This window comes from Pyrgilauda ruficollis, unplaced genomic scaffold, assembly GCF_017590135.1.
Source record: "Pyrgilauda ruficollis isolate IOZ18807 unplaced genomic scaffold, ASM1759013v1 scaffold59, whole genome shotgun sequence".
In the NCBI taxonomy this organism is placed as follows: Eukaryota; Metazoa; Chordata; class Aves; order Passeriformes; family Passeridae; genus Pyrgilauda; species Pyrgilauda ruficollis.
This window is the reverse complement of record NW_024527599.1, coordinates 4,892,734-5,014,629: the sequence shown is the minus strand read 5'-3', so window position 1 is coordinate 5,014,629 and position 121,896 is coordinate 4,892,734. Positions and strand designations below refer to the sequence as shown.

The window sequence follows — 121,896 nt, the reverse complement described above, 5'->3', positions numbered from 1 at the left end:
TCACCCCTCAGACCGCTTCATCCCTCCTGCCTCACCCCTCAGACCTCTTCATCCATCCTGCCTCACCCCTCACACTGCTTCACCCACCCTGCTTCACCCCTCACACCGCTTCATCCCTCCTGCCTCACCCCTCACACTGCCCCATTCCCTTTATTCCTCACCCCTCACACTGCCCCATTCCCTTTATTCCTCACCCCTCCTCACACCCCTCACGCCGCCTCACCCCGCCCGCCGCCCGTTGCCAGGGAGCCGCCGTTGCCATGGGAGGCGGCGGGGCGCATGCGCGCGCCCGCGGGAGTGCCCGGATGCAGCGGGAGGAGGCGCTGCCGCCATATTTGCCCGGAGAGCAGCGAGCTGGTAGCTGCAGAGCCCCCCGGACCCATCGGCTGCCATCCGCCCCGCGCAGTCCCCGCCGCCGCCCCGCCCGTAGGACATGGACGATCGGGAGGACCTCGTCTATCAGGCCAAGTTGGCTGAGCAGGCTGAGCGCTACGATGGTGAGCGCGCGGGCTCGGGAGGCCGTGCACGGCCGAGGGGAGAGGGAGGGAGGGAGGGAGGTGCTGAGGCTGATCTACTAGGCAGGAGCCGGGAATAAAATGGCGGCCGCGAAGGGCGAGTCCTGGAGGGGGGGGCAGGGGAGCCGCCCCCGCCTCGGGGGGCCCCACAAAGAGACCCCGCTGCCCCTCACGGCGCCGCGAGGTCCGGCCGGCGCCGCGCTCCCCCGGCCGGGCGGCGCGGGGCGAGGGCGGCTCGCCGCAGACAACGCCCATGCCGAGCGCTCCGAGGGGGGGCCCGGCCCTCGGCCCCTCGCCGGCCGTGCTCGTGGGGGTCCCCGGGGACGGGGCTGCGCTTCTTTCTCTGCCTCTACCCCCAGCTGGAGATCCTGCTGCCCCTGGCAAACCCAGAGAGAGCGAGTTCTCGCCCTGCAGGGAGCGAGTACATGATTCACTGCCTAAAGAAAACGTATATGCTTTCATTATGTGGTAGAAATTATTACAGGTAGTTTCACTTTCCCAGCGTTTTCTTTTCATCCTTTTTCCCCTTTTAAGTTTTTGTGCTGTCCCTGATCATTTAATATCCGTGATGATTTAATATCTGGGGGAAAAGTGGTAGAGGGGAGGAACTGGCAACCCTGGGTGGTGTCTCTTGCCCCAAAAATGTCTGTCTTGCAACTGCTCCTTTTAAACATGGTTCCCCAGCATATAATAGAAAGGGCCTTTAATTTTCTCGACTCTTCTGAGACTGTTACTTTGCCCTGAGAGCTGTGATTACTCATTTGAAGTGAAATAAATATATGTATGTAGAATGTGTGAATGCACTAACACTTAATTTAGAGAGGTAAGAAGACAGTCCAGATATTTTCTGTTAATAAATTTTTATAGACAACATGATCAACTTCTCACCAAATGATAAATGCTTGAAAAAAATCTGATGATAAAAAAACATCTGATGGCACCATTGCAGAAAATCTGAAAAATACATGTTTTGGGGGAAAAAAAAAGGGAAACTTAAAACAAAAAGAAGGCTTAAATTAAAGGCCATTCATTAATAGTTTTGATGGGAAAATAGTTTAGAATTCATAGTACCACTAAAGGAAAGCAGTAAGTCAGTCTCTGCAATAACTGAAGGACTTGGAGAAAGGAAATGCCCCCAGAAACCAGGTATTGGGGCACCATAATTACCCTGGGCAGAGGGACACATCCATATTCCACAGAGTGTGTGCAACTCCTGCTGAGGAGGGAAGGGTTCTCCACCTGGTATGGATGAGTCAGTGCCACTGAAAGTGTTGGCTTTGGTTTGAGTGGAAACCCAACGTTCTGGAGCAATCATCATCCTTGGGAGCTCTTGAGGCATGACTGTCTTTCTGGGCTTTTCTGAAGTCAGCAGTAAATCACTTTGTTAGAAGGTAATGGGACTCTACCCCATGGCACAGATCTGCAATGCAAACTTCCTGTCAACTGATAAAAATTGATTGGGAAGGATTATTGCCTTGGTGCAGCATTTCCCTGGGTGGACTTTTGGTTCTCCCAGTACCATGACTGTTTGCTAAACAAGCTGCCCAGAGCAAAATGTAGAAGACTTGTTGTGCTGTGTTGCTTCTGAATGGGCATGAGACTTGTTACAATTTAGGAGGGAGCACTGAATTTAAGGTTGTCTTGTTGAAATCAGTGCTGTGGGTTTTGGACTTCCAGAGGTTTTAGGAATCAGGTTGGGTCAACATAATTTAAGATGCACCCTCTAATTCTGCCAGCTGCTCTAAATGCATCTTCACTTCCCTCGTGTCCATGGCCTGGAAGAAAATGTACTGTAGATACTGTTTTATCATTTAATTCTCTGTTCCTGTTCAGCTGAAACAATTAAAAATGATTGGCGTAATTTGTTCTTGTTAATGTGAAATAATGCAGTTCTGCCAAGATCATAGCTGAGACTGCTGAATAATTCTGTGAACGAAGTGATTTGAGAAGCAATAAGAGGAAAGATTAAGCTAATCCTAATTTTGCTCCTCAGTTTGATCTTTGAGGTGCACAATTATAAGGCCACAGTCACTAATGGGCACATATGAAATGGGGTGATGGTAAGTACTGGCTGCAGATACACTGGAATACAAGTCCCTTGGGTAATTCAAATATGAGTTCGACAATTTTTTTGTGTTTAGCATTAGGATAAGTGTAAACTTCTGTCCCATCTTTCTCCTGGAGACTGGAAGAGTGGTGGGTTGCTATTTATGTATGGCTCATGGCATTTATAGCAGCACTTATGGTGGGCATCCAACTGTGGCTTCTTTGGTGTTACTTACCTGACCCACTTAGGGAATTTCTGAAGTCTTGGGAGCTGCATTTGTGAATGGTTGGGAATCTAGTCCTGTGTCTGTACTGTCCTCAGGATGGTGGCCCAGATTAAGGGGACAACTTTCTAGGTACTTTTGCAGTGTAAGTAGCACTTAAACCCTGATCTCCAGAGATATATTAAAGAGATTTGGGTGTCTGACTATCTTCACAGATCTGCTTAGGCATGTTATGGCAAATCACAAAATGCCAGGAAGCTTACTGGCAGTACAGGAAGCTTGGTGAGAAATCTCACTCACTGCTATTCCTTAGTGGTAGAAAAATGTATAACTAAATTGACTCCTTTTTTGGAAAACAATTGGAGTAAGTGATATTGTGGAACTCTTTATGTCAAGAGGATGTAGAGAATTCCTGTAGACTGCTGCTGAATAGTGAAACCAATTCCTCTTTGTGGAAGCTGGGAACATCTTTGTCTCAGGTGAGAAACATGCTGTGGCTGAAGGCAGTCTGTGAGCAGATACTTCCAACAGCTCCTTTGTACTACAAGTCTTGAAGTGCATTACTTGGGTGAGGTGAAATAGGTGGGGTTTTCCCCTCAAAACCAGAGAATAGGTCAAGTACAGGTAAGGAAAGCCCAGCCCACCCATGACAGGTCTCCTGCAGGCTAACAGCTGGCTCCTTTGTCTTCAGAAATGTCTTTATCATGAAGGCAAGAACGTGTGCAGCACTGGGTTCCGTTCAAGATTTGAACCCTTTTTAGGAAGATCTGTCTCCTAGTAACAGGTCTTCAGCTTAGAGCCTAATGAGGAATCAATAAGTCACAAATTAGAATTCAAGTTGTATGTTAATTTTGGCTTGCAGAGGATTGGTCTCTTTCAAGCAGATGTCAAGCACACTTCAGTTTTTTGGGTCCCATTAATGGTTACCACTTACCTGTTACAGCTCTTGCTGGTGTAGTGATGTGGGGTGTGACTGCTGTCTCTGAGATAAAAGGCAGAAAAATCCTAGCATATCCCTAAGAATTGTAGGAATCCAAGAGTTAAAATATGGGCAAGACAGTGCTAAAGGAGTAAGACTGTACATTTCTTTAAGTGGGAGTTGTACATGCTGGGACAGAAATTGACTTGTGATTATGAGCAGTTGTGTGAGAGAGGGCCTTTGTCTGTAGTGGCCTTCTTGAATTTTCTGAGGTACCAGGAGCAGACAAAGGAGACAGAATTCTACAATTGCATGGTGAGGTCCTCTGCAAGGAGCCCAGAAGCTGAACTGGTTTGCAGTGTTAGAGGATTGCTCAGTAGCAGATCTCAGTCAAGGGGAGAGATTTATGATCAGGCCCAGGCTTAAGATGTTTGCTTTCAAACTGAAATGTTTGTTAGAAATACTGGGGAAATCCTTTTGATTTGGAAAAGTAAATTTCCCAACTTGAAGAGATTAGAGGAACTATTTAAAACTGTTCTTTTTGTGGTAGACCACCCAATTGATCATGCAGAAAATCCCACTGTTGCTAGGATAACTTGGCCCTAACCTGTGTTCCTCCACGTGTGTAAAGGTACAGGACTGTTTCTTGCAGAGTCATGCTGTCAGGTCTGGAAGGGTTTTGACTGCACCAGCTGTTACAAACCTTACACAAGGAATGGCAGTATAACCCTCTGCTTTGTTCACAAAATCATCCTCAAGCCACTGTGCAGGTTGGATATTATCTGGGTTTTTCTTTTCCTCATCTGCCTGTTGGTTGTCTTAACTGGGAATCCACCTGTTAGGTTCTTTTATGCTCATTTGTGTAAAACTTGCATATGGTGATAAGGAATGCTTCTCATTTGTGCTTGAATTCTGGTCTGACTCTTAGAACCAATTCAGTTCTTAAATTTAGAAGCAGGATTAATTTTTTCCCTATGAGGAGTTGTCTGAGCTGGTGACCTGAATGAGCCAGTTGAGAGGTCAGAGGGGTGTTGAGCTGGCAGGATTGAATTAGTAGGGATGGGTTCAGCCATCTCTGGATGCCAAACACAGGATTCCCTAAGAGAACAGAAAAACCTTAAGCAGGCAGTGTGATGGTGTGTTTAGAGGAGCTCCTATTGGATGGAAAGAGGAGCTGAACTTCCACTTGGTTCAATTTGGAGCTCATCAGTGTAGTGGGTGGGGTGGTGGCCACTTGTGCTAGGTCTGTAGCTGTGGGAAATGCAGTCTGTGGCATTAATCTGCACAGTTACATTCATCTCTTACTGAAGAAAATAACACTGGCCCCTACTTCTTCAGTTCTTCTCGTGTTTGTTCCTAGGAGTTTGCTGCTACTAGGTTAGTACTTCTTGTTGTCTTCTGTTTCTGTGGCTCACTCAGAAATGTCAGCCTGCTTTCAGCACAGATCCCTTGTGACTCCACTGGTGGGCTTTCTCTGTTCTCAACACTCGAGTTTCATATTCATGCCCTGTTTCCTGTCTTTCAGCCAAGTGTTTATCCATGTGAGGACTTTCCTTCCTATCCCATGGCAGTTGAGTTCCTTAAAGAACCTTGGGTGAGGGACCTTGTCAAATGCCTTTGGGAAATCCAGGTAGACTATTCCAATTATGTCTTCCTTGTCCATGTGCTTCACTTGTTCAAAGCATTCCAGTAGATTTGTGAGGCATAATGGAAGGCCATGCTCTGCAGTATAATGATTATGCATATACCTCCTTGTTCCACGGTTTTTGTGAATGTAATTCCCATTAGCTTGACCCCTAGTGAGTATTAGGTTCATGGTTGTAGGTCCCCTTGAGTGTCTGCTGGAACCCTTCTCAAATGAACAGTGTAAACCACTTTGTGTTTGCTGCTATTAAAGCCCTGACTGAGAGGTTATACACAACAGTTTAGGGTCAGATACTTCAAGTTCCTGTGACGTGTTTCTGATCATCTTTTGTTCATTGCAAGAATGAACAAGTACAAGGCTAACACTTGTACTGAGTCTTTGAATACTGTTTATGGCCTGTGATCATCTGTGGTAGACACAAGGGAAGACTTGTTTTTTCTCCTGTGTCCTCCACCTCCTCACAGCTCACAGGATGCTCATTTGCAGCTTTTTGCTCCTGAAATGCTGAAGTAGGTACTGGGCAGCAGCTTAGAAGCTCGAAGATCCTGGTTTGCTTTATTGCCCTTAGATAAGGGCAGTAGAAAAGATTAAACTTAAAACACAACTTCCGTTTGCTGACGTTCTGCTGCTACTAAATGGAGAATTAAGACAGTGCTTCTGCTGCTCTTCATTACATAATATATAATTCTACTTTCTGGTTTCTCTTAAGGTTCATTTTGATTTGAGTATGATGACCATTGCATCATCTCCATCTCACCTTTGCTCAACATGTTCTTTTTCTGTTCTTATTTCAAGAAGCTTTCTCTCTTAAGTAGTTCCTCTTTTGTAAGGGAGGCCTCCCACTAAGAGATTTTCTAGCTCTTGTTTTTTTCCTGTGTTAACATTGAAATTCTTACAGCTTATGCATATATGTGGAGGCCAGGGGGAGTTACTCCAGCAGTGGATCCTGTGCATTGTTTAAAGTCACAAGGAGTGCCCTGGTTGTGAACAAAAAAATCTGACCCTGTAGCATCCTGGTTAGTGAGACTCAGGCACTGAGCTAGAGGTTACAAACACTGTAGATTTCCCTTACCAAGTTTCCTTTAGTGCATCAGCCTATGTTTAGGCCAGATGGTTTCTGTTACAAGCACAGATTTTGATAGAACTGCCAGATACTGGCTATTCTCTTGGTAGGTAAGGTTTGTTATTTGTTGTTTTGTATCCTATATTGGGAAGGTTTTTAGTCTTCACACTAAATTTCCTGTACATCACCCATTTCCTTATTTCCTTACCTGGCGATATTGTAGTTCCCCTGGGTTTTTTTGATTTCTAGAGTTTAAGAAGCAGCAAATACCTATATTCTCATTCATCTCTGGTCAAGAGGGAGTCAGCTGTGCCCTTTATTCTGTGGCTTGGCCCCTAAGGATGCTTCTCAACCCTTGTAAACTTCCCCATGACTTCTTAGCTTAGAGTAAGGCTTATTCTTTCACTTTAAATCCCAAGCCTTGCCCCTTGCTGTTTCACAAACCTTTTGGAGCTGGTCACCTCTGTCCCAACCCTTTGTGCTTTCCAGGCTTTGCCTATGTGTCCCTCCTGCTGGCTGGAGGTGACTCAGCAGGGTTTGCAATGGAGAGCCAGCATTTTAATCACAGTAGTAGAATATAGGAACCTAAAAAATGGCCTGGCCATCATGACAGTTTTGTAGTGTCTTAGGCTGTTGTTTGGAGTCTCAGCTTTTCAGTAAGAACATATAACCTGATCAGGCAGTGTCTGTGTGTTGTGGTATTTCTTAACCAACAGCAGGTGCTTGGGGAGGGATCTAAATCTAGGGCGAGCATGTCATTCTCCAGAATATTCCCCTCTCCTTCCACAATTTACATTTTTGGGATTTCCTGCTCTGATGGTGGCATGATCTGACAGTAGCATAATAAGTGACAGCCACAATCACCTGAGAGGCTGGAACTTAACCACTTAAATACAGTCTCTGTCTCTCTGAATCTGCATAACACTACTTTTTTCCATAATGCAGTGTAAGAATCTCTGGATTTTGTACGCACTGAGTTGTCATTCCTGTAGTAATCCTTGTTAATGAAATGTAATCTCAGGCTTGTATTTTGTCTTGAATGGTCTCTGACTGAGCTTTCCACCTCCTTGTGGAAACTTCCAGATAGGTAAAACTGCACTTAAAATAAAAAATAATTTGCTCTTTTGCCGGTGTGGGTGACTTTATTTTTGTTTTCTGTTGGAGGATATACAGATAGGTTTCCCCCTTGATTTTGTACTGCCTGTGTTCTTAAGATTTTTCATCAGGCTTAAATTTGCAGGGCTGGATTATGGCTTTACCATGGAAGAGCAAGGTATGTGCATAATATTTTGTCTTGTTGAAATACCAGCCCAGATTTTTGTCTTTGTAAGTAAAATTCAGTTCTTTACTAAACTAGAAACCTTTTTATCCAACAGCTTTGTGGGTAGACTGATAAAGACTGATAAATGTTTTCTCTTCGGGTGGAACAGTTGTTTATGGGTGGGATTCTGATCTGTGGTTGTGTGGTTACCTAGTGACAGGATTAAGATTTTGTAGAGGAGATCTTTCAGTTCCTGTAGTCAGGAGGAGGGAGGTGTTGGGAGGTTGTGTACCCGGTGTGAGGGGTGCTGAAGCTCAGGGTTTTGTGCTTCAGAACAAATGGAGGAACCTGAGGTGCTCCCCCATCCCCCAGCATCCTGTTCCCAGTGGCTGTCACTTGTCAGGGAGTCTATTTAATTTACTAACAGCTCACTCATAAAAATGTTGGGGTGATAAGGGCTGTTTACTGATAAGGAGTAGTTGTGAGCAGGTGCTTGTTTTCCTTTGTCTCCCTTGTTTCTGTGGTTGTGGCTCTGCAGGAGGGTGGCTAATGACCTCCTACTGAAACACTGACACAGGAGCTCCTTGTAGGGCAGGGTTTTGGGTTTGGCTTGGTACCAGCTATTGCTCAGCTAAATTGGGTTTAACCTCTGTTTCAAGGGCTTGTAGATCTTCAGGCTGGTAATAGACAGATAAAACCGTACAGAAGCCAAGCAGTTGATTAAATTGGTAATGATGTGTTTGAATGTACACTGAAAACAGCTACTCATTTACAGGGAACAGCAAGTCTTGTGTATAGTTGTTTATTTTAAGTTTTCACACTGGGCAGATGTGCTTCTAAGGAAGAGGTTGTGAAGGAAACCTGTGGAACAGTTGATAAAATGTGCCCTTTTTGCCCCAGTTGTTGCAATTTCCTGATACAGGGCAGAAGATCTTGGAAGCTGTTGCTGTCCGTGTTCCTCAACCTCCACACTTCTGGACTCATTATTCCTTGTATATCATTGTTATGTGAGATAAGTGTGAATAGATTTCTGTTGTTTTCATTAAGAGGCAGGTTGTCTATAAAAGCATTTTGTACATCCAGGAGTATGACTGCAGTGCTGTGTATTTAATCCCAGTGGATAAAGCACAATAATCCTTTAAAGAAAAGGCAGCATCTTCTGTAACCTGTAAGTTGCTTCTCTGAAGGTAGTAAATATTAGGCTTAGAAACAAGACCTGCATTTTTTGCTGGAGCTTGACAAAGATACCCAGGTCATGAAGACTGCAAGTGTCAATTCCTGATTGTCATTTTAGTCCACAAGAACTGTCAGGCATCTTATCTTGAGTGTAGCTCTGTTGTTCAATAAACTTCATAATATTAGATGGCTTAATTTGCAAAATTAAAAAAATTCACAGCTTTTAAGTAGATTCTTTGTATGAATGGGATGGTTTGATTTGTATGATTTGTATGAATGGCATCCTTCAGGAAATAAATCACAGTACTTGCTTTATTTAAGTAGCAAATTGTAGCTATATTATATTGCCTGTAACTTAGCTGGTGTCAGTTACTTATGTTTATGTTAATATTAATTGTGTGAACATGGAGTGTTCCAGGGCAGCTCTCAGATTCTTTAGCATGCTCACCATTTTGCAGTTGCAGGGTGGTGTTTTCAAAAAATTTTATCAAATCCTTGGTGGATTTTTTTTTTGTTACTTTCTGTGATTTGGAGAAGCAAAATCTGCTGATAAAAATAGAGACACCATAAAATTTTGTCCTCCACATATGGAGACCTGTTGGAGACTGATAACACTGTTCCTGCCAGGGAGCCTACAGTCTCTGTTGCTGCAGTTCAGGTTGTGATTTTGACATCTGAGGCAAAAAATGATAGTTAAGCTTCATTTGTATATTTAACACTGTTCTTCTAATGTGTCTTGAACAATTACCCCAGTGTGGTTAGGTAATTAAAGGGTTATAACTTTCCTTAAGTGGTTCAGTCTTTGCTTCCATTGGAGTACAGGAAAGCTGGTTTTGGTATTGATTGTTTTAACCTCAGGTTTAGAAATACTTTTCAACAGGCTTAAAATACAAATATATATTCATATTTTGTGTGTTACTTTTCAGTGTAAATGTCTGCTTGGCATGGGAACATTTGGTTGCTTGTGGGTACACTCAGGATGTTACCATTTTGTTACCACTCCAAGCACCAAATTTTTTTTTTTTGGAGGTTCATCTTGCAGCTTTAACTCACTTTCCTAGTAACAGTACTCATATGTCTCTACATGTGTTCAAATCTGGATTTTATGTTTTTGTTAATTACCACATTACACTGTATTTCAGTTGACAAATCAGTAGAGCAACCTGTAATTTCTCAGATTTATCCTGATTGTGCCAAAAGCCAAAAAAACCTTTTCTCACTGTTGTCTTATTTCTCCAGAGCACTCTGGAGAACACACACTCCTGTAGGATTGTGCTGATAACTGTTACTAATTTTTGGAACCCTTGTAAAATAGCAGATGAATATCAGATACTTCTTTGTGTATGTGCTGATTGATTTATTTGGAGCACTCCAGGGTAAAAGTGAGGAGTAGCTGGATTAAAAGAGGAGGGAATCTAATTAATTTTCTAAGTTCTCATTAATGTACAGCTTGTACTGAATGATTTGAAAGATGCTTCAGGTGGTGTGAGAATAATTGCGTGACCTTTTCCTCCTAGAAATGGTTGAATCAATGAAGAAGGTGGCTGGAATGGACGTGGAGTTGACAGTGGAAGAAAGAAACCTGCTTTCTGTTGCATATAAAAATGTGATTGGAGCCAGGAGAGCTTCCTGGAGAATAATCAGCAGCATTGAACAGAAAGAAGAAAACAAAGGTGGAGAAGACAAATTAAAAATGATTCGGGAATACCGGCAAATGGTAAGATGGAGTTGGTCTTACAGAAAATGTTATTTAGTTCTGGTCCCCTTGCCATAAACTGCCCTGGTGTTCCAGATTGCCTGTGCTGTGCTGACCTGGAATAGGGTGGCAGCCTTGGGAGGCTGGAGCTTGTTCCTTATCTGGAGAATGAATCTCTTGGTGAAGGGGAGAGCTGTGGTGTTGCTGTGTAAACACTCAGAAGGGCAGCAGGCTCAGGAGAGGGAGGGCTTTTCCCTCAGTGCATCAGCAGCTCTGCCAAGCATTTGAACTGCACTGGCACTTCCCTGCTTACTCAGGTGTGAGGCTCCACCTGCTCAGGAGGCCTCATTCCTTCCCCTCCAACCTCACTGACCCCAGGCAGCATCTTTTTTTAATTAACCCTGTCAAAGGAGGTGTTTGGCTGTTAAGCTTCCACTTCCTATAAAAGTTGCTTTGGATCATACAGTGATGCTTTCTGTGATTCCAGTTCTCTGTCCTAGAAAGTTCCATACATTAACACTTGAAATGTCCATGGTGAGGTTCTTCAGGCTCTTCTTGGCTCCTTGTCTTCTGTCACTCCTGTTCCTGGGGATGTCCTGGTCATCCCAGCTGTGAAACAACCTCCAGGGCCTTGCTGTTTTCTCTCTCTGGAGAGAGAGAGAGAGGGGAAAAATTGATCCACATAACTTCATGCTGACTTAGTCAGTGTGTGCAGCTTTACCTAAAATGGAGAACTTGCAGCAAGCTCTGACTTCCATTGGTAAGGGCTAATGAAACCTCCAGCTCTTAGTGAGCTGTTGTTCCCCCTGCCCTAAATGATGGTTTAGCACAGAGCAGGCGTGCTCCTGTACTATTTAAATCCCACACATTTCTGCAGAGACTTCCATCTCCATTATTTGAGGACAAGTGCCTCCACATGGTTCATATCTTCACTTCCAGAGAAGCAGTGGAGTCTGTTATATCACCTGGCACTGATTCATATACCAGCAATGGAAATGATCTTGGCTTGGAAATCTTCTCCCAGGAATGGCTCTGTCTACTTTCTGTTGACTCACAGGGTTTCTGTTGCTCCATGGAATTGTTAAAGTTGTGAGTTTCTAATTTTATGCTGGCATGCTGATGGGATGAGACTCTGCCAGTTACATACAGTCCCAAATAACCTTTTCTTGATGGGTGTCTAAAATCTCCTAAAAGAACATAGAAAACAACACAACAGCTATCCAGTGATTAAATTACTTTTACATTGTGTGTTTCCAGATTCTTTTGCATAGGGTTTTGTGGGTGGTTATCATCTTCTGCCAAAGATCCTTTAATGATGAAAAGACTTTTCTCCTGGTTTTGAAAGGACTCTAGAAATAGCCTTTATTCTGCATCTCTTTTTGTAAAGGATGTGTGCCATTCTGGATGGACTGGGGTGCAAGAAGTACAGGTTTGTAGTGCTTGAGGTGTCTGAAGAGATGGAGAGGCCACATGAAGTCTGTGTCATGCCAACAGGGTGTTGAGCTGTTAAATCCTCAGAGGGAGCAGCTTTCACAGCTGCACAGAAGGGGCAGTGCACTGAACTGTCGCTGGTTCCACACTGGAGGAAGGGTGGCTGTGTCTGCCCAGCTCCACAGGGACTTTTACAAGAGGTCCTGAGCATCATCTGTAGCTGAAAGCCAGATCCTGTTAGTAGCTGCTGGGAGACTTAATATGGGTTGGCATCTGCTCTGAGTGTGTGAATGGGTTTGGCAGGATGGCCTGGGAGCAGGAAGGAACATGGCACAGGTTTGGATGCTGCTGCTCACTGTCACTGCTGAACAGTGGCACTCCTGCCCTGTTGCGCTCGGTGCTTCCCTGAAAAACAGGTTCCGGCAGAATTCTGCTCACTGTGATTGCCTTGACAACAAATTCTGCCTATTGTAGCATTTTCCAGAGTAAGTTCATTGTTGGGAAAACCTTTTTCTGACTTGAAAGGCTCTGAAGAAGGGAAAAAAGCCCCAACCAACCAGACCTCCCCCCAACCCCCAAACCATGTCTGTGAGCCAGCAAGGCCAAGTTTAAAGCGCTGGGGAGTTGGAGAGAACCAGCATCTCTAAAAGACACATCTCATCTACCAGAAGCAGCTGTGACCTTGCTCAGCTGTAGAGTGCTGCTCCAGCAGGAATTGAAAGTTCTGTAGTGGTTTTTGTGAAAGTAATTATTTTTTGGGTTTGGTGTATGTCTGTGTTTACTACAATTCAGCACAGGGCTCACATTGGGAGATTTTTGAGCTAGTGGCCAGCGTGACCTGGGGCAGAACTCGAGGGATGGTGGTGGTGGGAGGGCAGGGCTGGGCTGGCCTTGTCTGAAGTGTGCACTGGGAGATGAAAGACACCAGACTGTGCCTCTTCCCAAGCCACTTCAGCTGAATGGAGCCAAACACATCCATAGCCATGAGGGAAAATGCCACTTAGGTGCTTCCTTTGTAGATAGGCTGCTCTCCTGGCTCCTGTGGCCATTTGGATGCACAAAAGCCCCTGAATTTTTCATCTGGCTGCATCTCTGATGAGAGCACACTGAGGCTTGTGCACTTCATCCTTGATGCTGCAGTGGGGTGTGGCTGCACACAGTGCAGTTCCCTCCCTTGCAGTCAAACCAGATCCATTCCCACACCATAGCACAGGTATTGCCCTTCCCCTTCCTGCTCTGGAGATGTGGCACATGGATTGTGCCACATCTCCAGAGCAGGAAGGATTGTTTCCAGTGCTCTGACTTCCAGCCTGGGCTGTATTTTGGGGCAGCTGCCAGGCTCTCCTCCATCCCCTCTTAGAGAGTTCTCACTGAGCCACTCTGTCTGGAACAGATCCTTTTTGTACAAGAGCTTTTAGTTTTGTTGTGGGCTTTTTTGTTTGTTTTACTCTTAATCACCTTGATTTATATTAAATCTTTTTAAACTAAGCTTGCTCAGGACATTTCCATTGCCCTGGACAGCAGCTGATCTCTGATAAGTGTGACTGATCCTTTTAGCAAAGCTGGAAAAGATCTGTCTGAGATGAAATAGAAGTTTGTACATGTATGGTTATTTAACTAAAGAGGATTAGAAACTGATTTAATTCTTTGCAGTTTTGCTGAAGATCTCTCTGCAAAAGAAGTCATTGAAAAAGAGGATCAAGAGGAAAGAAGTTTGCAGGAACTGACTGCTGGCCAAAGGTTTTATAGCTTTTGTAGCCCAAGAATATATGAAGTAGATTCTTCTCAAGTGACCATGTTTCAGCACCTTTCTTAAGCGTTTGTCACATAATTAAGTACAGCATCTTATTCTTCCTGTGAATGTCAGGGTGTTCTGACATTTGTACATTAAATTTGCTCACAGTTAATTTACCTAAAGGAACTTTTGCAAATCTGTTGCTTTGTACAAGTCAGTATGTGTGTGTATGTGCCAGTTTATAATTTATTTTGGATCTGTAGTTTGAACACCTTTTGGGTATAACTGCTGTGGTTACAAACACAGATAGTTTGGGAGCTGTGTGGTGATAAAAGGATTACATGGTAAGGAAAATGCTTAAAGGAAAAAGGAAAGCAAATGCTTGGGTGGGAGGCTAGGAAGGCTGATGGACTGAGTGGGGCTGCTCCTCTGATCCAAGATTTGCAGTTCCTGGTAGTTTTCTTTAATGCATTTGCTTGAAATCTCTCCTTTATATGAAATTAGCTTGAGCCAGAGTTTTCTTCAACTGTAGCTGTGAAAGTTCCTGTGAAATGATGAAAAAGCAGCAATGAATGGGAGTCTGTGTGCATTAAACCAACCACTCCTACTGGACTGACCTGGGGGCTCAGAGCCCATCTGGTTTGGGCAATGTTGATGTCTCAGGAGGGGTTTCAGCTTTTCTGGGTGTGCTCAGTTTCTTTGCTTGCAGGTGTGAAACTCTCTGTGGTAAACCCTGACCCTATGTTTGGAACTGGAAAAAAATGAAGGTTCATGTGACTGTTTTCAGTTCAGACTACTCAAATCCAGTAGTTGTTTTTAAATAAGGTTTTATATACTGCATTTTTGGTCACAGATTTCACTGTCAGTGTTGATGATTTCTGCTGCTTTCTCACTGAGTTGCTGCGTTTTGTGTTTTTCATCTGCTGCTGGAGCTTGTTTTCATCTTGTACCTGACCTTTGTTTGTGTGGCACATCTTGATTCTGTTCTGATACTCCATAAGTTTTGTCTTAAGGCTCTAAAACCAGAACTTTGCCTCCAAGGACTCACTAGAACCTGTTGTGAAGGAGCCATTTAACTCTGGGGTATAATGGAGTTGAGCTGATTTTTGTTAATTACCTTCAAATTGTCCCCTTTGCTGTTGCCACTTTTAGGGCAGCCTTCCAGGATCAAAAATGGAAGGAATTGAGTTGTGCAAGCGTTGCAGTAGGGAATTACATCGTGAGACAAACTTAATGCAGTGGTCTAGCAAGATGTCTTCCAAGGAGTTTACAGTTGCACTGTTTGGTTCCCCATTTCATCATCCATCAGTCCCTGCCTCTTGTGTGTGCCAGCTAAATGTGCAGAACTGTTTTGCTTAATGCACCTGTGGAGCAGCTGCATTTTATTTATTTTTCTTCTGTCTTAACCCTCTTTGGAATTTCATGATGTTACCTGTTTGATATTTGGGTACTTTTGAAAGCTTTTAGGCTTAAGTGCTCACCCCGCCCCCTCTTCTAATTTTTTGTTATATTTTTATTTTTCTTTACTAGGTTGAGACTGAACTGAAGTTAATCTGTTGTGACATTCTGGATGTACTGGACAAACACCTCATTCCAGCAGCTAACACTGGCGAGTCCAAGGTTTTCTATTACAAAATGTAAGTACCTTCGTGAGGGGAAAAGCCTGAAATAGAGACAGGAATTAAGTAGTTGTAATGGGAACTTAAAATAGACTGTTGTGCAGCTCTTAGATGTAAGAAACAGCACTTTTAATTGAGTTGCAGTTGTAGAAGTCACATTGCTGTTTGGGTTTTTTTAATTTTACGTGAGCTGAACATTCCTGAATAGAAGAAAAGAAGGTGTGTCCTGTAGTGATGGTTTAAAATTCCCTCAGCTCCTGGTGCAGTGTTGTGTGGACAATAACTGAGCAGCAGAGTGCGTGGTGTGTGAATATCTAAACACACTAAAATTTGTGCTGGTAATTTAATGACTGGTGGGCAAACAAGGATTACTGACTTCCTACTGTTTCTGTTCTCAGGAAGGGGGACTACCATAGGTATCTGGCTGAGTTTGCCACAGGAAATGACAGGAAGGAGGCTGCAGAGAACAGCTTGGTGGCTTACAAAGCTGCTAGTGATATTGCAATGACAGAACTCCCACCAACACATCCCATCCGCTTAGGACTTGCGCTCAACTTCTCTGTATTCTACTATGAAATTCTTAATTCTCCTGATCGTGCCTGCAGGTAGGTGGTGGCTGGCAGAGTGGGAATATGGGAATGTTGTGTGAATACCAGACAAGCCAGAAGTGTTGCTCCTTAGGTAACTGCTTTTCCTGCTTTCTTCCTGCTGATGTTTGCTGTGATTGATGTCAATTGGCTGGGAAGATTTTCAGCATCACCATTTTCTTTGGAGTCCAGAGCCACGTGTTTGTGTGGGAGTAATGGTGTATGAGAAGCTGAACGGGATAACCTTGAATTGATCAGCTAATGGCAGTTCAGCAGCTTGCCAGGTTAACTCTGTGCATGCCCTCAAACTGCCCAAGGTGTGAGGTGATTTAACTTGTCTTGCACGAGCTGGAAGGGGTGGTGGCACTGCTTTCTGTGACCTGTGAGCATGTACAGAGTGGCAGTGATTGAAGCAAATACCATTTCTCTTCTGTCACTGCAGATTATGCTTAAGTTTTTAGCAGCACTTAATCAAGATGTAGAAATGTTTAATGAAACCAGTATTCTTGAGTAAAAAGTTTCTTAAAGCACATAGAGTGACTGGTGTTAAGTTGTGCTTTGGATTGTGTTCAGCAGTATTTGTTAAATCTTTGTTGTGTCATTGCAGGTTGGCAAAAGCAGCTTTCGATGATGCTATTGCAGAACTGGATACACTGAGTGAAGAAAGCTATAAGGACTCTACACTTATCATGCAGTTGTTACGTGATAACCTGACACTATGGACTTCAGACATGCAGGGTGATGGTAAGTGAGTCCTGCTGGGAAAGCTCATCCTGACCCAGGGAACAGAGTGTGGAAATGGAGAGCCTTTGATGGTTTACTTCTGTCTTTCCTAATAACGACCCTCCTGTCTTTCCTTAACACTGGGTCAGGTGGTAGGGGTGACACTGGGGTCTTTTGAGCTCTCACTTGAAGGAAGGAGGTGTGGAATTAGCAACACTTTTGTTTTTCCCTCCCCACATGGCAGCTGTGATGACTGTAAAAGCAGTGACTTCATTTATTTCATCTTTTCTTTCTTTCTGCTTGTCATGCTCATCTCTGGCTGTCATTCCAAGCAGAGTGAACCTCCAGTGCAGGAGGAAGCCCTGGAAATGCTTTAGTTTCCCTTCATTCCAGGTCACTCCATGTTCTCATTGCCAGAGCAAATGTCAAATGTGTCCCCTGGCAGTACCAGAGGGTGGGACGTGGATTGCTTCTGTTCACTAGCAAAGGATAGCACAAATTTTTGAAGTGGTTTTGGCACACTGAATGGACTTCCCCAACACTTAAACTTGCACATTCAATGCTTAGTATAAATCTACTCATTTTAGGGTTTCTCTCTTGGAGAGACAAATGAAAAGAGCTGACTTCTTTACTTTTAACTTGGAGGGGAAGAAATAAGTCCTGTTAAGATTATTTTGGGTACCTACAAGTGCCCAGAGCTTAGAAACAACACTCCTGAACTTCAAATAAAGATGTGAGTGTCTTAAATTTTTGGTAAGCTGTTCCTTGTAGCCACACAGCATTCCTGGGGATACTTCACTGGTGGTGTGTCCATTTGAAAGCAAATGCAGAATCTTTTAACTTTTTCCCAATTCCCAGTTTTTATGTAGGGTGATGGGTTTGCTTTGAGGTGTTGTTATTCCATAGCTTGTCACTCTGCTCTTTGGGCTGCTGGGACTGGGAATGCTGTAAATGTGTGGGGTCTTGGCTCCTGGTTTGCTCCACATCCCAGTGTTTAAGGCTCTTGTGCCTCCCTTTTCAAGGATTATCTCCTAGTGCAGGATGGGCCCTGGATGGATCTGTAGACTTTTCTCCAAACATTCCAGGTGTTGAATACCTTCCTTGCCATGGGTAGGCATTGGAGAGAGAAATGTATTTCAAATTCCTCAATTCAGATACAACCTTTACTTTTTTTACTGGGGCCAAGTACCCTGGTAGTTTGTGGAAGCCATTTTAGTGGAGTGACAAGGTTGGATCAGTGTGGGATAATACCAATATCTTCCAAACAGTGTCTTCCAAAAGTTCCTGATTTGCCCACAAGCTGATGTCTCTCATGGATCTTGGATATAGATGTTCCACAGGATTATTTACAGGCTCTTAAGATTTTGAAAAAAGAAATAGAGATCTAAATTTCTTGCTCCACAGCATGGAAAATAGACATCTTTGTTCTTCCTGAAGTAGTTCAGGTTGTCTTGGTTACTGGTGCCAGAAAGATAATGGTGACAGAATTGAAAATACTGTAGGACTGCTTAAAATCGTGATGGAATTCTTCAGATCCAGAGAAGTGATAATGTAGAATGTTTAGACACAGGTGCAAAGTTATGTTTCCTCATACTTTGCTTATACTCTGCGTGCATTTCCAGCTGTTGGTTCCAGAGCTGCATATTCCCAAACGAGCAGAGCCTTTGAACAATTAATCAATAGTGGCACAATAAATCAAATAGTGGCAAATTGGCAGTTTCCAGGGGATGGGAGAGGCTTGGAAAGGGCTTGTTCTTTGGCATTAAGCTTTTCCCTGTTTCCATTTCAGCCATGTAGGGATGTAAAGCCAGGCATGACTCAGCTGCTGCACTCCCATCTCAATCCCTGTAGTTTTCCCATGGCCCAGATGAGTGTTGAGTTTGTTTCCACACTTGTAATGTCATCTCCATATGATTCCTGTTCTCCCCTTCTTTCCTGCTGTATAGATTCCTAAAGGAAAATCCAACTGTTCATTTCCTAAAAACTCTACTTTGTAAGTCTCTTGTTGTGGCTCACTGGAGTTTTCAGTGTCAGTTTTCCTGTCACTAACAGTGCCTGCCTCTGTCACCTGCTGCTGACAAACGCTTGTGTCCCTGCTGCCACTCCTGTGGCACCTGTCCCCTGCCCAGGGATGAGAGGATCCTGAGTACCTCACATGTTTGGGAATTGAGCTGCAAACCTGGATGGATAGAAGAATATTTGGGCATGGGGAGTACTTCACAGTGGCCTGGTAGAGGAGTACTTGCTCAAGTGTGTTGGTTAGAGCATGCTCAGATCTTCTCATCTGGGTTAAAGCATCTGCTTTCCTCTCTTAAATAGAATTCTATCTATAAACTTTATTGTTGTTGAATGTCCTGTGTTCCTAGGCCCCTCTTCCAAAATCTACTTCCTATTGTACCTGGTGGTAATCCTGAATCTGGACATGCTCTGAGCAAACATTCTGGTTATCTGCTGGAAGTTACCTGTCTCATTTGATTGTGTTTTATTGCAAATTAAGTTTTTAATTACTAGTTTCTGTTTATTTCCCTTAAGAGAAAGTCCCATCTTATGTGGTTACAGATAATTGTAAGCATTTTTTCAGCCTCCCTTATCAATTAAGTGACTTGTGCATGTGTGATGGCACCAGCTGAGGTACCTGGAACTTGCCCAGTTGCAGCAGAATTTTGGCAAACCCTGCAGGAGTTGCATGGAGCTCCCTGGGGCAGCTGGAGTGTAACTAAACTGCAGGAGGCTCATGGACAGCCCCATTCCACTGCATGGCACAGCCTGCTTGAACAGAGACATGAATTTCCACAAGATGTTTTTAATAACCTTAAAGCCAGGGTTTCTTGTCAGGTTGGACTCGCAGTAGGGTGTTTTTCATACCTTTGGTAATTCCTGCCAGCAGTGGAACTGTATAAAATTCCCTGAGGTACTTTGCTGTTGAGGCTTGAGTGGGCTTAGGCAGAAAAAGAGGGGAGGGTTTGGGGAAGGGATTTCCAGATCCAAGGTGTTGATCCACAGCTGTTGCCATGGTTTCTGCCTGGGCTGTCCAGCCCTGGCTCAGCAGGACTGCTCACCTGAGTGGTGTCAGTTTTCAGGGCTGGGTTTGTTTGTCCTCACATGTTTTGATGGCCTGGCTGCAGTTGTGTGTGAGGGTGCAGGTGATTCCAAGGCTTTGTTTCCATGGGAATGCTTCACTCTGAAGTGTGGAGTGGGAGAGTGAGTGTGTATTGCATGAAAATATTAATCTCTGGGTGCTTGTTAAACTGTTCTGCAGCTCTGAGTTTTATATGGTAACATTTTCCTTCCTTCTTCCCATTTCCACAGGTGAAGAACAGAATAAAGAAGCGTTGCAGGATGTGGAAGATGAAAACCAGTGAGACACAAAGGCCAACAAGAGAACCCATCTCTGACCACCCTCCCCCTTCCCCACAAAAACCCTCAGTGTCACTCTGAGAACCACCAAATCTGACTTTTACATTGGGTCTCAGAATTTAGGTTCCTGCCCTGTTGGGTTTCTTTATTTTTATTTTTTTTACACAGTTTAAAAGTTCTTAAAGGCAAGAGTGAATTTCTGTGGATTTTACTGGTGCCAGCTTTTAGGTTCTTTAAGACACTAACAGGACTGCGTAAAGGCTCTTTCAGCATTACTGTATTGTCTCTGCCAGCTGTGGTGACATTGCCATCAGACCTGGATGTGACACCTGAAGGCCGTGTAGGGAGAGATTGGTCCTGGCCAGGTAGTGCTCATGTGGTGGCATCTTTCTTTTTTTATAACTGTTTAAACTGAATTTTATACCAATGTTTCAACTTAATTGGGTGTTTAGCTTGAAGTTGCGAGGTTGCATTTGGGACATTTATTGTAGTGGTTTTACTGTATAAAAACAAATAGTTTCCAAACTGCTGAAATGTTGCTGAAAATCATGGTGCTGGTAACAGTTCAACAATCCGTGGCTGCTCATTCTTGCCTGTTCTTTACTTTCCCTCCAAGCAGGTTAGCATTGAAGGTGGCATTGATAAGCCTGCATGCGTGTTCAATATTTTTTCTTTTCTCCCTCCCCTCTCCCCATCTCCCTTCGCTCGCTCAACCTCTTTTGTTCAGTATGTGTAACTTGAAGCTAATTTGTACTACTGGATATCTGACTGGAGCCACAGATACAGAATCTGTATTGTTCTTACTGAAACACAGCATGGAATTAACATTAAACTTAAATAAAACAAACCTAAATTAAAAATGCCAACCATCACTATGAATTTCTTTTAGAAGAGTAACTTTGCTTTGTTGCTTGTACTAGGAACAGTTGGAGGGGGAGAGAGCAGCAGGAACAGCCTTGTTCTTCAGACAGGAGCTAAGGAAGATTTGGTCTGAGCGTGAGTTGTGCTGCTGGGAGCAGCTCTTTTATCCAGTCTTCCCCTCTAGAAATCCCTGGGAAATGGTTGGTGAATTCCTCTCACCTGCTGTTCCAGTTCTCATCCAGTGCAATTCCATAGATGGAGAGAAGGGACACAGGTTATCTGCTCTGCTGGGAATAACCTGCTCCTTGGAATGGACACAGAGCTGGGGCTGGGTCAGCCTCCCCCTAAACCACGTAAGGAAACTGCATCAAAGGCAAGGGCTGTTGGTTTTTTGTAAAAATTTATTCAGCGTAGTCTGGCAGAGGTTATACACCAACATCTGCAGCGTGCTCTGCACACACTGAGCACATCTGGGGATGGCCTGCAGTGTATCCCACATCCCAGCCAGGAGCAGGGCTGGGCAATGGCATTGTGTCAGGAACCAGAGCAGGAGAGGGAGCTGAGGCTGTGAGAGAGGCAGCAGTGGGTGAGAGGCATTCAGGGCTGGCTGTGGCTGCAGCAGGATGGAGGGGAAGGGTGTCTAAGGCAAGTGGAGCAGGATGCACAGGCTGGGCTGTGGAGCTGTGCCAGGGATGCAGCAGGAATTCCCCATGCAGCCCTGCACCCTGCAGCTGTTTGGATTAAAGGAAGGTGCTGAGGAGGAGCCTGTGCTGCAGCCAGCCCCTGTGTCCTTGGAGCTGTGGGGCAGCAGCAGTGCCCAGCCCTCCTGGTAATGCAGCACTGAGGCACTGGTATAAATACTGTAGGAATCAGACTTCCAGTTATGGAACAAGAGGAAAAGGCATTTTCCTGAAGGTGCTGCTCTGAGCCTGCGGAGCTGTGTGGGGAAGGGGCAGTGGGGACTCCCAGACAGGGAAAGAAAGGGAGGGGGGAAGCTCATGTTCATCCCATGGCCAGCCCAGAGCAGTGGTAACCTCTGCAGTTTGTATTACATTGTGTTTGTGTGGATATGAAAAATTCCTATGGTATAAAAATAGCAAGAAATGGGACAGCTGACTTCAAAAAAAGATAAAAGTCTCTGGCTCCTGATCAGTGAAGTTACATGATGGGTTTTTCAGGTTATACCTTGTAACCATAAACTAAAACCAACAAAAATTCCAAATCTAAAACATAAATTTTCCACATCAACTCCATCTCTCGTAGTGCATCTCATCCTTGGCTATAAAGTATTTACAGGTTTTACTCATTTACACAATATGGCTTCACTATATTTGTAACACAAAGCATTAAAACATCTCCGAGCAAAATTCTTCATAATACAAAGTTTGGCATTTCAGTGATTTGGCTGAGAAAGCAGCAGAGTTACTTGTTTTCTGATTGTGCTTTTTTTTGGTGATGACAAGCACAAAGTTTGGTCATTTCCATCAGGGCTTAAACTCTTCCTCAAAGCCCAGCTGAAGGTCCTGAGCTGTAGTTGCAGGAATGCTGTGCTGGACCCAACACTCAGTCGGGTAAGGAGGAGAGGAGAAGGCCTTTGTCTGGGACTTTGAGAGTAAGACAAGAGAGCAAGGATGTATTTTGTGGTTGTTCTGAAAGTGCAGGTCTTTGGTAGTAACAGAAAGAGCAAAGCGAGGAGGGGGGGTTTGCTGGGAGCAATGTTCAGCCAATTCTGTGGAGGGAAGGTCCTGGAGCAGGGAAATTTTCATCATCGGGAATTCAACCGAGGAGCGACCTGCAGGAGAAGGACAGGTTTGAAAGCGTGTTCAAAATGCTGCAGAAGTGAATTCCTGGGCATGCTGAGGCTGTTCTGAGGGGCAGCTCTCTGGTCTAATGGGAGCTCTCAGCTCTGCTGGAAGGGGGGTCAGTGCAGTCTGGATTAGTGCTGGATTTATTTCTGAATAAGATGGGGTCTGACAGTGCATAAATCAGCTGTAGGGTGATCTGACTGCCAGGATCACCACGAGAAAGCGAGAGGATTTTGTTTGTGTTCTTAAATGTATCTAAAATTTGATTTGCTATAGAGTAAATGAATCTCGGGGGATGGAAATAAAAAGTGAGGACAATCCCTCGCTTGAGTGTGAGTTTGGCAGCCCCTCAGGGCTGCAGGAGCCCTGTGGCCAGCTCCAACTAGGGGAAAGGCTGGGATAGCAGGGCACTGCCACTGGCAGGAACATCCCATGGCATGTGTCCCATGCCAGAATGCTGGTTTGGATCCAGGGTAAGTGATCCCCAGCCCACACTCACCACTGTTAGATGCCCGTTCTTGGCTTTGGCTATGAGCAGTTCTGATCCCGAGATGAAGTCGATGATCCCTTCTTTGCCTTGTCCCACTGTGAACTTTATGCTGTGAAGAGCAAAGGGTGAGAACAGCCCTGGTGAGCGTGTGGGACTCTCCAGGAGCTGGGTGTTAACAGAGCTGCAGCAGATGTGCTCTGGAGCCTTGGCTGAGGTGGACTGGGTACATTTGGATGGGGTGCAGGAAGAAGCGGAGCTGAGGCAGGGCCCTGGTGTCACTCACCTGCCCTGGTTGATGTTGACATTGTTGATTTTGTTGGCCAGAATGGCAGTTTTTGTCAGTGTCTCAATCACGTGGTCACTCTGCAGGACAACATCACCCTGGGAGGAGAGTCCATGCTTTAGGATCATGGCTTTGGTGTCACTGCACCAAAACCACCCTGCTGTAAGGGACAGGGGACAGGGACAGCACCAGAGGGGACGAACAAGCACTGCTGAACCCCATCAGAGAACACAGGGAAATAGCAGTGAAAGAGCTGGCACAAAGTCACATCCCTGTCACCTTGTCACCCCCTCCTCCCAGCTGGATGTGCTCCCTGGAGGAGGGAGGGATGAGCCCCCAGTACCTTCTGCTTGTTGTCCTCACAGTGCACGTGCAGCACAAACAAGTTGTCGCTCAGGCTGCTGACGGAGATGCCTGGGGAGAGAGAGCATCACTGGCACTGCCTGGACCAGGGAGGGCTCACAGCCTCTCCAGGAATGCAGCAACTGCTCCCACCCAGCACAGCTGAGGGGCTGCAGGGGGCTGAGGGAGAGGCTTCAGCCCCAGGCTGCAGGGCCCACACCGCAGCAGGGTCAGCAGCTTCCCCCTCCTGTCGGATGTTCCGAGGGCCAAAAGCTGCAGCAGTGGCTCAGGCAGCTGCTGTGCAGGAATGGTGCAACCCCCCCATGGCCAGACCCTGCAACTGGGAAATCACTCAGGGGGAGGGTTGAGGGAGATTAATTGAGTCATTTTGGTGACGTTTTATGGAGCTTCAGTTTAGAAAAGGACAATTTCAAGATACTAAAATGCTAGCCAGGATCAGCTCATCTCATTCTTGTCCAGGACAAACTGGAGTTTGTAGTGGTACATATTAAAGTGCAGCTGAGGAGCAGGGTCAGGGCAGTGCTCAGCCCCATCCCTGTGCCATTCCCACCTGTCAGGTTGGAGTAGTCGATGCGCTGCTTGATCTTGGACTCCTCCACCACGATGGCCGAGCTCTGGGTGAGCAGCAGCTGCCGTGCCCTCGCCTTGTAGCCCTTCCTGTCGTACTTGACCACGGGCACTGCATACTGAAACACGAGTGAGCAGGGCCAGATCCCACCTGGGGCACTGCCAGCCCCCAGCAGGCACCAACCAGGGCTTGGGAAACCAGAGTGCAGGAAATTCTCCCTGCCAGAACTTCCTCACTGCCCCAGAGCAGCAAGGACCCACCCTGGTGGCTGCCCTGCCTGGGGACTGGGAAACCCAGGTTTGGTGTCACTCTGGGGTTTCCCCCTTCCTCTCCAGCTGTAACCCATTCAGTTCTTAACTGCCATCATTAAACTGCCCAAATCTCCCCTTTCTAATCCATCAACTCTTCCCTGACTGTCCTCAAGAGTATTACAAGCTTACTACAATGTAAAATTTTTGCTGTATTTTCTCCAGAAATCTATTTGCCCTTCTGCTGAATAACTGGGAACTTGACAAAAGCTTGACATCTCTCACCTTAAGTGCTTCATTTTCTAATGCCTGAAGGACTTTAGTATTTATTTCTTCTCTACCTGTATTAAAACCAAAGAGGTGGGGGGTCAGAAAGGAATTTCCAGCAAGAAAAGAGTTCATTAATCCACCCCTTCCCTCCTCCTGTTAAACTTGGCAACCCCCACTCACCCAGTCGAGTGTTGATGAAGAGCCTGGGAACACTCTGAGGATAATTGTCTTTTTTACCCTTGAAAATCTCACTGGCAATTACTTTTTGTTCCAACTGCAAGGACAAAAGAAGTGTTCTTATTTAGTATAAAATTTCTCCTCATTAAAAAGATATGCCTGTGTTAGAAGAGATGTTCCCTTTGTGGTTTTATTAGAAGTCATAATTCAGTTCCTGTTTGGATGAGGAGTGACCCTAAACTTTTGGTCCCTGGAGGTGGCAGAGCTCCAGCCCCTGTCAGTGACCTGAGCCTTGGGCTCCTTTGCTCCAAGAACAAACCAGGAGCTGGGAAAATGGGAAAACCCCACTGCTGTACTGGGGGCCAAGGCTGTGACACAGGACAAGGCACCTGGGATGATTTACAAGGGAAAATGGGGATAAAGGAGGCTCCTTATCAGTGAGTCTGGTTTGCTGGGAGAAAGCAGCTGCTGAGCTGAGTTAATCCCATGTCCCTAATCACAGGCTCAGCCCCAGCCTCTCATTCCAGGTGTCCATGCACTGCAGAAGGTGAGAGATGGTGCAATAAAAACCTTCATGGCAGTTACAGCCAGCATCTCCTATTCTGTCTCTTTACTGAGCTTTTTTTTTAAATACAAAAACTCCCTCCCCCTACCTTTCCATGAGATGAATCAAATCTCAGTATCATTTTTATTCTTTTTTTTAGCTACAGCAGAGCAGCTGAAATGGTTCCTGTAACTTCTCTGTTTGGAAAATGACTGGGTTTGTGTCTGCAGGATTCTTACTCTCTACTTTACATGGTACAGGCAGAATAATGCAGCTTCTTATATTTTTAGCTTCCATGGGCAGAGTAGCAGGGCTTTTCAATAGAGAAATTATGTGGGGGCTTGGCTCCACAGCCTGTTTAAATAGTATCTATTGAAATATGTATAGAATGGGGTCTCTTCTGTGCACATTCCAGGCGTTTAGTGTTTTGTGTCTAACCTAAACCCAGATCAGTGGCACTGTTCCTGTGGCACCCCAGAAAGCAGCGATTCAGAGCCCCCCACTGCTGCCCCCTCCTCCATTCCCCTGAGTTCTGCCCTTGGCAAGCCCTGCAAAGGTGCCCTGTACCTGCTGCTTCCACTCGGGGCTGATCCTCTTGCAGTAGGTCCAGACCATGTTCTGCATGCAGAGCCTGCGCAGGAGCTGCGACGCCTGCAGGGAGCACGGGACAGGGGACAGCTCAGAGCTGGGACAAACCCACAGGGACAGACACCCAACAGCCCAGAGCCACTGACAGACCCACAGGGACAGACACCCAACAGCCCAGAGCCACTGACAGACCCACAGGGACAGACACCCAACAGCCCAGCACCACTGACAGACCCACAGGGACACATCCAAGAGCCCAGAACCAGGGGCAAACCCAACAGAGCAGCAGCAACTGCAGAAAATGCACTGCTGGCTTAAAAAACTGTTTCCTGACCAAGAATTAAATAATAAGTAGTTGATTTTTTTTTTTGCCTTTCTCTGTGAGGTTTTGCCCTGGACTTCTCCAGCTGCTTTAGAATGGGGAAAAAACACCAGGGTCCCTCCTCTCTGCACTGCTGTGCCTTTCCTTCCTTCCTTCCAGCTGTACCTTCAATCCAAACAATTCTTTGGCTAAGGTAACTGGGATTTCTGCAATATTTTGTTTTGAGCAGATAAACCAATTCAAGCAGATGCAGGATAGTAACAGCAACAGAGGGAACTGAATTTGTTAAGAGAAAATGGAAGGGAATTTCAGAAAGTGAAATGGAAGGAAATTTCAGAAATGGCTGAGAAGCCAGGAGGAAATGGTGTTGTAACAGCACCACACTCCAAGAAGCTGCAATCCTCTGGGCCTGGATTCCCCTCCCACATCCCAGGGCTCATTCCCACCTCACAGAGTGATGGGGGAGGAGTTGGCCACGATTTGTCCAAGACATTTTTTGGTAAGTTCCTCTTGAGGTTCATCAGGAAGGAGAATCGGATGTAATCCAGGAAATACTCGTTCTCTGGGCACCGCGGGTGGTTCCGGTAAATGAAGCCTTTAATGAACCTGTGGGAGTGGAAAATATTGTTTGAAAATTTTAAAAAGTCATCTAAATTAGCGGTATTTAAAGGTTCTATTTCCTGGGCTTTATTTAATAGTTGTAATTTACTTTAAAAAAAACTGTGTAGTGACAAGAAAGTTTCTTTTTAGCATCTTATTGTTAAGGAATGTGATGTTTGGGCTGCTCTTCACACACCTCCTGATTGTCTCCACTGCCCATTTCCTCTTGGCAGCTTTTCGGCGTCCCAGGGTTCCCCTCCACCAGGACTGGATGGTGATGGCTAAAAATAACAAAGATTTTGCATTAAGGGAGCTCCTTCATCCCCAAACTGACTCCACACAAAACTGGCACCAGAAATGCTCAGGAAAACCCACTCTGGAAATTACCAGCTTTCAGTGGGGCATGGGGGCAAGAATATGAGTTTTTAATAACAGGATACATGGGATAAATGTCAGTAAAAGAATGGGAATTGCTGTGGGAGCTGCTGGGGGAACATCTCTCCCTCCTTCTGTGTCTCTCATACCTGAGCGTTTCATGGTCAGGAATTTCTTCCGGCGGTAGAAACCTCTCCACGTCGCCTGCATTTTTGTGGCTGGAATTGCAAGAAAAGCAGCAATTTGCAACCACAACCAAGCACATTTTGGTAGAAAAAGACTCAGCTTTTTAAAATAGAAATCCACTGCAAGTGTGAGTGTCTCACCCAGACTCTGTTTCCTCACTTCCAGAGCATCTTCTGTGGCAAACAAGGTCTTGGGAAAGCGGATAAAAATCTTTGTTCTGGAAATAGAAATGCAGAATTACATTTTGCATGCTGGAGCAACTTGGTTTTGGCATCCCCTTTGGGCTCTGTAACGTTTCCCTCCCCCATTATCTAGAGAAGCTTCATTTCAAAGGGACAACAGGGACACGCAGTGATTCATAACCTCAAATTGAGAACACAGAACTGACCGTCCCATTTTGTATTCTTCTGGTTTGTAGCCAAGGTGCTTCACCAGCACAGCCACCCCATCATAGGGCCGCCCATCCCACGTGGGCCACGTCTCTGGACACAGGGATTTGTACCTGGGAATCGGCAGGAGAGGAAATCTTAGGGAGACAAGTGCAATCCAAGGAGCAGAGGGGTCAAGGGAAGGGAGAGAGCCCAAGCTTCCCACCCCTCTAGGTGGTAAAGCTGCCCCTGTGCTGTTTTACAGCTCCCAGCCTCAACAGCAGTGGGATGAAGCTCAGGGAGAGGGAGCAGCAGAGGAAAGAATTCCAAAGTAGCTTCACCTCTGCAGGAACACCTCGTATTTCCTGCGGTAGGCGAAGCCGGCTCGGCGCACGCGGAGGTTCTCCATCAGCCCCAGGTACTTCACCTGGTGTCGGATCAGGACTTCATCAAATCGGTCTTGGCAGGCATGGAAATGGACAAACACAATCAGTGCACAGCTGGGCCTTGCTCTAGAGAAGGGCAATGTTCAGCTCTGGTTGTATCTCACAGGATTATCTTTAACCTCCAATGAATCCTCACAGCACAAGTCCCACACAGTTTTGTGTCTCCTGCCATCCCCCCTCCCATCCCTTTTTAATTATTTATATTTAGCTCCAAAATGAAGTTTTCCTTTGGGATATTTTATGCAAAGAGGAACCAAAACTGAGGGAGAATAAAGTCATTAGAATTAATTTACACAGGTCAATAATTCTTTACTTTAACCATCACCTTCCTCTACCCGAGAGCAGTGCTCCCACTGCGATTTCTGGCTGCTGGCACTGCCACCCCCTCCCTACAGAAGCTCAGGCACAGCCTCAAAATGAACCCAAAATCTTCATTTGGCTCCTTTCTGTGTCTCCCTGGCTGGGATGCAGTGCTCTGCCTCTGTCCCAGGGCCATACCAGCCTGTTTGGCATCGTTGGGTTTCATGCAGCGAATGTAGGAGGGTTCTTTGGACATCAGGATTTCCATGAGTTTGGAGAGGCTGTTTTTGAACTGAGTTGCTGCCTAGGAGAAAAAAAAGAAAGCTGCAGCACATGAAGGGATGACTTGGAACTGGCTACAACCAGCAGAATACAATGTGAGGGGTTTGCATTTCAGATCATGTCAGACTTCATGTTCCAAAAAGAGGGAACGGCCACAGCCCCTTCCAGCTCTCGAGTTCTCACCGTTTCAGGTCTCTTTTTGTCTGTCAGCTCTGTCCTATCAAAGCACTGGTTTATGATGGGGTTCTCTGAGTTGCACATGGTCTGCAGAGAGAGACATTTTCAGAGATGAAGTACAGAGAGCTACCAGAGAAACCTGAGGACAAAACTATTTAAAATAACAAAATGGACACTAGGATCTCAATCAGTCTTTTCAGAGCGCAGCCCTGTGGACACAGAGCCTCCAGCTGGAGTCTAGAAGAATCCTTTCCCTCAGGTGCCACCTCATTTGAAACCCAACTCCTCCTGTCCTGGAAACTCCTCTCTCCACACTCACCTCCTTCAGGTTCCGGAAGAGAAGGTCGTTGTTTTTATCTAGAAAACCTGCAAGAAAAACAAATCACTCAGGATGTTCCACTGGGACTTCAAGGCAGGGATTTGAGATTTGAAATTAATCTGGTTGATCAAATGATGTGGGGATGTATTTAAGGCCCAGAGTTTGGTTTTTCTGTTACCTGCAACACTGTAGGTGACATCCCCAGCGTAGTGCGAGAGCCGGAACTCCTCCCGCCCCAGCGACTTGCGCGTCTTTTGGTCAGCGAGTTTGTGCCTGGGGAGGGAGCAAAAACCTTCAGGAGAAACAAAATCCTGCAGGATTCACTTCAAAAAGCACCAGGACATTCAGTCCTGGAGCAGGACTGTGCAAAGGTGAGCAAGGAGTGCAAATTGGACTTGGGGATTTTCAGGTAAATAAAGTTATTAATAACACAGAAGTGTTATTAAATGTATTTATGTTTAATTAAAAGGGGAGTTTCAGTGTTCCTTGCGGAGTGGTTCTGTGTGCATATAAGATGTAGACATCCTAAACTGAGCATTCAGAATAAAAGCAGAACATTCAGAATAAACAGACATTTGGAGCTCCAAAACTGAAGTAAACAATCTGCAAGGTGAGAGGTGAGTCAGTAACAAGAGTTTTGTTGCCCCTGTTGCATTCTGAAGCTCAGTCAGGCACTTTGTGTCAACAACCTATTTTACATTAGTTTAAATATCAATCAAATCTCTCTGTAAAAGAAAATTATCATCTTTTATGTGGGACCCAGCATGGTGAGGATGTTATTCACACACTGGGATCCCTCAGCTGAGGGAACACTCACGTGAGAAAATGAGGGTGGTTCTTCACAGTCTCCTCCAGTTTCTCCAAGAATGTTGTGTCTGTGGCATCCCCAGGTCTCAGACACTCCTCATCCTACAAACACACAAATTCCAGGGATTTCTAGGCTCTGCCTTACTGAAACTCTCCTCCAGTTTGGCCTTTCCACAGATAAACAACTTTTAGCTCAATAAATGAAGAATTCTTGAGCTGAAAAGGGAAATATTTCCCTCCTTCCAGACTGCCTGGATTGGGAGCTGCTTTCCCCAGAGCCCATGGAGGTGATGCAATGATTTTTAATGGTGTCACTATTCAGTGTATTATTGCTCTTCCCACCTACTCAAACACTTTCAACATAAACTGATTTTTTTCCCATGTTTTCCCCCTTGCTTTCCACTACACTGCTCAAATTTTTCATTCAAAAAGATGTTTTTAACTCACCAAAATAGAAATGATGCCTTTGAATTTCTCTTCCACCAAATCACAAATTATTTTGTTATTGAAATATTGAACTGGTTCCCACTGCAAAGAAAAGAAATCACACTTAGGTGAAAACAACTCTAGACTGGAAAAGAAATGTAAATTTCAGAACATTTCAGAGAGCACCTGATTTAAACAATCTTTCTGTCAAAGCTTTTTCACTCATCACATTTGTTTTCCTAACATTGCCTTTGTTAAAATCAGGGTAAAAGCCTGGGATGGCATTACTCACTTCCAGCTGTCTCACACAGTTACCAGGGTTTCCAAAAGAAGGGAAAAAGGCAAGTTCTTTAATTCCCTGATTTGGAGATGATGGCAGGACCTCTGGGAGGAGAGGGAAGGGGGCTCTGGGCTCTTACCGCGATGCCCTCGGACTCGTACTCCTCCTGCTCTGACTTCAGGGTCAGCTCTATGAAGAGCTGCTGCAACTTTTCATTGCAATAATTAATACAAAACTGCTCAAAGCTGCAAAGAAAAATCAGAAAAATAATCACTCTTTGTACAGAATTTATTTCCTGACTGCATGCATTTAGTAAATTTATTATTTAGGGAAACTCAAAGAGTTCCAGAAGGAGGGAAAAATGGACATGAAGGATGGAACATGGAGGAACACAAAAACCTTGAATAAAGGCACAGTAACAGTTCAAATGTAGAGTCTTTGTTCAGTGCTACCTGCCAGGGAGGTCCCAGACTCTGCCAGTCCCATCCCCTGGTTTGTCACCACCATGGGAAGATGCCACAACAGCCACCCCTGGGCTGGAGAGCTGGACCAAGGCACAGCTCAAGGTAAGGTATGAATACACCCAAAAAACAACAGTTTATTTTAAATACCAGGTCCATTAATAGCTGTAAATGCTAATTATTAGCTGGATGTCTCAAGTGTTAGAAGCCCTGTGATTAGCTTTTTGTCACCTGATGTCCTGACATTTAAATGCCACCTCTTTTACTAAGAAATTAAATAAAGCCTTGTTCCACAAGGGAGAGAAAACACCATAAACTGAACAATGTAACTCAGAATTTTTCAAAACAAACCTGTTGTGCTGGAAAACCTCAAACCCATAGATGTCCAGCAATCCTAGAACTGTTGTACTTCTCCAGCCTGGAAACTTCTCTTCCTGCAACAGAGCAGAAAACAAATGTAGGTATTTCCTCACAGCTATGATCCATCCTGGATCTCCATCATCTAATCCCAGCATTTACTGCACAATTTAGAAAACAAATTAATTTAGAAATTACTAAAAGCATGGAACTTGCTTTGAGGCTGAAAGATCTGGAATGCTGTCACCTTTGGCTGGATCTCTATAGCAAAGCAGGGCAACCCCAACAAAGGGGAGAAAATGATGAGGAGGACTCCATCTTATCAGAAGGCTAATTAATTATTTTATTATACTATATTATTTATTATATTACACTACATCTAAACTGAATCTGTCTGCACAAGCACCCAATTGCACTGAACTTCCCAGAATCTCGTGACTGTCAGCTGACAGTCCTGACACACACACATTCAATTTGGATTCAATTGGTCAGTGAATCAAAACACACCAGAACCCAATTACCAATTCCCTTCAGGTAAACAATCTTCCACAATGCATTCCCCTTCTGCACAAGAGGAGCAGCAACTGAGATAAGAATTGATTTTTCTTTCTCTGAGGTTCAGAGAATGTGAATCCTAGAAAATATCCTTGGGAAGTTGTGCCTTGCTTTGCTCTGTGAAGAGAAATGCAGCCACAGATCTCAACAAGCAGAAGGGTCACTTGCCTTGTAAGCCAGGGATTTGTTGACCTTGTTGACCAGCCAGGAGAAGGTGCGGCCGTAGACGGCCTTGGCGAGCGCGTCCCTGGCGTAGGCTGCCTGCTCCAGGTTCAGGGGACTCACCAGCTGCAGGCAGGAGCAGAGAAAACCCCTCAGCAGCCCCCAGACCAAGGGATCCCCTTTTCCTGCCTCGTCATCACTGAACAGCCACTCAAAAGCATCCTGCTCGTGGCTGAACCGTCACCAGTGGGAGCCCTGCAACCTCCTGAGGGGTGACGAGGGAGCTGCTGGCAGAGCTGATTCATGGAATCCCCTTTGCCTCCCAAATCCCCAGGGCCTGTTCTTACCTCCTCCCCTTTTGCTATGATCTTCTTGTGGATCAGTGCATCCCGAAGAACTGAGCCATCCACTGCCAGCAGCTGCACACAGGACATTCAATTAATTTATGGAGCTGTACATTCCATGTTCCTAAAATCCCGGCCCAGTGAAACAACCCTTTATTTTATTTCCCACTCACACTGAACAATTCTGCAGCATCAATCCCTCCCTTCCCTTCTTTCTGGCAGGGATATGAGCTAACAAATAATTGGCTGGAAGGAAGTGACCAAGCAAAGGCACTAAGGTGGTTCTTTCTTTAAAACTCTTCCCCAGAGTCTGTTCCTACCTCACTGCCCAAAGGTGGAAACCTCAAGGCAGGGGTGGGTCAGGTGGTAAATAGAGAAGTTGTCAATTAAACGGGTTTGATGATAATATTTGCATTCTATTTAGGTGAAATTACAGTTAAATTTATGAGAACAACTAAATCACAGTCTAAAACTCTATGATGATATTAAGCTCAAAGTAAGGAACCCTCTACAATTCGCCTTTCCTGTAACATCTCCCTCACTGGTGATACTCACCCTGGCCAGGTATTTAATCTGATTCTCTGTAGTGACCTGAGCATTGCCCTGCTCATCAGCAGCAAACTGGACATTCCCCAGGTGCAGGACACTGGCCACAATGCTCAGCAAATCCTGCCATGGGAGCAACAGGCAGAGATCAGGATGATGGAATGAACACACAGCAAGGTTTTTGTGTTAATTCACTTTTTAGGAGACTATTTTGTATATTTTTTCAGGATTTTTGTAGGGAATACATTCACTCTGATTTGATCCACTGATTTTAATCAGAAAACCTAAATAAAAGCAGTAAAAAATCTTAAAAAAAAGTAGGAAAATCTGTGCTGCTAAACCTCACCTCCACCTCACTGTCATTGAAGCCGATAACAGACAGGGCTCTCCTCATGATCTTCCACTCATTTTTGTCATTTATGGAACTGACCCTTGCACAGTGACCCTAAAAAGACACAGCTTGACATAAATAAATAAATAATCATCAAAGATACATTATCCATGCTCAATGCATTGTGTTTCTTTTTACAGCAGTTACTTCAGAGTTAATTCTGAAGTGAGGGAAGGAAATTACAAAGTTAATTGGAGATATCCCAACCCTATAATACAATATTTGAGAATTATAGTTAATGTTCACCTTTACTAAATAGTGATACTGCTGTGGGTTCTTCTCAAGGCCCAGCCTCCTCAGCAGGTCCTCCTCCCCTCCCTCCAGCAGCTGGTAGAAGATGTGGAAGTTCCTCTCGCCGTGGTTCTGGTGCACAACTCGGGATTTCTCCAGGAGGTAGTTCAAGATGTGGCCCCCAACAGGAGCCCCCTAAAAAAAACCAGACACGTGAAAAGAGTCCATCAACACAGAGGAAAATGTTTCTGCTTCTTCATTGTCAGTTCAAAGACAAGATCTGAAGCAAAAGCCCACAAAAACACAGAAAATGATCTGTCATCCCGTGCCACAAGCTCTATTTCAGTACAGTGGTGATTTGAGTGCTAAAATTCCTTCTAGGAATTCACCACAAAGGGAAAGCACCAAAACTGAGTGTGGAGGGATTAAAGGAGACCTGAAGGATGGCAGTGCTGAGCTCCTCAGCCCCTGCACTGTGTGCACCTTGCTGCTGTGAGGCAGCTGGGATCAGAGTGGGCACAAACCGTGCAAAGTCACACAGGGCAGGAATTATCTTCAGATCTCTCAGCTGGGTTATGTGGATTTACCTGGGGAGTACCCACTGGCACAGAGCACCAGAAATAAAATACCCTAGAAATAAAAGGGTTTGATCTCATTGTCCCATTACAGAGAGAAATAAGGGAGGAATGAAGGAAGAGTGAGTGCCATAAAACCCTCTGGACCCAAACTTTGTACCACAGGCTCTGCCTATGCCATCACCAAGGAAATGCAAAGCACTCACTACACACACACAACAATGCAAGAACACAGAGAGCTATAACTGGGACCAGTCCTGGAATATAAACCAGACTGCAAGTTACCCTGTAATCAAACTGCACATCCATGTACTTCCCAAACCGACTGGAGTTGTCATTCCGAAGGGTTTTCGCATTTCCAAAGGCCTGAAATGAAAACGATCAGAGAAAATTAAATTAGTACCAAGTCATATTATTTATAAACACTTGGGTGAAGCTGCCAGTTATTTATTTACAGCCCAGGATTTTCCTTCCTGGAAACCCAGAAGGAAACAGATTTCTCCCTGAATTCTAAGGCTGATCTTTACACCCTGTGCAAGCAGTGCAGATGGAATATCCTCTGAAAACACTTCCATGCCCCTGCAAGCTGATTTTAATGCCAGTCCACTGCTGACAACATATGTCATGTCTGACAGCCTTGCCCAAGCTCCTCTGTCCCCACTGCCATTTGTCACAGCTTGCTGCCAGAGGGGCTGCAGGGCTTCCTGCTGCTGGGAGTCACCTTTCCCGGGACACAGGGACATCTCAGGGCACAGGGACACAGGGATGTCTCAGGGCACAGGGACAGAAGGAAACAGGGATATAGGGCACAGGGACACAGGGCATACAGGGCACAGGGATTCAGGGACACAAGGCACAGGGATTCAGGGATGCAGGGACACAAGGATATCTCAGGGCACTGCACACAGCCAGGGCTGGACACTAGAGGACACCACAGCACCACAAAACGAGCCCAGCCTGTGTGAGCTGCCCACTGGGATGTGCCCCTTTGCAGAGTCCTGCAGTGACCCCGAGCTCTTCCTACGCCAAATCCCCTCTTGTCCCCGAACCCCATCCACACCTCAACTGCTCCTGGAGGGCTGGGAAGGGCCAGGAGTGCTTTGGCCGGGAACCAGAGCGGGATTCCCTGGTGCTGTGCCCGCACAGCGTCCCCAGGACAGGCTGTCACCGCCCCGTGGGGTCCCGCTGTCCCCAGCGCCCCCGCCGGGACTCGGGAGCGTCCCCAGGGCCAGCATTCCGGGCGGGAGGTACCTCCAGGACGGGGTTGGACTGCAGCAGCCGGTCCTTGACGGTCTCGACCTGCTGGCTGGCGGGGCAGGTGACAGCGTAGTACTGCAGGATCTTCTTGGTGGCCTCGGTTTTGCCGGCGCCGCTCTCGCCGGAGATGAGGATGCACTGGTCCTTCCTCTCGGTGCGCAGCGAGCGGTACGAGTTGTCTGCGATGGCGTAGCTGGGAGGGGACAGCCGGGATCAGCGGGTCTGCCCTCAAATCCCGGCACAGACGTCCCCCAAAACAGCCCCAGGCCACGGCTGGGTGAGATCGCAGCTGCTGCACGCTGGTGACAGCACAGGTGACAGCGCTGACACCTCTGGTCACACCTCAGCCACCCAGCCACGCTTCTGCAGGCTCATGACACAAACTGTCAGAGCCTTTGAGACTGTTTTTGACTTTTCTTTCTGACAAAAAATAGGTAGAAGTCGACTAAATTGTGCAGAACAACTGGCTTTTCTAAATATAAATGATCTCTCAACACTGGTCCCGTGGGACAGAAGTTTTACACTCAGGAAACACCTCGTTCTCCACTGGTATTTTTTCTTGCTTATGTTCTAAGTGATGACACATTCATAAGGTCACTACAGAATTTTGCTGTCTGGGTGGCTCCAGAGCTTCTCTTGCATGGTGGGAAGAGCTTGGAAAAGCCACCACAGATTAAGGAGCATCCTGCCCCAATCTCCAGGCACTTCCTCTGCCTGCACAGTCTGGCCCTGCCCTTCTGCTTCCTCCTTTGCTGCTTTTTCTTTCATTTCAGTGCTGTGAGCAGACAGGATCTCACACCCAGTCACACACTCCCACAACACCAGAGAGCAGCAGGGGATGAGTGACAATGGTGACAGCTGCTCAGGGGGACAGAAAAGACAACCTCCCTAACACCATTTTCACCTCTCACATGTGGTAAGCAAACAGATATCCTGTCTTCTTCACACACCTGACAACATTTTATTTTAATAGCTTGGCTTTTTAATTTTTCATTTTTCCCTTTTTTTTTTTTTACTCTCCTGCTGTGCTATTAATTAGCAGTAATCACACCAAAATAACAGCCATGGCCTTCTCCAGTCTATTAATACTTGGTGCTAAGGCAACACCAGTGAGCTCCCTTGGCAACACAACTCACCCCACAAAATACATCATGTCCCTCTCTTCCCATCCAGGTTCTGCCTCTGGAGTCTTTTGGAAAACAGCTGAATAAATGCAGATTTAATTTGGATTTGAAGAAGTGCCTCTGGCCCCTGGGCCTTTATGGGGTGGTTTATGGCCCCAAGAGCTCCAGCCAGGCACAGACAGAGCCACTGGAAATAAAGATGTTTATGGTCCCGTTTGCAGGCCACAAACAGGACAGGATGTGACAGATCTCTGGGAATATGCTGGGTTCCAAGCCCATAGGGATAGCTCTCCTCCTCTGAGTGTGATGCACTTCCCAGAAAACCCAGCTGAACTGTCTGACACTGGAAGAGAGACCTTGTAGTGTTTTGGCTTTCTAGAGTCAGTTTAGAAGAGGAGAAAGAGGAAAAAATATGAGTTACTGGAAAAGGAGAAACCCAGAGCACCAGACTGCAGATGGAGCATTTTGATGCTCCTCAGAGGATTTTTAAATGCATATATAATGAAATAATGCAATAAAATAATTAAATAATGCAATGGAACAGCAAAAACAGTCAGCAAAAAAAAAATCTGTTCTCCCAGTGGGAGCAGCAGTACCCAGGATCACAGTTCTCCAGGGTATGAGCTGCACATTTTACAGCTTCTGAAGGGACTTGTTAAAAGGAAAGAAAGCCTAAGAAATAATCAGCCACAGTGTGATTTAAGTGGAATTAAAGCACATCTGCTCAGTGCTTTGTGCTATCCATGAGCATTGTCATCATCCTGTACTACTGCACACTAAAAACCAGAGCCACAGCCCCAAGGATTTTCCAGAGTCCCAAAATTCACATGTAAGGGCACAGAAGCCCTTTCCTGACCACAGGCAAAGGGAACAGAGCAGGTTTGAATGCAGGGTTTTTCAGGTTTAATTCTCCCCCATCTGGGTTCACACAGTAAAAATCATATTTTTGTCCTAACAAATCCAGCTTGAAGTGCTGAGACTTTCCCAAGTAATGGTGTTTCTCCCCCTCTCTGTGCTTGCAGCACATTCTGGTTTGTTTACTCTCCTGGGCTATGTGCCAGCAATAAGAAACAACCCAAATAGTTTGCTCAAAAATAATATCATTTACTCTTCCAAGATCTCTTAAAAAAAAAACCCAACCAAACACAAGATAAAAAAATCTTCCAAGAGGTGCTCAGAATTTGGCCTTTAGTCCTGAAGAAAAACCATTTTGAAGCCATGTGGCCTCAGCTCTCAGTCATCTTTTTCTTTCAGTCTGACAAAAAAATTCAAACGCTCTCAAAAATAACTTTAAACCTCAAACTTTTTTTTTTTTTAAATGGGAAATTGGGAATGCTCACCAAGCCAGACCATGTAAATAAATACATTCCTTGTTCCAACAGGCTGATGGTATCTTAGCAACAAGGGAAATACCAGATAAATATTGGTCAGGCAGTAACAGCAGAGGTAGGAAAGAAACCCCCACACAGCAGAAACTCTTTCCCCTACTTAGCCCCGGACACAGAGACCCCAAATAACCCTGGAACAATGAACTCCTGTCCTGCCAGGGCTGGGTAAGCAGCTCTGTTCCTGCAGCCAGGAAGGAACCAACTCCCTTTCCAAATACTGCTCTTGCAGAGGCAACTCATCCTCTTTGGAGAGAGGAACAGGAATAGAAAGAGCCTCACACCACACCCTGAGGATCCTCTCTGTCCCCAGGACTTCCAGGGCTGCAGCTGGGACAGGGCAAAGTCCTGTTTGCCTCTTTTGACGTGTCCCAGCTGGGTGGGAGTGACAAAACCTGCACTGGCACCCACTCACAGGTGAGGAGAGACTTCATAGAAGCTGACGCCGCGGTACCGCTCCATGTTCTGCTTGGTGTAGATTTCCAGTTCCTTGTAGGGATTCACAGACACCAGCACTGAGCCAATGTAGGTCTGGAAAATAGAACAGAAAGCAGGGAGCTTACAGGAGGTCTGGAGGCAGAGCTCAGGTGTCTCTGGAGGCTGGACACGCTGAGGATGCTGCTGAGGGCGCTGCTGAGGGCTTCCAAACAGGCCAAGGGTGCTGAGGAAGAGAATTCTCAGCTCTGGAAAAGTGACACTGCTGGAGCTGTGCCAGCCATGTTATCCTTGCTGAGTAAAAAGCACCTCAAATGGTTTTACAGTTTCCAACAAGGCACAGTACTGAGTTATTTCTGAAATACATTTAGGATTGAGTTCAAGTCTGGGTTGGTGGAAGCGAGTGAATTCAGGAGATGGAAGAATGTGGTGGGAGTTGGATTTTCAGTGCTGTCAATGCCACCAGATCTCAGCAGGGGCACTGCAGTGAGTCCCCACACCCATCAAATGGCAGCACCCCAGAGTGGTCCTGGCACAAGCCCCCATGGCCTGTGTGAGTGCCACAGCAGCACCTCCAAACCCCACTGCAGAGCAGAGCCACACTCCAGCTCACTGAGGGACACCCTGGGCACTGTCCCTGTGCTACTCACATAGATCAGGTTCTCCTTGAAGCGTTTCCTCAGGTTCTCAATGAATGCAGCTTCGCTGGTGAAGTTCTCCAGCAGGACAAAGTCCTGCACCCCGACGCGGTCGCGGGCGGTCAGCGCGCTCTCCATGCTCAGCCGGATGCCGTTGGCTCCCAATCCCTGCAGCCAAAAGCACGGGAAAGTTGGGATGGCTGTGGGTTTGCAGGCACTTCCCCAAGTCCACAAGAACCACATTTACCATTGGATAACCATATTAAAATGAGATATTAAAATAATCCCACTGTTGCTGCTGAAAGCAGTGATTACAACGCTTCATCAGTTGTCTGCTCTAATTGCTTTCAGGGAAGACAAGTCAGCATTAGGGAAAAATTACTGCTTAATTTCCAATAACTTCAAATCAATCAAAGAAACAAACATTTGATAAAGAGAATAAAACTTGGATTTCCTTTCCCAGGCATCCTTTAGCAGGAGGGAGATTGAAATGTGTTCTCTCCTGTCTCTGATTTCACAACGGGAAGCTGTTTCGAGGTAAGGAATCTTTTATGACTAATGATGATTCATCTCAGAAGCAAACAGCTTCACATTGCTGACCAATTTAACAGCTTTAGCAAGGCACCCAATGGGAAAATTCTGAGAAAATCAAGAAGAAATGAGAAATGGGCATTTCTGCACCCACACTGCTGAATTTAGACGGTGACACCGACAGCATCAAGAGACTCCTACCCCGACCCTCCTTTAAAGGTTACATTTCCAGCCTGATGTGGGTGAGACACAACTTCTGTGGAAAGCACTCATCTGCTGACTCCTGACTTCACTGTGAAGCAGGGAGGGGAAATCTGCACCCAGGGGTGACTCAGTGGCTGCTGCTGGGGAAATCTCTACTCAGGGGACAGAGATGGAGGAGATGAGAGGCACCGCAGAAACCAGAGACAGGAGAAACCACGTGTGAAACCCTCTGCCTCACATCTGCATGCATTTCTTTATCTTCTTCAACCCTTCTTGCTTTGCAAACTGCTCACAGCAGCACCTTTCTCCTAAACCATTTCCCTAAAGCACTGAGTGATATTTTGGGATGTTGCACAAAGACCAGAGGGTCTGTTCCTAAAGCAGGCTCATGCACCAACAGCAATCCCAGACACCCATCACAAACTGGGAATGCCAGACCTGCACAATGATGAAGATGACTTTTACTGACTCACAGAATTGCTTTCTGCACCTTCCCAAGATGTAAAAGTGGTCTAACCACAAGCACTGGTGACGTGCAGGGAATAAAATAAACCCAGCCTTGGTCAGGAAGAAAATTTACCTGAAGTTTTTTTAAACAGTAATAAAAGCAAGAATCACTGAAATATCAATTTGGGTCAAACCCAAATCCCCTCAGCCTGCAGTTGCTTTGATTCACCAAATTCTTGGTAAATGTTTCTTTATTTGATTTGGTAAATGATTAGTAAATGCAGTTTTGCTATTTCTGCCAGTTCTAATTGGCTTCCTCCCTGTAAGCCTGGTCAGAAGTGATTGCCTGAACACAGCAGTTTTCAGATAGGAAAATCAGTTCCTTCTGGAAATCTCAAACCCAGACCCACACAAAGAAACATCATTTGATTTCCTGTTTTATATTTCCAATTAGTCTCATGGTCTGGAAGGCCTGAGTTCTAAGCTTGGAAAGACCCAGCCTGGGAGGAATTCTGCAGATACTCTCATGAAGTAATCGTTCTAAAATGGCCAAAATTTTCCAAGCCAAGTCCTTCACAGCTTCAGCAAAATGCTCTGTTGTCTTCTACCCTCTTTGCCAAGGTGAGGAGAAAAGGGATAACCCTTGGAGAAGGAAGGTGATGAGATAAGGAAAGGAAAATAGAGATAAATCATATACAGATAAACTCTGCCTAGAAATTGGAATCCTTCTATCAGAGCAGTGCAATCCCAGAGCAGGTTCTGGCCAACGTGATGAGAACAAAGGCAAAACCAAAGGAAAATAACTCCTTTTCAAGTGGGGAAAATGTACAACTGCAGTCCTAAAACACAGCTGCCTCAACAAGGACTGAGGAGAAACTTCCACCCTCGCACAGTTAATCCCAGTTTATATAATCCTGAAGCCTTTCGCAGCAAACGTCACTTCAGCAGCTCTTTCATCAGCCCCTCCCTGAGGCCAGGACAAAGTGATCCCAGCTGTGCACATCCAGGAGAGGCAAGAGCCAATCCATCCCCCTCACAACACAGAAAATTCCACTCCTCTGGGACAGGCATTTAAGGCCAAGAACTTTCGGTTTCCTCCAGTTTTTGTCTCCTCATTCAACTCCAACCCCTCGCCGTGAGAACAAAATAACCACCTCAAATCTGCAGTCAGCCTGAAACAAAACAAAAGCCAAACCAACTCGACTGAAAGTGGCTTTTTGGTGATAATTAAATGTGCCCAGGGGATGTGATGCAGTCAGAGCCTCCTGAATATAAACTCCACTCAGTCTTGTAGCCTCCCAAACCCAAGTTGAGTGCAAATAAAAGGCAGAGCTGAGCAATAGGCACTGCTCCATGCCAGCATTTTGCTTTATTGCATATGTCCAAGTCTACCACCAGCTTCAAATATCTGTGTTAACTGTTTCACTGCCACTGACATCAACTGATGGGCCATAAAAGGAGGTGAAAATAAACCCTTTTTGCAAAATGGAAACAGATCAGTCATGCAGAAGGAAGGAAGTGGGGAAGGAAGACACTACTTAAGAAAAAAATAATCACAGTGATGATCATATGTTCCTACTGAATGATAAATGTGAGGCACTCAATAAATTAAAATAACCAAAATGTTGGTGATTTTCTGTTAGCAGGCAGACATCAGATCTGGTGGCTGTAAATTAATGCTAGAAAACCCCCAGTGTGGGGGGTTAAATGTGGTGCAGGGGAGCTAATTAACCATTAAAGCAGGTTGTCTATGGACAACACTCATTCCCTTGTTGTCTTTGCAGGGGATGAATTTCTTTGTGCCAAACCACCTCTAACTGAAATACATTTAAAACATCCTCTGCTCCAGGTAAGAGATCAGCTTGGACCACTCTGACAGCCCTGTGGCAGGGAGTATATTCCAGATAACTGGGAGAACACAGGCTGTGAGGGTGTGTCCAGACCCTTCCTTTTGGAAATGAGTTTTTCTGGAAGCTGCCAGGAGAGCTCAGTGCTAGAGGAGCTGCTGTGACCCTGAGGGAGGACTCAGTGCAGCTGCACCCTTTGGTTTGCACTGGCCCAGGACTTGTGCAATAAACCAGGCTGGAAATCTGACAGGGATTAAAACTAACTCAGATTCTTTTGTTGTTTTAATCCAGGTCATTTTCCCACACTGGTCCCACGTGTAACGATGATGGCCAGGGACAGGGTAATGGGGAACCACAGCAGGGCCAGGGAGGAGCCAGGATTCAGCAGCAGGGCCAGTTCCTGCTGCCTTGAAATGCTTGGGAAGCTTCCACCTAAGAGGCAGGTCAGGTTTAGCCTAAAAAGCTAAAAAAGCTCAGCATCAAATCCCTCCTCCAGGCTTTGCTGCCTCCTCCAGGCTTTGCTACCTCCCTTTGGGTAACACCTCCAAACCAAACCAGGGCAACTCCATCAGCAAAACAAAGAGCAAGAAAAAAACAATCTGGTGATTTTCTCTGCAGGTTTTGAGCTAAATCACCTCGCTGTGGGATTGGGAGAGTGTCAGAAAGGAAAGGAGGGAAGGTAGCACATTGAATCAGTTATTTAGGGCAGCTCCACCACATCCACCTTATAGGTCCCCTATGGGATCAAAAGGAGGGCCTGGCTGAGGATCCTGAACTTTGTAGGATGGGGACACCTAACGCCACACCCAGCACAGGCTGCAGACAGGGAATGGCAAAAATCTGAGCAATCTGCATGTGATCGTGGTGCCTGTGGGCTCAGGAGTGCCTGTGCCTCCTCTCAATCTCTCCTTTCATCCTGTGCTGAACCCGCTGTCCTGAGGGTCACTCCAGAGTGCCCAGTCTGATTTCTGCCACCACATTTCCCAAAGCCACCCCACGGTGCCATTTCCAGGGATTTGTTCCCACATTGTTTTAACCCACTCTTTGCTTTTAATGTCTTCTCCAGAGCCTGGAGCACAACAGTGGCTCAGGGCCAGGAAGGGAAAAGTCCCCCTGGAATGGTGGGGACCAGGCCAGTGCAATCACCACCACAGTTCTGCTTCCAGGGCTTTTTCTGCCCTGCGATTGAATTTTGGGAAAGACTTTCCGCTGGTGTAAATTGGTTGCTGAATGCAGCCTGCAGAGCCAGGTTTACATTGGCTGGGGTTCCAGCTTTTCTTTGTGTTCCTACAAGAGTCAACAAGACCAGCAAATACCTCCAAGCTCCTGGGAGCACAAAACCACTCACAACTGTACCAAGGAGTTTCCTACACTGAACTGGGAAATCGCTGACATGGGATTGTGAAGGTGTAAACACATATTTTTCCTTTAAACTCTGCTTAATGCCAAAGCATGATAAAGTTTTTCCTCTGCTTAGGACATGGAGAACTAATACACCTCAGAAATGAAAAACAGGACCTTTTGCTCTGTGCAGCAAAATCCAAAGGATTTGAGTCAGCCAGGCTGAGCACTTTGGGGGAATTTGTGCTGGAAAATGGGAGAGCAGCTCTGCCATGAGCACAGGGGTCTGGGGCTGATGTGAGCAGAGCAAGAAACTCCCCCTGGCTTTGTCCAGAAGCTGCTCCATGGCCATGGAATACCCAACATGGAGCAAAGACTCATTCCCAGGCTTGATTTTCCCAGAGGGGTACTGGAAGGGTTTAAAACTCAAATCCAGACATTGAGGGAACAGGCAGCACCAGCAACTTCCCACTCCTTTCCATGAGAAAACACCTGGAATTCTCAAAGTGAACAGTCTTGTATGGAGCAGGGAAACTGCATAACTGATTCAGAAAGGAAAGTCACAACATAAACAGAATTTGTGTTTCAACACCTAAAAATGTATCTTGCAATATTTTCTCCTGGCAGTGTATTTTCACAGATTGGGTTGTATCCACTCAGGAGACTCACTGGAAGAGCCCCAGGAAGTGGCTCCATCTGGGAAGAGGCAGGCACCTTTATCTTGGTATCAAGTGCAAGATGATTGATCTGCAGGCTCCAGAAATAGCCACAAAGCCGGGAACGGAAGAACAGGCCAGACCCAAATGTGAGTGGGAAGGGAAATTCAGATTAGATTCTGGAAGACAATGCAAGCCTGAACCAAGAAGGAACTTCTCGTGGGGAGGTGGCAGCTAAAAAATATTTGTCTCACGGATAGTTGGACATTCTTAACTGTCATGCCAAAGCTGCAGGAAAGAAAAGAAATTCCTTTGATTTCTACTTCATTCTGCAGTCTGGGAAAGGGTTTCTTGGACACGTGGGCCAGACAGCAGAGCAGACAAAAATCAACTGTTGTATCCAAGGCCTCAATTCCCAAGGTGCAGAATGGGAAAGCTCCTCTTTCCCTCTGCATGGAGAAAGAAATAATGAAGATGGCAGAGGTGGACCAGAATCAGGGATTCTGTCAGCAAATCCCTGACAGACTGAAGTTCAGGCACTCAGGATCCTCCTCCCTCCTGCCACACTGAAAATCAGCTGCTCATTTTGGACACAACTCCCTCTGTCAGTCAACAGCTGGGTTGGAAAGAAGGTTCCCTGAGAGGCAGCTCTGTGTCTCCCATAAAAATCCCCTGCAAGCAACCACGTGGGTTTGTCTGCCCTTTCTGAAGCCACCTGAGCTGAGATAGTAATTGATAAGATATGTATTTGCTTTTAATTATGTAAGGAAAATGAAGTGATTTCCCAAAAGACAACTTGGGAAAAGCAGAGCTGTCAGGTGGATTGGGACCAAAACCAGGTAACAGCTCTGGTGACCCAGACCAGCAGAGTCAGAGGGAACAACTTGAATTTGCAACTTGAATTTGCAGCTGCCACTCAAGGACCATTTCTTAGAATAACTTTTTATTCTTGCTTCTTTTAGACTAATACATCACCAGCAATGGAATGTCTGGAGTCAGGGAACTCAGAACTTGGTTGTCCCTCTGATAGTTCCCATCCTAACCAGATGGAAGGATGGAACTCCAGAATACACTATTTAAAAAAAATTATATTAAAGAGATAGAAATGCTACATCCTTGACTAATTCTTGTAAAGTAATTATTTCAAACGTTTCCACATTTTGGGTAGGGACAAATTGAAATAATAAGTAGGTAATATTATTTGTTCAATATTTATAACATAATTGTACCTTCCAGATTTTACTTTGTGGGGGGATGAGTAAGGAAATAAGCAATTAGCAGTGAAAAGGAAAAGGCAGTTGTAAGGACTGATTTGAAGGACAGGAAAAATGTTTACCATTAAGAGGGGTAATGATATTTCAATCAACAGGCTAAATATAAAAGAGCACTAAGAAAAATGAACTAGGCAAACCAGAAAGATCACCAGGGCTGGAAAAGTAAATACACAGAATTTCTATATTTAGAGAGCTGACATTTTTTGCTCCTGAACAGATGGCACAAGCTGCTGCTGGTTCAAAGATGTTGCTGGTGGCAGTTTTCTCAGGAGACCTGTGCCCACAGGCCTGGGCATCCCACAGCAGCTTCAGAGGACAAACAGATTTCAAAAAGGCATTTAAAAAAGGCGAAACATCAGCTTGCTGCCCCTTCAAGTGAGGTTTGATGCTGATTTCCAGAGCAGCTGAGCAGGTGAAGGGTGGCAGAAGCTCAAACGTGAAGAGCCAGGGCCAGCCTGTGTCCCCTGCAGCTTTGGGGCACCCCCTGTGCCCCATCCCTGCTGCACTGCCCTGGCACTGCCCACCCTTCCCCTGCATTCCACACCCCCACAGAACCCTCGGACACCACGAGGTCTCTGAGACACTCAAACTTTCCAAAGAGAACTCCAGAGCATTCCGGGGCCACGCGAAGGGCGCCTCCACACCCACAGCTCCCTCAGAGAACAGGGCCACCACCCCAGACACACCTCTGCCTGTCACACTGCCACTGCCACCTCTGCCAGCCTTCCTCCAGGCCCACAGCTGGGCAGGGGGTGGCCCCAGCACACCAGATGCCAGCAGAAATACCCTGTGGAGCTCTGTCACCTGCACTCCCACAGAGAAGGACTCAGGAGTGTCTCCAAAAGCTCTGCCCTTCCCTTCATCACTTTCTCAGTGGTCAGCAGCAGAATATTTGGGAAAACAGGCAAGGATCTCTGGGCTGAGCAGGTATGGGATACACCAGCCCCATGGTAACTCTTCTTTAACAGAGAATTGCTCCAAGCTACAGAAGTGACGTTTTCAACCCTTCTCTTCCTAAATTTGGTCACTTTACCAATTAAAGCCTTGAGCATTCTTATCCAGGCAAAAGCTCACACACTTTTTTATAACACTCCCTCATTCTTGACCTCAACGCCTTCCACAGTCAGTGAATTCCATGGCCCAATTATTCATTGTATGAAAATAATCTTTGCATCTCTTTGACAACTTTTAGCTTAAGTCAGTGTCTCTCTTTCCATGCTACACAACACAGAAAAAGGAGCTCTGTGTTCTCTATGGCACTGTTATTTATTTCTCCTTCTCTTGTCCTCATCTCTTTTTCCAGGTAACAATCCCAGTCCTCTCAATCTTTTGCCACAAACTCCTTTTCCCAAGCCTGGGACTGCCCCATGCAGGACACAGGACCAGGTGTTCTGGCTGCTGCTAAAGCATGGACAAAGTTTTCCTAAACCAAAACAGCCTGGAGGAACTGAGGGGCAATAAATCCTTTAGCAGGTACTTCCTGCCATGGCCTAGGATGGCAGGAATGGGACAGAAGCCCTGGGACGGACAGGAGCAAAGCCCAGCTCCAGGACAGTCCCTTCACATCCTTGTGTCCAAGTGAAAGCTCCACCCTTTCTTCCCTCCCAAAGCTGAGCACAGCTTCCCCCTCTCTTCCCACTTTCTCAACTCCCACCTTGGCTTCCTCCTCCAAACAGGTATTCCTTGAGTTTTTAGCCAATTTCACCCCAACTTTCCAATGAAGGGATCCTTCTCAAAGCATTTCACTTTCTTGCTGAAACCCTGAAAATGTTTCTCCTCTCTTTTTTTTGAGACCAAATACACGTCTGAGAGCTGCAAAGCCCCTAAAGGAGTGAAATAAACCTTAAATAAACCTTACCCCGCCTCGGAACTTCATCTCTGCCTCCCGCCAGCTCCCGCAGCCCTCGCAGAGCCTTCGCTTACGCCGCTGCAAAAAGCAGCAATCTCAGGACAAGTTCTCTCTTCTGTCAGTTGCCTTATTTTTTTAATTTTTTTTTTTCATGGCATTTTCAGTGCAGTCAGAACTCCCTCCCTCCCACCAGCTCCTACTGGAGCATCTGGAGAGGGCGTTTTCCAAGGAGAACTCCCCTCCCAGCAGGAGCAGCCCAGCAGAGGCAGTCCCAGGGAAATCAGCTGCGCTCTGCCTGTGGAGTTCCCGCTGCCCAATGACAGGGAAAAACGGAAAGAAAAGTAATCCCAGGCACTGGAAAAGCTGGGGCTGAGCCCAGCACACAAACCACAGCCATCAGACAGGAAGAGACGAGCTCTGGGACAGTGGGTTATTGTCCTGGAACAGCAGCGTGGACAGGGCTCCCCACAGCTGCTCCCAGCTCACCCCAAACACAGCAAACACAACCCCAGCCCTGGCACTGACATTACACTTGGAATCACCCCCTCAGAGAATCAGAGGCCATAAAGAGGGCAGGGTTGGATGCAGTTTGCCTTCACAAGGTTTTAGAGTCACAGAATGGTTTGGGTTGGAAGGGACCTTAAGTTTCACTTATTTCCAATTCCACCAAGCTCTGTCCAACCTGGCTCAGCAGGATTTTATTCCAGATTCCTTTGGAGCCATCCAGCACCAAAACACCCACTTTACCTGGAAGTTGTAAGGTCCTTATTACAAAAATAACCTGCAGTACCAAGGAAGAGCCTTCTAGAGGACACAGTGAAGGCACTGCTGCCCTCAGTCCCCCGCCCTTGCAAACAGAAGTTGCACATTTTGCTGTCTCTGAGCTCATCAGTGTTCTCACACAGAATTATTTATGATCACAGCTACAGCAAGACTGTGAAAACCCCACCTCATTTCCCACCCACCTGCCTGAGATAAGGACATTCTGACAAAAATACTGCACAGCCTTCACTAGCATTAGGGGGAAGTGAAAGAACAAGAGACAGTGGACACAAGCTGGAAGAAAGGAAATTCTGATGAGTTATTGGGAAATTTTTTTCCCACTGAATGCTGTCAAATACTGGAACAGGGGTCCCAAAAAGTTGTGAAACTCTATCCCTGGAGATATTTAAAACTCAACCAGACAATGTCTGAGTGACTCGATCTAAATTGGTCCTGCCTGGAAGTGAGGTTGGACCAGAGATCTCCAAATTCTTTCCAATCTAAAATAATTCTATGATTTTATTAATTATTTTGTTCCTCAAAGGACTAAGCTGTGGATCCATCCCAAAAGGAGTTCCAGGTAGTGGAAATAAAGATATAAATCTGTTAGAGAGGATGCCACCCCTCAGGTGTTTCAGGCAATTCATACTGTGAGCTGCCAAGCACATTCTCTAATCATTGAACATGCTGAGCTATGGAATGATTCCCAAGCTCAGCTGCTGATGTTTCATGACTGGCACTATCTGCACTCAGCTCTGCTTAAAGGTTTTTTTGTTTGCTTTGTTTTTTCCCTTCTTATCAAAATGCACCCTTCACAAATTCCGCTACAGGAAGGGTAAGGTCAAGCTCTGAAGTAAAAAGATTTAGAGCAAAAAGCTAAAGAGCTTCATTCTCCTCAGAAAGGAGGCTATTTAAAAGCAAACACACGTAGCAGATGTGGTCAGTGGTTGGGTGCAGCACTCCCCTCTAATTAGCTCTGCCCAAGGGAGAGATCCCAGAGATCCTGGCTGTGGTGGATGTCACCATTCCTTGGCAGAATGTGCCAAGGATTTGGGATGGAGCTTGGCTGCTGGGAGCACTGCAGTGCCACAGCTCCTCTGCCCTCTCAGCCTCCATTTTGAACATTATTTGTGGTTCTTGCACAACTCTGTTTGGCAGGACTTTCATTCACTTCTTATCTCAGTTGGGTGAATTTTTAACAGCAGCAGCTTCAGGATGTGGCTCGGAGGAGGGTTTAGCTTTGGGCTGGCACTGAAGGAAGTGGACACTACCCCAAGCCCCTCTCCTGTGCACAGGTGAGATCAGAGATGATATAAACTCCACTTCCCAAACTGAGCCACATTAGCCATTAGTGAAACACAACAGTGAGCCCTGAGCCAGGAGTTTTCCAAGCATAATTAAAGCTGTGGCCTGGCAGCTCTAATTCTTCAGGAGGAGAATGTCAGTGCTCCACCAGCACTCCTCAAACCAGTCTAATTGTCATCAAACAGACTGAATTAAACTCCTGTTACAATTCTAAGTATCAGCAGAGTTATCTTCACATAAACAAACTTACCTTTTCCCTAGTTTACACCTCCTAACACTTCTCAGGTCACATCTCATCACAGAAAATGCCACATAAGAGAAAAATATACAACAGCCCAGCACTTAGAAGTACATTTTTTACATAGTTCCCTTGTTTTTTTTTTCATGCAGGAGAACCCTTTTATTTATTTATTCACTGAAAAGATCTTTACTCAAAATGCTTTTTTTCTGCAGCCAAACTACTGCCCAACTCCTGCTGGCGAGGAAAACTCTCCTGCATGTGGGTTAGCCTAAATTAGGAGGGGGAAAAAAAAAGTTGAAAAGCAGAGATAATTTTACTTTATAAGATCTTGAGCCTGGATTAAGAAGGTGATAAAACCAGACTCTTCCTTTCCAGCAGCAGAGCCCAGCCCTTGTCTGTGATTTCTGCTGAGGGTGGCTGGCAAGGTCTGGCTCACTCCAACAGGCAACTACAGGCCAAGGGATGAATCAAGTTTTCCAGGCCTCACCAGTTAGAAGTGACTCATTTAAACCCTGGATTAGAGCACTGGGATTGCTCTGCTCGTTGCAGATAAGCAGCTGATTCCCTGAATACAATTTCACATTCAAAGCAAGGGGACTGGAAACCTTTCCTGTCAGCCCTGCTCCGACAGGCTCGCAGAGCCGAGCGTGACTCGCTGAGCTACACCCGCAAGCAGTGGCTCTGCTGAAAAAATAAAGAGTTTGGCTCCGTGAAAACACCATCAGTGTTCCCCCTCTGCAGTGCAGATTCCACTGCAAAATATAAATCTGGAGGTATGAGATGCTGCCTTGGGTTTATGCTGGTCAAAAAACAACGTGGGTCACATCTATGTTATTCCAAAAGGTGTCAAGTTCATCTATCAGTGAGTTCTTTCTGGATTTTTGTAATATTCGTTATTTCTGCCTTGCAAAAGAACTACAGAATAAGACACATTCCATAATTAGAAAGCACTTGGCAAAAATACCATGGGAAAGAAACCACCCTAAACAGGCCAGGAATTTGAGAGCCCTTCCTCTTGCAGGTCAGAAGAATGTCTTAATCAAAAAATAGAAATGTCTTTAACCTGTCACATGTGTCCTGCTGTCCAGATTATCCTGATCTAAAACTGATTAAAATGCCTCACATTCCTAAAACACCTTATAGCAGAAGCTGAAGGTTCTGAGAGACATTTGTCCCACTGCTTAGGAAAAACACCCTGTGTCCAAGAGAGGATGAACATCTGACTGCAGGATAAGGATAAATCAATATCCTGCCAAAGAGCCAATGCTAAATATTGTAACAGGTTTGATAAAAAGGCAAAACCTCCTATGTTATTAGTTCTTCTAATAATTGTCTCTTTTCTACCCAGTTTTTGGATTAAAGCATCTCCTCTTCCCCTCTCAAGAGTGCTCCAAACAAGTAGTCATGAGCAGAGGTTTGAACACAGGACATTGGCCCCTGCAGACACAACATTCCTGCACAGTTATGAAACTGCACACCTAGAAGGGTTAAACCAAAAGCTCATTATACTCACTCAAAAGGTGCCTCAAGATGATGAAAGTTCCTTCACTTTACTGCAAACTTCATGACATCACAAGTTGACTGAATTCCCAGATTCGTGTGAAGGTGTTTGCAGGATTACAGAGAAAACCTTAAAAATAGTGAGGTGTGGCCAAAAGGGTTCAAAAACCAGAAGACAAAGAATATTTAGATTATTATTTTGGATTCTAATTTATGCTTTGTAATGCCTAAAAGTGTCAATACTGGTTTTGTTTGTTTCAAGAAAGCTTCATCAGTGAGAACACCAAACTTCTTTTCTTCCCAAGCTCAGTCTTTCAATAAATTAAATAAAAAAAAAAAAAAGAAGTATTGCAAAAAAGTGGAGATGCACATGTCTCCTTGGATTCCTGCACTTTCTCTGCCAGTGCTGTTCCCTGTTTTGATGCCCCTGGTGATGGATTAAAAAGCACATATGACAGGCTTGTATTTAGTTATGGCTCTCGCACACACACAATAATTCTGGGTCTGTGACGTGAGCGAAAACAGAAACTGGGTTAATCTAACAAATTAAGATAAATTTTCCTTGTTGTTGCTTTCTGCTGAAGCAGTGAAACAGAAATGGCTGGCTTTGACAGTGGCCATCAGAACAAAGTCCCACTTTATAATTACCAGATGCCCTTAATGTGATGCCAGTTTGTCTCATGCCCGTGGCTGCTCCCGCTCACGGCCCTGTCAGGGTTTCCCTGATTTTACAAACACACTCCAATCCCAACAGCAATTGTTGCACTGACTCCAACAACAAAGTTTAAACCCAGCAGTTAATTCCCTGTGATTGCTCTGGCACAATCATCTGCAGCAGCTCCCCTGCAGCGGCTGTGGCAGGGACGGGTTTGGAGGGAGCTGGTAACACAAACAGCCTGACTCAGTTCAGCTGATGTGCATTCCTGCCGACTGACTTTCCAAACAGTCACTCCTAGTGGCAGGACCTACATCTTCCTTTTAAGGGGAAAAAATGTTTTCACAGGAAAAATTAAGTGTTCAAAGCCTGTGCATATCTCTGTGCTTCCAGTGAGTCTCGCCTTTAAAAACACTTCTTGTTGCATGCAGAACAAAAACTTCTCCTTCCTTAATTTAAAATTGTTCCTCTTTTTTAACACAGCCACTGGCTGTCTGCCCATCCCTGGCACTCTCAGGTGAAATATCCTAGCACACAAACCAGCACTGAACAGAGCTGGTTTTCCAGAGGAAGAACTCAATCTGAGTGAGGAAAACACGATGAAAAGAACAGGGAATGTACAGGCTGCAGACAAAACTTTACAGCTCACACTGCTGACTGACAGTTCCTATTCCTCACATTTCTTTTCCTGCATTTCTGAAAAGAGGCTCAGTGTTAGAAAGGGCTTAAGGCTGGAAAGCAAATCACAACAAAAACTTCTTGTTCCATCCACACGAGATAAGGAAAGAGAGAACACTGGGGCTTTGCCTGCAAGTTAGATGAAGGAAACAGGATTTCCCTCTGCTACTCCCTGAGCAAGATCCCAAGGAAATGTTTCTAATAATAGGAAATGACTATATAAGGCCAGATCAGCACTAAACTGTTTGCAGTCTGGAGGAGAAGGATGTACAGGAATCCTGAGGAGAGACACACCAGGCTGCTCACACATCAGGGGAAGGCAGCACACCCAGGGCTCCCCTCCACACACAGGGACAGAGCTTAACCTGGGACTCCTCTGCCCAGCAGGGTCCTGTCCTACAGCCCAAAATAGCAACTAAATGGACAAATTAGAGATGCTCTGACCTTCTGTAATGCCCTTGCTTTTCTCCACGGCAGGAAAAACACTGAACAGACTTTGAAATCTACAAAATAACACTTGCAAAGCGAAGCTGAGCATGTCTCTGATTGGAAAGGGCAGGAAAAGACACAACCATGCCCTGAAGCACGACATGGGCAGTGCTGATGCAGAGGGCAGGCTGAGAGCTCCCCTTCCTGGGCTGAACATCCATGGAGCACTAATGTTTTATGAACTGGACTGTTTTTACTCATCTTGGTTTAAACAGTAAAGCCATCAAGCACCATTTAAGTTCATTTTTGCAGCACTCCCACAAAACAGCAGAATTAATGTCTCCTAGGCCAAGAGTTTCAGCAGCTCCAGGCAGCTGTGCACATCCCAGCAGAGCTGCCAGGGCACTGCTGTGGAGCTGTAGCTCCAAACCACACTTCCCACCATCCCTTCAGCAGACACCAAACCTGCAAGCCCAGTTAAAGGACACATTTTCCTCCTCATACAAATGGAAGGGATTCCTACAACAATGCTCACAGAGGCCTCATTTGGGGGAAGTGGTAGAAATGGAAGGTTTCTCTGTGATTCCCATCAAGGGGTATCTTTCCATCTCTGCTTTGTCTTTGGATAAGGCCAGGAGCACCCAGTGCAGGGCAGCCTGCTGAGCAAACACAGCCCCTGAGCTGCCACGGAAATGAGCACAATATAAATTGCTAGACAGATTTATCACCCAGTTTTGGTTGTTGGTTTTTTGGTTTTTTTTCTCCCTGACAGCAAGAGATGTTTGTGACAAAATGTACAAACAATTCTGTATCTGTAGCCCTGCCACATCCTATGTCTCTTCTCTGCAGAATGACACAACTTCCAGGGGAGAGTGAGGCCAAATCCCAGCCAACATTTTCCTGTCAGCCGGTGAGATCTCCTTGAGCTGCAGGGCTCAGTTTGCCACAGCAAATTAAAAAAACAAAACAAAACAAAACAAAACAAAAAACCACCACCCAAAAAATATAAAAAAACCTTAAAAAGAGAGACTTAAAAAAAAATCCAACCCAGGCTACACTTGTGAAAGAGTCATTAATGAGAGATTGGATTTTGACAGCAAAGCTCTCTCCACATCACAGCATCAGGAGCTTCCCAGTCCCCATGAAAACACAGATGATATTCCAAATTATTCCAAATCCTCTCCAGTGTCCCACAGGATTCCTCCAGTGTCACCAGGACCTCAGCAGCTGCTTGTACCTGGCCCTTGTCCCCACAGCACCTGGCCAGAACAGGGTGTGCACTCAAAGCCTTCCAGGGCATGTTCTGGGCCAAGAGGATGTTTCACATTGGGCTTTATCTTTAGGGACATCTTGATTTCTGAGGATTTTTAGACTGACCTTTAATTTTTGTCCTGTTAAATACTTCACATCCTTGACTGCACAGCAAGGGGGAAAATGAGTGCAGGCAACAGGCAGGTTTTTCAGAGCTGGGAAACACAAGTGGTTATGACTCTGAGAGAAAAACAGCTACAAAAAAACTCTAATTTTAAATGCTCTTATGCCTCTTTTCTCATGTAATACTTGCTCCATAACAATTATAAAGCAATTCAGCAAGATGGCTTCTGCTGGTATGGTTTGTGGTCAGTGGTATCTGGAAGTTAAATTTGGAGAAAAATATTTTTGGGAACGAGCTCCCTGTGGATTTAAGTCAGTACAAAGTCTCAGCTGTCAGGCTGGACCCTAACACTGTTTAGTCCCTGTTTATTTTTCATACCAGCTCCAAGGATGCAGTCACTAAGATGTTTGCTCAGTTTCAAAGTCAAGTCCAGGAGAAATAAGATATTTGTCTTGGCTCTAAGAAGTGAGAAGAATCACAGGTATGGGACTGGGAGTCTGAAAGCAGAGTTCATCCACCCCATTAATGTTGTATAGACAGGATCCCAAGCCTCCCCTGTGCCCCCAATGATTGCAAAATTCTTCTCTAAATATAGGAATTATCTGTTTAGAACTGCCAGCACTAAAGCAGAAAGTTTAAGTTACTTTATTTTCTTTAGTAGGTTAAATCTGAAACGTAAGGAAGGCTACCTGAAAGACATCATTCTTAACTGAGCCAACACACATCATTTTACACAAATCCAAATACCAGATTTATCTACTATATCAGACTGCTTATAGGAAAGAACTGAACTTCACTGACCTCTCCTGTCCTTTTCTCTTTTAATTGACAGCTTTCACCAATGTAGCTTTACATTAAAACAAACCACACCCAAAATCAGACCATTGGTACTGTGAAAAACAGTTTAAAAAGGAAATACCTCCCTCCAAAACAGCCAAATGAAATTGTTTCTTTTAAGGCAGCATGGAGCTTTTCCTTTTCATAGAGCTTGAATAAAGCTATAGTGGAATTCCTAATTTGTTTTCAAAGCCACGAACTTTTCTGTTATGTGGAGACTGCAGCATAGGTAATATCTAGATTTTATGAGTATATTCAAGCTTCCAAAGACAGAAGAATAAAGGTCAAATGACTAAAACTTTCCTGAAAAGCACAGGAGAGAGGCTCACATATGGAACATATTTGCTTAAATTTGGATTTTTTTATAAAATACATTATACATGAGTGATACCCCAACAAATAACTAACCCTACTCCTCTCTACTGTTACTGTAACAGCAAAATCCCTTAGTATGGACAGTTTGCAGTAGGATAAAGATGTTTATATCAGTGCAATATCTGGCCTATCAGTGTCATTTGTACCCAAAATATGAGGATATGTTGCTGTGAGCAACATTTTGTATTAGTACAATTGTATTTGCCATAGGTTTGTTCCATGGATTATCCACAGGTTCCTTAGGGAAAAAAGCCAAGTCAGCAACCTGTAAGTGTTGGGTGATACCTGGGAGTAACAAATTCTTATTTTCCTTCTGGGTGTGACCCTCCTTTAAAGCAAACGTAGCAATTCTGTAGCAAACTCCAAGTTCCCAAGTGGAGTTAAGTTCTGGGAGCACATTGAATGCTTTGGACATTCAAACAAGTGGAGCAATTTTTAATTTGATGATTTATAAGTGAAGAGTTTACAGGCACAATTTGTACTTCCACTTTTTTTTTTTTTTTTAAACTTCTTTTTTTTTTTTTTTTCTTTTTCCTCTCTCCTCTGTTTCAAACTGACTTTGTTGGCCTAAGGCAGGCAGTTATTTTGGGGCAGTGAAAAGTTATAAATAAGTTCTAACAAAACTATTAGTGGCACACATGAGACTGAACTTTCCAAACCCTTCTTTGTAAGGGAACAAAGAGCACTTTACACTGACTGTGATGGCACAAGCCCCCTAAGAAAAATTCAAGCAAAGAGTCTCAACAACTAGATCATGAACCCAAAAAAAGAATATTGGATGAGCTGTAGAAATTCCAGATTGTGCTGAAAGGAAGGGGCTGTGCAGTTTGCAGAGGAGCCAGGCAGTGAGGCTGGCCCTGGCAGCGAGCTGAGCACGTGGGCAGATGATATTGCAGCTGATGTCTGAGCTGCTTCCCTTTCCCCTGCCTGCCCTGCTCCTGCTGAAAACGAGGGGAAAAGGCACCAGATGAAGGGTATTGCGTGAGGTCATCTCTCCTGGCTGCTCTGCCTGCGCCCCAAGGAGCCCCCCCTGTATCACCCGTGGAGGATTTAATGCTTTGGTGAATCTTTCCTGTCCCAAAATAGATTTAGCATCACTTAACATCCACAGGGAATGATGAGCTGTCATTATGATGGCAAAAGTGTTCCAGGCTGTCTGGAAAATACAGCCATCATTTCAGAAGGATATCCCATGCCCACCTGCATCAGCTTGCACTCAAATTCAGAATATTCTCAATTCAGAATATTGTTTTCCAATAATTTAAAAACTGGCATTCCTATTGGATCAAAACCACCTTAAATCAAGATTTTTTTTTTAATGTAAAAGAAGCAGTAATGACATTGATGTTAAAAAACAAATAAATTCTTGGCCTGCAACTTAGCCCCCATTGGATTACAAGCAATATCTCATCTCCAAGGCAGTTTAAACTCCCTCTTAAGGAGAACTAGAAAGTTCTGCCCTCTGCATTTTCAAAACTTTCTGCATTTTCATAGACATCAGTTTAATCAGAAACAGAGACACTAAGGAACAATGAAGGAGTCCATCCCTTTGTGGTTCTCAGGAATGTGTGTTGCACATCTGGATAAACATGGGTCTCTGCAGAGAATGGAAACATTCATTCCCCAGCTGTGGTTAGGTCCAAACCCTTTTTCTTTCTCTGCTTTACTCCTAATCCTGTATTTGGTGGTTGCAAAACTGCACAAATCCTGCTGAGGCTGACACAACAGGCCCAGGAATCTTCCCCATGACCCTTTACACCCATTTTCTAAACAAAACCTTCTTCTGGGCTGTGAGCTGAAAGGAGAGATCCTGAAGGAATTGACAGTTGTGACATTAACAGAAATGCCAACTGTCCCACAGCATCTTGTTCTCCAACAGGAGATGGGGACTGGCACTCCTAAGAGACAGGAAAGGGATGTATTCCCTGTTTATTTTTCATACCAAGCCCAAGGATGCAGTCACTAAGTTGTTTGCTCAAAGGCAAGTCCAGAAGAAATAAGATATTTGTCTTGGCTCTAAAAAGTGAGAAGAATGAGAGGTGTGAGACTGGGAGTCTGAAAGCAGAGTTCACCATCCTGCTAGAAATCCTGGATTTGGAGATCTCATGGAAGTTGGGTGTCTTTAGATCTTCTGCTCTGATGCTGTGTAGGAAAACCCCACGGTCCATGGCAGCCAGGACCACAAGAGGAGCTGTCTGAAGGCCCATCCCACTGGGAAGGAAACACCTTTTTCCCTCTGATTTGACAGGTACAGATCCTGTAGCTCCACCTGGACAGATCAAGGACCTCCCCTTGAGGAGGTGTTGCAGGACCATGAGGGAATCTGAGCTCTAAGCTGACAGAAGGATCCAATACTCTCCAGAATAGGTATTTCACATAGAAAAGTCAACATTTGTTATCAAAACCCATCATCTAAGAAATACATATAAACCACAGGCAGCAGCTTTGGTTCATTAGCTTAAATTTTCTCTTTTAACATCTCTCCTAAAGCCAGGGCAGCAGCATCTGCTGTTACAGCAACAACACGAGCCCAGCCTTCATCACTCCAACAATGAGAGGAGGCTGCAAAAAGCTGAGAGCTGATACAAAATGCAGGGCAAGCCCTAAATTAACCCTGCCTTGCCAAGGTCAGTGCTCTGCCCTCAGCTTCAGTGGTGTTGGAGTGCACCTGTGGCAGGAAAAAAGGTTAAGCTCTTTTATATCACCTAAAGGAAAGCATCAATATTTGAGGGTTTGTTTCAGGAGCTGTTGTTTGCATGGCTGAAGTAGAAAAACAGAGACACAGGGAAGCTCATCACTGTAAATTATTGATCTGCTGCTTTCTAGACACTGAAACTGGTAATTAAACAAATGGTAAAAAGATACTTCATCAATTATAGAGGTGCCATTTTAAATTACATTTGCTCCAGGATGAATAAAACACAGAGGTTAAATGCTTTGGGTATTTCATGCCTGCTTCTTGTTCAAAATCCTCACTGCACCAATGATTCTAATTCTCATACCCTGCTGCTCCAGAGCTGTGTGCTCTGTATCAAGCTTCACAAAGGGAAATTAGAGCTTTTGTTTCACAAGTCTGAGTTCACACAATGTCCAGGAAGCACAGTGCCATGGTCAGGAGAGAGCATTTGGAGCAGATATCATTGGGATCCCCTTTCTGCTCAGCAGGGGTGGTTGTATGGCCATAAGTCAAAGCCCTGTGGTAACAGCCCTCCCTCAAAAATCAGACCAAAAAAAAAAAGAGTTTTGTCTGCTAACAGCCACTTGTGCAATCTGTAAGGCACTGGGCAGACATTTAACACTGGCCTGATGGTTTTTAGAAGCTATAGACATGCACACACCCTCCCCAACCTAAAATATCACCAGCAAGCTGCTTGTGAAGCAATATGGTGATGACATCAAAGATGCCCTTTCAAGCAGAAATCATGTCACAATCATGGTGATGACTCAAATTTGATTTATGATAAATTTTTATACGAGGGTGCACACCTTACTGCATGAGGCTTAAGGTTATCTCATTCCACATGTTAAATATGTGAATGTAAAAGTACACTTGCTCTAATACTGATTTTGAAACAGCAACAGCAATCAAAGAAGAGCTTATGGCTCTTGCATTTCCTGGCACAGGTTCTCTAGAACCATTATTATATCACAAATAGATTTCACCCTGGGAAAGCATTTAGTGAAGGCTGAGTTCATCCATTGAGATAGGGCAGGGAATATGAATATTCCAGGTTTAAGGCTGCAAATGCAGCAGAAGCAGCTGCCTTAAAGGCACATGCAAAACAACCTAACAGGTGGACACAGCTGGCATCCCTCATGGAGCAGTGAGGCAACACCAGGGAAACAGCAGCTGCTGCTGGGGCCAGAACAATCCTGGAAGTCAAAGAACTCATCATGGAGCAGAGGGGCAGGAGTGAAGGTGGCAGCTCAGAGAGGAAAGAGAGGCTGAGGTGGAGAACTATCAGAATATGGTGTGGAAGCTGGAGGTGATGGAAAGCTGCCAGATGTCAGCTGATGGAAACAGTCCAAGTGGGAGATGGAGGCTGGACTGTAGGATTTTTGTGGAGGAAAGAACATCAGTTCTTGGTAGGGGGACAGGAGAATCAAAGGCTGAGCTGACTCTTCCTACTGCTCCCCAGATAATGAGGCTGAGGCACAAGGAGAGCCAGCTCTGCCACAGGCCTGGTGCCAAGTGCTTTGAGAAGTGCTCCTTGCCTCTTCTGAGGAGAGTTACACAAGGTAAGGCTTTATTCATAAGTGCCTGATGGATCCTGTGTGTGCAACAGCTCCTACCAGCAGAGCAGTGTTTGTGGGAAATGTTAGGAAGAGTGTCTAAGAGAGATAAAGCCTTTGAGCTGCAGATGAAGCTGCCAGCCCTCATTTCCAGCTTGTCAGAGCAAGTCCTTCTTGAAGTCAGCAGGCTGGAATGAAGAGAATCTGGCATTTGTGCATGGATGTATGGCTCAGACAGGCAGGGCTGCCTTTAATCAGACTTTCCACAAAGCAGGGGAGTGGGAGTGGCCAAGTGCAGAGAGTGATGGGCGTTATCTGCTCTGCATCCACAAATTCCTCCCCTCCGACTGTGGATTTCAAGCCTGACCTCCTTTCCTGCTTCCACCAGCCCCTAGAGCTGGAGGGGAAGGGCCATACAGGAATCCGAGAGTCCTTCACATTCTCAGAATTGCTGGGGTGTGTGAGAGGCAGCACACACTTGTCTGGTGAGCTGACAAATTCCACAACAGCTGATGGCTCCCAGGAGTAGCTGCACGCAGGTACCTGCAGGGCTAAACCCACTATTCCAAAATTCACTTTTCCAAGTGCTAACCCACTCCAGCTCACCTGCTGGGACACAGCTGATTGTGAAGCCTCTTCACCCACAGTGCATCAAAAAGGAGCAAAACTCCACAACATTTGAATCCAGCTGCCTACTGCAGCATAAAGAATTCCAGAGCAAACCACTTTTGGTTGTTTTCTACCCTCACAATGAGCCTACAGCCCACTACACCACACAGAGCTCCAATTCCAGCTAGAAATAGCCTCTTGAGGTCTCTGTTGCAGGATGACATTCTTAAATTCTGTTTCCTTGTGTGCCACTGCTAGTGGTGACAGCAACAAATTGCAGGAACCTGCACGTATGCCCAGAGTGGGCACAGAGCCACATCCGACCTCTGGCACGGAAGGTTCTGGCAGCAGAATTAATTCCTTTTCCCTCACCCTTTCTGCCTGTGTCTCTCATGGCATGCTCAGATACCACAACAGAGTAACCTTGTTCTACTACCCACCACAAATGCCGTGTTAGAGTCCCACTGGGCTCAAAGGTTCCTTGGATCTTTACACCTGGTGAAAAGCAAATGGGAATCTCTGCATCCTCACCTGGGTAAGGTATCCCCCATCCTGACCCTCAGTGCACTGGCTCTCCCAAACTCCATCCATGGAAAACATTGCTCTAGGAAGGGGAGGGGAGCAAAATATTCCAGACACCAACTGGACCCCTGTGCCTTGGGCCCTTCTTCCTGTTTTGGATGCCATCCACTTTAAGGATGCTTTGGCAAGAGGCAGAACAGACAGCAGCTTTTCCTGGCTCTGTGTCCATGTGTGTGCAGCCTGGAAGGATTTATCAGTGCCTCTCCCTCCCTGATCTGACAGCACATTACAGGGCACCAGCAGGGCAGGACTCAGGGGCAGGTGCTCCTGCACTGCTCAGGAGCTGGGACTGTTGGAGCTTGGGAATCTCATTATGAGCAGTGGAGATGGCCTGTTCTGTTTGTAAACCTTGATAAAGCCAACATTTAGAAAACAACTAATTACCATTTGTGTCCCAAACAGCTGGCCTAGCTCCACATCCACATGCTGGGAGGTTTTGGTGCCAATCAGCCCACACATCAGAGCACAAAAGTCCCCCAGTGTGACTGCAGAACCTTCTAGCAAACAAACTTCTCACTAGCACTGACTTCAAGGATCAAAACACAGCAGTGTAAGAATAGAACAGCCACACAAGCCATCCTTCCCACATCATTACACTACAGACACTTGTCCAAGGTGAAAAGGGCACAGAAAATGTCCTCTGAGGTGCCAGAGGGCAGTCCCAGGCTGCTGTCAGCTGATGTTACTGTGACACAGCCTCTGTCCCAGCTGTGCCTGTCCTGGCCTTGTCCCCCTAAGATCCATTCAGCTCTGAGCAGGCAGTTCAGGGAACTGAAACAAATAGAAAAAGTTGTTTTTGTCATCACTGCTCTCCCAACTTTCTTTCAAAGGGTTAATCAAAGGGTCAAATGGGTCAAGTACAAGGCAGGGAGTGGAGAACTACAGTGAAACCAATTAAAATTGGTTCAGTGAAAGGTAAAACAAGATGATCTTTAAGTCCCTTCCAACCCAGACCATTCTATGATTCTAAACAGAACTGATATCAGGATAAGCTTATCTTAGATACTGGGGGAACACAAAAGAAAGGGCATTTCATGGAAGTGACATGGATGAAACTCCAAGACTCTCTGGCTGCTTGTTCATCCCCTGATGCCTTGAGCACTGAAATCCTGGAGAAGTGACACGAGGACAGTGTCACCCCCAGCAGCCCTGGGGACAAGCCCAGGAATGCCACCAGGGGTGCAGCCTGTCAGCTGCAGTGCTCCAGGAGCAGGGGAGCAGCACCATAAATCACCTAATCTGACACGTGGGGATCCTGTCCCAGCACTGCTCTGCTACTCCCAAAAAATGCAAAACCTGACACTTTTTTGCCTTAGAAATGAGGGCTGATGCTGGTGGGTTTTGGTTGCCAGCACACAGGAGAGGAGCAGCTCACTCCACACACTCATCACTGAGCCATTTATTGAGCCAAATGAACCTCCCCATGCCCTATCAATCCAGAAATGTCAATCCAGCCCACACTAAATACTGATTGATTTTCTACTCTAACGAGCACCGTGTCACATTTGTGTTAACTACTCATCAGTTCAGATAAGTGGTTTGCAATTAAGATAATTTGAGACCAGTACAAGTGTGGCCTGAAAAGCACTTTCAAGAGTTCAGCACAGAGAAATTCACTGCTCAAAACAGCCAGGTACCAAGCTAACAGCTACACCAGAATTTACCTTTCCAAAACAAAAAAATTTGTCACAATCTAATTTTTCCTTGGAAGGCAATAACTGGCTCGTACAAAGATTTCTTCCCACATGTGCACACTCACCCTGCAGCAACACTGATTTCCTTCCTCTCAGGTGACACCACAATCCTGTCACAGGTGCTCCCTTATTCTGATGGCAGGCAGGCAGCATTCCAGCAAAGCTGCACTCAGTGACAAACAGCCAACTTCACTGAAGCCTCCAGAGAAAAATAAACAGCTACAGGAGAGCAGCTTTGAGTTCCATGGCCGTGAGCCTGGACATAGCTCACATTCTCATCCTACACGGAGCCACTTTGTGGAATTTTCCTCCCAGTGCAAGTGGTTTGGACACCAGCAGCTGCCAGTTCAACACATTCAGGTTACAGTTGGAACTCCCCTGTCCCCACCTAGGTCCGGAAACTTCAGAGCAGACACTTGGCAACCACTCAGGTTTCAGTTTGAAGAGAGAGATCAAACAGCCTCCTGCACAACACAAGGTTTTTTTGCATAGAGAACACCACATCTCTTGCAACATTTCCTCTTCACATGGAGCCCTCATGACCAGTCTGCCAGAGCAGCAGGGAAGTCCTCAGTCCCTCCCAGCACTCACTACCTGCCAGGCTGCCAGCACCAGCCATGCCCTGCTTTTCTCTCCAGGAAGTGCAGATCATCTCTTTTTTTTACTCTCCTTTCCTTTCTGCTTCTTCCTTGTAGCAAGACACAAATACCTCAAATCAGATTAGTTTATATTTGAGTCAAATAATGTCTGAAAGCTTTACCCTAATATGTAAATGGCTCATAACCAGCAGCCCTTGTATTCTTTAATTATATCAGGTAAAGAAAAAAGACACCGTGCTTCTTCATTATGTTGTTTTTCTTAAAAGTTCTAAGGGACTTTAACATACCTGATTTGGAAATACCTCTTGCATAAATTATCCCAAATTCCTCCTAGCTTTCTCAAATCCCTGCAAAAGCAGTCATGAGAGTGCTGTTTCTTCTGTGGGTTTAGGGGACACCTCTTTGGTAATCTTAAATCACAATATTTTAAGGTATTGAACTGACAGCACTACAGCTCATCTGCACTACTTTTACAATCAAGACTCAAACAATTTACAGAGCTGCTTTCTGCTGGAAACCAAATTTTTAAGTGCTGAAACTAAGCTCCAACTGAAGTAATACAAGAGCCAAGACAATGGGCATTTGTCCCCAAGTTATTCCATAAAGCTGAGCTTGAATTTTCTTCAGCTGAATAGTCTGAGAGTCCCCTTCTTCAGGAGGATGTGGAGGCCAACAGAGCAAAAGGAGATTGATCCGATCTCTGATATGGGCTGATTTTGGCCTCACCACCTTTTCTGCCTCCCACACATCTTTATCTCCATCTAACTTTTCCAGCCTCCACTTTTTGGCCTCTCCTTGCTGACCTCCCACACCATTTTGGCTTCCCACTCCTTTTCAGTTTCTGCTTTTTCTATTGGTCTCCCACCCTTTCTCAGCCTCCACTTTTCCTTCTGGGTTTTCAGCCTCTGGTTTTCTCTCAGACCAGCACAGAATATTCAAACCCCCTGAAGGTTATGAACTGGTAAACTCCCTTTCCAAACAACCACGTTTCACCTTGATATGTCCATCCACACTTTTTCTACACCCCAGCAGACCAGAAATAACCCATGTCCATGCTGACACCTCACAGTCAGAACTTGGGTTTATGCCCAAGGAAACCTGGTGGTTCTCTCAGTGATTCCAATCCTGCTAGGATTATCACAGCACTGTACAGCTGTTTTAATGGCATTATAAAGTAAAATGTGAGAATTTCTGGGATGGTAAAAGTTGATGCTCTAAGCTTTGCTGATAGCTCCATCAACTGCTGTTCCCAGGTTCTATCCATCAGATTCCTGGACAGAAGATCAGCAAAATTAAATATAATATGTGTTCCCTCAGAGTGCTATGGTTGGGCACACACAAAAACACACTCTGTACTTTTCTGCAGAACTTGCTTTTGATCCCATCCCCCACTTATAAGAGCAAACAAATGCATGCACAAATAAAATGAGAATTTTGCAAGTCACATATTTTGTATTTGCCTTCATTATGAGACGAAGTTTTCCTTTCTGTTTTCCAAAAAATTGTGTCCAAAGACGCTTGTAATTTTGGGAAAAATAAAAAATAAAATTTTTGAATACACTATTTAAAATTAAGCACTTGGTTTACTTGAGAAATGTGATGGGTGCTCTGCTGGTTGTTTATTCAGAATCCCAAAACCAACCAGGGACACAAACCCTGGGTTGTTAAAACCTTTACAGGAGTAATGGGTGGGGAGGGAAGTTTCCTGTAACATCTGTGAGAAAATCCCATGCTAACACAGAACAGCAGATCATGAGTCAGGAAAAGGCAGAAAAGCTCACAACTGAACTCCAGTGCTCACTCAAAGGAGGCAAAAGAAATATCTGTTTTTCTGTCTGAGTTCCAGTTCTGTCAGAGAGAGAATTCCTGGCTTCCTGGTGCAAAGGTGTGGCTTTCCCTCCCAAGAAGAACAAGAGGCAATTTCAAACAGACTCCAAAAGTCCTAAGAGTGGAGGACAACCTGTTATTTAAAACAACAAGATCTGTGGACACAGAAGAAGGCTTCCTGGTCTCTAATTTGGAAGGTTCAATAAAACTTTAGAAAAGCCCAACACTAATTTGTGCAATAATCTTCCCTGTCTCCAAACCACACCATTGGACTCACCAGCTTTTACTGCAGATCAAACCCTGAGCTGCAGCAGCAGCATTTGTAATGCAGTGCTGTGTGGTGTTGCAAATATGCACCAGGTTTTGTTTTTTCCAAAATGTTGGTTATAGTGTGCAGCCTTGTAAAGCACAGAACTGCATATTTTAGTTATTAAACTTCACAAACAAGTCTGGCTGTTGAAAGTCATTTCCCTGAGTAAACAATGACTCAGTGTGGGCTGTATAATGTACAAGTTATTAGTTACTGTTAGTGAGTTTAAAAAAAACTCAACTCTATACAAAGGCCTGCTTCAGAATGGAAAATAGTTTTCCTCCTACTTCTATAGTCCCAGTTATATTGTTTCAGTGGAATTTAATTTTCTAAAAAGCTAAACAGATCACTATCTCTTCATTATATAATTGGACATTGACTTAACTGGACCCTTCAGCCATGAACAATATGTACAGTGTGAAAGCTGAGTTTACCCTTTTTTCTGTTCTCAGTTTGTCATTATAATGCTGAAGTAAAGCTGATTCTTTCCTGGATAGGAATAGCCCATCTAGACCAGGCATCAGGTGACAATGAAAACAGACATAAAGACAAGCATAAAATATTGAGAATATGGTAATGAAGAAAAATGCAATTGCAAGTTCCATAAAATCCTCTGACAAACACTGCTCCCTAGCTGAATTACAGCTCCTTCCATAATCCCTCTCTTCATTAGCAAAATTGCCAAATACACCTGGTGATTGTCAGCTGGCAGAAGGCACCAGATCACTCTGCCTAATGAAACTCAGCTGCTAAGGCACCAAGGTTTCCCTGCAGCCTCCAACCCCCTCCAAAGGCTGTTTTCCTCTTCCAGTGTGCACTGTGCCAGGGTAGGAGCACATCTCTGCGTTACCTTTTCTAAGGGGGAAATCTCTGGTCAGGCACCAGAACACTAAAAGGAAATACAGAGTCAGATCATAGAATATCCTGAGCTGGAGGGACCCACAAGGATCAACTCCTGGCCCTGCACAGACACCCCAACAACCTCGCCCTGAGCATCCCTGGGAGTGTTGTCCAAATTCTCCTGGAGCTCTGGCAGCCCTGGGGCCGTGCCTGTTCCCTGGGGAGTCTGGGCAGTGCCCAGCACCCTCTGGGGAAGAACCTTTCCCTAAAATCCAACCTAAACCTGCTCTGGCACAGCTCCAGCTGCTCCCTCCTGGCACAGGGCAGAGGTTGGTGCTGCCCCTCTTGAGGAAGCTGCAGCCCCCAGTGAGGTCTGACCTCAGTCTCCTCTTCTCCAGGCTGAACAAACCAAGTGACCTCAGCTGCTCTTTATAGGACTTCCCCTCTAGACCTTTCATCATCTTCATAGCAAACTCTGTGGTGAAATTTTACTAGAAAAGTGCCTTCAAAAGAAATTACCAACATAAATTTCAAGGCACAGCTCTAGCTTACAGAGCCCAGCCTGCAGGCTGAGTGCCACCACAGCTGTGTCACAGAGGACTTCTTAGTCATTCATGGTCTCTCCATTTCCTGGCAAATATCACAACACATTTTGACACGACATTCTTCACCACCAACAATGACACTGCCCATTCAGTTGCAGAGCTTTCAGTGACTGCAGCCTGCTGTACCTCCCAGCCCTGGGACCTCACTGCCCAGAGGGCAAACACTCCAAAGGTACTGCCAAAATGTCAAATTCTACGTCTATTTATTATCAGCTGCTGAACTGAATCACAGGAAGGGTGGTGGCCAGGCTGGCCCAAGGTCACTGTACTGGTTAAAGGGCTGAAAGTGTCCCAGGAAAGCTGGACATTGGCACCTGACCAAATGCTTTCCTAAAGAAAAAAGCTGCCAGGGAGAGCTAACCATGCATGCATGAATGCCACAGGAGTTCTAAATACTAACCTTCACTGCCTTCCAGTATAGGAATTTAATACAGAACAGACTACACTGGAGATATATAGCAACAGAAAAGGTACTGGCCCTGCTGCTCCTTGCTGTATTTAAATGTCTAAATATTTAAATAAGGCAGGGCAGGGCTGTAAGGAACACCTCCACCCCCACAGAACATGACTCAGTTACAACAAATTACTTGAGATTTGTCCACTCCAAACCTTCTGCCATAACAAGCCTTGTTATCCTTTCACATTGACTTGTGCTGCCTGCTTACATCTTTATTAATATTTTCTGGAAAGAGCTGGTCACCCACCCCACTAATACATCAACAAGAAATATGCAGAGGAGGGCACAAAATACAGAGCAGGATATTTTCCAGCAGAGAGATCCCTGAATCCAGGCACAGAGAGGCACAGCACAAGTGGCTCCCTCCGGGCAGAAGAAGAACTGTGCAACAATCTCAGAGGAAGACAAGGCATGCAAACTTCACCCACTAGAGCTGACAGCAGGGTGGATGGATGGTTTCTGGAGAAGCCAGGGATAGCAATCCTAGGCAGAGCCAACCACATCACTCAGGAGCTGGTTCCACAGCAGTAAAGCAGCGTTTAACACAGGAAAAGCCCTGACAGGAGACACACACATGCCATAACTGCAATCACTTTATGCCAGCACAAAGGGCCCACCTGATCCCAGCCTTCCCTGCCTCTGTGCAGATGTTGCTGTGCTCACACAGAGAGCTGGGCTGGGAAACTGCTCCTCACAAATCACCTGTTTGTTTGGCCTGCTCAGTTCTGATCTGGATCAGTTCTCACCAGTTAACCACCTCTGGCTGCCACTGAGGTAACCCAAAGCACAACACAGATGGTTTTCCCCACGGTAACACTTTAGAAGCACACAAATCAGCCTTTCTAAATGGTTCTTTAGCCTGTGTGAAAGGACAAGTGATTGAGTTACATCTTTTACAAAGGGCTGTGGGACAGAGCAGCCCCAGGGAAATCTGTACTTTGAGTTCCCTCCACCTCCTCTTCTGCAGCACCTGTAACACTCCAGCTTTCCCCAAACGCACATTTGTCCTCCAGAAGGCACTACTGGTTATCTGAGAATAGTGCTCACTCATCAGTCCTTTGAACTGGGAGGCAAAGTGCTGCAGCCCAGCGCTCCTCAGTATTTTCCATGCTGGAACCATTCACAGCTGCCAGGTAAGAGGCAAGGGAAGGGGCACTGGGAGCTGTGTTTTATACACTGCCCTGGCACTGTGGCAGCTGCTGCAGTTTGTTTTTCCTGCATTTGGAGCAAACTGTTCCCTTGGACAGGGGTAGAGGAATTTGTCCTGTTCCTAGAAAGCATGTGGTTCCTAAGGCAGTAATAAGCAACACGACACTACAAACAGAAAAATCCCAAATATCTGAACAAGACTAAGACTGTCTTAGCTTTGCATAAAGGCATCCATAGATTTTGAGATTATTCACAGAAAAAAACACTATATTTAATGTTATAAAGCATTCTTAGACCCCAGTTTTTTACTGGCCTTCCTCCAGTGGGGTTAGATTAAATAAAAAAATAAAAATGGCTTGACTCATTTTGTCAGGATCTATGTAAGTTCTCTTACAGTTATTATAAATCCTGAAGATGTACTGTAAATCACAAGTTTCTTCACTATTAATTATGCAGAAGAGAACAGAAATTACACATGTGGATCCTGACTCACATGGGATCTCTCACTCCTTAGTGTTATGATTCACACCTTTTTTTTCTCTCTCTCTCTTAAAAAAAAAAAATCTATCCTTTATACCATGATAAATTAGAACATGTGTTCAGTGTAGCACTCCATTGGTCCTTGCCAGGCAGAACACAAAATTCATATTTACACAGCCCCTCCCTAAACACAGGATTATATCCACTATCAAAACTAAAACCCCTGAAGTGTTATGACAGCGGTTGCCGTATCAGGGCTTACTGTGAAAATTAAGAACTCATCAGTTCCATAAGCCTTAGGCAGTTCCTAAAAGTTTTGAAAAGGTGCTGACAACTGGCAATTGTCTATTGCTCCAAAAGGGGATGAAAGAAAAATGCCTTTCTTCCCAAATAGTCTAAGATGTGGTTCTGTTTTCATGGCTTGTCCCACCAACCAAGTAAATTTTCTCATTTGTCACTTTTAAAAACTAAGCAGCTGCCATCCACAAGTAGTTCCGGAGGAGCCTTCCGCCCCAAGCAACTGTCAGAGAGAGATTAAATACCAGAATAATCTCTGTATTGTATCCCAGAACCACTTTTCCTCTGCAATCCTCCCAACGACAAGAATGCAGCTCAAGCCAGCTTACTTGGAAAATTCAAGTTACTAGAATGAGTTGCTTATTCAGGCAGAGTCAGATTCCTCCCATGAGTCACTGTCACTTAAAACAATTAACTCCGGGTGTATTAGAACTGAGGAAAACCGGCATGGAAAGCAGCACTGGAGCCAGGGACCCTGAGCCTCAGTGAGGACGAAGACTTGTGGTCTAAATTGGAGAAGTTAAGGAGTTTGACCATCTCCACCTGTGAGAGAGGGCTAAATACACCGAGCTTTCTCCATGAAGTGCTTTGAGGCACCTGTGCAAGCACCGGCAAAGAAGGAAGAATTCCTCCAACGCGGACGTCAGCGCTGTGCACAGCAGGGTGGATCACACCCAGCAGCGCTCGGAGCCGTAACGCAAGTTCGGGATGTACAGGAAGCCTGTCTTGACAAGGGCAAGCCAAGCCGCCTGGAGCCCCGGCCGTGTCACGGCCACGTCTGAGGCGGGAGCAGCCCCGCCACACCCTGCCCGGCTCCGCTCGGGCTCCCCGCGAGCAGCGCTCGCCCCGTGCCGGGCAGGGATGCGCGCACGGAAGCGTTACCGGAGCGCAGCCAGCGACCGCCCGGGAGCCGGGCAGCGAGCAACTGCTGCGGGCAGCCGGAGCCACGCCGTGCCGCCGCCGAGATGCCGGCTGCTCTACCCCGCTCATTTGTTCCTTTTCCGTGGAGAATGTTTCGAGTTTCCGGGAAGGTCGGCGGCTGCGGGAGAACGGCCGAGCCGCGGCCGCCCGGGGCGCCGCCCCCGCTGCCCCCGCGCCGCCCCGCAGCCCGCGGCCATGTGCCCGAGCACCGGGAGCGCCGGTGCCGCCGGCCGGCCGGGCGGGAGGCGGCCGCGCACACCGACCGACCGCTCAGCTCGGTGCCCCCCGGCCCCGCTCACCTGCGCTCGGTGCCCCGGGACGCGCGGCTCGGGGCCCTGCGGCGGCTCCGCGAGCGCCTCGGCGCCGACTGCCCGCGGGAGCCCGCGCCGCGCCGCTAGTGAGCATGTCCGAGCGCCGGGCATGCGGGCTGCGGGCCGCTGCCTCCGCCCTCACCTGCACCGGCCCCGCCGCTCCGCCGGGACCCCGCCTCGCCCCCCGGCACGGCCCGCGCTGGTCACGTTGTCCGCCGCAGCAGCATCCTGCTGAGCAGCTTCTGCAGCGAGCTGCTGCTGTTGCCTCCAAGGGCAGACGCACCTGTCTGCTGCAGACGGACAAGATAAACCTGGAACGCTGATGGTAATTCTACCGGCCCCTCCTGGCTGTGGGAGTCATCAGAAGTGCATGTTCCTGGGAAGGACGCAGGTGGAGTTCGCTCTGGAGTGATTGCAGCGAACTCGGGTAACCATCCGCTGTGAGCAGCAGATTGGCTCATCCCACACAGGTGTGAAATACCCGAGGCAGTCTCGTCAGGATCTACAGGAAATTCTACACACTGAACCCCAACAGCCTGAACCACTCTGAGCTAAAACAGTAAAAAAGCTCTGCTCTTGGCACTCCTGCAGCAGTTTTAAAGTATCTTAAAGTTTCTCTTAAACCACCCCTCTCTGGGCATTCATGCAACACCAACACTGCTCGACATATAAAGTAGCAAGTTATCATTTCATAAAATGTTAATAAGTGTTTAAAACTTTTTAGAAAGTTGAACCGATACATTTTCTCTCTTTGATGTCTTCCCCAGGACCCCGGCACACGCTAAGGCTTAAAGGAACATTTCTCCCTGGGAACAACACTTCAGTCCTGCCAGTGTCCCCTGCTATCACTGCAAATAAGTCAGTAACACTCCTGCAAACCGAGGAACACCAGAACTGCCACTGTCTCCTCTCCCAGCAAGGCAGAGGGAGCTCTTGGTTTTTTCTGGAGTAAAATGACTCTACCTGACAATTGCGTAACCACACAGCAAATGTCTCAGCTCATTTTCAGATTGAGTTTCAGATTAGTCACTAGAAAGACAATGCTAGGAAACAGCAGCAACGTGCACAGATGTGCACTTCAGTACAAGATGAAGATCTGTTAAACAGGTTTTAAATAGCTATGGCAGAGAGAAAGAAATTCAGTTGCACTTAGGTACTTCCAAACATTTTAAATTTTACACAGTTCCTTTTCTTTGTCTCCTCTAATTAAAAATTATACAAATGCAGATAGAAAACAGAACACACAGAACAGCCATTAATTCCAAGAAAACTGAAATTATTAGAAAAGTACCATCCTCATCAACTGTTTGTGTCAAACCAGAAAAGATCAGCTCATGGATTTCTATTTGCTTACATACAAACCCTGAACACAGGTCAAGAAAGTGCCAAGTTCACAGAATAGTCAGTTCCTTGAGATACTTATAAGTCTGTTAATATGTGCCTGTATCACTGAATTTTCCATATGTGAATCTTTTTGTAACATTCAGGGCATGAACCCCGTGACAGCACAGCCAACACAAGAGGAACAAAACAACTGTTTCAAAGTTCTTTCCCTTCCTCTGCAGTCTGAAAGTGCTCCCAGAATTCTGACAGAATTCATACAGCCAGGCCAAACATCAGCTTTGGTTCACTGCAGTATTTCTACAGGAAATAAATCTTAACGATTTTCTAAACTCCCACTCATTTTACTGCTACTAATTCCATCCCAGAGAGAAAAAACCGTTCACAACACAGCTCCAGTCACTCCAATAACCAGCCAGCCTTGCAAACCCTTCCATTCTTACCCTGGAGTTGCTCAGTTCAGATCTAAGTTTGTTATTGTGTAACCAGCAGTACCAGAAGGGGACAGAGAACAAGAAAAGCCAGGCTTACAGTCCTGCGCTCTGCCTTGCGGCCGACCACGCGGATGATTTCTCCTGTAGGAACACGTTCAATCTGCAGCTCCATTTTCCCAAGGAAAGTCAGTAAATCCCTCTATTCTTTATGGACAGTTCTGGTTTCAGTGTGCAGCAGCAGCAGCCAACCTTGACTAAGTGCAGCCTTTGGTTCAGAGCCCTGTTGTGAGAGGAAAAGATGAACCTCTGTATTTATACCAAGTGTTAGGTGTGAGCTGAAACAATGAAGTTCAAGACTGGTTTCCACTCATTCCAATGTGCCACGACAGTTCCAAGAAGCCTAAATTTATGTTTGTGTTTATTGCCTCCAACTTTGTTGCTGTTCCATTTCTGTCCCACCGGGCTCAGAAAAGTCAGGTCGCTGCGGATGCTGTTCCAGAGGTGTTGGCACGGAACAATCCCATGGTGGACTTCAAAAATCTACCAAGGGATTTTGTGCAGAAAAAATCCTTCATCTTTGCCTCCAAGAGCAAGCAATAAAAAACCCTGACTGCTCCCATGGTAACTACAGGAAGTTCTGCAAACTGCTGCAGAACGGAATCATTATTAATTGAGTCCTTGAGTAGCTCACTAATCATGGCAAAGGAAATTAATTGGCACGTTACTGCATAAAAATTCCTGCAAATAGGAGAAAAATAATCTGGTGAACGCTGGTTTAAGTGCAATTACAGAACTTTACAATGATCATGCCATCCCTTAATGGAGTGGCCAGACCTCCAAAAAAAGATATCACATATCTTGCCTGTGACTGAGCAGAAAAAATATTAATCTAAACTTCAGGTATTTTAAGATTTGCTGAGGAGATAATTCTTTCTATCTTCTTGGAAAAGCCAAATTTGAATTTTTAACTCTACTACAAACCAACTGCAGTTGATGATGCTTGCCAAGAAAGCATTAACAAGATTGATTAATAAGATTAACAAACACTGACTACTCCAGAGTGGGTACAGGTGAATACAATTCTGTTCAGCAACAGCAAAGAAAGGTTCTGCATTTCATATCTGGAATTATTCTTATGCTTCCTTAGCTGTTATACACAAGATTGTTCCAGTCCAACAATTGTTTCCTTGAGCACTTACTTCCCAATACAGAGGTATACTAAAAAAATTAGATTTTATCACATTTTAAAACCCAACACTGTCATTTCCCCAAACAAACCCACCCTATTCTCAGTAATAAGGAGCAATACCCAGCCTGATTTACCTCCCCTTTCTATGGAGAGAAATCACAACGGTCAGAACACCAAAGCTGTGTTAGTGGAATGGCTCTTGTGGAGAAGATACCAGAATTATGTGCAAAGAAACCTTCTGAAAATGGGCTACAAGTGAGTGGTAAGAGAAAAAAAAAAAAAAAAAAAGGTGAAGACAGCAGAAAGAAGCTGGAGCAAAAAATGTAAAAGAAAAAAATAAAAAGGGCAGAGAGGAGCAGAGTGTGGTCTCTGATAAGCCTGAGGTGTAAAACTACAGCTACAGTGCAATTAGAATTTGTCAAATGAAGCTGAAGCATTCCCTACCAGAGCTGATGTCTGTACCTGAGAACTGCCAGTTTCAAAGCATGGTTAGCAGGTTAAAACATTTCTGTTTTTCATCCTTTTGTAGTGCCTATATTAATATTTTCTGCATTTTTCCTGCACCTCTGCATTTCCTCTTGCCAGTTTGCATCCCCAGATCTCACACTTCCCTGTTTGACTCCAGTGATTCTCCCAAGCTGTGTTCAGCTGTTCCCACACAGATTTCTCCTGCTGCTTTCCAGGCTGCCCAAAGTTCTCCTTAACTGCAGACACCCTGTAAGTGGAAGATGACAGTTCCACTGTAATAGAGGGAGGTGGAATGTACAAACACAGATCCATGATGTTCCTCAAATTGAAGCAATTAAACAAGTTCAGGGCAGTTCCTGAGCAGATAATTTTCCAGAGTAACTGTATATTAAACAGAATTTGCTTCGTGTCAATCACGTGCAAACAGCAATTCCTAAACCCAGGGGCAGAAAGGGCCGCAGGAAGTTTCCTGTTAGCAACACAGAGCTCTCAAAAAAGGTATCATTTCCTCTCTCAAGGAAAACCTAACTCCAGCTTTGTTCAACTGGCCTTTCCACTGCAGTATATTAATCCAGACAAGTTCATCTGAGTGTCACTCAGTGTCCAAGAGAAGAGAAGGAAGCAGTGGTAGTAGAAACAATGGTCTTTATCATAAAGTATTTTTAGGGTCTCACAAACACGCAAGACATCTTAGAAATATTTCCTGTTTACCCAGAGCTGTACTATCTGTGTGCAATGATACACTGCACATCCTGAGGTTAGCCAGCAATCAGAAATATAGGGGAGTTAAATGAGGCTAGACTGGATAACATTCCTTGGGATATATAGCTGCCATTTGAAAATTAATTCTTCAACAGCAGGGAGTTATGAAAAATTATCCTTAGATGAAAATAGAGTGCAAATTTATATTAAAGTATATAAAATTTAAAATATGATGCATAACTTAGCAGATCTTTCATAAAGGCAAAAGAGACACCTGAAATCACACTGTGAAAAGTTCACTGTGAAAAAGTGAAATTAGAAGAACCTCAAAAAAGTGAAATTAGAAGAACCTCAAAAATTAAGAAACAATGTCAAGTGGTCAAGTGGGGCATTTTTACAAGGAAAATGTCAAAACCTCAATCGGGAAGAGGGACAGAAACTGCAAAACCACTAGAGCATTTAATACTGGATTCATTGAAATAGGGGGAAAAAAAATTAATCCGCTTTGTCCAAAGGAAAAACAGAATTTATCCTTGCTCTTCTGTTGCAGCCCAAGCCCTACCATAGGTTGTTACTGATTTCCTTCTAAAATACTTTGTATCCGTGTATCAAACATGACCAAAACAAGTTCTTTGGAGAAAGGTTACAAATGAATCCTCCCCACCCAAACCAGTCTGTGCCTTCTCAATTAACAGAGGCCACGCACATCACTTCACTGCCAGGATTTATTTTAGAGGTTCATGAAAAGAAAAACACATGAGTATAAAAACATTTCCAGTGATTATAACATCCAATTAAAGGTGTTTTAAGAAAAGATAAATTTCATCAGAAATTGCATCATTACAGATCATGGAATAGTTTGAAAAGCTACCATAGGTAACAGTAGTAAACAAAAGTGCCTCTGTGTGCATAATACTGAAGAAAGAAGTGCAGAGTTCTGTGCAGCATCCTCCTTACACACAAGCAGCTCCAATCCCAGCTGCTGGGGGCATTTCCCGGGAAGTCCCGTGGTTCAAAGGATCAGTTTACAAAATGCAGCTTCTGTGTCCAGTGACAGAGGGTTCTCAGCTCCCACAAACACAAAGGATCTCGAGTGTCTCACCCCTGCAAAGAGGCTGCATGGCTCCCTCTGAGCTGCTCCTGCCCAGCAGATGCACCCTGCTTAGAAGAAACTGGATCTTGGTCCACAGTAAATTGCCAGCTGTGGTCTGGAATTCAAAGCCCACTGCTCTTTGGGCTCTCCACAGAATCTCCTTGCATGGAGAACGGTCAAAGAGTTACACCAGTGAAACCAGAGACAGAGCACAACTCAGGAACTGCAGAAGGGACTGCAGTTCAAAGCAGGGGTTTGTCTGATGCCCTAATTGCCAAGAGAAGTCACGTATCTGGAAGATTCAGTGCAAAACAAATTCTTGGGAGACCAGTATAAATGGGCAAACTGTTTCTAATATGGTTCCAAAGTGTAACAGGAATGTACAAACTGTAAACCTCAAGGCAGTGTTAATCCATGCAATGAACACAGTATCCTCTGAACCTGCCCTCACTGCTCACCAAGTATTCCCACCACCAAGCATCAAGCTGAGATACATCTAAAACCTACAGAGGCCAAGTGTTCCTAAAGCCCACTGCAACTACCTAACCAGAAACCTATGTCAGAGCTCCAACAGGACACAAAGACACCTGGACCTCAATAGATTTTGTACAGTGAATGATAAAAGCAAAACAAATATCCTATCAAGCTGTTAACTTTCTATCTCAAAACAACCCTGAAAAAAAATAAGGCTTTGAGAAAAAGAGCAAAAAGGAATCCACTCAGTTGTGAAGCAGAATTCCAGCATGAACATCCCAACACCCCTTGCTCTTCCACCTGAAGCAAACCTGCTCTTTTCCATCCCTGTGCCAGTGAGGAGTGACTAACTCTGCTCACCACACCTGGGAGGGAGCTGTGGGTACAGAACATGGGAAACTCAAAGTGCTCAGTCCCAGCACTGCAGCCTGAGATTCTGTGGAATGTTGGTGCCCTTTCCTACCCTTTCCAAAGATCTCTATTTCCCCATCAAGAAACAAGACCCTTTCAGAAGCTAACTACCTTTCAGGTACAGGAAATTTCCATTCCATCTCCGCCCTCAAGTGCACAGGATACAGAAAGGTCTGAGCACCTCTAGAAAAACAGAAAGTTTGCAGACTGACTGCTATAAATTGAAGACATTTACAGTTTTCAAAGTTTATGCCAAATCATCAACGATGGGCTGCTCATCTATGCTAAAGCATTTCTCAACTTCTGCAACTTCCCTCAGAAGTTGTGGGATCCTGGCTCACTCCAAACCAGGGACTGGTACAAAAATGGGTTTATTTTTTGTTTTTTAATGAGGGAGGTAAAGGCAACAGGCAAATTGCTTAATTGTTTTATAAAATAAGAATTTCAAAAATCAGGAATAGTGCATTTTGATAAATGTATTTCAATTTGGAAGAATCAAAAATTGAAAATCCTACAAAGAGTTCTTCAGTAAGGCATGACGAGAGGGATCTACCAAAGGAGACTTTACACACTTCAAAGATTTTGTTTTTCATGTGACCTGTTGTCACTGGTGTTTCCCAAAAGGTAATTAGCTTACATCTGAAAGTCAAATAAAATTTCAAAACAAGCTAACTAGCTGTATCTAATAAATAATTTTTAAATAACTTCATTTAAACTCAAAATTTGGAAATCAATTATTAAGTGGTTACAGTATAGTAAATATTGCATCGTAAATAAAATATCCTCTACAAAAAAGGAACAAGCCTAAAAACCTATTAAACATTGCAACCTCCTTAAGTTAAATCATTGCATCAGAAATGTCTATCACCTTAAAACAGACAGCATTCCTTAAGTGCTATTTTACAGTTCTCATCCAGTGCAAGAGAGTTACTCTCCCCAGAATAAAAATAACCATTTCCACAATAAATTATCTTCTACAAGCTTCCAAAGTTTCTGAACATTCCTACCTGTCTTACTCCATCTTCTAAGAGCAAAAGCTTACAATCACTAAGACATAAAGAATCATCTGACTGCTGAACCAGGACCACTAAATGCCTTTTCTATTTTCAGAACCACCACCTGATCCTGGATTGTCAGGTTTGTACAGCCAACTGCTCTCTTCCTCTGGCACATCCTTTTCTATTGGTGTTTGACTACACTGAATCTAGGAGAAAAAAAGGATAAAAACCAAATTAACAATTCAAAAGCACTGTGTTGCTCTGTATTATCCATACCATTATATAAAGATGCTGTAACAGTTACACAGAGTCTTTCAGCACATCAGCAAATCCTTTTTAGCCAGGACATATCCTTTTAAAAATTCCTTCTGCTGCTACCTTCCCAAGGATTAACACAGTTATGTTCAATACATATGAAAACAAATGAAGTAATAAAAAAAAAATCACATCAACATTAATCAATGCTTCCTAATGTATTACCTGAAAAGGTTCACTGATGCCAACTATTGACTGCAAGTTATTGCTAAAATAACAAAGCAAAAATTCTCCTCCCATCTTGGGTATTTCTGAAGCACTCATGTAAACCTGGCAAGAATAAGAACAGGCAATGAGCAATTTCCACAGCAAAAGAAGTTTATGAAAAAGCCCTTCAGGACACCATCAAAATCAGTATTTGCTATTTATAAGCACATTTTAAAACGTAAGCTAAAACGGATGGGGATGAAAATAACTCAGGAAACCATCTGAAAATTAAATCAGGGAGGAGAAGGAATATCCTTCACTATGTCAGCAGGCTGGCTTGGTTCAGTGACAAGGGAGAAGAGACCCAGAGTGGTTGGAAGGGAAGGGTCAAAGCCAGAGAGCAGCAGAGGGAGTGGAGCTGCCTCCTTGTGGCAACAGCGGAGCAATCCACAAGCTTGGTTTGCTCCTGTCCCAAGGAGCCACCGTTCCTAATTTCAACTTCTATTTGTTCAGGTAAGTATCTCTGGATATATATCATTTGCATCAAAATAAGGTGGTGTTTTTTTTTTTTTTTTTTTTGTTTAAATCGCTTTAAATAATCACTACTAGAAGGCTTTGTAGCAGACAGCAGTTTTTAAAGAGGGACCAAAACATTCAATAGGAAGAATTAGGAAGAGGGATTTTAAACAATAATATTGTTCTCAATTAGCTTCAACTGAGAAGAGGATACAGAACCCCTGAGGGGAAGGGGATATGGAACAGACATCAGATGCTACTCTATGAAAAGCTACATTAGAAAAAAATACAACTTACTTGTTTGCTGTCTCTGCTGAAAGAAATTTCATCATCTTCCACCCAAGCATAAGTAATATAATCCTTCACATGCCTGAAAGTCACCTGCATAGAAAGATACAAACTATCAGCTTCCTGATGGAAACAAAAGCCATACTACATGAAAAACAAACTTGTGAGAGATGTTTACTGTTTCACTGAAGTAATTAAAACACTCCTAGGATCAAAACATTTTGGGGACATGCACACATCTTCTGTTTCTGGGAGGGTGGGACTGCTCTGTTCTCTCACCCTTCTACTGACTTTTATCTTTGTTGCATCAGCTTCTTTCCATAGCTTCTGCAATATTTTGCCTCAATAAACAACCAGATTACCTTAGCAGAGAATTTAAAGGGTGTGGAAGAACTCACATGCTGCAGAGCTAAACTGTCAGCACACAGAAACTAACGGCAATCAAGCACACAACTATTTCACAGAGCTCTGCACTAGCAAGAATCAGTGCTCTAAAACTCTCCAGGAGCTCCTGCAGTCACATTCCTCATCTTTGCTGAAGAGCCAGGATGAGGTGACATTACCTGGAAGAGCCCAATCCAGTCCCAAGCACTGCTGGGGAGTTCAGGCGCTGCGGAGTAGCGGATGAGAACATCGTGCTCTGCACTCCAGTCACCCTCAGGATTCAGCACCACCAAGGGATCTGAGACAAGAGGCTTCATCTATACCAAAAAACAAAGTTTAAACTCAGTCAAGCCTGTCATTCCTTCAGTTATTCTTCTCTGCCACAATTGCCACCTGTGCGACTCTTTAACTGACTGGAAATAACCTGAAAGCAATTTGCTGCCTTCACTATGATCACAGTAAAACAGAGATTATGGTTTAGGAGATCAGCTGCTGTAAGGCAATACTGAGTAAAACAAACTTTTTCATAACTGGGACAGCACCTCAAGCTTGAAAGTTCCTGTAACAGGTTTGTGATCACTGATGCCATAGCTCATGTGACTGACATAGTTATTCAGAGTAACAGAAACTGGATTCTCTTCTTCAGGGAATTCGCCTTCTTTTGATGCAACCTCGCTGAGATTTTTCACTTTCCATAGAATTCTATCAGTCCATGCTGGCTTTCTTTTCTTCTCACTGCAAAAACATAAGGTAAAAAGTAAAATGAGCAGAGAAACAAGTTGCCAAAAGCTAAGAATGCTGTGCAAAATCTACTCAGAGTTCAAAGACTGTGAGCTACATATTAATAAAAGGAGGCAATCATATCCAAGCTTCATTTTACAGCTCTGATTAATGTGTTTTACAAGCAACATTTCCTTAATTTGAACTCCATTCAGCACAGATCATGGCATTCTGAAAGAGGAGTAAAATGAAGGGGAGAAGGACATTTCAGTGGGTTAGTTGGCTTCATACAGGAAATGATACTTTCTCCTAAAACCCTGTAAAAACATGCATGAATTTAGAGATAAAAAAACAACTGCCCCAGGCTCCAAACGCACATATTCTGAGAAATGAGGGTGTAAACATAAGGAATACGTAGGAAGAGTCTGAATGATGTTTGAAATTATTCAAAATATTTGAGAGCAAGTTTCTTTTAACAACACAAGACAGGACAAACTTGGGTAGCTTATGGTCATCACAGGTGCCACAGCAATGCTCTGTTTAGAAGCTCCTCTAAATTGTACCAGCCTGCATTTCAGGTTTGTAAGCTACTGCTGTCTCATAAAAACAGGCTTTCAAAATTCCATAATCAAGGAAGTTGTGCCTGCAACTGTACTATACATCAAACTGTTACCACAATGCAGAGTTTCCTTTTATACCATATCAATTACACCAGAAGACATGAGCCCTCTGTGGTTCTCTCTGTAGTGGGAGGAAGGCTTAACAGCAACTCTCTGGATGGGTGGATCACTTCAAATTGAAATGGAGAAAAGATCATACCCTATGGAAGAGGAATTAGAATGGACTGGATTGGATTATGAAAGTTAAAAGCAGGATGTGTAAGGAAAACTGTCAGTTTAAATATCAAAACCAAGGCCATTTAGTTCAATATTCAACATAATTTTGTTTTATCCCTTCCTACCTTTAATAAAGTGGAAAGATTTGAAATGACTAAGGGCCCTTATCCCACTTACTGCAGTAATTCTCTAAACCAACAGAAATCTTTACGAGATGCCAGATGTCTGCTCTGCTGTGCAGGAAATACCAAAAGAACAACTTAAGGTAAAACACTCCCTGTTTCAGAGAAAATGGAGTTTTAGATGGGAAACAAACCCTCAGAATTTACACTGAAGGAGTATCAAAAATAAAATTCTCTGGGCTTCAGTAAAAGCAACTTTTGCAGGGTGCTTGCCTTGAGGTCTTACTGGTCCTCCCCACATGAGCAAAGTCTCTGTGGTAGCTTGAACAGCAGCAGGATGCACACAGAATGTGTAACCACACTGTTCTCTAAATCAGCCAATACAGACAACCAGGCTATGAACCATTCGTAAAATGTCCAGGTCTGGATTATTTTAAGTATTTTTTTAAGACGGATTTACTGCTGGTCCCATTACATCCCGTTATATTAAACTGGAAAGCAAAATGTCTTTGGGTCCACATGAATAACTTCCAATATTCAGTGCAACAGCAGAGTAGATAACACTGCAGCTTTCAGACAGGTTAGAGGAAATCCCTAAAGAAAATCAGCTGCCATCTGATTTTCAAATATTTCACAAAAATCAAAGCAAAAGCTCAGATGGAACCTTGTTTTGATTCTGAAATATTAAAAATAACTACAAAATTCAGAAAGTTCTCTTCTTACTTAAACCAAAACAGGGACTTCTGTTCTCTGGAAGTAAAGAAAAAGGTCAGTACAAAACCCTGTTTGGACAGGAACTTATCCTTCTGTGGAAACATAAGACTAATACTTAACAAACAGACTTTAGTATCACAGAAAAACTTTGGAAATTTAAGATACCCCATCTTCAACTTAAAGTAATCAATAAAGACAAATATACATTAATTTTCAAATACCAGCATATCAAATAAAATGCTTAAACAGAGAAGGGAAGCAAAAATGACAGACAATTATTCTTTCGCTCCTTTTTGACAACCAATGAGCACTTTTAGTAGGAAAGAACAAAACAGAACCAGCTTAAACAAGTGCTCATTTATTTTGTTAATCTGGTCTTTCCAAAAAGGCAGCTGGGTTGTTTCATTACTTCCCTCATACAATCAGCAGACCCCAGCTTCTTCAGCCAAAAGTATTCATTTATTCAGATTTGATCAATCCAAGCCTAACAGAACAGCTCAACACCCCCAGTACACACCAGAAGTTCAAGTTTGCTGATTACTGAAGTGATATTTACCAAGCACCACACTCACTCTCATATTCCACATCTAAACTCATTTTATCTTTTACCTTGTGTCATAGACCTCTGAGTCAAGGTCAAACTTGTAGGTGGGCTTAAACTGCAGAGGACCCTCTTTGAATTCCCTCAGAAATGCTTCCTTCTTTTTTGCCATATTTAACTGCAGAAATAAAAAGTAACTTTTAAACATTATGTTTAAAAAAATCAGAGCTTAAAGGATGATTGGGAAAGCATCTTCCAAGAATTCAACATTGCAGTCAGAACAACATTGGAAAGGTAAATTCAGAAGGGCCTCTTTGTTATAGCCAGAACTCTTGACACAATCCATCTAAAAGTTTAGAGGCAATTCTACCCAAAACATCCAGAATAATGTTGTCTTAAAAAGAATTATTGGGAGGAGAGATAAAGGTGAGGAACAACTGACAAGACAAGAAGTTCAAAGAAATCTCCAGTCAAACAGGAGCATTGTAAATGAGTAAGAAACTGCACAAAAGCAGAAAAAGTTTGCAATTAGCTGGGGTTTATGACCACCTCATGACTGCTCTGAGTTTGTGTTCTTTAACAGAAATCAGAAGCTCAGGGTGTAATTTAACTACCACATTGTGTTTGTGTGCATTACAACCAAAACCAAACCCCCAGAGAGACTGAGCCAACCCACCTGGTCCTTTTCCCAGAGCAGACTGAAACGCTTGTTATTGATAGATTCTCTGACAAAGTGTATCCCATAATCTGCTATCCGGAAGTTTAGGTCTCCAAACCAGAAGAGAAGCCTTAAAACCAAACCAAGATGCATCAAACAAGGAAGATTTATATGAATCTATTAACTCAAGGGAAGAATTTGACAGAATGTTGGCCATTACACTAATTAGGTGCTCTAATCACTTTTATTACTTAATGCAAAGAGCTTTAACACAAACATTAAGTAGCTATAGATAAGCTTACACAGGGACAACCTGCTGCTAAACAAAAAAATATCGAAGTAATTGAAACAGTAAATTAAGTCCCTTGCATTCTTGCTGCTTGCATATTGCTGCCTGAATACTAACTTCTCCCACATCTTGCATCTCTGAACATTTAACAGCAATCTAAAGGATTTTTGGTACAAACAGGCTTTAGCTTCTAAAGCTTTCCTGCATGACATGTACAGTCTATATGCTAACAAATGAATGTAATTAGAGACAGGAAGAGAACAGTCTTGTAAAACAGATATCTGTCTTTCAGGTTATCTTTTCCTCCCAGAATTCAGGGTCAAGGCTGAAGGGACATTTAAAATAAAATGATGGATGAAAAATCCAAACCCAAAATTCTTCAGTGGAAGAGTTCACACTACAATAGATAAAAATAACACAGAACCGAATGAACAACTCACTCATGATCCAAGGGACTTGGAATATTCTCTCCTTCAAACTGCATTTCCAGAATTTTCTCAAAGTCATCCAGTCGCTGCTCTGTGTTCTCCATGTGAGCTGGCAAGTGGCAGTTCACGAAACAGATCGTGTGCCCAAAGAGGGACAGGCGGACGCTGACGCCTCCTTTGTTCCCCTGGCAAGGAAGATGAACAACTTTCCCTGAAACTGCAGTCACTGCCTGCAAATGGAACTAACACCACCTACAACCTTTTAAATCTTGCAATTAAGATTTAAATCAGTACAATTTCCTTCTACACAACTTGTTGCGTATCAGCAAATAAACTGAAATCTGAAATTACGATCTGTGCTGCCCACGAGGTTCAAACAAATGAGTCTGCTTGTCAGGTTATTAATTTTTAATTAAAGCACATCTTCTCTGTCCCAGCAGGGAGCCATGGAGAGGCAGAGAGCACCAGCAGTGACCAGAGGCAGTCCTTACCCAGTAGCCATAGAGGCCTGTGCGGGTGTAGTTGGTGTGGATGTGCCGGATGAAGGGAAGGTGCACGTGCTTCACAAAGATCAGAAGCAGCAACCCCTGCATGCGAACTGAGGAGAGCTGGGGAGGTAGAAAAGAAGAAAAGGTCATTTCCAGGAGTTCCTTATGTTTACTTCACAGGAGCTTTTAGGGAAGAAGGCCACAGCAGAAGTCATGCAATTCCCTTGCCAAGCCTGGCCTCAATACTGTGACAGTAAATGCAGATTCATTTCAGTGCTGTGAAAAACATATCCTTTATAAACAAATCTGATCAATTCCTCAGCTAATTAACACAGTTCCAACATTATATTTCAATCTGAAGTCACCCTCAAAATATGCACCTGCCCAAACCTCTTTAAAGACTTTTCTTCTGCCTCACCAGCCTCTTGTTTCTTTCTGTCTTTAAGAATCCTGTTCATGAACGACCAAATCCTTCACTTTTCACTAAAAGCTTTATAACTCACACCTACAAGTCCTCCAACAGCAGCAGCTCTTTCAAACTGAAGAATCCTTGAGCAGTTCATTAAATATTCTAAATGCCTTCAAAAGCACAGCAGTCAGCTCCAGGCATCTGCAAAAACAATGAGCTGCAAACAGCAGAAACTCCTGCCTTGCAGTGCCTGTAAAAACTGATTTTCCAAACACTTAGAGGGCATATAAGACACGGGGGTTTTGTGGTTTGGGGGTTTTTTGGTTTGTGTGTGTGGAAACAGTCTAATAAAGATGTCCTTCATTGAACATTTATGGACTTTACAATGATCCTGGCATGAGACACAAAATTCATTGTGTTTTAATGATTATGATTCAATTTAAAATACAGGCATTGAAATACATTAACTGTAGTTCAATTTTATGCTGGATTAATTTAGAAAAAGACTACATTAGAATAAAACTGACTATACAACCGCTGGAGAAGCACAAAAAATTCAGCCCAAAATTTAAAACAGAATTCCTCCTTTGTCTCCCTATCTACAAAATTAAATGATTTCAGAATATATTTTAATGTTTTCATTGTCCTTGAACCCAAGAAAATACCACACAGAATACTGAAACAATGGACTGCAATTACTGCAACGGTGCATAAATATTTTAGTAGTCAGCGTTCTCCTTTCCATAATTACATTCAAGAGGTACCAAGATCTTGCAGTCCTTTTATTATTTATTTGCTTTATTTCACTCTGCTGTGGCCAGTCCCCAGAGGTTTCTCAAGATCTACAGGATCTGAGCACAAGCAGGCACTGACCCCTCCCCTGCTGGAACCAGCACCAGTCCCACCAGCCCTTAGAGCCAAATCAAGCAAAGCCCTTGCACAGAGGGAACACGATCCTGTGGATGGTGGAAGAATGGACTGTGACAAATTGAACATCCTGAAAACAGACCCTGCTACTGAGGGGACAGAATGTCCCAAGGATGACACCTCTCCCTCCACACCCAACCTCGTCACAGGTCAGCCAAGGGGTAAGTGCTCCTCTCCCACTCAGCCAAATTCCTGGCTCGGTCCTGGGATAACCTTTCCTTGCTGCCTGGTTTGATTTTGACCCGGCCTGACAGCTCCCCCTTACTAGAGCTAATCAAGTCCTGCTGAAAGCCATTAGGTGGCAGCATCCATTCATTAGTGTGCTCCAAACTGCCTCTGTTATAAATTAGAATTCAAAATCAGCCAGGCATACCAGCAGGAATTCTTTTAACTGTGTGTATACAGGGCCTGAATGTCAACCCACGGCCAGATTTTGAATTTTTATCAGCAATGACTTAGGCCAGAGTGAACAATGTGGGTTTTTATCTTTTTGTAATTTCCAATGGGTCCTTTGTTTTGTTTAATTACAATTAAAAGAACAGCACAACTACTGAGTCCGATTAGCATGCAGATAATGCAATCACCTCAGCAAAATCAGCCAGAAATAGTGCTTGGTTTAGAAAATCACTACAAAAGGCTTTAAATTTCTCTTTATAGAGAAATTCAGGATATCTTCCTACATTTATTGTTGACATTATTAAAATAGCCAGTACTTTAGCTGATCTTATGTCCCTGATATTACCGCAAAATCTTATCATTTAAATTCCAATATGTTATAGATCTTCAACCAAAAATCAACTCCTCACGTAAATATATACACCCACTAAAATCCTCTTTTACACATATGCAATTTATTTTCACCTGCAAACAAACTGGAAAAAGGAAAAAAAAAAGATAAAGGAGCCTTACCAATCTTAACGAAAATCACTGCCATTGCTTGGGATATTTATAGTGCAAGACTACATTAGAAGCATCACAATACAGTTCCCCAATATTGCACAGAGCAAAAAACTTTTCTACAAACAAGAGAGAGATAAAGATATTGTGGCCACAAGAAACATGCTGTTCAGTATGAGTTCACATGACATGAAAAACAGGAAAACACAGGTGTGATGAAGAATCACTTCTAACATATGTATACCTATGGAAGTGACAGACACCTGCAAAAACACCATCAACTTCTCTTTTATGGATAATCTGAGGAAAAAAAATTAAGACTTTTACTTCAGTGCTGTGACACGTAAGAGTGGTGTAAATTATTACCTTGATATATCCCAAGGGAGACAGGACAGTCATGAAAAAAATGCTCCATGGATCATCAAACGCCAGGTCAGACAGAAAATTGGTGATTTTTGAATTCACCTCCTGTAAGCTGAATACATCACAATTACTCACATTGCACCAGTTGGTTTGGACAGAATTCATAGGAACTTTGCAGAACACAGACCCCAGAAATTTCTTGCTGTTCAGTTTCTCATTCAAGCAGTTTAACCCACGCACAGATCTAACACACCTGACACTGAGTAAAACAAAATTAAAGGAGGTTATATACACCTGAAGATAGAGTTTAAGACAATGCCAGACTCAAGATGTGTTGTAAAATCCTGATTGTCAGGACTTCAGAATTTCAACATAGTGGCAGATTGTGCCTAACAAGCCTGCACTAATTCCCTTAAAACATGCTGAATTTCCAATAACTTTCATATCAAAATGAACATGCTATCAAAAATAAAAACAGCAGCCCAAACTTTTTGTGTTTAGAAAAGATATTCTGCATTCTGTCACCCACAGCAGCAGCCAACTGCTATAAATCATCTCTGTTCTAAGTTAGTCCCCTGTTAGACTAAGTTAGTCTTCACCCTCTGGTAGCAGTAGTGTTAAACCATCTCCCAGGCAGTGATTCACATCACACAGTCCTCTCATGCACACCATGCTGAGACCCAGCAGTTTTGCAATAAACTCATAAAGCAAGTTCTTTAGTATCACTCACCCTATCACATACATGTCCGTGGTGGGGCCCAGCGAGTTGAGCTGAAGTAAACTTGTGACATCAGGAGGGGGAGAAGCTGTGCCCACATTCCAGGTAACTAAATGCAATCTAAAAACAAACAGAAACCACACAAAACCAATGCTAAAATTGAAATGTGGACAGGCAACCAGCTCTAAGAACGTTCTAATTTCTAAGTGAATTTCTGTCACTTTTCATCAACCAGAAATCTAATTGACAGCCCCGACGCCAACACGAAAACAACCAACAGGAGGGAGCAAAACCTGAATTCTTGCCACTTATCCTTCAGCTTTTTCCCCCAGATGAGGAAAGCTTCATCCAGAGTGCGAGACACTTCTTCGTGGATCTCATCGTCCGAGCTGATGTCCTCCACGCAGGCCATCAGCTGGGCCACCCTGTGCCGGAGCTGCAGGCGGCCGCTGGAGCCGGTGCTGCTGAGGCTGGCGGAGCGGCTGCGCAGGCTGGGCGCGCTCTCCAGATCGGCCAGGGAGAGCCCCTGGCAATGCTGAAATGCATCCTCGCTGCTCAGCGACGCCATCTGCTCCAAGTTAAAGCTATGCCCTGAAGGACCGGCCCATTAAAATCAAGAGATTGATAAGGGTTTTCCAGATCTTGTGGAATTCAGCATTGCTTCCAAGGCAAAAGGACAAATGTAGGTGCAGCAATGCTGGGAAAAAAAAAACAACCTGCGGTGTTCCCACCACACTGGCTGGGTTGTTACAAAAGCTGCAATCACGTCCTACCACACACGGTGAATTGTTTTTTTCATAATAGATTTAATGTGGTTAATTCTACGAGCTCAGGGTTTAAAAGAATTTATTGTTGATTTGATCATGTGCCCGTCTGCAGGCAAGGAGAAATGTAATCTCCAGCTCCCAAACATTCAAAGTTCTCAGCAGAACCAGGCAAAGCCACTGACTCTCAACATCCACATCACAGCATTGTTGTTTCTTTACAAAATGGTTATTTCAGTACCAGAGCTTCTAAAAACAGATTCACTTTATTGTCAGTCTTGTTACACGACAGACAGGCTTAAAAAATAATAAATTGTTAAATTTCCATCATCTTAGAGTTCTAGAATGACCTTGTGAACACTGGTAATTAGTGAATCCCATCAATACACCCATTATTAAGGCTGTGTTTTTATCCCATAATCAACAGAAATGTATACAGAGAAGCTGGAAAACAACCTTGCACAATAGATTAAAATGATACATAATTTCCCTCACTAATAGTGTATCTTTGTAAGACTAAGCTGAAGTCACACAAAAGCTACTCCAAAACAAACTTCTAGGGGGGAAAAAATGTAGGTAGGCTGCAGATCTAATTTTGCCACCAGAGATGCATCACTTGGGAATCCTCTCCAGTTATTTATTTTGTAAGACAATTACCTGATTAAACAAAACTGAAATAATGTTGAAGCCATCAGACATTACAGACAAAAATTCAATTCCTCAAGGTGCCCAGTGACCACAGCACTGACAAAAACACAGATCTCAGAGGTAGAAACAAACACTGTCCTAAATACAAGCAACCTACTAAAGTCATTATTATCATCACCGCTGCTAATCCTCAAATGACTCAATAGCGGAGAATTTCTCAGGGTCACAGTGCCCATAATAAAGCCTTCAAAGGATTTTTAAGATATTTGAGCTCTTGTCAGCTTGTTAGTTTGGCTGTTTAAGTATTCCTGTCACAGGCTGTTACCCAAATCCCACCTAAGCAGGTTTCTGTAGGGAACCGAGCCAGACAGGACACCGACAGAGAGTGAAGACACATTGTAAAAACACCGTAAAAGCAGAAGCTCGGTGTTTGCTCAAGCTTCTTCTTCCCCACGGAAAGTGACAAGTTCGAGACACCCGGTCCATTACAGACGTGCAGATGCTCGTGCCCTCATAACACATTAACAGAGCTCCGGGAAATCCCAAAAATGCCCCATAAGCCTCCCTGAGCCACTCCAGCACCGACCTTCCAAACCAGAAAATCAGCTTTTCTCCTCTATTTCATATGACTGCGCAACGCCGCCAATTTGTGTAATTCTGCGCTAATAAGCACGCACACACAAGTTTCGCTAATTCTCGCCCATTTACGTAACCGCTCGGGGCCACTTTTCGGAGCCGCCCTCAGCCCCGCGCCTCGCGCCCACCACTCACCTCAACTCCTTGGTGGGAAGGCCCGCGGTCTCCATGCCCGGGGCTCTCGCAGCGAAGCGCTGCCCGAGGGACGGGGAAGGGGCCGGCGGAGCCCCCGGCGCTCCCCTCACGCAGCCCGGCCCGGCCGCGGCCTCCGCGCCGCCCTCAGCGCTCCGCGCCCATCGGCGCGCGTGACGGGGGCGGGCACGCGCCGCGCCGCGGCGCCTCCTGGCGGCCGGGAGGACCCACAGCAGCACCGAGACCTCCCCCCGCAAAATCCCCAAAACCCCAAAACAAAGGAGGCGGAGGCGAGAGGCTATGTCTAGTATTTTATTAGATTTCGTTTCCAATATGCCTGTATTGGAAGATTTAGGAGACAAAAAAGGCACAAACTCACATTTAAAGAAACGACGAGATAATCTAACCCATTCTACAAAGTGTGTGTGTCGCCAAAGGAAAGAGCACGGAGAACCCGTCGGGACGTGGCGGGGAACCCAGAGGGATATGAGGGGCGAGCAGCCCTGTCAGCAAACCAGCCTGAGCCAGGCTGGGGCGAGGGAACCCCCAAAACCCATCCGGCGTGGATGGGAGTGGCGATCCCAGCGCAGCCAGCCCCTCCGGATGGAGCCGATCCCATCGGGAGCCGGCACGTCCCGGGGTTCTCGCCCAAGCTGATGGAAGATACGGCACGGGAACGCTGCGTGATCTTTGCTATGCTCACTAGCAGGAACCAAGCGTCGAGACTGAAGGGTCTTTACAGGATTTGTCTATCCAAAGGCTGAGGGATGCTTTCACTTAGGATCAAATCGGAAGGACAGAAAACAAAGGGCAGGGAGGAGAGGGGGAGTATTCAGGCTGAAGGTCCTGTAGTTTCACCCCCGCTCCCTCCAAGTTTTTCCACTAATCAGGAAAGCTTTGTGTAAAAGCTCTTACTCTGAAATCAGAGGATCAAAAAAGGATTGCAATGGTGGAATGTTACAATCTGCTTCCACGGCGATTAGTGTCATCAGATGGAAAAAGCCTCTTGGATAACACAGACTGAAAGAACAAGTGTGCTATGTGTATTCTCAGGTTGCCCTCAAGTGTAAGGATCCCTCAAAACGTTACCAACAAACATGAACTGAAGTCAGTGCATAAATTCTCTGTTAAAAATACTTCAAACTGAAAGAACTCTAACTGGGGCCTACACTCCTAGAATACTCCTGGAACAGCTATACAACATGTCATGAAACATCCTGGTCCCAAATAGCCTCAAAGATTAAAATTTAGTTTCTTTAGCTATTTTACAATAAACTTGTTTTACTTCTGCCTGGTGAGATTGCTAAAACCCCTCAAACCCCACCCCAACCCCGCAGAACCGTCTGAGGTCACTGAGAAGAGCCTGCCAGAGTTACTGGTACAATTCAGAGCTTATTGCACTTAGACATGAGTAAGGCAAAATAACAAACTAAAAACAAAGGGATAAACTGCCCCCTCCCCAGAAACCAATGCCATCCTCTCCCTGCAGAGCATTCCCACCTTCCCTCACACTGAAAACAGCTCTGATCCCAGCACAGCCTTGTTCAGCAGGGCATGGGATCATTTCAGGATCTCCTGCTTGCAGGAGTGGGAAGGGCTGGAGGAGTCAGAGTATTACAGAATGCTAAAAAGACTCCTCAAAAGTGGTGATACACCCACGACTGTTTGGCGTTCAGGGTTTCATGTTAGTGCTGCCAAACACAGAAGTGGAAAATAAAGTTATTACTACTAGGGGAGGGAAAAAAATCAAACACTGGGCCTCAGGGGTAAGTAAAGAAGTAGGAATTTTTTTCCTCATATGTATTGAAGAAAGCAGCATTTCCTTGATTCTGTTCTGCTGAGTTGATTGTCTAAAGCTGATATCAACATAAGGATAGTTACAGTAAATATTTGAGTTCATTAAATAACGAGAGCTCTTTACATTAACAGTATCCTCTATGATTTATAATAACCAACAGATATCCTAGCAAACTGCAGGTCTTTATAAGTAGCTTTTCTTACAGCACAAAAGGAGATATTTTAGTCAGTCTTGCAATGGGAAGAATATTATTGCTGAGCAGAACCACCGCCCCAGGCACCTGGATGTAACCAGATGCCAACACCTCTCTTGCACACCAGCCTTTGCAACATCCCAATTTGTCCAGGGAGAATCACACTGTTATTATTAGTCAAAAGCATTCCAGCTTTATAAGTTATGGGAAGTCTTAATGAACAAAGAACCAGGAAGTTGCAACATGTGTCAAGAAAGATTCTGTAAGACTGACACTCACAGCTGGAGGACAACAGAGCTACATGGGCCAGGGAGACCCCTAAAATGGAAAATCAACAGGTAAGTGCTGAATGCCCCAGTACAGGGCCTGACTGCAGCTTCTGGACAGTCTTTAATTCATGTTTGTTAAGACAGAACAAAGTTATGCCCTGCAGAAGCCACAAATCCCAACTCATCACAACCAAAAACTCTCTGGCTGCTCCTCATGTTGTACTCAGGTTACCTGCCATTAAATATCTCCCTCTGGGAGCAAGGGTGAGAGCAGAACATTTCGTGGAAGTGTTTTGCACTTTTAAATATGGACTATTTCCCTCTCCAATCAGACATTCAAAGAACGGTGAAGGGCTGGGCAGAAACAAAGGTGGCAGTTTATCCCACTTGGAAAAAAAAAAAAAAACAAAACCAAAACAAAAAAATTCTAAGTCACCACATCACAAGACTATTTGAGCTAAAAATGTCACTTGGAAATCAAACAGGGCCACATGGAAATTGGTCTGAACACAATGAAAAAAAGAGGAGGGAGGAGTTGTAAATACAGCGATCTCTAAGTCACACGGCCCCGAGGAGGAGGAAACTCCTTGGGATGCACGTGCTAACATTGGAGTGCTTAGTACCAGACTGTCTATTTGCTCACAATATTAAGGGGCATCTAGAATTAGCTATGGGAGGTTTAAAATCGCCTGCCAGTTGGACAGAGAAAGGCTTGATCCAGAGATGGTCCGTCAGTCAAGGGTGTGGATTCCCTGGGCCTTCCTGATGACTGTCTTGCAAACTGAAACAAAGAGACAACAGGGAAATGTTTCAGGATGGCTTTGGGAGAGCAGTGTGCCAAGGGAGGTGTCAGACAACCTTGAGAGAGCAAATGTGAGTCACTCTGTCACCAGGCAGACAAAGCACGGTAACACTGCAGCACTGATGCACAGGAAACGGGACAGAAGAAAATCAAGTGGTTGATTTTCAAGTGGCATTCAAAAACTGAAGTATTTCTATCAAAAGATGCTCCCCACTTACCACCAAACAACCAGCAGATAACAGAGGGCAAACAGAAGTAAATAGTGAGTACTCCAGGAGGATGTGGTTCTGCCCCACCCCATTCCTTCCAAGGATAACTAGGATGGCATTTTACTGCCCTAATAACCTGTTTTTCCCACCATAAATGGACAATCCCTTTTTTCTCCTTGCTTTCTTACCTCTCTAATACTGTACAACATTTTTGCAGTGTCTAAGAAAAATCTGGCAAAACCAGCCCCCAAACTGATGACATATTTAACAGAATAGAAAGAAAACAAGTCAAAAACTTTAAAATTGTTTCTTCTTCATTGCTGCTTCTCCTGCAATGCCCAAGGGTTACTCCAAGCCTTGGCCTGGCCCATTAGTAAATACTACTAACAAATGATGGAAAAAATAAATTCCTCACAAAATGCTTGGAATGCTCAATTTCCAACTGTATTCTAAGTATTTGCATGTCTAACTTACTTTTTTTTGAGACTGACAAAGGTTTCTCTGCAAGTCATGGAAAGTAACATATGCATTACAGAAATAATAGCAGTAAACTACAGAATATTCTAACACATTTTTCTTACACTTTTCACTCAGACTTTTCTTTAGAATAGTTCTGAAATGAGGCAGTAAACCTCGCTCATCAACCTGTCAGTGAAACGGGTTCACTATAAAACAATCAATAGCACAGATCTGCCTGTCAGAAGCTATGAAGGGGATCATTTCTCACACAAATGTTGGGGGTTTTAAACTAAATGAGGCAATACAGATTTTTGTCAAATCTCCCGATACCTACAGTGCACAAGGAAGGAGTCATACTAGTCATCTGCAGCCGACATTCCTTTCACTGGATCTTTTTCTCTCATCTGAAAGAGGAAAGAAGTGTTCAAGTACTGATTCTCACATGTGTTATCTCAAAATTTATCACTATGGAACACCTCCTGTGTGTAAGACATTGATTGTATCTCAGCACCTCAAATCAGTGATTGTGAAATGCACATGCAGCATCATTTCTGGTTAAGCTGTGGGTTGGCAACAGATTTGGAACCATTATCCAAAGGGCAAGAGTGTACATGAAACCATAATGAAATATCCTGAGGCATGAAGGGAGAGAAGGGTGCAGGGCAGGACACAAACCACAGAACAAGGTTCTCATTATTACCAAACTTGTGTTTCTCAGAGTAAGAATGTTACATATCCCCACTACCTGCTTATGGTACTTAAGAGCTAAAAACCCCTTTTACTCAACAGGTTTCTGGCAACTAATGAGGACAAAATCGACCATTCAGCTTTGAGTAAAAGCAAACAGAAGATATTGAGGCAGTAAATGAATCATTGCCACTCAACCCCTCATTACCTGTGGTTCAATACATTTACTGACTCAACAACAAACAGAAGGAGAATTCCATAATGATTAGGAGGAGATGCCAGCAGGATGGACTCATGGCCAATCATTCCAAGCACACACAGCATGACCTAAATAGCAGGAGCACAATTCACACCGTGCCCTGACAATGCAGCAGCCTTTCCTCTCTGCTGTGCTGGAGAGAAGCAGTTTCTCACACATCCCACACCTGCCCTGCTTTGCCACTGACCTCATCCAGCTGTCTCTTGGTCTCCTCCTCCATCCTACGGATGTCCTCCATAGTCAGATCAACCCACTTATCAAGCCAGCAAAAGAGCTGCCGGTGGAAGTTTGTGAAGAGCCTCTTTTCTTGCTGCAAAAGGAGGAATAAAACACAAACCAGCTTAGTCACAGGGCAATTACCATGGAGCTCACAGCATTGTAACAATTTTCAGAGATGTGTGGAATCAGCTCCCTCGCCCACCTTTCCATCTAGCTGCCACAATTGGAAACTGGAGATAGCTAATTTTTATTCTTTTATCAGAATATCTAATCTAGAGCCTTGAATCCCCAGAGAAATGCCTTTTTTTCCCCTCCAAACCTAGACAGCAGTCTGCACACTGCACTGAAAGAATTAGTGAATTTCCTTTGATTTGACAGTATTGTTCTGACTGAATAAAGTGCTCCAAGTTGCGTTTACTTAGAGCATGGAAGTTGGTCTGGAAGTGCAGAAAAGAGGAGAAACAGGTATTTTTAAAATCCTCAACTTGCTAAAAACTAGAAGTGAGGAAATGTAAAGGGCTGACACGCACCTATCTTATTTTTTTTTTCTTTTGAAGTGACCTAAAAAAATGCCTAAACTGGTTTTTCACAGCTGAAAACCTTTCAGCAGAGGAGACTAATGTGCACAAACCACTCCAGGTTTGGGGCAATTTATTTCCATTTTATAAGAGATAAACTAGGCAAAATCATTATATTAGACAGGGATATATAATGCCTCTTGGAAAGACCTCATTAAGGAAGGACACTTCAGTTTTACCAATTATGGTTTCATATCTATCAAAAGCAGCTTGAATACTTTGATGCAAACCTGTAGATACCCCTAAATAGAAAGAGACTGAAGACACTGCTTTATTCAGAGCTTTTTTCAGAGGTATTTGAAATCCTGCAGCACCACGGTCATTCCCCCTTGGAGCTGCCTTTAGATTGTATCACCAGAGAATTGCTTTTGCAGAAGCAGCTCTGTGGTTTATCAATATTAAGCACTGGGAAGTCTCTGTGATTTAAAGGCACAGGAGTTTTATGAACACAGCACTGCCTGGAAAACCACACACAACCATTCCCAGGTGTAGCCCATCCTGCTGCAGCTCATGGGTTATAGACTCTGCCACAAAAAAGCTCTTTTCAATATACTATTTATGTTTTAATTTAATAAAGTTTCCCAACACCTGCTTATTTTTTAACACAGGTTTTTCAAGCAGCAGACTAGGAGAGGAAAGTGTGGCTAGAGCTCTAGGACTTGTCAGAAAGATCCTCAGCAGCAAATTGAACCCAGCTTTAACTGAGTGCAGAACTTCAGGCAGAGGCATTGCCTGTACAGCAGGTGGGTGATGAAATGTGCCCCATTCCCACATCTCTCCCCACCACAGAACTTACCTTCTGTATAAAGTTCTCCACTTTATTTTGCAGACCCCACCACTTGAACTTGACTGTTACCAGCTTGTAAGCACACATGTATGGACAATCTGACTGCTTCCCCAGGTCCTTCTGCAAAGACACAAAGATATTCACATTAAGCCTCCAGCCAAGTGTCTCCAGGAAAGCATCTCCTTCAGTCCTAACTATGAAGTCTTCCCACAATTCCCCAGAATCCTCTTGCATTGTTACACCTTTCTCATATTTTTTTGACAAGTTTTGTCACACCTTTGCTCACCCTTTTTCAAGGCATGATGAAACTAGACCCTGGTCTCCTTCACAGGTGGCTTTCCCTCCATTCTGAGAACTATTCCTTCCTCTCCTCTGTTGTCCACTCTTTCTTCCATTAAAATTATGTCTTTCAGCATCTTCACTGTTATACCACGGCTACTTTGCTTCCTTAAAAGTCTCTTGATAAAGTCCCTACCTAAAACATTTTGGAATTAGATTATATCATCAGAGTCACGATTATAAAGTCTTAAAGAAAACTCCACAAGGTTTCCTATTTCCCATTATGGGAGCCATAACCACTCTTCACAAATGAATTGTATCAACCTCAGCTTCTGCCAAGTTTGCCTGCTAGGAATCAGACCTGCACACCAGTAGCTCCCCAAATCCCACCCAGAGTCCCTTTTAAAGACTGGTATTATATCTGCACTTGTAATGTCTTCAGATTCCAAGGATTTCAGTGAAAGGTTACACACTGCTGGTCATTACTCAGCTATCTCATACTTGAATTCTCTTGGGTGAACAATTGGGCTGAGCACCAGACAGCTTTAGAGATTTCCTGGAAATCATTCTCTTTGTACCAAGCTCTTTTAATTTCTTTTAAAATCAGAACAGATTCAGGACTGAGTTCTGCATTTCCTTCTGCAGAAGGGATTCCAGTGTTTTCCAGATGTATCTTTGGCTCCAAACCCCAGTATCTGTCCTAATAGAGCTCCTGAATTCATCAATACAAACCTTCCAGTTGGGACCCAGAGGCCCACGTCCAGTCTTGACAGATTTAAACCTTGCTGGATCTTCCTCTGCCTTGTAATCCTGTTGGACAGACACAAAGATTAAACACAAATTATCCTACTGTTTTCCAGCTGTTCTTTCACACAAAGGATTTATTTTCCTGGCCCAAGACTAACCTCTGCCTTATCAAGAGCTACTGTTTTCAGACCTCAACTTTAGGTCAGACACTCTCCAAGGAAATGTATCTCCCAACTGTGTTGTGTCCCAGACCTATGAAGAAGTGGTAACAAACTGATATGACCTTTGTAAGGCTATCAGAAGTTCTGTAGGATATGTTTCCTGTAACCACTTGTTCTCTGGGAGCTAAACACTGCTGTTACAGAAAGCAGCTGTGCTATCTAGGATTTTTCACAGCACTGTATCAGTGTGATGCTCACATGCTGCTCACTAGAAGAAAAATACAGTCAGACTCACTGTGCTACCATGAAAATGGTATCAAATACTGTTTGAAAGTCAGGAAACTCAACCAACATTCCATTTTTATACAGTTGATTTTTCTTCCCAGTAAAGAAACACCCCTTTCTCTCTCACAGTAACTGCAGTGATTCTTAGAACCAAGTATTGGCTACATCATTTCCAGATATACTTGTGAAGCCATGGGTCAGTACCAAAAAAAGGAAGTTTAGGAGAGATCCTGTATGGAAAGGGGAGTGCCATTTCCTGCTATTCAAGCACTTCAGTCAGCTGCACTGCTGGAGAAATACTGTTACATGCACAGGCAACACATTTTACAGGCAGTGCTGACAGTTTTTAAAAGCTTTTCCTCTGGCTAGGAATGAGCAGTTTTAAGGAACACCTTTCCTCCTCTGTCCATCCTCCCACTTGTCCTTCTGTGATCATCCCTGGAAGTGCAGTTTGTCCATGATCCCCCCCTTTTAGCACAAGGCCTCTCCCCCAGGGAGCTGTTACCCACCTACCATACCTTGGGGAGTACTTGGCTCCTGTCAGCAATGTCTATATAAATGGCTTCTACACTCTTCCATACCTCTGGCTCCAGTTTATGCACCTGCAGGGAAAAACATCACCCAAGGAGCTGCTTCAGTGATAGAACATTCCCAGCCTAAGAAAATATAAAGCCAGATGGAAATGCAGACACCCAGTGCTCCCCTTCCCACCCACAGAGAGGTAAACACACAGTGGGAGAGTTTCTAAAGAAGCAAAGGTGCTCACACAGAACAAGTGTTTGGGGGTCAATTTTATTCAGTTTATGTGTGAAGCCAAGAGAAGGGAGTCTGCCTTGGTAGTGAGACAAACATTTGAAATGCAGGAACATGGTGAATAGACAGCTCCACACAGCACTTCTCTAACCCAGCACAGAAAGCAGCACTGTGACATTAAAGAGATGAGTAAAACACATGACACAAGTACTCACATTCTCTTGTGTTCCAAGATCTGATTTATGCCAGGTTTCAATTTTGATCAGGAAGTCATCCTTCATATACTCATTCTGTCATGAAAATAAAGCTTCTTGTTATTCTAGGATATATAATTATATAAGACAAATATATAATTTGTCTTCTTATTACACAGATAAGCATTAGGAGAGTCAACTCAAAGAACTGAGTAATTCAAAGAATGAACTTTCCATTTGACTGGGGTCCAACTTAGGAAATTTCAGAATTATTTGTAACCAGATCATGGCTTTCAGCAAAACTGATTGATCATTAATTACTTAGGATTAAATAAACCACAAGCTGTTCACAAAATAAAAAAAAAACCCACCACAAATTCTATTGTTTTAGTGAAACATTTGGAGTTTATAAACAGCTTTTTCTTGAAAGGACAATATCTGCCACTCTAAATAGAGTTTAGAAGGGGTAACATAAGTTATCTAGGCAGAAACTGTCTTTCCACAGAGATTATTGATCTAGCACTGAGTACATATTTTGATGCAACTCTTCAAAATAATAACAATATTAAACTGATGTGCTGAGAGCTCTTGACACTAAAAGAGAAGGGAAAAGAAGAACAGTTCTGCCAAGTAAGCAAAAAACTTTCCATTTCTCACTATTACTGTGAGCAGCAAAGGACTCCCAAAGGTAACCCTATCCTCTCTCAGGGGAGCAGAAACAAAAGCACAAGCCAGTGAAACACGCAGCATGTGGAAAGGAAATATCAGATTCAGAAGAGATTAATCAAGGAGACAGCATGGCAGGAGCTGACTGGCTTTTACTCAGTTTACCCAAGCAAGGGCTTGTTCCCATTGGTAAAGCTGAGCTTTGCTGAGCACAGACAGATCTCTGTCCATGGTCACATGGACACACCACACTTGGTAGGGGCAGTTAATCTATGTGATCTTACAATGATAAAAGCTAAAATGCCTTTAGCTCAAGTTAAAGAGCTTCTTCTACCCAGAACACTTCATTTCAGTCATTATTCCACAGATTATCAGTAAAAGCAATACTTACTGTAATAACTGGTCCGAGAAATCAACACATGGAAAGAAAGAGACACAGTACATTAGTGAGGAAAGACTGAACAGCAAGCACTGCCCTCCTCCCACTCTCAGCCAAACAGGGACAGCTCCAGCTTCCCAGGTACCTCTGAGGGAAAAGACATGGAAGTTGATAAAACCCAGCTAACTTCACCCCCTTCTCCTCTGGAAATTCTCAGACTCAGAGAAACCCAGAGGAGCAGCAATTAATTATGCACTGCCACTTGTGCTCCCTGGCCTGCAGCCAGCTGGATGAGAAGATGGAATAAGTATGTTCAGCTGACAGCATTTTACCAATCCTCTCTCAGCTTGCAGATAAGGAGCCTCTCCATAGTTCCAAAGGAAACTCATGCTGGATTTCAGGCCAGAGCAGCCCTGCCTGGGGTAACCAGACCCTCTGCATCTGTGCTGCTTGTGATAACTGAGCTCCCTGGACACCAAGGCTCAATTATTCAACACAGAAAAGCAATTAAAGATCCTGTAACAGTCAGCATCTGCTCTACCTGAGCGATTCTACTCAAGCAGAAGGAAGTCTGAAGCTGGAGGTGAAGTTCTCTGGTCTGTTCTGAAGTCTAACATCAGGGCTTGATTAAGGAGCAATTTGGTTTTAAAGGTATTGTAACAATTCTTGAGTTTCCAAGCCAGCATCCTGCAGACAGTTACCATCCCAAATCACCTATCATGCACATCCAGCTGCCTTAATTACCCACTGCTGGGCTTGGGCTGTTCCAAACCCCTAGCATGTGAAAATTGCTTTTTACAGCAATTTTACAGAAAGCCAATTATTTAGACTGGCATGTTGGGCTGGAGGGAGAGAATAAGAAAGCAGAGCTGAGGCTAATTTTTCAAATGCTGAACTTCATCTCAAAGAACATTTCATTATTTCTGCAAGAAGAAAATGGGGTTTCTTTCCTGCTAGTCCAACAAAATACTGAATAAACCAGCAATAATTATAAACCAGGGCCTTCCCACTTTGCCATGACTGTGTGCTGTGACTTTGCAGCTGCCTCAAAACAGGTTCCTTCACCTCCTTAACTTCTTCCTTGTGGGGAGGACTCCTCATTTGTAAAGAAACAAATTAATCTCCTCAGAAATGTCCACTGAAATTTCAATGCTCAGCTTGCTACAAATTAGGACCTGTTTCTTGAGGCATTACAGCAGCAACTCCTACATGTTTCAACTGCAGTTATAACTTCTCAGTTTCTTGACATTTGGCCACAGGCCATGGTTACACTCAGAGTGGAACACACATCAAATTGGTTTTCTAAAAACATTTAAGCAACATTAATATTTAAGTCAGACTGCAGAGAAGAACACTGTTCCCCTTGGCACCAGCCCACAGGTACAACTATTAGACAATCCTCACTTCATTTTTATTGCAGAAGTTGTGAAACCATACAATAACAACCACCTCACTTACAGTTTATACTCTCAAAGGAACTAAGCAAGGCTTCCATTCAAAGTACATAAAACAACATACTACAGCACAAAGAAGTGTGCAGAACTGCAGAAAGTTATAAGCTAGGCATTTAAAGTCCCTCAATCTCTAGCAGTACTTTGATAATGGCCCATAATATGTATATTAATTGAGCTTCTCAGATGAGATACAAGGAAATGGGAGAAGGATGCAGTCATATAATTAAAAAAAACACCACGAGGCACAAAATTAAGTAAAAGCACTGCTTTATTCCAGTTTAGAAGGCTCTGTGAACAAGCAAGCTGTGCTCCAGGGACAGCACAGCAACACCACCTCAGACAGGAGGCATGGGCAGAAGCACCAGCAGCTCCTACACTCAGGTTTAGTTCCTACTGGGTCCCTGGCTCTTAAATTTCAGATTCTAGTGAGACAGGCTGAAAGCCTGGCTGCTCTGAGCCAGCACAGCATTTTCTGCTGCCCAAGGATTCACAGCAAGGCATCCAAGTCTCCCCACATCTGACCAAAACACCCGAGCGCATCCAAAGGAAAATGGTAGAAAAAGGCAACACATCCAGCAACACATCCAGGGGCTCCCATATCCAAGGGTTCCCTCCCACATCCATGGGATCTCTCTCACATCCAAGGGTTCCCACATCCACAGGCCACCACATCCAAGGGTTCCCATAGCCATGGGTCCTCTCTCACATCCATGGCATCTCAAATCCATCACATGGGCTCTCAAATCCATGAGTCCTCTCATCCATGGGTTCCCACATCCAAGGGTTCTCCCCTCCTGCCCAATCCCAGCCAAAGGAAGGTTTCAGAAACTTTTCCAAGCTCTCTTGCTTCATGTCAGGCTGGCAGATTCTCTAAACAGATTTATCAGCCTCCGCATCAAAACTGCCTTCTGCTCCAACCCCCACAACAAAGCACTTTTTATCTCATATTATGTTGCTGTTTATTACAGTTGAGGGGGTTATTTTGGCTTTTTATCATTACTAGCATATCAAAATCTGAAATTTCTTTGATTGTGTTGAAAAGTCTTGTACTAGATTTTAGTATCCCATTCTTCAGTGGAATTTTATTAGTGTGTAACTGAAGGATAAGCAGCTTAAGAATAATAAAAGAAGTAACTCCATACCTTTGTTTCAGAAATTGGTGGAGAAGGGAAAGAGGAGGCGGAGGATACAGCCAGGCATTTAAATCAGCTCAGTGGGCTTAACATGGAGATAAACTAGACATTTACTAACTAATTTAAGTAACATGCAGCAAGAAAAGTGCATAAAGCTTAGAAAGGTTGTGAACAACTTTGTTTTCACATCTTCTGGGAGATATTGAAAATTTATTCTAAAGCTGATGGCAGTATCTGAATTTTGTGTTGGAAATATCCATTCCACTAGACTGCTGCATGTAATTTCACAGACTGAAGTAACACTATCCTCTCCCACTGCAGAGCTTTTTCCTTCTTTTAAAACACTTCATTTAAAATTCACTTAAGTAAATTGTAAAAAAAGGGTTTTTTTAATATTGATTTTCAAGAACAGTTGCACTTTTTAAGTGTTTCATTCCCATAGCAACTGTACCACTACCAACTAGCATCAAATGTATCCTTCAGAGATACAAACAGCACAAAATGCTGCCAAAAACACTACATAAGTTTGGAGGCAAAGTCAAATTTTCATTTCACAGCAGTAAAGACCAGAGAAGCTGTAGTGGTTAAACACTGGCTGGTAACTTCAGTAAGGAAACACTAACCACTCCTGTAGAAAATAGGTTTGACATTATTCCAGCACTTTACACAGCTCCAGAGCCTCAGCCCTGCCTTTACAGATGGATTCACTTCAGCTGCAGCATTCTCTGTTCAACCCTCACTGACCTCAGATCCTGCAAGTGAGCAAACACCCATCACTGAACACTTGTTCCCCTCACCTGCACTAAGCAAGAGGCACCTGAGATCTGCCCTGTTCCCCTCTTAATTCTTCCACTTTTTCCCACCTGGCTGTGCTGCACTGGAGCACATAAAATCACCCCTCATGTATTTATTCCATCTGTGTTACCCAGCTATTCCTTTAGGAAGACTAACAGATATTTCTTGGTCTGTTCTTTCCCTCTCACAGAGAAAGGTCACTCATTAGCAGCACACAGACAAGGGCAGTTCTTTTAACTCCTCAGCACTGTATTTTGCTTTTCCTGACCACATAAAGGGTTTAGAGAACAGGAATCCAAGATCTGAGAGCTGAAATAGTTTCTCTACTCGTTGCATCTTTCCTTATACCCCCACCCCCCCTCCACCTTCTGTCCTCTGAAAACAAAAGGGGAGAATCCAGAGTTCTTCCTCAGGCACTCACCAGTTCTGCAGTAGGGATAGGCATTCCATGCTTTTTCATGTATATTCAGAGCTCCTTCAGGGGCCAGCATTCTCACAAATGTTGGCACTTTGCTGCAGAATTTGGAAATAGGAAGAAAGGCATTGATAAGGACTACATGGAATGAGAACTGAGACAGGCAGGACATCACCTGGAATGCCAACACTAGAGATTTACACAGTTCTGGAATTGGTAGGGCTCTCCCCAACCCCATTATGATGTTTTCCAGAAATGCTAAATCAGACATGTTAAAATAAATATTCTTTACATAATGAAAGATAAAACAAATGAAAAAAAAAAGAGGCTGAAAGCAAGTTGAAATCTAGGAGACATTTTGTTCTTTAGCCAAATTCAAGTATGAAAATACTGGGTGGCAGGATCAGACTTGCTTTGCAAAGCTCAAAGCCAGATTTTCTTGGGACAAGAGCCACGTTTACAGGGGAGGGTGAGTGTCCCAGGGATGCTCACTGCCAGGTGCTGTATGCTCCTGCCTTCTGCATCTTTCAGCCTTCATATAATCTGTGTTTTACAGCTGCTGCAATCCCTCTGGTTCCTCTTGCCCAACTCTGGGAATGAATTGGTCCCCATACCTCTGTAAGTGGTAGATCTTGTGTGTGTACTGCCCACGCTCTCCATCCCTCTCGTAGGGTTCGTTCACCAGGACTTCCACTCCTTCACCTCCACCAGTTTCATTTTTACTGGCTTCTGCCACAGAATACAGCTGCCCCACTTGATACTGGAGGAGTTAAAGACACATTATTACCATGGCTATAATTCAGCTGAAGTAATAACTTTGCCAGAAGAAGCCAAGGACAAATTTATTACCCGGGGAGAGGGCAGAGAAAAGGACATCCACTGGTATGGGCAGATAAGCAGCTCATTTATTCCATTTGAGATAGAAAGCTTGAGTGGTCGTTAGGAGGAAAGCACTGCCACTAAAACACTTACCTTTAACCCTTCCATCTCAAGCTCCAAATCAACACAGAATCGGGAGAAAGCAGGAAAGATGAAAGGAGCATCAGAAAGTAAGAAAACACAGATGACCTCAGGGATACTGTAGCAAAATCCATTGGGTTTCACTCTTTTTGAGTGACACACAGATGTCCCCACAAAACTGAGACTAAGCCACTGCCAGTCCTGAATCAATAAGCAGACAGTGCTGCATCCAGAAGAGTCCCAAAGAAATTCACATCAAGCTTTTTTTATAAAATGCAGGGGAAGGGGGAAGGGAGTGAAAAACTTAATGAGAGAGACAGAAAATAAAGGGTGCTTGCACCACCTGATTTAAGTGCTCCAAGAAACAAACTTGTTAAATGTGCACAGCTTAGGAGCTCCGAGGGTCAAAGGTGAGCATCCCACACGTGCAGTTCAAATAACTGAGTATGAAGCCTAAAGTAAAGAGGATATTTTCATTCTGAAAACTTTATCTAATGAAATAACTGAGCCAGTGTCCCAAATGACCAGTTGATCTATGCTGTCACTGCTCCCACTAATATTTTTCCTATTATCTTTGGTTTGGGTTGTGTTGTTTTTCCTTTGTATCACACTTCCTCTAAGCCACAAGCTTAAACCACTCCCAGGGAGAGCACAGAATTTCAACATACAGTAAAATTCTTACCCTAAAATAATTTCTCAGTCTCCTACAGACATTCACTTGGCAGCATTATTTCCCAGGAATCACTTGAAGTACTTGATACTACACAATTTCTTTCATAAGAGGCATTCACAAATGTTTCCCAGGGCAGAACAGAGGAAAAACCAAAAATAAACAAAAGAGAACATTCTCCTCTGCAGAAGATGTAAAGATTAATACACTCTTGCCTCTTGTAGCTGAAAAAGGGGGTGCAGAGCTCAAAAGAAACATGATCAAATGAAGAAAATTCACACAGGTCTCTCTGAGGCAAAGCTAGATGAGCAAAGTTTGAGGATGAAGAAGCTAAACCACTGACTTAAAAGGAAGAGTTCTAACTTAGGAGAGTTAAGTTTTCAGAACTCTTAAGTGAGCAAAACAGCAACTGTTGCCAAAGGCAACAGTACAGGGACACAATCTGAAAGGGTAAACCACAAAGGTTTGGCACCAGAAGTGCAATGATAAAAAAAAAAAAAAAAAAAATCAACGACCAAAACCTTCCAAAAATTCCATAACATAACTACAAAGCAATGCAACACTGTTCAGGCCATCTTCTTTTTCCACAGCATAAGGCTCTGCATCAGAAACAGGAATAGCACTTCTGAAAGCCAGCCTGGAAAAGTGGAATACTGCTCAGAGCTGAGAACCCAGAAATACTTCACTGGGCTGGAACATCTTCTGCAGTGAAGGAAGATTTCTACAGTCGTTAAATTTTGTTGTCACAGCATCCAAAATAACAACAGTACCCAAAGCTCTGTGGTATTTTGTGCCATCTGGTGCCAAAAAAGGCCTGCTGGAAGAATAGATGGAGTCAGAGTAACAAGGCTAGGAGTCCTGGCCTCAGCTCATGTGGGGCAGAATAAAAATCAGACCATTTTCAAGCTAAGAGCAGCAGCTCTGGATCTCTCCAAGAAGGTCCTGGCCCAGGTTACAGGAGCAGCCCTCACTTGGCTGGACAGTTCCTGCACTGTCACAGCAGGCTGGGTTTCAGTCTGCATTCTGGGCTGCAATACAAGTCTCTGCCTTCTGACATTTCATACAGCACACTGCCTTCCTTATGACTCCCTACATATGACCCACACAAAGCAGAACACTCACCTCCCTCCAGAAGAGCAAAACATGAGAGTTGTGAAACCTTAGAAGCAAAGTTGCTTTAGCAGAGTAAGAGCCACACAAATACTCATAGAACAGAGTTTATTATGAGTTTGGTAAGCACAGGATTACAGGGGAGGACTGAATGGCTTTGACTGCTTTGCAGCAAGTCCCAGGACACAGCTCAAGGAGCACCAACTAATTCCTCTTAGTAACAGCCTCTTATTCATTCCTTCTCCCTTTCAAATACTTGGATCAAAGTTCAGACACTAAGAAGATAAACCCCTTGGTTTAACATCTTCACTATTTAAACTTCCCTGTTATTTCTGAGCCTTTAATTGCATTGATAAGAGAGGAAAAGGCCCAAATAAAACTGTCCCAATGAGCAAATCCCACATCATTCTCCCTGCAAAGGTAAACAGAGAGAAAGATTTTGGCTCTAGGAATCTGAACTTCAGACAGACCTGAGAGCACCAAAAAACTCTTCTCTTTTGCAGGAAGTCATCCCTCTTGCTCTGTGCCAAACACCTCTTATACAGCTGAGAGAATATCTTCATTGCACCAAATTTCCTCCAGCAGGCCTGACCTCAACACAACCATCTTCAAGAGCAGTTGTTTTCCTGAAAGCTGCTTTGAACGCAATTAATAAGATTCCTGTGTGTTTGGCAAGCTCCTTGCCATGTGAAAGGAACAAAGAGGCACAGAATGTGTACACACAGCTCTAATCCATACCAGCATTTCAGTGGCAGCTGGCAGAGACACCCACACGAGTCCACGCTCCCCAAGCTGGCACCTGATGCTGGTCAGGGAATGGGAGCAAAGCCTGGCACCCAACACTCAACAAGGAGATTCCCTTTGCTCCCCACAGTGGGACAGGGGATAAACCAACGCAGCAGTGCAGCTTGCAGCCTGCACTTGAGCAGGACTGTGTTTTGGCAGGGTTTCCATGTAGAAGACAGACTGCTACAGTCTAACTCCTACATGCCAGCTCTTGAGTTTTAGTCATCGCCAGGGCTTCTCTTGCACTGTTTGGTTCCCAACTTGGCTAGCTAAGCAGCACTGAGCTCTGTGTTGATTAAGTCACAGCTCCCTAATGCCTTCCTGATCACCAGTTTTCTCTTAAATTCCATACTATTGGTTAAGATCCATTTGCTAAGGGTGGAGACTGAACACAGAATCCCTGGTATATCACAGAACCTCACAAAAGACTCCCTCAACCCTTTCATGATGTCTCAAAGTTACAATTAATTCCATTCCCTATCTTACCTGCTGGCATCAGACTTTTGCCAACAATTTGCATGCAGAAGGTGTGAACTCTTAAGCCTTTTGAGCAAAAATCAGCCATATAAAAATGAAATCAGGAGTCCTCCTGCTAGCCAGAGATGTTTCATTGGCAGCTACACAGTCAGGAGCAAACAAGTCTCCAGAGCCCTATTTAAGAGTTTTGTACACAAGGAAATCCTTGAAAGCAATGAAGGTTTAACAGCTGGTTTGTAGAACAGACAACAGTACAGTGACCAAGTGATGCACAGATGTGTCAGCATCTTTGCACACAGGAAGGGGGATGAGGCAATAAACACAGCAGTACTCATCCTCTGAGTCAACACTGGAAATAACCTTTTTTCTTAAGCACACCCAGCTACATAGGCAAAACTAAGTGAACTTTAGAACCCTCTCTGCTCAGGGAATTGGCTTCTGAAATCTGCCCTATCACAGGAAAAACAGCAGATCTTGGAAAGGGACATCACTCATGGGACATGGTGACAGTGTGCAAGTTTGGGGAAAAATTTGATTTGGTCAGGTTGGGGGTTTCTCCACAAGGCAAGCACTGGAGTAGAGCAATACATGTCCTGAAACAGATAACCCCAGGGCACCCACACAAGGAATTTGGCAGAGACTGACAGGTTTATCCACAGCCCAAACCCTCAGTTTTCCACACAGGCAGTTTACACACAAGGCTCTGAACAGGCAGGGAGGGACAAGAGCACAGCCAGGGACTCGCTTTAACTGGATGAAGGCTAATCCCAGTATCAGAGAACTTAGGAAAACCCTGTGTTGGGCTCCATCCAGTCTAACCCCCTCAAAGAAACAATCTGTATGCTGATGCTTTGGCTTTCTGTTTACACAGCTTGACACCAAGGAGCCATATCACTACAAGGCAGGGTTCCTGTTAGTCAGGAAGGTCCTTTCTGTCCATTGAGCTCGAGCAACCTGCCATTTACCCACAGCTTTCTCTAACCTGCAAGTTTGCAACCTGTGCTTACTTGATAAAGCTGATCATGTTACTCCTTCCTTTGTCAAGCTCTTGCTCTTGTGAGTGGCACTCAGGCACAATGAAAGATCCAAACTTCCCTACTCTCATACTTCAGTCTGACTTCTGTTAAAACTGCTTGAAACAGATTCGTGCAGAAAGCATAAAAGCTACAGGTAAGGAGCAAGCAACAGACAGAACTTCTGGCATTAACAGCCTTGTTCTTGCACTAACATAGAACCCAGATCTAAACCCACTCCCTGATCAGAGTTCTGGGCTTCCTGTCAGCATCTGATACCTGTCACAGCAGACTGAGCCACAGGAACAAGAAACTCAGACACTTCTTTTTGTTTTACTAGCCAGTCTGATGGCTGCAGGAATGCACTACATGAAGTTCTAAACTGTGTTCTGTCAAAAGAGTGAGAGTTATAAAAGGGATGTGCTTTAAAAAGTGCTGCCATGAGCCAGCCCACCACTGTCTACGCCACAGTAGCTGCTATATTCAGAGGAAAGAAAAAATGAACAAGAGTGCTGTTATCACAGCTCTCCCTAAGAGGTAGAACAAGGCCTTGATCAGAGTTCACAAACCCAAGGCTTACAGCCAAGGATCACAAGGAAAAAATAAAACACATCCAGAAGAAGGAATCTGCTACGGAAGTGCTATAGATTCAGTAATTTCAATTTCTACCTTGTTAGTATAAAGATTAAAAAATTCAAAACACTTATATGGTTAGATCCTCTTCAAAACACTTATATGGTTAGATCCTCTTCAAGAGTGATGTTCAATGCAGGAGGGAGGAAGGAAAGGCAAGCTGAAAATCAGAGGAAACAGGAGGGAAACAGCCACTGAGTCTGCACAGCTATTCCATGGGTGGTTTGATGATGAAAATCACCCTGTCCAACAGAAACTACATCTCTTGTCTCAATTCAGCTTCATCTAAACAAAAAGAAAGTTTGCTGTATGTAAGAGCTAAATAGCACAGATCTTAAAATGTCCTTTTGCTATATGAGCCTCCTAAGTAATTCTTGATCTTTGCCTAAGAGTATAAAACAAAAACACAGCAAAACACAGTTTAAAAGGTGACTTAAATCTGTGCTGAAGCTTCCCCTCCATGTTAAAAAAAAAAACAGAAAAGAACAATAGTGCTAATGAAAAGGAAACTGCACTTGAAAACAGCCTGACAACTCAAGATTTATAATCAGCATATCTGAAAGTATTTTGTAAGAGAGATGATTGGCACCCTCAGACTTAATACAATTATTTGGTCAAAAATGATGGTGAATGAGTAACAGCTCACAGGGGCTCCTGAAGACAGCTTGCATTTTCCAGGTTTTTTTCATGCTTTGATCACAGGTTTATTTCCAGTCCTAAAGCAAGGAAGCAAGAAGCAAAGAACTTACCTCCTCCACAGACACGGGCAGGATAACGCGGCTGGAAGGGAAACAGAGACAGAGATTAGCAAATATCCCTGCAGCCCCAAAATTCCCACATTCCTCACAGCAATGGCTGCACAGCTCTCCTCTCCCCCCAGAATTCCAGCATCCACCCAGTACTCCTTAGGCCAAAGACTATTTATATAACAACCTCAAAGAGAACCAATACATGATAGAGCATAATTGCAACCCTCTCCTAAAACTCTGTAATTCAACTGGTGATCCCTCACTGGCCTACAAACCCACACAGCATCAACACAGTGGTGATCCCTCTCACTCCATCCTTTCAGCAATCCCATCTTGTTCCTCATCAAGCTGCTGGGGAGGTTTCTGTGAGCCTCAGCAATTCTGCAGAGATCTGCAATAGCCACAAGGCACTGCACGATTTGCTCACATGTCCCAAAGCAGCAGCAAACAGCAGAGGAAAGGCTTTCTCAGAGCTCACTGCAAAGCAGGGTGCTGCCACTGCTTTAAATGAGGGGGTTTTTTATTATTATTGTGTTTCCTGAATGCTTCTGAGAACCAACTGGCTGGACAACACAGCAAAAACTGCCTGAAGTCATACAGATTTTTTGGAAAAGGATCAATTTAAAGCTGACAGAAATATATGCTTGTTAAGGTCTTCTCCAAAACTGGATCTGTGATTGACTTCTGCTTTCAGCAAGGATGATGTCAAACAAGGAACCAAAGCAAGAGACAGATAGGAAATGGATATGGCTACCATGGGCAGAAGAATTCCCAATTATTTGGGAATTAGCCTCACAGGAACTAGGACACAATCAGGAAAAAAAGCCCTCTGTATTAACAAACTGATTATGAAAAAGCAATAGTGGTGAAAATAGAATTCTTTTTTTACACTTTACCAGAAGAACAAACTGCAATAGGGGCAAAAGATTACAGATTATGCAAGATTACTTGTGACAGCAACACTTTATGCTGACTGCAAAGTACTGCAGAAAGAACTACTGAGAACTGCAAATCAAGTTCAGTGTCAATTAAAAAAAAAAAAAAAGAATAATACACTACAGGCACTCATTTTTACCAAACACATGGGGTTAATGAGCCCCAAGTTAGTTATTGCCACTATCTTGTGCCTTTATGGAAAAGCAGCAGGAAACATCAGCTCAGTGGCAGTTCAAAAGTAAATCCAGTATTAGAAACTGGAACAGCACACAGACACACACACAGAAAAGACAATTATGTCACTATAATCTCCCACATATCAATATCTTGAATATTGCCCATAGTCCCAGTCACCTTATCTCAAAGAGGATACAGAACAAGTGAAGGAAGTTAAAAAATATTATTGGAGATAGGAAAAAGCTTCTCTGTGAGATGAAAGCAATTAAGACTTGGTCTTTCAGCTTGGGAGAAAAACCAGCTAAAAGGCTCAGGTATGGAAGAGTTTTAGAGATCATAAATGATGCAAAAAAAAGTGAATGGAGAAGGAACAGTGACTGTTTTACAACAGAAAAATCATTAGGCAACAAATTTTAGACCAAATTATGTGTGCTTCCTTACATCACATCTCCTGAAGACATGGCATTCCTTGCCAAACACAGCAAGTAAAAGCAACTTTTAAATGGGATTTGATCAATTCATGGAAATCCACGTGCCACTTGCTGGTAGGATACATTGAACTGTAATTGTTTCACTCACTGTTACATATTGTTTACTGAAAATACCTGCTGAAAGGCAAGAGGGAAGAGGACCAACACCAGTGTGGTGTAAGGGAGGATCAAAAACGGGAAAGGGATTTTCACAGGTAGACTTTGCCATCGAGCATGATGTTGGGTTAGTTAACTGGATAAAAGTGCAATAAAAGAGGGGCTGCATGATAAATTAAAGTGAAAGACCAAGACAAAGGGAAGAAACAATTTCTTTGGAATGGAGCTAAAACATTTTTCTTCAGAAAATCTGGTGTAAAACATTGCTGTAAGCAAGTGAAATTCCATTTAGAAAACTGGAAGACATTAAATCTGAATTGTTATCTTACAGTTCAATGGAGAAACCGAAATACAAACAAGATCAATGGCTTGCAGTTTGTTCAGCCCAGCAAACCAAGAGAGTGGGGGTGAAAACCACTTACAGGTAGTCAAGTGATAAAGCAGGAGGAGGGAAGACTCCTCAAGAGGATCTGGAGGAAAAGCTTTGCAGGAGCAGCAAAGGGATCAAACTTTAGATTCCTAACTTTAGGAAAGAACTTGCTCAGTTTATGAGAAATTATATGACGTGATCAGCCTGAAAATGGTGAGGAACATTTAAGAGCCCTGTTAGATTAAAATCTGCCTCAAATGACAGCAAAGGGAAGTACAGCTGCAGGGAAGGTCAGTGGCATTATCGTCACTTCACAGGAAAGGGAAGTGAGTCTCCACACTCTGATTCTCCTCAAGGTCTTCCAAGGCAGTTTAAATCAAAATAAGGACAGCAAGCAAGACTCCAGCCAGCATTTACAAACCCTGACACCCAAAAAATGCAAACAAATGAACAAAATCCATGCAGCTGATCTGCAGCACGGATGGACAGAAATGCAAGATAAGTCAGAAAGTCTGACAGGGCATCAGATGAAAGGGTTAAAGTCATCACTGCAAAACCATCAGGACAAGAAGCTGTAGAGAAATGATGATACAGACTTGGCTGATAATAAAATGTGACATCAGGTTTTGTTATATTGCTCTATTTCTGTATCAGCTCCTAAAATACAGGCATAATAAAACCCATCTGATTTACTAGGGAGAGTGTGACAAGGGGTCACAGAGATGGAAGAATAATCTGCTCAGATGAAATGAAGTTACAGATCATTTAGCTTTTTACCACCTATGGCAGGAAGGCAGTAATTACCTGCATGCAAACAGAACTAACATAAGTAACAGCAAAACAGTAACAGCAAAGCACTTCAAATAGCCAGCTCACACCAAAGGGAGAGGTTTCAACATGCCTTAAACAAGTACAACTGCTTCCTGGAACATGAGATTTCATCAAAAACCATCTCAAAAAGGATGTAAATTGGGCACGTACAACATCAGGAATATTTAAACATGAGCCAATACAGTGACACAACTCAGAATGTGCAGCTGTCAGAGGTGGTTGGGAATCTCAGAAAGTCAAAAATAAATGTTCATTTGGAAAGTCCAGCAGCAACCTTGACTGTCCTTAGAGCCACATATGTCTTACTAAGGGCAAAACAAAGGGAAGAAAAGAAACAGCATAACAGCAACACTAAAAAGGTTTAGTGACCCTATTGAAAATACAAACGGAAACCTGTAAAAGGAAACCAATGTAGTAATTCTGGTCTTTTAACCTTTACACTTCACACCTTGTTTCTGAAGCAGGCAGTGTGAAAGACCAGTAGGCATGCTGATGTGGTGAGGTAAATAATGTTGAGTAAAACGACTTTTGGAAGTGATAGTCACGAAAATGAACTGCTCATAGTGTCAGAAATCTGATTCAAAGTACATATGTTCTCACCTTTAAAGCACAGCTCACTGATAATGAGCTTTACTGTGGTACAGGGCAAGGGATTGTGAGCAGAAGCATGAAAAAGATACATGATAACCCAGCTAAGGTGCTCTAAGAGGGAAAGTAGTAAATCCACAGGAAAACATCAACAAAACAGATGCTGTAGAAGGAGTTAATTATCTTTACATGCACCTGAAATAAAGCACTTAGGCCAGGTTTCTGCCTGCTATCCAGTTTAATACTACAGAAGGTAATGGAGTTTTTGTGTTACAAAGAGCAGCTCTGCTGCTGCTCCTGAATCCTACACTCCTATTGTTTGGATAAAAATAGCAGGGGTTTAAGGATTGGGGGAAAAAAAAAAGTTAATCAAGTTTAAAGGCAACTACAAGGATCAGTACAACCCTCAACAGGATTTAAATATTTAAATCTACACCATGGTCGATAATCTTGCAAAGTAATTCCTGTAAGGAGGACACAGTCATGTAGGTAAATGTGTCTAAGAGAAGACCTGAAAACCCACTTTATCACTGGGACCACAGGTATCTTTTGGAAGGGGAGAAAGAAAAAATAAACAGAAAGCCTCTTCCATCGGCCAAAAGAAGTTTAAAACGATGGAACACTTAACTTGGGAATGCACTTGAGTTAACCTTAAGAATTCAGGAAAGAACTATGTGCAGAGTGCACACAGCTTTGAAGACACCCAGCCAAAGTGCACCGGTCCAAGAGTATATTCCACATTAGCAAGCACAGAGCTGCTGAACCAAGGACTGTGACAAGCAACGTGACTAACAGCTACACACCCTCATGTCCAGCCCGTTTTCCACCCCTCCATCCCCATCACAGGGCAGGACAACCGCAGCAGCCTCAGGGTCAGTGAAGAACTCCAAGGTGAGGCTTCCACACACGACAAACATTTTGGAGCTACCTCACTTCTGACATTCTCGGGAGTCCCTCCTTGGAGATTACACAGCCGAAGGCGGGAGGGGATCAAAGCCAGGCTTGACACTTGGCTCCGGTACAACGAGACGCCCCTGCCTCCCTCAGAGCTCCCTCAGAAACCCCCAGCACCGAGCCCGGCCCTCGGCACCCGGGCACCGGCAACACCCACCCCGCACAGCCGGTGCGGAGGCCGTGGGGGCACCGGCGGCACCCGCGGAGCCGCAGAGGGGCCGAGCGGCCCCGGTGCCCGCCGGCAGCCGCGGCCCCCGCCCCGCCGTGACCTTCATGCCGCCCCCTCCGCCGCCGCGGCCCTCACGGCGCTCCCCGCTCCCTCCCTCCCTCTCCGCGGCCGCAGTGCGGGGCAAGGCCGGGCCGCCCACCCGCGGCCGTCACCGCGCCAGGCCCCGGGCGCGGACGGGGGTGACCGGAGGGGCTCAAGGGGGCCGGGATGGGGGAGCTCCCCGCACTCACTATTCCTTGATGAGCACCATGGCGGCGCCGCCGCGCGCCTCCCGCCAGGGCCAGCGCCGCTGAAGGTGACAGGAGGCGCGTCCCGGAGCCGCTGCGCGGGATGGACAGGACCGGACCGAGCCGAGCCGAGCCGAGCCGAGCCGAGACGAGCCGCGCCGGGCGGGGCCCGCCCGGCTCTTCCCGCCCCCCGGCCCCCTCAGGCAGCGCGCGCCTCCCTCACGGGTTTCTGCCTGGGTCGCCGCTGACGTTTTAAACTAAAACGTCTGGGTTTTTGGTGTTTGGGGTTTTTTTAGGTTCCGTCATGACGTATAAACCGCGCGGTGCTGTTTCAGCTACAAGGCTGGGCTTGCCAGAGCAGTGCCGCAGTCTTCCCAGCAGTGCCGCTGGCAGGGTTCTCCTGGCAAGCTCTCGGGCTGTTCTGGATCAACTCATCAACTCATTTTAAACTACAGCTGCTTCTTTAGGTTCTCTCAAGAGGTGTAAACTGCATGGTTGTTACTTGTTTCAGCTCAGGACTGGGGTTCCCGAGAAGTCTCCCTCCTGCCACCAGCAGGTTCTCCTTAAATCATAGAATGGTTTGGGTTAGGAGAGACCCCAAAGACCCCAAAGTCTTGTTCCACCCCCTGCCATGGGCAGGGACCCCTTCCACTGGCCCAGGTGCTCCAAGCCCTGTCCAACCTGGCCTTGGACATTTCCAGGGATGGGGCAGCCACAGCTTCACTGGGCACCCTGTGCAAGAGCCTCCCCACCCTCATAGGGAAGAATTTCTTCCCAATATCTAACCGAAATTTCCTTTCTTCCAGTCTGAACCCATTACTCCTTATCCTATCACTACAGCGCCTGATGAAGAGTCCCTTTCTGGCTCCCCTGCAGCTCCTTCAGGTAGGTGCTGCGTGGTCTCCACACAACCTTCTCTTCTCCAGTCTGAACTGACCCAAATTTCCCACCCTGTCTCAACAGGGGACATGCTCCAGTATTTTTGTCAACTTTGTGGCCCCCCTCTTTTGGGAGCGTGGGGAAGGGAATGACGAGTGACCAGGGTATTAACGCAAATAGCCAGGGGATAAGTCAGTGCTACAGTCAGACAGGGTGAGTGGCTTCAGGTTATGGGCTTCACCTTGCCACTAGGTCATGATTTATGGCATTTTCAATGATTGTCATTATTGGATTGGAAAAGTAAACCACCACAGATTTAGCATCACCAAGCTAAGGCATGGATAACCGAGACGTGCAGCTTTGCTGTTGACACCTGTGATCCCTTCTAAGGCCACACTCTTCATTTGTCACCGTTTGACAGCAGCTCACACTGTATAGCTGAGCTCAATCTCATTCTCAACCTGCCACCTACAGGATTTGGGTTTTTTTCTCAGAGATTAAGCTCATTTAGAGAAGAAAAAAATAATTGGCAGTGGCTCTTAGCTCCTAACCTAGAGAAGAGTCAAGGAAATATTCAACCTGGGTCCTGCCCTTTGGCAGATGCCACCATATAAAGCATTCATGGTTCCATAATCTCATTAGGAAGCAACCAATGCTTTTATTATGTTCACCCTCAGAAGGAAAACTAATGATTAACTTATTATCACTTTATTTTGAGATAGTACTGCAAGAGTGCACATCACCTTACAAACACAGAGAAGATGACACAGGCCTGCCCCGAGGAGTTTACAATTCCACTTCGGCAAACGCTACAAAAAATTCTGTGGACAGGAAAAGGTGGGAGAGGTAATGCTGGCAGGTTAAAGAGTGGGTTTTCTGAAAGAGGGGATTGTTTCCAGGTGACAGAGGTCAGGCACAAGGAAGTGACAAACAGCAGTAGGATGACAACGTGGAGCACAGGACACCTGGTAAAAACAGATTGCACAGAGACAGGCTGGCAGCACATGGAGGAAAACAAGGACCTGTGGGCTTTATAATTAACATGTAAGATTGCAGCTATATAATACATCATTGTTTCAGCTATTCCAGAGAAGATAACATTGTGAATCAGAAGTGGCCTTTTTTTTTTAATTAAAAAAAAAAAAAACCAAACCAGTCCATTCCCAACAGGAATCTGTTGTAGTGTAATACTATTTTCCATTATGAGCACTTTGCACTTTTAAACTGGGGTGTAGGGAATACCAAAAAGCTCTGCAGATGCAGGAAAAAAAAATCAGAGGGGAAAAAAAAAGTAGCAAATATGTGTAGTTTAGAGATTTCATTACTTTTACCCCACAGTATCTGCTTTGAATTTTGTAGCATATTTTCCAAATTCATCAGCCTGTCAAGAGGGAAATCTCCTACTTGAAAACATTTTAGTGATTTACAGACTTATTTAAAATCTCATTATCCTGCAATTTTCCTTTGCAGACAGAGCATGAAGAGGCCAGGCTTTGCTGTGGGAGTTGAACATTTCAGTTGCTGTAGCAGCATTGCAGTTAAGCTGGTGTCTCAGCAAGATTTGCCCCCTTTTTTTTCCCAGACATCTGTGTCCAGTTTCATCTCAAGGATCCAGATATAGCTTTACTCAGTGACTGTCATAGTGTAAGTGTCCTATTAAGCAGAACAGCACAGATTTTCTCTGCTACTTCTGACATTGTGTCATTGCATTAGTGCTATAAAGGCTGTGTCAACAGGGCTTAGGTTCTGACAGATTAGTGAAAGCAAAAAAGCTGTCACCCTTCCTTCCCCACTCTGTGAATTCAATTTTATTTTAATACAAATGCAGATTAAATGCATGTGAGAGGCTGTACAGCCTGGGAGCAGTGTCTCCAGAAGGTGCAATTGCTTTACACAGCAACACCTTTGGCTCTGAGGTACTCACAGATCAGGTTTCTGCTTCCTTACATTCAGTTGTGGTTGCTTCCATGGAGCTCTTTCCCATGGCCACCCTCCCTGCACTTCCCATATGGATCAAGGTAAGGAGGTACAAAGGACACAAAAAAACCCAAGTCCTACAAATTCATCATTTAGGAATTATGAGAGCAGTTCAAAACATTGACCTATATTTGAGTTCCACAGATAAATGCATTATTGATGCTAACTGCTGTGACTCTCTACTCTTTGGTAGCCCATTTATTTTTCCCACAAGGTGGCTCATGCATGCAGGGAGTGCACCAGGCATTGTCTTGGTCCTGAAACACTCAGCTGGGAAGCAGCAGTGCTGTTTTCCACTCCAAATGTATATAACAATTTTATTTCCCTAAGCATCAGAGGACAAGGCAAACTGCCCCTGATCAACCACACGTGACAAGACCACCCCAGCTGTGTTTCTGCTGTGCAAGACAATGTTCAGAACAATCTGAAGGCAGAATATTGCCCTCCACTGACCCCACTGCTGCAGGAGGTGCAGCTCTGAAGCAGTTATGCCACAATCAGTAGAGTGTTTGCACATCTTGCATGCAGGTGCAGTTTTTGATAGATAAATGAGACTGAAATTAGTTTGGTTCACAACTGTCAAAATAAATTTTACCTCATTGGATCAGACCAGTGTTTCACTTTAGCTCAGCGTGTTTTCTCCAGCTTTGGCCAATTCTTACAAGACAGAACATGCAGACAAGTATCTTTCCTTGGCATAACTCTTATTTACAGCAACTTAAAATCTCCCTGAGTTAGTGGATGCAGACCATTGTTTAACCAGCCTCTTCTTTTAAAACATGGACACTTCTGCTCCCCACTACATTCTGCAGCAAAGAATTCCAGTTTGACTTTGCATGGCCCCAGAGCATGATCCCATTTGCCTGTTCAACCCTGAACAGCTAAAAGCTCACTCTGTACCCACTAGGACATGAGCTCTCCTCACAGCTGACCAGCAGCTTCTGACCACCCTGGCACATCAGCAGAGACATTAAGCACACACATTCACCATTTTATCAGATAAAACTGGATTTGAAGAGAGCCCTAATAAAGGGCAGGAACTGGGAACTGCAGTAGGGAGGTAGATGGCAGAAATAAAACTGTGTTCTTTGAAGTATGTGCAGCTAAATTAAAAGGCAGCAGCATCTCCACTAAGACTTCATTAAAATATGCCACTCTCTATTTCACTATTTTGCTGAGACATTTGTAACAGGCATTTAAGTGACATAAGAGTGTAAGAAATCACATTCAATTCTGAAACTGAGGTGGAAGTAATGCTGACGAGCACACAAAACACCAACTCTGCTTTAGGACACTGAGACTATGGATGGAGGCTCACACACCTGATACTTAACCTGTCATTGTCATGTCACGAGTATCTCTGAGCAGGAACAGGACTCTTCTCAAAATATTTAGAAGTATTGTAATATAAAATACAGAAATCTGCAGAAAGCCCTCTGGCTGTACCACTGCTGGTGTGTCTCTGAACATGTACTTGAGACAAGACAGGTGACCAGCAAAACGAATCAAAACTCTGCCTTCTTAATTATTGCTCAAAAAAAGATGGAAAGCTCACTAAATCATCACCAAAACCCAAAAAGTTCCAGAAGAATACAGTGTTGACAGCAGGCAGTAAAGCTGCCTTGAAACAAACACATTTAATAAAGGCAACACATTAAAAAAAAAAAAATCAGAGATGTGTGAAGTCCTCAAGTGGTGAATCCTTCTGAAACGAGTGACCGAAGACTAAAAGGTACCACGGAGTGCGGGGCAGCAGCGACTGGAGATGGCGCTGGCGGCGCACGGAGCGCTGGCCCTGCCACCGGCCGGGAGCCGCGGGGCAGCCGGCCCCGCTGCCGGGCTCTGGGCACCGCAACAAAGCTGAAACCCCGCCCGGGCTGAGGGTCTGCTCCTTCAAGCCCCAGCGAAGGAGCTCACACCCAGCTTAGCTTCCAGGTAATTTGTCACAGGAAGGTCGCAGCACGGTGTTGTTTCTTGTACTTTTTCAACTAGACAGCCAAGTTGAATGTCTGAGCCCCTGCCAGGCTTTGCAGTAAAACACCACCACTATGTCTCCAGAATTGTTTTATTTCTGCCCCAACCTTCCCGCAGCCACCAGCTCGGCCCAGTGCAGTCGGTGCCCGCACCCGCCGGGGATGCTCGTCCTCACCCCTGCACAGTCCAGCTCCCAGCAGCTTAACACAGGGCTACAGAGCCTGAGCTACCGAGCTCAACAAGAAGGTTAAGGGCAGAAAAGTCTGCTTTAGACAAGGAAAACCTCTATAAAAATAAGCAGGTTAAAAATTCCCTTTGTATTCCCTCCCTGGTGTGAACAGGTCTGCGGCACCTTTACCTACCATATTGCTCTGACAGTCAGCTTCACCATACAATCACCAGGTGCTCTGTCCAGACAGAGCATCAGCATTGTAGAAGGCTCCTAGAACAGCCAAACTGGCAGCATTTTGGTCAGTCACAGTAACCTGGTGATCAGCAGCTTGGTGACCATTGTCATAGCAAGGTACATAAGCTATGGCTAAAGGAAAAATGGTATCACCACATCAACCTGCCATATGTCCATAGGATCCAGTTCCAGACACAAAGGAGTGTTCTGCACTCCTGGTTCTTTCCACCAGCAGGTCAGCTCACAGCACATGAACACCAAGGTATCTGAAGCCCCAGAACTCAGCTTCAAGAAGCTTCTCCACTTTACTGAACACACATTGCTGCTCCCCTCCCAGGGGCATGTCTGGGGGGAAGGAGAGGCAAAAGGCAACAAAGTCTCAAAGCACTTCATCGGTAAACAAGATCCAATTCTTATCTCAGAGGCTCCAGGACTGCAGACAGTTTAAAACACGTACAGGTGAGTTTGTGAACCGGGAAGAAGAGGAATTCCAGGCCTCCCAAGGCTTGGTCTAGGACCACCAGTCCACTACGGGCTCTTCATTTCAGTGTGGAAGGCAGATCCCATTGCTCACAGTCTGTGTCATTTGCAGTAATAAAAGGTTGGGGAGCTGTCAGTGCTAGCAGCCAACATTTAGCAAAACACTGAAGCTGTGCTCTTACACATAGGAATAAAAACCCCTTCCCTGCCTCAGAAACAGGGATATGTCTGGAGTGACAGTAAAACCACTGGTTCCAGCTAAACATCAAGCAGAAAGACCATTATGAAGCCTTGGGGAGGGAGGACAGTGCAGCTTGCATCCGAGACTGTGTCAGCCAAGTTTGGGGGAAGAAGGGGAGAAAACAGACTGCAGTGTGTTACATTTGCAAACTCAAATTATGGTCTGCCTTCCCTCTTCCCCCATCTCTCTATTCCTTCTCTCCCCAGTTTCCCATGCAAACTCTCTGCTGCTGGAGAGTGTGATCAGGGGATAATTTAAGACACAATAGCTGTGTGGCCTTTATAAAAAGGAAAAGTGTCCCGTGTTTTGGAATAAGGAGTGGGAAGTCTCCTCCTGCCATATATCTGAGGAAATCTCAGTCATGATGTCCAGCCCTCACTCCAGTGATGAGCAAAGACTGGCAGAGCCAGGGGAGAAAAGTCCTGGCTTACACCACAGGTAGAACCCACAGATGTGGTAGGAACTTGTACAGGGGAGGTTGTACATGAAGCACCAGTTTAAACAAAGGCTTCCTCAGTGGGAGTGCCATTGATTTTGAAGAAGAGTTTGGCATCTTCCATCTTCTGCTTTTTTTCTCTCTCTAGCCTGCGCCTGTAGCAGACCAGGTAGATTGGGAGGCAGAAACCCAGGAGGCTCAGACCAAGCAAGCCAACATTCACCTGCAGGAGGAAAGCAAACCAAAATTAGGCTGGTTAGGAGAAGACAACAACCCAGTCACGCATGCAGCCGTGTCAGAGCCCAGCCCACATCGCCCAGCTGTGGGCAAACCAGGAGACGCCCTGCTCCGTGTGCTGGCAACATCCTCCACTGTTTTCATATTTACACTCCCGTGCCCAGAGAACCTTGTGTGTACAAGCTAAATGCTGCAAGAGTCTGTCACTCTGGATTATGGCTGTGGGAGTCTTGTTCCACAGAACAGGCAAGGGCTGTTGGAGCTGCAGGTGTTTCACACCAAGTTTGCTGATTGAAGAGTAACAGGCATGGGCACACGTAGCTTAGGGACCAGAATTCTCCCCAGCATTACCTATGTTACGATTTTATTGAGCCGCCCAGACTCTCAGCAAGACACCACATTAGCCCTGCCCTCAACAGCCATTTGGCTTTTTGGACATTAGCATCAGCAATCCAAAATTTACTGGCAATTGGAGCTTGTAGCTGTAAGCATCACAGTGTTTTTCCTCAATTTTGAGGTCTGCTCACACTCACCCATTTTAACCTGACAGATTCTGACTCACCACATAAACTGTTAGTGGAAAGCATTCCCTTCCTCCCTTTCCATTCACCATAAGGTTTACTGGCTTTCCTGCC

General features: G+C 44.5%; 5 protein-coding genes across 15 annotated transcripts in view; 1 reads left to right on the top strand and 4 right to left on the bottom strand.

Moving 5' to 3' along the window:
* The first annotated feature begins 298 nt into the window (after nucleotides 1–298).
* YWHAE (tyrosine 3-monooxygenase/tryptophan 5-monooxygenase activation protein epsilon) lies at nucleotides 299–20,863 on the top strand. Of its 2 annotated transcripts, XM_041482775.1 has the most exons (7): nucleotides 299–497; nucleotides 10,367–10,566; nucleotides 15,242–15,348; nucleotides 15,729–15,935; nucleotides 16,525–16,661; nucleotides 18,587–18,633; nucleotides 19,950–20,863. In XM_041482775.1, exons 1-6 carry the CDS (start codon nucleotides 434–436, stop codon nucleotides 18,592–18,594), a joined length of 723 nt encoding a protein of 240 aa, XP_041338709.1. In that variant the 5' UTR covers nucleotides 299–433; the 3' UTR covers nucleotides 18,595–18,633; nucleotides 19,950–20,863. The 2 variants fall into 2 exon arrangements, with proteins under 2 accessions (XP_041338709.1, XP_041338707.1); XM_041482773.1 differs by lacking the exon at nucleotides 18,587–18,633.
* A 378-nt stretch (nucleotides 20,864–21,241) lies between these two features.
* Nucleotides 21,242–72,799, bottom strand: MYO1C (myosin IC). Of its 6 annotated transcripts, none has more exons than XM_041482756.1 (32): nucleotides 72,636–72,799; nucleotides 39,556–39,711; nucleotides 38,886–39,001; nucleotides 35,956–36,154; nucleotides 34,990–35,070; nucleotides 34,145–34,324; nucleotides 33,854–33,952; nucleotides 33,517–33,630; nucleotides 32,965–33,036; nucleotides 32,624–32,743; nucleotides 31,895–31,977; nucleotides 31,222–31,327; nucleotides 30,824–30,904; nucleotides 30,387–30,478; nucleotides 29,748–29,842; nucleotides 29,570–29,616; nucleotides 29,257–29,337; nucleotides 28,990–29,095; nucleotides 28,387–28,504; nucleotides 28,066–28,179; nucleotides 27,818–27,894; nucleotides 27,641–27,709; nucleotides 27,313–27,397; nucleotides 26,963–27,122; nucleotides 26,174–26,257; nucleotides 25,066–25,159; nucleotides 24,901–24,956; nucleotides 24,350–24,485; nucleotides 23,780–23,850; nucleotides 23,437–23,534; nucleotides 23,163–23,262; nucleotides 21,242–22,650 (listed from the first exon to the last, which is right to left on the bottom strand). In XM_041482756.1, the coding sequence occupies exons 1-32, from the start codon at nucleotides 72,708–72,710 to the stop codon at nucleotides 22,624–22,626; spliced, it is 3,192 nt and encodes a 1,063-aa protein (XP_041338690.1). In that variant the 5' UTR covers nucleotides 72,711–72,799; the 3' UTR covers nucleotides 21,242–22,623. The 6 variants fall into 6 exon arrangements, with proteins under 6 accessions (XP_041338690.1, XP_041338692.1, XP_041338696.1 ...); XM_041482758.1 differs by lacking the exon at nucleotides 72,636–72,799 and adding an exon at nucleotides 71,504–71,625; XM_041482762.1 differs by lacking the exon at nucleotides 72,636–72,799 and adding an exon at nucleotides 70,906–70,928.
* Nucleotides 72,800–75,604: 2,805 nt separating this feature from the next.
* INPP5K (inositol polyphosphate-5-phosphatase K) lies at nucleotides 75,605–89,983 on the bottom strand. 3 transcript variants are annotated; one of them, XM_041482764.1, is made up of 13 exons: nucleotides 89,817–89,954; nucleotides 87,927–88,224; nucleotides 87,646–87,753; nucleotides 86,919–87,027; nucleotides 84,323–84,439; nucleotides 83,844–84,016; nucleotides 83,133–83,244; nucleotides 82,525–82,634; nucleotides 80,066–80,258; nucleotides 79,703–79,840; nucleotides 79,149–79,232; nucleotides 78,354–78,458; nucleotides 75,605–78,079 (listed from the first exon to the last, which is right to left on the bottom strand). In XM_041482764.1, the coding sequence occupies exons 2-13, from the start codon at nucleotides 88,199–88,201 to the stop codon at nucleotides 77,963–77,965; spliced, it is 1,641 nt and encodes a 546-aa protein (XP_041338698.1). In that variant the 5' UTR covers nucleotides 88,202–88,224; nucleotides 89,817–89,954; the 3' UTR covers nucleotides 75,605–77,962. The 3 variants fall into 3 exon arrangements, with proteins under 3 accessions (XP_041338698.1, XP_041338699.1, XP_041338700.1); XM_041482765.1 differs by lacking the exon at nucleotides 87,927–88,224 and having other exon boundaries at nucleotides 89,817–89,983; XM_041482766.1 differs by lacking the exons at nucleotides 87,927–88,224; nucleotides 89,817–89,954 and having other exon boundaries at nucleotides 86,919–87,020.
* A 128-nt stretch (nucleotides 89,984–90,111) lies between these two features.
* Nucleotides 90,112–114,793, bottom strand: PITPNA (phosphatidylinositol transfer protein alpha). Its single transcript, XM_041482609.1, has 12 exons — nucleotides 114,635–114,793; nucleotides 109,733–109,763; nucleotides 103,949–104,094; nucleotides 103,341–103,432; nucleotides 99,550–99,557; nucleotides 98,514–98,588; nucleotides 98,064–98,147; nucleotides 97,085–97,162; nucleotides 96,083–96,193; nucleotides 94,677–94,799; nucleotides 93,878–93,947; nucleotides 90,112–92,854 (listed from the first exon to the last, which is right to left on the bottom strand). The coding sequence occupies exons 1-11, from the start codon at nucleotides 114,652–114,654 to the stop codon at nucleotides 93,900–93,902; spliced, it is 816 nt and encodes a 271-aa protein (XP_041338543.1). The 5' UTR covers nucleotides 114,655–114,793; the 3' UTR covers nucleotides 90,112–92,854; nucleotides 93,878–93,899.
* A 2,426-nt stretch (nucleotides 114,794–117,219) lies between these two features.
* The window catches only part of SLC43A2 (solute carrier family 43 member 2), a 31,138-nt gene continuing 26,461 nt past the window's right edge, over nucleotides 117,220–121,896 (bottom strand). For all 3 annotated transcript variants that reach the window (XM_041482452.1, XM_041482450.1, XM_041482451.1), the window contains exon 14: nucleotides 117,220–121,247. In XM_041482452.1, the coding sequence (XP_041338386.1) occupies nucleotides 121,086–121,247 (162 nt within the window). In that variant the 3' untranslated portion in view covers nucleotides 117,220–121,085. The remainder of the gene's footprint in view (nucleotides 121,248–121,896) is intronic.

Bases quoted from the DNA above. Each gene is read 5' to 3' on its own strand.
- YWHAE (XM_041482773.1), top strand. From the start codon at position 434: ATGGACGATCGGGAGGACCTCGTCTATCAGGCCAAGTTGGCTGAGCAG. The intron at 10,567-15,241 runs GTAAGATGGAGT...TTTCTTTACTAG, and splicing joins TTCGGGAATACCGGCAAATG to GTTGAGACTGAACTGAAGTT. The intron at 15,349-15,728 runs GTAAGTACCTTC...TTCTGTTCTCAG, and splicing joins AAGGTTTTCTATTACAAAAT to GAAGGGGGACTACCATAGGT.
- MYO1C (XM_041482755.1), bottom strand. From the start codon at position 70,874: ATGCCCGGCGCTCGGACATGCTCACTAGCGGCGCGGCGCGGGCTCCCG. The intron at 29,617-29,747 runs GTAACAGAAAAA...TTTTTCTTGCAG, and splicing joins TGTCACCTACAGTGTTGCAG to GTTTTCTAGATAAAAACAAC. The intron at 23,535-23,779 runs GTACTGGGGGCT...CTCTCCTCCCAG, and splicing joins GTGAGGACAACAAGCAGAAG to GGTGATGTTGTCCTGCAGAG.
- INPP5K (XM_041482764.1), bottom strand. From the start codon at position 88,201: ATGGCGTCGCTGAGCAGCGAGGATGCATTTCAGCATTGCCAGGGGCTC. The intron at 87,754-87,926 runs GTTTTGCTCCCT...GTTTGTTTTTAG, and splicing joins GATAAGTGGCAAGAATTCAG to ATTGCATTTAGTTACCTGGA. The intron at 80,259-82,524 runs GTAAAAGATAAA...ATGTTTTTGCAG, and splicing joins TCAGAGGTCTATGACACAAG to TGAGAAGAAAAGAAAGCCAG.
- PITPNA (XM_041482609.1), bottom strand. From the start codon at position 114,654: ATGGTGCTCATCAAGGAATA. The intron at 103,433-103,948 runs GTATGGGGACCA...CAAATTCTGCAG, and splicing joins AAGATCTACCACTTACAGAG to CAAAGTGCCAACATTTGTGA. The intron at 96,194-97,084 runs GTTTGTATTGAT...GTGTCTTTGCAG, and splicing joins CTCTGGGTCCCAACTGGAAG to AAGGACCTGGGGAAGCAGTC.